Source organism: Eptesicus fuscus, chromosome 14 (assembly GCF_027574615.1).
Source record: "Eptesicus fuscus isolate TK198812 chromosome 14, DD_ASM_mEF_20220401, whole genome shotgun sequence".
Taxonomy (NCBI): Eukaryota; Metazoa; Chordata; class Mammalia; order Chiroptera; family Vespertilionidae; genus Eptesicus; species Eptesicus fuscus.
Window position 1 is genome coordinate 31,218,094 of NC_072486.1, and position 123,079 is coordinate 31,341,172.

At 41.9% G+C, this 123,079-nt stretch overlaps 2 protein-coding genes and 1 non-coding gene across 5 annotated transcripts; 1 reads left to right on the plus strand and 2 right to left on the minus strand.

Annotated features, from left to right (window-relative positions):
* Positions 1–1,349: 1,349 nt before the first annotated feature.
* On the plus strand, positions 1,350–65,406 carry ABCB4 (ATP binding cassette subfamily B member 4). Its single transcript, XM_054726326.1, has 28 exons — positions 1,350–1,406; positions 1,879–1,964; positions 5,801–5,855; positions 8,392–8,542; positions 14,846–14,903; positions 16,152–16,343; positions 17,419–17,590; positions 18,875–18,999; positions 22,157–22,328; positions 24,647–24,760; positions 25,818–25,928; positions 27,392–27,517; positions 32,038–32,241; positions 32,695–32,865; positions 37,109–37,270; positions 42,181–42,357; positions 45,031–45,177; positions 47,121–47,225; positions 48,783–48,860; positions 50,163–50,246; positions 51,217–51,420; positions 55,083–55,183; positions 56,873–57,013; positions 59,646–59,802; positions 60,807–61,004; positions 62,139–62,345; positions 63,870–64,016; positions 64,574–65,406. Exons 2-28 carry the CDS (start codon positions 1,885–1,887, stop codon positions 64,778–64,780), a joined length of 3,846 nt encoding a protein of 1,281 aa, XP_054582301.1. The 5' UTR covers positions 1,350–1,406; positions 1,879–1,884; the 3' UTR covers positions 64,781–65,406.
* Positions 65,407–68,319: 2,913 nt separating this feature from the next.
* Positions 68,320–94,629, minus strand: CROT (carnitine O-octanoyltransferase). Of its 3 annotated transcripts, XM_054726315.1 has the most exons (19): positions 94,584–94,614; positions 94,316–94,405; positions 92,060–92,155; positions 89,203–89,338; positions 88,847–88,971; positions 87,028–87,209; positions 86,743–86,867; positions 83,776–83,884; positions 82,530–82,623; positions 82,098–82,223; positions 79,495–79,596; positions 74,394–74,477; positions 74,205–74,312; positions 73,666–73,796; positions 72,534–72,657; positions 71,602–71,680; positions 71,421–71,514; positions 71,160–71,279; positions 68,320–68,559 (listed from the first exon to the last, which is right to left on the minus strand). In XM_054726315.1, the coding sequence occupies exons 4-19, from the start codon at positions 89,315–89,317 to the stop codon at positions 68,439–68,441; spliced, it is 1,839 nt and encodes a 612-aa protein (XP_054582290.1). In that variant the 5' UTR covers positions 89,318–89,338; positions 92,060–92,155; positions 94,316–94,405; positions 94,584–94,614; the 3' UTR covers positions 68,320–68,438. The 3 variants fall into 3 exon arrangements, with proteins under 3 accessions (XP_054582290.1, XP_054582289.1, XP_054582291.1); XM_054726314.1 differs by lacking the exon at positions 92,060–92,155; XM_054726316.1 differs by lacking the exons at positions 68,320–68,559; positions 71,160–71,279; positions 71,421–71,514; ... (9 more) ...; positions 87,028–87,209; positions 92,060–92,155 and having other exon boundaries at positions 86,773–86,867; positions 94,584–94,629.
* Positions 74,685–74,817, minus strand: LOC114235032 (small nucleolar RNA SNORA42/SNORA80 family). The gene has a single exon (XR_003621215.2). It is a non-coding gene; the product is annotated as a small nucleolar RNA SNORA42/SNORA80 family (small nucleolar RNA).
* Positions 94,630–123,079: the final 28,450 nt, after the last annotated feature.

The window sequence follows — 123,079 nt, forward strand, 5'->3', positions numbered from 1 at the left end:
TTTTAACTATAATTCTAGGTATCATTTATGAGGCGCCGCCTATGCCAGGCACTTTACACACATTATAGCTAATCCTAATAATATCCCCATTTTTAGGAGAATCCACCAAGAATTAAATAAACTGCCCAAATGGCAGAGGTGAGCGTCATACCTGGGTCTGCCCAACACCACCTGCTCTTGTACCATGCTCCACCTAAGGTTCTCTGGAAACCCAAGAAAGCCCTGGGATGACGTTTCCGTCAGTAAGACACAGCAGGAGCAAGGACCAGCCAGCAGTCCTGCCGCCTGATTAGGAAGGAAAGCCATATTTATTGAGCACCTACTACGTTTTAGGCATGACACTAGGTCCTTTTACCTTCTTAACTCACTTATTCCTCACAGTAACCTAATAAGGGAGATGTTTCTATCCTCTGCTTACATATGAGGAAACTGAGGTCTTCAGAGGTCAGCTAAGTGTTCAAGGTCACGTAGCTAATAAGATGTGAAGGTCTACCCTAGCCGGTTTGGCTCAGTGGATAGAGCGTGGGGCCTGAGGACTGAAGGGTCCCAGGTTCAATTCCGGTCAAGGGCATATGCCCAGGTTGTGGGCTCGATCCCCAGTGGGAAGCTTGCAGGAGGCAGTCGGTCAATGATTCTCTCTCATCGATGTTTCCATCTCTCTCCCTCTTCCTTCCTCTCTGAAATCAATAAAAACATACTTAAAAAAAAAAAAAAAAAAGATGAGTTTGAATGCCACTGTCTTCAGAGCCTCCACAACTTACCGCTTGATGTTTTAGACCCTTCCTTTTTGGATGAGTACAGAGAAGTTAATCAGAAGGAATAAGAAAACCATACAGGGGACTCACGTGGGTGCTAGGTGTTAGACAATTTAGTACTGGAAGTCCAAGGTCAGAGAGCAGGGAGCCAGGGCGGGCACTGGAGACGGGACCCTGGTCCCGCTGGTGCAGCCTCGGGCAGGACTAACCTCTCTGGGCATCAGTTTCTTCTCGCAAAGAATGCGGGTTTTGAATCAGGTGATCTCTCAAGTCCTTCCCACCCTCACGTTCTGTCTCCCAGTAGCAAGAGGGCACCGACGACAACTGCCTCTTCTCCAAGGGGCCCTGGAGGTGGTGGGTCCGGTGCCGGCAGGACCAGCCCTAGGGATGCAGAAATGGGAGGCGAGTCTGTGCTCTCTCTCTCGGTCCCCGTTCTCCTCCCACCCCACCCCCTGCCCCCCCCCATGACTGATGAGCCTCCTTGGACGTGTCCCCGCAAGGGTTTACCGAGACAACTGAGCGCCTGGAGGGCGTGCCCCGGGGGGCTCCGGTGGCCCGCAGGCGCGGCTCCGAGCCCCCGGCGGCCCCCGGCGGAGCGCGGGCTTATCGCCCACAGCTGGCGCGGCGGGGCCGGGCTGGCGGCTGGCCCAGGTGGGCGGCGGCCGCGGCGGGCGCCCCCGGCGGCGAGGGCGGCGCGCGGGGCCCCTCACCCGCGCCTGGCCGGCGGGGCGAGCGCGGCGGGCGGCGGGGGCTGCTCCGCGGGCCGGGGCCTGAGCCCCGGCGGCAGCGGGAGGCGTCGCTGGGCCCCGACGCGCGGGGGGCGGGGGCGAAGTCGCGCGAGCAAAGTCCAGGCCCCTGGTCGCAGCGCCCGGCGCCCGGCGGCTCGGCCACAGGCGCGGGAGGTCCGAGGTGAGGGAGTCCCTGCGCGCCCGGGGGGGGGGGGGGGGGGGGGACCCGGGGCGGCGGGCGGGCGGGAGGCGAGGACAGCGGGACCCTCCCCCGGCGCCCCGGCCCCGCGCCCCTGCGCTCGGCTGGACCCTCGGGCGGGGGCCGCGAGGAGGCCGGCTGCCCTCGCCGAGCCGGGGCGGGCGCACGGGGACCTGAAGCTGTGCTTTCTCCCCAGGCAGCGATGGACGTGGAGGCGGGAAGGAACGGGACGGCCCGGCGCCCCAGGAGGGCAGAAGGCGACTTGGAACTGAGCAGCAGCAGGTACCTCCCCGCGGGCTCCGCCGTCCCGCTGCGCGCCAGGCGGCCGCGCCGAATTCGGCCCCGGGTAGAAGCGAACCGGCCCTGCGGGATGCCGGGGCCTCTGCGCCGGCGCTGCTTTGGGGCAGGGGGTCTCGGCTGCGCTTCCGACCTTTCCCCAGGGAAGGTCCCTGCGGCTCCTGGCGCCGCGGGCTCGGGGAGAGGCTGCCTTCAGAGGCGCCCGCTCCCCTTTGTCAGGGCAATTCGATGAGTATCTGTTGTGTAACGTTCCTTGGGTTATATAACGCAAAACTTTTACAAACAACTTTCATAAACATCATCTGATGTCGCCTGCGTATAGAGCATCCAGCATTTGCTGCGGATGGGTGTGCTTTTAGAACGGGGGCCGGGAACCAGCCTCCCTCCCCCGCCCCCTCCTGTGGCTCTTCCTCCTCGCCCTCCCCTTCCCCCTCCTCCCAGAGCCGGGCGGGTTCCGTATTTCTCAGCCCGGGGCCTGGAGGTGGGGAGGGGGGGGGGGCTTTGGACAGCCTCCTTCTTCCGTACCCCGCGCTCCCAAGATCAGTTTTTTTTTTGTTCCAATACAAGGGGAACCCTCGGGGCTTCCTCAGCTGGCGCGGCTGGCTCCCCGTGCAGGCTCTTTGGTTCCCGGGGACCCTTGTGGAGTGCACTCCACAGGCCTTCGTAGGAGCAGAAGCCGCCGGTCAATAGAGTGCTGTCTTTGTTTCCTCTTTCACTGTGGGCATCGTGAATCATGTTCGCCTTTCGCCTCAAATAGTGGATGAGGCAGTTATGGCCTCTGAGTTCACACCAGGCCATCCAGAGCTAAATGACCCGTGTCGAGGAGTCATCCCCCAGAGAGACACATTTATCAGGGTTCCCTAGTGTGTCCCTCAAGCTGCAAGGGGCCTGATTAGCCAACTGAAATATGCCTATCTGATGTTGAAACCGAGGCATTATTTTAGTCTTGTTGGCTCCTTCTTCCAGGGATAGGGCTCTGTTCCTTCTGAGTACCGTGAGCACCCATTCATGGAAAGTTTAGTTTGCCCCGTAGAATTGGAAAAAAACGGATGCATGGTGGAATTTCTACCGGAAAGATACGGTATTCATCAGTTGGCAATTTAGTCTGGGCTTGACTGTGACTCTATAAATAGGTGGCATTTTCACCAGGAAGGCTATTTATGTATTGCCTTGGCTGAACATTTGATAAGTGCACAAAGGAGCTATCCCTGAAGAAGAAGAAGAAGAAAAAAAATGCAGTTAACACTCCAGAACCTAAGGAGGTTCTCAGAAATGGAGCTCACAGCCTTGTGCTGGAGAGAAGAAAACAGTTCAAAAGAGAATGCAGGAAGTTAAGAAGACAATAAGCCTGTAAGATTATGAAATTAAATGTAATGAGGCTAATTTTTATAAAAAGCTTCTGCATTCAAAGGGAGTTAAGCTCACCTCAGTCATCTAGGGAAAAGGCAAACTTCGTAATATGCTTATTCCAATCATGCTGCTATTGCCTGTGGCACGTTCTTATAAAACATATTTTGTGGCAGATGCCTGCCCTTTGATTTTAGCAAATGTTCTAAATAATTTGGGATCAAGTTTTATGAGTTAACTTTATCACCTACCAGGAAATTTAAGCCAAATAAATGAATTTTAGGTAAACACACACACACACACACACACACAATTCTGCCCTCATGGAATGAATTTACATTATTGTATGGCAGACGGACATAAATAATACACAGGCTAAATAAGTAAATTACAGTAAATGTTAGAAGATAATGAATACTGTGGGGAAAACATTAGTCAAGAGTAAGGACATCAAGAGGGCGACAAGGAAGTAGTCTGTAATTTTAAACAGGGAGGTTAAGGTAGGTCTTATTGAGGAGGGAGTATTTGAGCACAGATTTGAAAGAAATGAGAGGAGAGCGAGTGTGGGTGTCTGAAGAGAGCTTTCCTGGCAGAGGCATCTGAGAGTGTGAAGACCCTGCGAGGGGAGGATGCTGGCTGTGTTCACAGGACAGCAGAGAGGCCAGGGTGGCGGGGGCAGAGGAAGTAGAGGTGTGTGGTTGGAGAGGTAACAGGAAACAGATTGTGTGGGGCCCTAGCGGCCATTGTAGGGGTTTGGATTTTACACCTGAGAAAAATGGGAGCCATTGTAGGCTTTTGAGCAGAGGAGCAGCATAGACTGACTTGAGTTTTTTTTTTGTGTTTTTTTTAAAATATATTTTATTGATTTTTTACAGAGAGGAAGGGAGAGGGATAGAGAGTTAGAAACATTGATGAGAGAGAAACATCGATCAGCTGCCTCCTGCACACTCCCTACTGGGGATATGCCCGCAACCAAGGTACATGCCCTTGACCGGAATCGAACCTGGGACCCTTAAGTCCGAAGCCCGATGCTCTATCCACTGAGCCAAACCGGTCAGGGATGACTTGAGTTTTTAAATGAATTGTGCTGGCTGCTGTGTTGAGGTACATTAAAGTGGGCATACCAGTAAGTGGAAGTAGAGAGACTAGGCGGGCATTCTCCTGGGCTAATGGGATAGCAATGAAAGTGGTGAGCAGTGGTTGAATTCTGGATGTGTTTTGAATGTAGAGCAAACAAGATTTCCTGACACCACTCCCCACACCCTTCAGAAGAGTGGCCTTTACTATTTTTAGAACAATATGTTTTTTTAGCCAAAGAAGAATTTATAGTAGTCCCCCTTTATCCATGGGAAATGTCTTCCAAGACCCTCCATGGGAGCTTGAAACCTCAGATAGTACTAACCCTATATATTATGTTTTTTCTACACACACCTATGATAAAGTTTAATTTGTAAATTAAGCACAGTAAGAGATGAACAATAATAACTAAATAAAATAGAGCAATTATAACAACATACTGTAATAAAAGTTATATAGGGTGGGACAAAAGTAGGTTTACAGTTATTCATATGGAAAATAACAATAATTAATAAATAATAAATAAGAATAAACTCTGAGTTTTGAGTACTCACAACAGTAAACCTGCTTTTGCCCCCACAGTATGAATATGAATGATCTCTCTCTCTCTCTCTCTTTCTGTCAAAACATCTTATCATACTATACTCACCCTTCCTCTTCTTGTGATACGATAAAATGCCTAGTTAAGTCAAGAACTTTCACCTTGTCACTTAAAGAAACATTTTATGGCTTATCTTTGGCATATCCAAATTGCCAGCATCGCTGCTCTTGCACTTGGGGCCATTATTAAGTAAAGTAAGCTGACTTGAACACAACACTAGCACGACAGTCAATCTGATAACTGACAAATTGACTATTAAGTGACTGACAGGAGGGTAGCATCTACAGCATAGATACACTGGACAAAGTGATGATTCACGTCCTGGGCAGGATGCAGCAGGACAGCATGAGATTTCATCACGCTACTCAGAACTGCATACAATTTAAAACTTATGAATTGTTTATTTCTGGAATTTTCCATTTAATATTCTCAGTCCACAGTTGGCTGTAACTGAAACTGCAGAAGGCAAAACCATGGATAGGGAAGGGTGCCTACTGTAATCCATTTGGCAGGCACTGTTAACATGTTCGTCTGCCCTCTGTGTGTGAGCTCTATAAGGCAGGTGACCATTTCTGCTTACCCAGAGAGTCCTGTAGTACCTTGGACAGTTACCTTAGTTAAAAGGGGATTGCCTTGAAGTATGTTAAACTGGATAATTTTGACAATTTGTGGCCAACACTGTTTTGTATTTGCAATATTACAAAAGTTGAATATGATAACTACTGAAATTTATATTCAATTGACTGTGAACTATTTGTAACAGTTTTAAATTAAAGCAATTATATATTTTTTGCAGCAACCAAGACAGGAAAAAAATGAAGAAAGTGAATTTAATCGGACCATTAACATTGGTAAGCTATGAAATAGTAATTCGTTCCTTCGTTCAGATTTGGTGTCTTTAATCGATAGTTACTGAGCCAGGACTTTAAGACTCTGCAGGCAGCGATAGATTTTCCCCTCTGCACCAGCGCTGTCTGAGGTTGGCTCATTGCAGTCACGGCTCACATTCTCAAGGTGGATGATAAAAGAGGCAGGGGCAAGCTGGCTGTGAAACAGAGCAGAGCTGACTGGTCCACAGGGAAATTGAAAATAGCACTTGTGTTTGTAGCACCAAACAAACTAACCCATTTCAGAAAAAAATATATCTCTGCATTCATTTCACAAAACCCTACAAATTCAGCTTAAAATAAGATTGCATGTAACGTGATCATTAATCATAGAAAATTTAAAATAATCAAGAAATCTGTGTTCACATTTGGCATCCAAGAAAACATTAAATATAGAGTAACTACTAGGGATTTAGATGATGTGCAATACAATTCTCAGTGGTGTCTGCCGGTACAAGGCAAGCCAACGTGTTTTTGGAAGAGTCTGACCTGTTTTTCATTTGTAATATGTCTCAGAGGGGCAGCCCAAGAAAATGTTTGCCCACTTTTGATAAATATGTGTTTCAAGTGATGACAGCCACTACTCAAAAGAAGTTGGTTATTAAGTGGCATCAGTTGAATTCCCCACTATAATAAGTAAATGTGTGAGAAGACAGCAAAATATGCTAGGTTTTGAACCTCATTGAAGATTTCCCATGTCACAAAGCCCCTCTTCATTCTCTCTCCCTTATTCTCCTGATGTTTTTGTCTCGGTAAAAGGTGTTGTTGTGTGTGTGTGTTTTTTAATTGAATGCTTTAGAGAATAAATAGTAAAACTAGTTCTGGTTTTAATGCACCGGTTTTAAATCTGCCTCTTACATAAAATAAAATATCCCAAACCTTATAGTAGAAACATGGAAAATTTCATCTGAATTTAAAAGTTAAAATTTAAATTAAGTTTAAATGTAATCTTTTTCAAACTCTGAATAGATATTTTTTTGTGTCCTGAAAGAGGTTCAGGACAGAATGGTACTCTTTTTCTCCCTTTTTTTATTTTTCAATGACAGTTGACATACAATATTATATTAGTTCCAGGTATACAACATAGTGACTAGACATTTACACAACTGTACTGTAAAGGAGTTTGCAATGCATTGTTTTGTTGAAAATCACTGAAAAATATCTAGGTTTACTTAAGATATTGCTATGAAGTTCGTGTAATTTTAAACTTAAGCTTAAATACAAAAATTTTTACTTAGTAATTTGAAAAGCACTTCAGACATTCTTCAATGTCATGTAAATGTTCAGTAAAGCGAACATTACACCACAACTGATCCTGTGTTTGTAACTGTAGCCCACAGACCCAAGTGCTCTATCTCCCTCCCCGGGGGCCACTAAATTGAACCTCGGGGACACAGTTCCCTTTTGTAGCAATTACAGGGTCCCTTCTCCATTTGCTCTTGACTTTACCTCCTCCCCTGGTTTCGTCCCAAGCGCCACCTGGCTCTGACCCTTTGTCTCTGTTGGCACTCTGGCGTGCCCTGTGTGTTTGATGATGGAATTTGGCCTTCCCATACGGAACTTTGGGAACTCTCTGAGAACAGTTTGCACACATCCCCCCACCCCACCATGGGTGTCTGACCTCAGCCTGCCCATCAGTATTGGCCCTGTCTGACCCGACTTTCACTCTCAAGGATCCCATGCTGCCAAGTCTGACTCATCATCCATTCTCCCAATGACGGTTCCTTGTCCCCAAAAGGGGGATAGGTGGGATGAGGAAAATGGGTGGAAGGAAAATATTAAAAAGGGGAGAGAGATGCAAGAGACAGAGAGAAAGTAAGAAGTGGGAAATTAAGAGAATGAAGATGCAGTCTGGAAGGCAGAAGAGGAAAGAAGAATAAAGTAAGAGCCATGGAACCATTGATCTAAAATGTGGAAAGTGAGAAACAGGAGAGGACTGAAAAGACAGTGAGGGAAAAGTCTTGGGAGCATGGGGACACTGATGGGCTGCTTGGTTCCTGGGTGTTGTGCACTCCACTGTGTCCCCCTCTAAGTGTTAGTACTAAGTACATTGTACAGGGGTAGTACTAAGTACATTGTACAGGGGTAGTACTAAGTACATTGTACAGGGGTAGTACTAAGCACATTGTACAGGGGTAGTACTAAGCACATTGTACATGGGTAGTACTAAGACCAAGGTCCTTGGTGTGGCCCATGGCCTTTCTCCCTCTCTCCAATGTCATCTCCCACACTTCGCACTGAGCGCTTCAGGAATTCTACACTGTGGAGCTACCTGAGCACTTCATGCAGTTTCTAGTTCTAAGCCTATTGTGTCACTACTCTTGCACTTGGGGTCATTAGTAAGTAAAATAAGCTGACTTGAACACAACACTGAGAATTTTACACAACTATTACAAATGTGCTGACCTTAAAGAAAAATCCAAAGAACATGTAATTGTGGGAAAGGGAAATTCTATCCCACAAGGTAAAATAAGTATTGTTTTACTTCCATTTTTTTTAGTTTCGATACTCAGATTGGCAGGATAAATTATTTATGTCCCTGGGCACAATCATGGCCATAGCTCACGGATCAGGTCTCCCCCTCATGATGATAGTATTTGGAGAAATGACCGACAGATTTGTTATTACTGCAGGAAACTTCTCCTTTCCAGGTAAGCATTTCTCTACTTTTTTTTTTTTTTTTAATGCACAGTACTCCTTTTAAGTACCTGAAGGATTAGAAATAGACTTTGTTCTTCATTGTGCACTTGTGTAATGATTTAGCCATCTGGGTGACTTTAGATATCATGGAAGTTGTAAAATTCTCAGAAAATTCCTCCAATAGTCCTTTAAATTTTAAGAAATAGGTGTATGCTGCTTGAAAGGATGAGGAAATATACAGAATGCTTTGCCTCTAAATAAAGTTGGGCAGTCACTCTATTTTAGGACGGGGGAGCAGTAACAGTATCCATCCCCTCAGTGATCCCTGGTGAATTTCAGAATACACCAGTTACCGTCAGTGCTTCCTAGCTGTGCTCAGCTTGTAGATATGTTTCTGCTTTTCTTTTTTCTCTTCCCACCCTTTTTGTTAAAATTATAGCCATTTTTTTGTATCTACATTTGGATCAGCCCGGTTGGCTGGAATTTGATGTAGCACTTCACTAAAGGGTGAATGGATTCAATAGGAGAAGGATGTGGACGCACCAAAAGGACTATCATTAAAGGGCCAGAGGAGTCCCAGAAGTTAAGGTCATCTAAAGAGGGGCTGTGGCAACAGCATGCGAGGGAGGTTCCAATGGACGTAGCTGTTTTTCATATTAGTCAAATTCCACATAGGAAGGAAGAGTCCCATGCTTTTACCAACCCTAAGACTTTGTTCCTCCGTGTGAGCATTAGACTGGAGAAGACTGAATGGAGCTTTATTGGTACACACGGTAAAACATAAGGACAAAATACCGATAAAGGAAAGGTAGCTTTCATAGCAAAGAACCTAAGAAAAAGTGGACCCCCATCATTTAGAGAATATTCGGTAAGAGTTTTCAGGGTTCACTGACTGAGCACTATAATATTTGTTTAGCACAGTAGGATGTAAGTGTGAATAACTAGGAGAGGGCCTATTTACATTAATAGTGATAAACATTAATGCCTTTTAGAAAGTAAAAGCATCCTTTGAATTTTAAGGAAAGCTCCTACAAAACCAGTTTGTTTGTTTTTTAATTCTCAAGTACTGTTGCCTCTGAGAAGACCCTCTTATAATAAAAATAACCACAGTAATAGCAATCTTCTTTTGTATTTTTTACCTGCTAGGTCCTGTTTCACTTAACCTCACAAGAACAACTCTACACAGTGGGTAATATTATCCTCTGTGACAGATGAGGTTAGGAGAGGATAAAAAACTTGTCCAAAGTTACACAGTTGGTGAGCATGAGAACAGAATTCAAATCCAGGTCTCTCTGCCATCCAAACCATGCTCATATGACCAACCATGTAAATACAGTATACTGCCAATGTAAATAATTTTGCTTTCTCTTTTAAAAAGAAATGTGTTTGATAAAGTTAAACAGATTACCTATGTTTAACCAGTGACCAAAATTTTAGCATAAATACCATAAAGGTAAAATTGGAGTTAATTTAGGATAGTTTAAAAAATATTTAAGGAAATGAGGGGTAGGAGTTTTCTATTGACTTTTTAGAAATTCTATAGACCTATTATGCAATGATTATGTAGAGGTATAAAGCAGGATGATGTCCACATTCAGGCAAATTAATCCAAAATTGGTTTCAATTCAGGGTTTAAAAAATTCAGATTAACAAATGAATGGGTAAACAAAATGTGGTATGCCAGACAATGGAATAATAGCCTTCAAAAGGAAGGAAATCCCAACACACACTACATGAATAAGCCTGGAGGACATTATGCTAGGTGAAATAAGCCAGTAACAAAAATACAAATACTGTATGATTTCACTTATATGAGGTATACAGTGTAGTCAAATTCACTGAAACAAAACCTGGAATAGTGGTTACCAGGCACTGGAGGGAGGTAGAAATGAGAAGCTGTTGTTTAATGCATTGAGTTTCATTTTGGAACGTATAAAGTTCTGGAGATTGGTTATACAACAATGTGAGTATACTGAACACTATTGACCTGTACACTTAAAGATGGTTAATTTTATGTGATGTATATTTTTATCACAATTAAACTTTTTAAAAAATATCAAATTAAAACAATGCAACACATTGATCACAGATAAGTTAGCATTTGTACTAGTTTTATTAGTCTTATTTTTAGAATACCAGGATACTTCTTCAACTTTCTTATTTGGAGCAGTTTGCTTGTGTTTTTTGTTGTTTTTTTTTTACTTGTTTCTAATTATGCAACTGAATTGCTTTGAAGCTGAACATGGCAGACCGGTGACCCGGGCTGTGCCCAGGACCAAATTCAAGGTCTCTCTGGAGAATGGCACAAGCAAGTGGCTTACAGACCTGTGGTTGCTGGAGTGCTAAACTCAGCAGAGTTGCCAGCTTATTTTCAGTAGCCTCCAAATGCTATGACCCTTGGTCTTCCACAGCCACATTGGTCAGTAGGCCTATTGGCTGTCTTAGGGGACTTGGAAGGGGAAGTTCCTCTCATGTTTTTAATTTCAATGTCCACTCTTTTTGTAGTTTGTAAAAATAATATTCTCATATCTCTTTGGAGAAAACAAAATCTTTACATTTCATACTCACTCTAGATCCAGAAAGATCATTGACATGTTTAGAGTTGTAGAGTTTAGCACCCCTCATGGAAGTTGGGAGAAGGCAGAGTACTTAGCTGAGCCCCCTAGCTTATCTCATAGAGATCGTGTTTATTTAGAGTCCATTCTTTAGAATTGTTGGATTCTTGGACACCTACATGAGAAGGAAATATTAGAAGAAAAAACAGTTTAAATTACAAGAGGGTCTGACAATGATTTATTGTGAGCAGAACCCGTCCCTGTCAACAGAATAAAGTCACTCCGTGACAAGGTCGTTCCCTCACAATGACTCAGTTGTGCAGAAACTATGTATAAAACATTCTGCATCCAAAACCTTAAGGACAGAGTCTTAAGAAACAGTTTTTCTGCAGAGTATCAAGAACTTGATATATTTTATGCCAAGTCTATGCGACTGTAATAATCTAGGATATTCTGTGGGGAAATCAATATGCCCTGCATGTCCTTGCATTGCCCTGGGATTAAGAGGAAAATGTAGTCCTGGCTGGTTTGGCTCAGTGGATAGAGCATCTGCCTGTGGACTGAAGGGTCCCGGGTTCAATTCCGGTCAGGGGCACATGCCCAGGTTGCGGGCTCGATCCCCAATAGGGGGGTGTGCAGGAGGTGGCCAATCGATGATTCTCTCTCATCATTGATGTTTCTATTTCTCTCAACTTCCCTCTTCCTCTCTGAAATCAATAAAAAAAAATTTTTTTTTAAAGAGGAAATGCATTTTGAGCCCCTTGTCACCTTAACTAACTGCCTATGCTGCCTAAGCTACCTGGACAAACACCATCTCTTTGTTTTGTGCGGAATATTTCTATATGATAAAAGAAATTTTAGGTAGAATTGAAGAAGACAGACATTGATTTACTTTAAGACTCAAAAGTGGCAGGACTCCCTATGCAATGTCTCCTTAAGTAATCCTTAAAGTATACGGTTATTATTTAGGCCCTTCACTCACCAGCTGCATGACCTTGGGAAAGTTACTTAACCTCTATAGTTCTCACTGTTCCTATCTTTGAAGGTAATCATAGAATTAAATGAGTTGTTTTATGTAAAGAGTTAAATGAGATGACTTATGTAAAGTGCCTGAGACATAGTAAATGATCAGTTAATATTGGGGAAAACTAGCTGTGGGAACTTGGAAATGAAATAACTACTCTGAAATTCTGTTTATTCATCTATAAAATGGATGAATGCTCTGGGAGCTCTCAAAACTGAATAGGCAGCTTCAAAGAATTCCCCATTCCCTTGTCGTGGGAGGCATTCAGGAAGATGGAGGGAGAGTTCTCCATGTGGACGCATTAGAATCAAGTGGAGGTAGTTTTAGAAACATGATCTCTAGACTCAGTCAAAGGTTCTGACTTATGGTGTTTGGTGGTGCCTGGACATTTGTAATATTGCAAGCTCCCCATGTCACTTTAACAGGCAGATAGTGTTAAGAACTTCCAAACCAGATAACTATTTGGAGATTGTTTATGAGACAGAAGCCTAACAGGTAGCATCTGAGAGAACAGTTCTACGCCCTATCCAGATCTAGAACACCAGATATGAAACCGCTAATTCCAGTTCTAGAACTCCATATTTCCAGATTTAGAATTACAGATCTAGAATCCCATGACTCTTCTAGGAACACAGCAACACACATTTGTCTCACCTTTGTCCCCAGGCAACAGAAACTAGATCGCCGTTCTTGGCCTGGGACTTGAGAAAGAAGCAGGTCAAATTTGGAATGCCCATAAATTCTTATTTCCTAGGAGGGAGGATCCATTTGAATTATAAAATCCTCACTGAGAGAATTTAAAAGTTTGAGATAGGTGTTGGAGGAGAGTAAAACTCATTTAAGATTTTTAAGTTCAAGGAAAAAATTAGCCCTATTTAAAGCCCTAGCTGGTTTGGCTCAGTAGATAGTCCATTGGCCTGCAGACTGAAGGTTCCCAGGTTCGATTCCAGTCAAGGGCACATGTCTGGGTTGCAGGCTCAATCCTCAGTAGGAGGTGTGCAGGAGGCAGCCAAACAATGATTCTCTCATTGATGTTTCTATTTCTCCCTCTCCCTTCCTCTCTGAAATCAATAAAAATATATTTCAAAAAATGAGCCCTGTATTCATATACCTGAAGGTTTCCCAAGGTTTTGAACAACGATTTTACAAGTACCGCAGCTTTAGGATAGCTTGTCTGCCTCTAATTCCAAACACAGCTCCAATTTGGCATATCAAAGGTACCTATTTAAGAACTCAGAAGGAAATGAACACACAGAACTGAACTGATAAGAACGGGAGTAAAATAGGGCCTGTTTCTTCCAGGATCTAATAGCTGAGGGAGAGCTGGAGTAATAAGCACTTTACTGTGAACATCAGTAGAATTTATAATCCCAAGGGGAAAAGTTATGCCTGGTAATTGATCCTTATAGTAGTTTAAGTTTTGAATAAATTTCAACCTTATCTCCGTTTGGAAGAAGATAAGGAGGATACACAGAACCCAGAAAACATGACCTCTGGGTTGTTTACACATGATAAAGGAACAAAGATTAACTAGTTTCTCTCCTAGCATCATGGGAGAAGGGAAATACCTACCCTGGTATGTTTTCTCACCAGTACCATAGTGATGATACTTTATCCTATTATTTTGTGGATGCAATAGATATAGTCTGTTTCCTTATATCCCCCCACTTTGTGTTTTTTTTAAAAAGTGAAAATAAGATGGGAATGGGGGGATGAGGACAAATATGTGACACCTTAATCAATAAAGAAATTTAAAAAATAAAATAAAATATCAACACATAATTTTTAAAGTCACACCTTTTATTAAAGTAAAATAAAAATTAGTATGCTAAAAAAAATAAAATAAAAAGTGAAAATAAGTGATTACCGCATGAATCAATCAGCATAGTATAGTGTTAGGAGCTGCACAGTACACTGTTAGGACTCTCAGCCTTTTGCTGGCTGTGTGACTTTGGGTAAGTTGCTTTATCTCTCTGTGCCTCAATTTCCTCATCTGTACAATGGGGATTTCTAAAACAGTCCTACTTCAGAGAGTTGTTGTGAAAATTAAGTGAATTAATATATGTAAACTGTTTTCAATAAATGCTAGCTATAATGAAAACCAGGAAAGCACACTGACATTTTTATCAAATTAGCTCAAGTTAATGGATAGTATATTTCCTTCTAATTAATACTGCTTTAAAAATACTAGAATACAGTTTTGCCTAGCAAACAAGACATGGAACGCAGGATGATGACTCATTGCCAATGATCATTAAGATCTCGTCTTTAGGTTTTCTTCCTCTACAATGCAAGCAATTCAGCCTTTCTATTACTTCGTGGGGAAGCATCTCAGGGAACACACACATATATTAAAATAAAATTTACGGGAGCAAGTATCTGTCAAGTCCTTTGAGCCACTTAGAAAAGAGGGCCCCTTAAATCCTGTATTTTCTGTTTGGACCGTTACTTTCTTCCTCCTCTGCCTTCTGTGGCTCCTCTCTACTGCCTTAGGAAGCTGCTCTGCTGAGGGCCGCAGACCCGTAGGATGGGGGGAGAACCTGGGAGGGCTTATCTCCTCCATCTGGAGCCTCCATGTCCTGCACCTAAACCCTTGGGTTGTTTTCTTGAGTAAAGTGAAGAGTGCACTTGAAAGTGAAAAGAAAAAAAGATTTTTTAAGGCCCAGCAATATCTATTAGTAGTTTCAACCTTTCAAAAATGTCTCATTTTTGTTTTGTTTTTTGTTTTTATTTAGTGAATTTTTCATTGTCAATGTTAAATCCAGGCAGAATTCTGGAAGAAGAAATGACTAGGTAATTGGCTAATATATATATACTCTTTGCCTTTTGTTATACTCTTTAACCTATTATTATCATTTATACCACCCCCAACCCTAACCCCACCGTTTGAAGTAAGTTGCATACATCATGGCCCTTTACTAATAAATACTTCAGTGTGGTTCTTAAGAATAGGATGTTTTCTTCATAACCACAGTACAGTTATCAACTTCAGTAAATTTAATATTGATACTCTACTTTGATCTAATCTACCACCTGCATTCCAACTTGGTTAGCTGATCCAGTAATGTAATTTATGGCATTTCCCCCCTACTTTAGCCTTCTTAGTGGAAATCTCAAAAGCCTGTAACATAATGTTCGTGTGTTTAACATACCAATTAAAGTTGCTGATATAAATGAGTACTATCTGTATGCGATAGCAGGACTGAAAGGCTCTATCTGGAAGATGTTTGTAAAATTATATAAAAGGTATACTTGAAATTATTCAAACTGAATTTATTATTTTTAAAGATACTCACTTTTGCCCTAGCTGGTTTGGCTCAGTGGATAGAGCATCAGCCTGCTGACTGAAGGGTCCTGTGTTCAATTAGGGCACATGCCTGGGTTGTGGGCTCAATCCCCATAGCGGGGCGTGCAGGAGGCAGCCTATCAATGATTCTCTCTCATCATTGATGTTTCCATCTCCCTTTCCCTTTCTCTCTGAAATCAATAAAACTATATTATAAAAAAAAGATACTAACTTTTCTCTAATTTAGTTAAGCCCTCACTCCAAGTTAATATAAAATTTTAGCACACTATTAAATACCTCCCCCCCAAATTCTGCCAAATAGAAAGGGGTTTTTGTTGTTGTTGTTGTTTCTTTGTGTAAACAGTATAAGAAACATTTAACATAGTCAATCTGTTTATTCCTTTACTTGCACTATGTTGAACAGTTGTGAACTTTTTCAGTACAAGATATGTAAGTCTAGAATAGTAATTGTAAAAGAAGAATCCTATTGTATCTATAAATTGTCAATATCAGTTAAAATTATTCATTAACACCACTATTTTTTGCAGTTAGCCAAAAAAAAAATTCTTTGGCTGATAATTCAAGTAAATCAATTTGCCTTTGTCTTCTTATAATTTAAGAAAAGATAAAGAAACTTGAATGTATATTTGTTATAATGGCCTACATAATCTTATTTATCCCCAATTCTGAGGATTACTCCTGAAAGAGATGAATAAAGAACAGTATATAAAAGAAACTTTCTAATTATTTTCCAGATATGCATATTATTACTCAGGACTAGGTGCTGCAGTTCTCATTGCTGCCTATATACAAGTTTCATTTTGGACTTTGGCAGCCGGCCGCCAGATTAGGAAAATTAGGAAAGAGTTTTTTCATGCTGTTCTCCGACAAGAAATAGGCTGGTTTGACATCAACGACACCACTGAACTCAATACACGGCTAACAGAGTAAGTGTATAGTTAATGTTTATACTTGTGTGAAGAGATTAACCACTAACTGTGAACATTTGTCATGGGAGGATTTTTAAATGGAAAAAGTTACTAGATTAAGTATTTGATATAATACCAAGATAGATGATCTGACAGCCATTTCTAGCACTTACAGCCTATGCCACAGCATATTTTCCTTATCTGTTAGTTTTTCTCCTTAGTTATAGAGTAAGTTTATTTGAGGACTGAGCTCACATCTTGTATACTTGTTTATCTCTCATGGAGCTTACCACACGGCCTGGCAGACGTTACATACTCAATTAAGATGGTTGAATGAATGAATTCATGATTGAATGAATTCACAAAGAGGCTCTTCTTAGTCATTGCTGACTCTTGACTTACTCATCAATTTGAGGGCCTGTTATGTGCCAAACATGAGATATTTGTGATGTACCCGTGACCCAAAGACCTCTGCCATCTTATGGCTTACATTCTAGTAGAGGGAGATAGGTGATAAACTTTTCTTACTGGAGGTCCTGGCCAGAGTGCAGTGAGAAAATGAGGTCAAATGGGAGTGAAGGTCAAGGCACTGGGGACCTGGTTGGCCTCAGTAAGGACTTCATTGTTCACTCTGAGTGAAATGGCAGCGATGGCACGTGTTTGGATCTGAGGAGGAGCCTGTTCAGACTTCCATTTTCGAAGGATCACACTGGCTGCTGTATTGAGAACCGAGTGGATGGAAAATAGGGCCAACGGCAGAAGGAAGGAGCACTTCCCTGTTATCGCAATGCTCCTCCTAACTTCTGCTTTTAGTGAGGTTGGCTCATCTTCAAAATGTTAACGATTCTCTTGTAGGATTTATGAGTTTAATAGCATCCACTGTAATGTTGATGTCTTAGAAGCATGAACTAATCCTGGATTTCTTCCTTTGTACAGTGTTTAGGTGGGGAAAATGTCATTCAAGAGGCTAAGGCTCTGAAAGAGGCTTGCAGTGTCTGAACGAGTCTGACCTGTCTGTGTTTGTTAGATGTCTGCTTCACCTTTCTAACTGAAGACCTCCTGCCTGTAACCACTTAGGTGTGATCTTTTTTAGTGACATCTCCAAAATCAGTGAAGGAATTGGTGACAAGGTTGGAATGTTCTTTCAAGCAATAGCCACGTTTTTTGCAGGATTCATAGTGGGGTTCATGAGAGGATGGAAGCTCACCCTTGTGATAATGGCCATCAGCCCTATCCTGGGACTCTCTGCAGCTGTTTGGGCAAAGGTATGTGAAACAGGGGCCTTTTCATGTGTGTTAACCCACATCTGCAGTTATTTGAAAGATGCAGGATTCCAGTGCTTGTACTTGTGCAAATGGGTGTTCAATGTCAGTTGAAAGCACATTTAGAAGCATGTTGTTAATTTGGTGCTTTAATAAGGAAATTTATTTCAAATGTGATTCAAAATGTCACCGTTTTTACCTCAGTTATAGACTTTTTACACTGCTGTTATTTCTTTGGTAAATTTTCTGGCACAGTAGCTTAAATTACATATAAGATTTGTGTCCTTAATTTGAGGAAACACAATTTTAAAATATAATATATCTCTAAACTATTCTGTGAATGTAAAAAATTTAAATAAAGTTTGGATTTATTTTATTTATTTTTATTTGTTACCTGGACAATTGAGTGGCGCTCTGCCAAATTTGCCTTACAGTAAAATACACATAACCTGTTCTACTTCAGCCAACACTGCAGAGGTGAGAAATTTTACTGGCATTTTTTGCTCACTCCGGAATTGATAATTTACTTAACACATTGCGGACCAGTAGTTTTATTGCTAGCTTTACCCAGTGGCCAGATAAGTTTCTATTGAACGAGCACAAAAAACGCTTTACATAAATGTTAAAGGCACGCTTTAAAATTAAATACCCATTGCATTTTGAAGTTATTTATTACATGTTCTTACAAGCTAATATCTTTTTAAAGTATGATACTTTGTAAAAACACTGTGTAATATGAAGTGGAACTGAACAAAGCTGGCAAATTCTCGTGATCCATCCGCAATGCGTTAATAAACTACTGATATCTATTTTGTTTTTATTCTTCCTTTATCTTTCTCCCACAGTATCTTGTTAGCCATCTTATTATTCAGTAGAATGCCCAGGAGTACATCTGGAAATATTCTTTCATAGTCATTAAAATCATGACAAAATTAAGGAAAGGATGGGCAATCCTTTCAAAGCAGTAAAGTTTTATTTTAATTTATTTTGTAATCAACACAGAAAAAACCCAAAATAGATGTGGAACTTGAACTGTTCCCAAAAACGCTTTCTAGAGAATAACATGTGGATTTCCTTTTCCTGACTGCCCTTGGGGAGCATGTCACGAGGGTGGACCTGAGTGGCCTGTGCAGAGTGGAGGAAGCCCCTGCTGGCTCACGGAGTGCCGTTTGCTTCACGACTTCCGTGTTTAGTAGAGGATAGGGTTGGGGAGAAAGAGTAACTTTAAGGGTTAGCTTTTTAATTTCCCTCCAATACAGAAGTCATGAATGTTTCTCTCCTGTCCAGATACTCTCGGCATTTAGTGACAAGGAACTAGCTGCATATGCGAAAGCAGGCGCTGTGGCAGAAGAGGCTCTGGGCGCCATCCGGACCGTGATAGCTTTTGGGGGCCAGGACAAAGAGCTGGAAAGGTCAGGAAGGCTCTTTGCACACTTGTACACTTTGTTGTTCATTCTTTTGTGGTATGTGTTCACCACTTTCCTTTTCCTCATGTTAATACTCCCCCACGGTGGACAGGCACCTTCACTAATGGCTAGAGTTTAACAGCAGACTCTAAAACAGGGTTCTGACCCTTCTGTGTCCCATGGACTCCTTGGGCAGTCTGATGAAGCCCATGGACTCCCTCCTTAAAATGATGGTTTCAAATGCGTAAAACAAAATAGGATTACAAAGGAAACCAATTATATTGAAGTCCAATTATCAAAATATTTTAAAATTGTAATCTAATGAATATGTCTCTTTTGTTAACATATCTATCTATAATAATAAAAGCATAATATGCTAATTAGACCAGACGTCCTTCCAGACAACCTTCTGGATGAAGCCAGGGCTGTAAGGGAAGCCCGGGTCCCGGGTGCCAGAGGGAAGCCGGTACCAACAGCTGGGGGAAGGAAGGCCTACTCTTGCATGAATTTCATGCATTGGGCCTCTAGTGTGTGTGTGTGTATATATATATATATACACAAGGCTAAGTGACTGACTGTATGTCGGTTTAACCGTCCAGCCGACCATCCGGTACATATGACGCGCACTGGCAATTTAAAAATAAACATTGACTCGCACATGCACGATACATATAAAGCTCTCACTGGCGCCAATCGCATGCATATGTTTTGATCTGTCATCGTGAATTTGGTTGTTTTTGTTGACATTCAACGTGAACCACATCGTGATTTATTCATTGATCATCCGACCGACTGACCGGCTGGTACATATGACACGCACTGGCAATTTAAAAACAAACGTCGACTCACACACTTGCAATACATATAAAACTCTCAGTGGTACCAATCGCACACGTGTTTTTAATTTTATAATACTATATTATATATACTATTTTGACACGTAATTTTTTGCAGTAACGTAATTACTGCACAAATCTTTCTTCTAATTAATTTCCTTTCAATGTGCACAAATCCGTGCACCGGGCCACTATTTAAATAATAAGAGCTAACCATTGGTCTGACAGGTGCTGTAGTTCTGAAGTTGGGGTGTGAGTAAAATATATTTAAAGATATTTGTAGCAATTGTAACATGATATGAAAATGATCTGGGATTTCTATTGGCAACAGAGTCAGAGTTACTGCTCATACTACCATGGTTTGTTGCCGGCATTGATCATGAAAGGAAATGCTAAATTTCAGTTAGAGGTTAATGAAAATAAATATGTAATTTTTTTTCCCCATTCAAGTTCCTTGACCTTGGATCCCAGGTCAACTATCTCTGCTCTAAAGGAACTTGATATATAAAAAAATCTAAATGTCAGAACAAAGCCCACTGATGAAGGGTACTCCCTCCACCAGTTTTCTCTAAATAATAACACCCCCTAATATATAACTCTGTGTAAAGTATTTTCTTTTGCTGTTCTGTGGAACTCCTGATACCCACAACTCTGAAATAGAAATTCTTGGAAATTCTCCAGCATTAAAAGCCAAGTTTTCCTAATTTCCTCCATTTCCTTTTCTATTTTTTCTATTCCTTAAGCCCTCTTCAAAACCACCACGTTTCTGGTTCTCTAACCTCTCCCTTTTTCTCTCTTACTGCTGCTTCCTGTACACAATAGCCCACACAGACCACACTAACCCTCAGTTGGACCTCAGGATGTGAATGTAATCAGTGCCGCTCCATTAGCTGCAGTAAGCAAGCCGCCTAAGCGAAGGTAACTACAGCATGTCCACCACTGTCACCGGAGCTATGTGTCACATTGGGGCCGATACAAATCTCCCTGCACGCGGCTGGCTCAGGGCCCAGCCCAGGACTGGACCTGGCCTTCCGGCTGTCTCCCCAGGGACGCAGCTCTGCTAAGTGAGAGCAGCGCCCAACACAGAAAAATACACTGGAGAATCGAGTGCTTCAAGTAATTAAAAGGACAAACACTTTTTGGTGGCAGTATGCATTCTTTGCAAACTAATAAGTTCTCAACATCTCATTGGGTTAAACTAAAAAAAAAATATATGATGCTGTTTTTTTGTTAGAAACAGAAACACCCGCTTTATATGTGTCCCCCCCCCCCCAAAGTCTCATTGTATATTCATTGAATTTTTTTCTGAAGTTAGGGAGCTGAAATAAACATTTTTATGCTCTCTGTGTCTAGCGTGGAAAGGTAGATTTAATTTAAATTGATGTAAAAAACAACAACATTGCAATTTAATAGAACCATTCTAGATAGTTGTGCCTTTGTATCAAATCATAGAAGCCAGTAGTATGAATTTTAATTACTATTTAGAAATATGATAATAATAGAATGGGCAATGTTCAGAAAGAGATTACATTTGAGAACAGCAGTAGTAGTAATAGTGGGAATAGGAAGTGTCAGGTTTTGCCAACTTTGCGCCAGCCCTGTACTAACTACTCTCTATAACTTCTGTCGGCCTCAGAATTACCTGGAAGGTAGGCATTATTCGCTTCATTGTACAGATGATGAGACAAAAGTCTAAAAAAATTGAGTAAGAACCCAAATCCCACAAGTAGTGACCACTTAATAACTGTGTACCCTGGCTTGACAGTTGAAGGTCAATTGATCAAAAAACAAAACAACAATAACAAGAAAGCAAAGTCCTAAGTATAAGAACATGTAAAATTCCTGTCCCTCACCCAGTGGGGCAACAAAGGAAGGATTTTTCTTTTCTCTAGAGAAGAGAAATTAAGCTGTGTTAAGAATCTATCTTAAGAGTCCTGAATAGTATTTACATTTTGGTGTCATTCTTGGTTTCTCTCCTTCCTCCTTAACCTTGACTTGTGATGCTAGCCATGGAGGGGGTGATGAAGCTCTTCCATATCCCAGGGATGAGAGCTCAGTTCTGGAATAGCTACAGGAACATTGGTTGGACTGGCGAGGACAAGGGAGAGGGGTCCAGGCCAGTGAAGAGAAGGCTCAGATAGGTTCTAGCCCTCTCGAGCCCTATCTGGCTGATCCTGAGTCGGTGCAGTTTCCAGGAAGCTGGGTCCCCCAAGGGATTTCTTACTTTGATGGCTTGTTTCTTAAACCTCCAACTATACAGGAGGTGAATATGGCTCAGATTATGGATTGTTTACTTATTATAACATTTTCCCCTAATTTTCTGGTAGGTATCAGAAACATCTAGAAGTTGCCAAAAAGATTGGAATTAAAAAAGCTATTTCTGCAAACATTTCCATGGGCATCGCCTTCCTGTTAATATATGCATCATATGCGCTGGCCTTCTGGTATGGATCCACTCTGGTCATATCAAAAGAATATACTCTGGGAAATGCAATGACAGTAAGTATTTTTTCCTGATATATTTATGAAGAATCTAAAATTATTATTTATCCATCTTCCTTGTCTTTACTTTCATCCTTTTCGAAGGATGAGCCATGATGATAGGTTTTTTTCTTTTGGTGAATCTTTGCTCTGTCCTGTGGGCAGAGTTGGCCTTCTAGACTACAAGGATTCCTGAAGCTATATGAGTAGGGACAAGAAAATAGCATGTAGTAAGAAACATATACATTTTGTACAGGAAATGAAAATGGAATGACTTTGTGAATAGACAAATATGGACTGGAGCCATCCTCATTCTGCCCTCGAGTTCCATTATCTAAGAAATTAAACATTACATAGTGATGGAATGTTAAATTTATATATTATAAAACATCAGCTATCTGAAATAGGAGATGAAAAGTTATTTTAGTTTCCTTTTCTTTTTCAAAATGAAGATAGATTTATTTTAAGATTATAAAAATAATATATTCTAGTTATTAAAAGGATTAGAATTTTAAAAATCAGGAATTACTTAGAATTAGAATTATTAATAATCTAACAATCCATATACATTTAATGAGAACTTTTGGCATATATCTTCCAAAAGTATATATCTTCCAAGTGTATATATTTTCTATATACAGTATACACATACTTTTTTCTTTCAAAACTGGGATTGTATTATATCATTCTGTAATCTTTTTTTATAAACTAGAAATAATTTTATGATCAACTTTCCATGTCAGTGACAGAACAACATGTAACCATTCAAACAGTGATCTTTTAAAACCTGAACTTCCCTACATTTTCCAACAAAGGATACTGAACACAGTCTGTCCCTTTGCTGATGACGTAGGGCCATTATGAAAATTAATCACTTCAAGTTGTTTTCTAGAGTGCTATCTTCAGACTCCACTGAGGTGTTGAGGGCTATTTGGCTGGATGAGCTTTCATAATTGCTGTGCCTTTTCTTTTTTCTCTCATTTTGGTCTTCTCTCTGGTTGTTAGCAGAAGCTCTCCACCTTGCTTCAGTTCCTTGCTTGCTAAATTTTATGAAGAAAGGAGATTGAATCCTGACTTTGCTATTCACCTTTTGTGCGGAGTGTGTCCTCTCTGGCCTTGTCTCCTCGTTGGTAGTACGTGGGCAGCGACAGCGCCCCCGTGGGGCTGGAGGGTGATATCCACCCACAGTGCAGGGAGCCAGCAACACCCTCTGGGTAAAGGGCTCTAGTGCATTAACTTAGTAACAACTATTTTGGTAGAAACTCTTTGCTTTCCTACTGGCCCTTACCTTATTGCAGACAGTGGAGAGATAATGAGGGATATTTGAGTTCTGGCTATGTGAAGTGTTACTGTTCCTGTCTTCTGAGAAAAGCCAAACTATGTGTAGAAGTTTCACCATACCCAGAGAGAAAGGAGTAATTTCTCTTCATTTATGTTGTCCTCAGTTGAGTTATGCTAATAATCTGGATTCCTGAAGCTATATTTTTGGCTTTTCTATATCAATTTATTTTCCTAGTTAAAAAAAATATAAAGGAAAATGTATTAAGTTTTGTGTGGTATAGTACAGAATGATTATACAAAGGAATTATTAATCAGTGCACACAGATGTGATTGTGTTTTACTAGTATAATGTGTGAACTAGTTCTTATATTAAAATCTTATTAAAATATGTATGTAAAATGGTACTTTTTAAGGAAAATTCCATGGAGCCAAAAACCTACCATGTTTCATCCTTTTTAAAAAATATATATTTTTATTGATTTCAGGGAGGAAGGAGAGCCAGAGAGAGAAAGAAACATCCATGATGAGAGAGAATCATTGATCAGCTGCCTCCTGTACAACCCACACTGGGGATCGAGCCTGCAACCCGGGCATGTGCCCTGACTGGGAATTGAACCATGACCTCCTGGTTCATAGGCGATGCTCAACCACTGAGCCACACCATTCGGGCCCATGTTTCCTCTTGAACATTCTGTATATCATATAAATATATAGTTAGAGAAAATGAGAATAATAATAGTGATGGAAAATGCTTCCCTCTGGTGGTATTAGCTTCAGAGTCAAGGAAGAAGGTTTGAAAAATCTTTCTGACTCTGTATGAGTTCAGAAGAGCAATAGATAGTTTCCCAAGCTAGACAAATATTTTTGAGGTTGAAGAAACCCATTTGTGCAATGAACTGTTATAGTAATCTTATAAGTTTTCCTCTTTTGCTAAAACAATTTTAAAGGACAAACCTAAACTCAACCCTTTGTATTGTGTATTTCACACAAATCATGTTTGAGATCCTGGACCCCAGAATGGGGCTTGTAACTCTTTCTCACGTTCTTTTGTTCAGGTCTTCTTTTCAATTCTGATCGGAGCTTTCAGTGTTGGACAGGCTGCTCCATGTATTGATGCTTTTGCTAATGCAAGAGGAGCAGCATACGTGATCTTTGGTATTATAGATAAGGTGAGTCAATTATTGTGATGCTGAAAAGTTCCTTGAGGCTTGGGTAATTAAGTCTGGCTTTAGGTTAAATGTCATGTGAACATTAATTATGTGAAATTAACAACCTCTTGTTAGTAATGAATGAAGCAAAATGCCTCTTATTAATATTTCTAAAAGTGTATCTTTCATATAACAACCCTGATCTCATTTTGGAAAGGTACGTCTGCACTTGTGTAATTATTAGAGTTCAGAGCAAAGATGTTTGTCTTCCTACTTTTTTCCCCCTTTTCTCTTTCACTTTGTGGCCAGACTAAGAATAATATGATTTCTATACAGGGTGGAAAAATTATTGGTGGAGTCAAAATTGACAGTATGTTTTACTGGGTTGCCCCCTTCAAAAAAAATGATCACTGCATGTTTGATATCATTTTGAATTAACTATGTTGATTGAATAAGTTGTACTGATTGCAGTAGAATAAAGAAAATAGTTTTGACATATTAAAATATGTCACTGTTTATACACAGATAAACCCGCAAAGAGGATAACTGAAATTTGATCATTTAATCCAAGCAATTCCTCCTGTTTCATTGATCAAAGTCATGAGAAAATTGTTCAGCTTCCAAATTTATTGAAAGTTTACATTGGCCCTAAATAACTTGCTTTAACTAGTTGTTTTGTCAGTCTTCTTAACCCAATCCATTACATTTATTATTTAGAAATAAACTAATTTTCTCTAAATGATGAAATACCTGGCTATATCCGTTATAGTATGTTTTGTTGTATAAACATGAATATCTGACCATTTAGAAATTTTATAAGGGTATGCCAAAATCTTAAAGCAAAATATTGTACAAATAAAATTAGTATGTCACTATGATCTTTTAAAGAAATGCCTGTTTTCTGAGAATGAACATTTCCTTAAACACACACACACACAATCTCTACCTAGGGTTCTATCTTATGGGAGGGAGAGTGTGCCATTCCAGGTATTATTTTTGGAATTTGCTGAATCATATTCCTTAAAAATGCAATTGTTTATTGTATGATAGAATAGTCATTGAATTTTGTTTTATTTAGAATCCTAAAATTGACAGTTTTTCAGAGAGAGGACACAAACCAGACAACATCAAAGGGAATTTGGAGTTCAATGATGTTCATTTTTCTTATCCAGCTCGAGCTAATGTCAAGGTACTGTAAATAGTATCTATAGGAATTCCTAACACAGGTTGAATGTTTAATCATCTTAAAGAATCTAAAGCCTCTAATCTTTTGATATTTATGTGTTTTTTTTTCTTTTTGGGGTTATATTCCTTTATTTGATAGTTTTGTAATGAAAAAAATTGAAAGTTGTATTATTAAACTGTTTCTTGTTTTCCTGCAAGGCTGTTGCTTCACTGTCTAAGAATAGCACCAGCAAACACAATTTACTGCAAAATTAAGATAGTGTTGTTCATCATCTGACACTGTAACAACTAACAAAAGCTTTTCTCCACTGCCAGTTATTTCCAGTGGAAAAATCATTCAGTATTTTGACCCAATCCTGAGACAGATGTAAGCAAGTTATAATACAAGGTGGGGCAAAAGTATGATTACAGTTGTGAGCATGCAAAATACAGAGTGTATTCTTGTGTTATTATTTATTAATTATTGTATTATTTTCCATATGAACAACTGTGAGGCTATTTTTGCCCCACCCTGTATTATATAAGGCTTAAGGTAACAATGTTATCTTTGAATTATATAATTTTTATGGCTAGATTTTACCACAAATCATTTTATGAATTCTGAGTATTATACCTTGTCGCCTAGCCTAAAAATCATAGGGTGTTGGGAGGAGGTACATATTGTGTTTATCTGCAATTGTTAGAAAGTTAAGGGGTATTTTCTTCCAGTAGCATTGTAGTTACTTTTTCCATTGGTACTGCTAAAGGTTGCTAAATCTTTTATCCACCACTAATTTAAGCCAACTATGCTGGACAACTTTATTTAGTGGAGGGGGTTTCCATTTTCACTCCTCACATAGATTTTATGTATTTCTCATATGCTTCTTCACTCAGGGGTTCATCTGCATTAGTTCTGCAGGGTTACTCAGTGTCATCTGGGTCAGCCAACCATCTTCATGACAAGATGTGCTGACAAGTCCTGGATTTTCTGCATGAGCTTCATTCATTTCAGTTACTTCTCCTGATAGAGGAGAATAGAGATCACTAGCAGCTTTCACAATTTCCTAAGCACCAAATTCATCTTGTTTGTTCCATTTTGTCCCAATTTAAGACAGACTACAGTAAAACAACGCCTCCCAAAGATTCCTATGCAAAATTGCAGATTCTCACCATTCCAGTACCATTTTCTGTTGTTATCCATTCCTGCTACTCAGTGAGAGCAGATTGGGGCCGGAGCACTGCCTCCTGATGCCACACACCCTTAGGCCCCAGGGCTGCAGTCTGCAGGCTCTGTGCTGCTCCGAGCACACTGGATCACCCCGTTACAGGAGTGTGTGGCCTGGGCGTGGAAACCCAACTCCTCAGTCACGCTGGGCCCATGGGGGCAGGGCCTATTTCATAGTTTTTCAAATTTAACATTGAATCAAATTACTCCCCTATTAGGATTTTGTTGTGAAGTGTGTTCTTTTTTTGCTCTTTTCCTCCCAGATCTTGAAGGGCCTCAACCTGCAGGTTCGGAGTGGGCAGACGGTGGCCCTGGTTGGGAACAGCGGCTGTGGGAAAAGCACGACGGTCCAGCTGATCCAGAGGCTCTATGACCCTGATGAGGGTATGGTAAGTGGGAAGAACTAAGTTCTCCACATTGGGAAGCTGGGTACCAATTCGCCCTTTGAAATTGTTTTTTTTTTTTTTTAGTAACAAATTTGCATGTTAATGTAATTTTGGTAAAGGGGGAATGGAATTGCAATGTATCTGGAAAATGCATTCAAACCCTTGGGCTGGTTTCACTAAGGTATTCAAAATCATAAAAGCCAAAGAAGCTAGACAACACTCTTTTCAGTTCCCACTTAGTGCCTCATAACCTACTACATCACCAGAAACAGTCATCCAAACCACTGAGAGAATTATATTCAATGAGTGATTGGGTTTGGTCAAAATTATTTCATATCTCAGTTGCTGACTATTTGGTAATCAGGGTCAGTAATTAAATTCATCAGAGACAGTTCAGTTTTCTTAAAGGTTGGAATATCTGAAGGGGAAAATTTTAGATTTTACCACGTAAGAAACTTCTGGGGATATGAGGGACAGTAATAGCCTACCTAGGGTATATATTTTTTTTGACCTCTTAAAAACTGTGTTAAATTCTGGCCCTGACTGGGTGTCTCAGTGAGTTGGAGCATCATCCCATGCACCAAAAGGTGATGGGTTCGATTCTGGTCAGGGCACATACCTAAGTTCAATTCCCGGTCAGGGCGCTTACAGGAGGCAACCAATCAACGTTTCTCTCTCACACTGATGTTTCTCTCTCTCTCTCTCTCTCTCTCTCTCTCTCTCTCTCTCTCTCTCTCTCTCTCTCCCCGCCCCCGGGTGAGGATTTTAAAAAAATGTGTTAAATTCAGCCGAAACCAGTTTGGCTCAGTGGATAGAGCGTCGGCCTGCGGACTCAAGGGTCCCAGGTTCGATTCCGGTCAAGGGCATGTACCTTGGCTGCGGGCACATCCCCAGTAGGGGGTGTGCAAGAGGCAGCTGATCGATGTTTCTCTCTCATCGATGTTTCTAACTCTCTATCCCTCTCTCTTCCTCTCTGTAAAAAATCAATAAAATATATTAAAAAAAATAAATAAATAAATTTAAAAAAATGTGTTAAATTCAAACTTACAGAAAAGTTGGAAGCAGGGAACTCACTATATCCTTCACCCTTCAGATGTACTAATTGTTTAATTTTGACCCACTTGCTTCATTGTTCTCTCTACTCTTGTCTTTTTCATAATAGCCATCCTAACAAATGTCAAGTGTTATCTCATGGTGGTTTTGATTTGCACTCCCTGATGATTAGTGTGATATTGAGCACCTTTTCCGTTACCTGTTGATCTTTTGGATGTCTTCTTTGGAAAAAAAGAAAAGGCTATTTAGTTCCTCTGTTAATTTTAAAATCAGATTGTTTTTCATTTTGCTATTGAATTGTATGAGTTCCATATATATTTTGGATTTTAACTCCTTATCAGTATGTGATTTTCAAGTATTTTCTTCTATTCCCTAGGTTGTCTTTCTTTAATGTTTTTCTTTGCTGTGCAGAAGTTTCATGGGTTAATATAGTCCTACTTGTTTATTTTCCCTTTTGTTGCCTGTGCTACTGGTGTCATATCTCAAAAAAAAATATTGCCAAGATCATTGTCAAGGAGCTTTCTACCTATGTTTTATAGTTTCAGGACTTACATGTAAATCTTCAATTCATTTCAAGTTACTTTTTGTGCATGGTGTAAGATAAGGGTCCAAGTTAATTCTTTTACACATGAATATGCAGATTTATTTTCCCTAAAACCATTTATTGAAGAGATTTTTCTTTCCCCATTGTGTGTTCTTGGCACCCTTATCAAATACTAGTTGATCATATATGTGTGTGTTTATTTCTTGGATCTCTATTCTGTTTCATTGGTCTATGTGTCTGTTTTGGGGGTTGTTGTTTTCCAGTACCTATGTGTGTTTTTATACCAGTACCATACTGTTTTGATTACTACAGCTTCGTAATATACCTTTGTTTATTGAGGATGTTGAGGTATCCCTTTCCCCACTGAGTGCTGGGGCTGGAGTCCTTACAATATCTCAAGAAAAAGAACTTTCTGAGACTAGCATGGGAGGATGAATGATTTTTATTTGTGTGGAATTACATCCCTGGGTTTCCCAAGTCCCATTCCCCTTAGCCTAGTCCTGGAAGAAGTGAGCTGGGGATTCAGTAAAGCTAAAAGCAAAGCCAGTGTCCAGAGTTTCCATTCCATTTTGCAGCCAGGAGTCAACCAGTGTTCCATGTTCAGCAACAGGCTAGTTGCAGTCCATTAGTCCACTCTGTGAAGGAATGCAGGGAAGCAGGAGCAAGAATCTCGCAAGCCAGGAGTCAACCAAGAGGCACCAAGAGAGCGAATTCCTTTGTTCAGGGAATTAAATATCCCAAATCTTCCCACGCTTGCAGTGGCCATGCCCTTTCTGGCCAGTGACCTCTGTTCTCAGGTGTGACTGCGAGCAAGCACCTTTACTAGCCTCCCTAACTTTACTGGGCATGCATCTACCTCCCTGCTTCCCCTAGCAGTCTGCAGGGAATAGGCAGGTGGCTCCCTGGGGAGTGTAAAGCTTTAGCTTCCTGATGAAGCTGCCCAAATGGCATGCCTATAATATTTGGCCTTCCCTTTGCTCCTTTCCTGTTATTAATAACTAGGTTCATTACAATGGTATCCCTTTGAAGTCAGGAAATGTAATGCCTTCAGTTTTGCTTGCATTTCTCAAGATTGCTTTGGCTCTTCGGGGTCTTTTATGATTCCATATGAACGTTGTATTTTTTTTTCTATTTTTGTGAAAAATGCCATTGGAATTTTAACAGGGATTTCATTGAATTTGTAGATCATGTTGAATAGTATGGATATGTTAACAATATTAATTCCTCCATGCCATGAACAAGAATATCTTTTCATTTATCTGTCTTCTTTAATTTCCTTTATTAATGTGCCATACTGGGAAAGATCTTTGTATTCACTTATCTTTTTTATACCAACCACTTAAAATTTGAAAAAGGCAAGTTTTAGCAAATATTTATTCCAGTATTTGAAAATATATTTAACTGAAGCAACATTATCTAGCAACTAATATCTAGATAACAATAGAGATAGTTCAAATTAATATTTGCTTTAGAATTCATTAGGCACTATAATCTTTACCCTCCATTTACTAAACTTTCCTCTTTTGAAATTAGAAAGTTAGAGATTCATCAAGTTTAAATCAGGTTCATATTGTTCCTTTCTTTAAACGCTATTCACCACTACCACATACTCATTTTATACTCAACTTCATTAGACTTTTTAGTACATGGTCTTGTTTGCAAGCCTAGAGCATGAATGTTTTGATCAGATTAGAAAGTTTCTCATTGCTCTCAGCATGAACTGTTACTCCGCTTGCTCATGTGGAGGCTGTGGGGCTGAATCTGTTATCAAGTTACACGTGTGGTTTCAAATGAGGTTCCAGGGAACTGCAGAAGCCCTGGAGAAAGATTGACCTTCAGCTGTTAATACCCTGGGCTCTGGTGGAAGGAGGGCAGAGCGGCCTGGAGTCCTGTGAGGAGAGACTGGGGCCTGTGGCTCTGGGAAGGGAGCCCCGGGGACAGCTGCCCAGACCCCTGGGCTGAGTCACTCTTCTGCACCTCAGTAGCCATCCTTCTTCTAAAATCTTCTTAGAGGATTGTTTATTCAACCTTTATTCAGCAGATAAATGCCCAACATATATCACTAACCGTACAGGGTGTTATTAGAGAAGAAAAAGTAAGTCATACTCCTCAGCCTGGTAATTCTCTACTTCTACAGTGACTGTCCTACAGGGTTTCTTGAAGGAAATAAAATGTCCAGCAGGTGGGAAATGCTAAAGAAAATTGTGGTGTATTACATATAGTAAAACATCGTAATGCCATCAAAATGACATGCAGACTGGGTAGGAAAGTGGACATTTTTATTCACATTTACTAATGGTAAGCAAAAATAATAGTTTGCCAAAACTATATAATCTAAAATATTTATGGAGAATTACCTACCCATGAAAAAACTGTATATGTAAGGAGAAAATATCAAGAGAACATATACTTTTTATTGTTATTCTTGCACATTGTTCTGTACTTCCATTCTCATCCTAACCACTGAAATAAGTTCAATATTAGCTAAGACTTTTTTCATAACAAATGAAAGAGTATTAGGCCAATTGAAATAAGCCAGTCAGAGAAAGACAAGTATCACCTATCTCATTCATATGTGGGAGCTAATGAACAAAATAAACCGATGAACAAAATACATTCCAAGACATAGAAGCATGGAACAGACTGTGGGGACTCTCAGAGGGAAGGCAGGGGTGGGTGGGCAGGAAGAGATCAACCAAAGAACTTGTATGCACATATATATGCATAACCCATGGACACAAACAATAGGGTGGTGAAGGCCTGGGGTGGGGGGCAGGGGTGGTCTAGAAGGGGTCAATGGGGGGAAAAAGAGGACATATGTAATACTTTCAATAATAAAGATTTAAAAAATAGTCTTGATGATTTAGATATCAAATGGTTCAAAATATTTAATGAAAATATTCCTCTTTTTTTTTTTTTTTTTCAGATTAGCATAGATGGCCAGGATATTAGGACCTTTAACGTAAGGTATTTGAGGGAAATCATTGGAGTGGTGAGTCAGGAGCCAGTGCTATTTTCTACCACAATTGCTGAAAACATTCGCTATGGCCGTGGAAATGTCACCATGGATGACATAAAGAAAGCTGTCAAAGAAGCCAATGCCTATGAGTTTATCATGAAATTACCACAGGTAACAGCTTTGTTAATGTAGTTGCCCTCAAAGTTAGAATGTCACCTCATGCAGCCGAGTTCTTTCTTCTAAGGTTAAGCTAATCATGTTTGAGAGACAGGGTTGTCCAACTTTGCGAGGTAAGTCCCTTGAATTATTCAGTTGGAGGTTTAAGGAGTAGAGCCTGGCACACAAATCACATAAAATTTTATACAGAGTATGTCTTAGTAGTTTTTATGATTTAGTATTCATTTATTTTATTATAATTTATGACTCACTGTGATGGTCAAAATGATGCTCCATGTTGTCTTCATGAATTTCTAAACTCCGTAGCCTTTTCTATTTAAAATATTTTAGGGAACATTTGAGATCTTGCTCCCCAGCACATGTCAGTTTGGCTCAAACAAACTCTTGTAAAATTTCTCTTAAAAAAAGAAAAAACTTTTAACAGCTCTTCCATGTTTTCTGTTGTAGAAATTTGACACCCTGGTTGGAGACAGAGGGGCGCAGCTGAGTGGGGGACAGAAACAGAGAATCGCCATCGCTCGGGCCCTGGTTCGCAACCCCAAGATCCTGCTGCTGGATGAGGCCACGTCGGCCTTGGACACTGAAAGTGAAGCTGAGGTACAGGCGGCTCTGGATAAGGTGGGTAGACACTAAACGCCTGAAGGACCAACAAAATGAAACTTGAAAATTCTTGCTAATGCTTTGCAAGTCCAGATTGAAAAACGTGAGAGCAAACGAAGCTCTCTCATGGAGCTTTATGGATTCCCCCTGTGTCAGGTCACATGGCAGGCAGGTGGGTGGCCCATTCGCTGGCTTGCTGACCAAGGTACGGTGAGCTGAAATCCAGGCCCAGGCACTGAGCCACTCATCTTTGTTTTGCCCTTTCAGGTAGGCCATTGCTTTGATCCAAAGTAGTTGTGTAAAAATCTACCAAAAAAAATATGGTTACCTGGACACTGGTCCAGCCGAAAAACAAATCAATATCCTTGCCTTATTTTTTAGGCAGTAACATCATTTTTATCTATTCACGAAGGCGGATGGATGGTTTTCTGGAAATGAAGTTCAGTTTGTATTTGTCTAAGCAAATAAATAAGCAGCACGTTTTAAGGATGCTGAGCTCACGTTCCTGGGTCAGATATTCTAAGTCTTTCTATCAAATTTAAGCTGAAGCTTCACAAGAAGAATCTTATCTTAGGACCCTTTGGACATCGGTGCTGATGTCATCTGTAATAACAACGGAGTGTAAAAACCAGATTCATGTGGCACCAACTTACTGTGATTAGCTACTTACTTATTTGCCTTCTTTCCCCCAGAAAGAATAAACCCCTTAAGATACAACATTAATAAATGTTTCATGTTTGTATCTGTATAATACGTAATCCAGTGCCTTGCACATAGTAGAGCCTAAATAAATATTATCATGGTCCAACTCATTGAGACAATACATGTTTACAGTAAAAAAAAAAAATTAATGACCATATTAGCTTTTGACTCAATAGATAGCAACTATTTGTCAAAATAAATAATAGGTTTTTCAATATAAGATCTTAAAGAATATAAAAGTGGATTTGATATTTTGAAATTTTAAGGTAAGTCAATAACCACAAAGTTTCATACCCACATGCATCCTCCTTTTCCTAGTGTTATTATCAGGAGTTGTAAGGAAAGAATGAAAAGCCTCCATGGTGATTTTATGAAATGATTCCAAAAGGTTTCATTTTATACTATTTTTTCCAGAAGTTCCAGAAAGGCTAATGAATAGTACTCCCTTTGTGTGGCCCTGCCTTTCATCCCTGCATATCCCAAACTAGTACAGGGTCCAAATGTCTTAATAGCTGGTATCTTTGAATCTAGGATGTTTATTTGCCAATGTCTTGTCATCATTTGTGTGTCTGAGAGGTCTGAAAAAAAAATCTCTTTGTGTCAGATCTCTCTTCTGGCCAAAATTTCTTGGTCAAGGGTGACAGTAGCTAACTTTTAAATTCACAAATAATATGCTTTGTTTCTCCTGAACACCAGCCAGTCACTCACAATTTTTATTCCAACTTCTCTGTTTGTTTGTTTGTTTGTTTTGTATTGACATAGCATCAATCTATTATCATAATGATAGCATAGCCTTTGTTAGAAATTTAGTCATCACTATTAGTATCATGAATATAGTTAGAATGATCAAATTATTTCCTATGTGCCTTATCATGCATGGAGCAAGCCAGGCAACTTCCACATTAGTACATATTTATAGATGCTTCTTTGGAAGCGATATACTAAAAATCAAAGAATCGTCTTAAAAACGTTGTTCAGTAGACCTGTGCTCTAGTCTCTCTTTTTATAGTTTAACTCTTTTACATTTAGTTAAGCATCGTTGATTCATCTAGTTTAAAATTTTCGAGTAAGGATTGACGTAGAAAGATCGCATTATTTTTTCCCCCGGGGGCTATACAATTGGCTCAATACCATTTATTATATAATCAACCTTTTCTCTGTTAATAAGAATGCTATATCTATCCTATACTAATTCTTAAAATGGTTTATATCTATTTCTGGACTCTATTTTTGCTCTATTGATCAAATTGCCTATTCATGTGATAGCTTCCCCTGCATTTTACTGTTTTTAATTGCTGTAGCTCTTAGCTGGTAGAGATATTCCCTTCTTATGAAACGTTTTCATAATTTTCATGACTGCTCTTTTTAAAAAGTATTTTTATTAATTTTTAGAGAGAGAGAGGGAGGGAGAGGGAGATAGAGAAAGAAACATCGATGTGAGAGCGGAACATCCATTGGCTGGCTCCTGCACAAACCCTACCGGGGATCGAGCCTGCAACCCAGGCATGTGGCCTCAGGGGGACTCAAACCAGCAACCTTTCAGTGCACAGGATGACACCCCACCAACTAAGCCATACCAACTAGGGCTCATGGCTGCTCTTTTCAAAAAATTTGAGATATAATTTATATACCATAAAGTTCACCCTCTTAATATGAACAATTTATTGGTTTTTAGTATTTTCACAAGATTTTGCAGCCATCACCACTATATAATTTTAGAATATTTTCATCATCCCAAAAGGAAACCTGTTACCCACCAGCTGTCACTCACCATTCTACACTCACCCTAGCCATAGCAACCTCTAATCTACTTTCTGTCTCTATGGATTTGCCTATTCTGGACAGTCCATATAAATGGAATTATACAATGGGTGGTCTTTTTGACTCGCTCTTTTCACTTAGCATCATGTTTTCAAGGCCATTCCTGTTGAAACATGCATCGGAGTATTGTTCCCTCTTACGGTGCAATAATATTCTCTTATATGGAATACACATTTCATTTATTCTTTGATCAGCTGATGAACATGTGGATTAGTCCCACTTTTTTGGCTATTATAAATCTAGCCTCTTGTTTTTAATTTATGTTTTAATCTACTTAGCTGAATTAGGTTATACTCTACTAACCATCCTAACGAGGTTTTATTGCCTCAGAGTAGAAGTAGTCACACCTGTCAGGATGGCTACCATCAATAAATCAACAAACAAGTGCTGGTGAGGATGCGGAGAAAAGGGAACCCTAGTACACTGCTGGTGGGGATGCAAACTGGTGCAGCCACTGTGGAAAACAGTATGGAGTTACCTCAAAAAATTAAATATGGAACTGCCCAGCGATTCCACTTCTGGGCATATATCTGAAATAGCCTGAAACACTAATCAGAAAGAATATATGCACCCCTATGTTCATTGCAGTGTTATATACAATAGCCAAGATTAGAAGCAGCCCAAGTGCCTATCAGTCGATGAGTGGATAAAAAAGCTGTGGTACATTTACACGATGGAATGCTACTCAGCCGTGAAAATGAAGGAAATCTTACCCTTTGCCTCAGCATGGATGGACCTGGAGAGTATTAGGCTAAGTGAAATAAGCCAGTCAGAAAAAGACAAACACCATATGTTTCACTTATATGTGGAACTTAATAAACAAACTAAACTAACAAAGAAAATAGAAACAGACATGGATACAGAGAACAGATCGACAGCTGTCAGAGAGGAGCGAGTTAGGAGTGCTAGGTGAAAAAGGGGAAAGGACTAAGTAAAATAAACCTTATTAAAAATAAAATCAATCACATAGGGGGGAAAAGAAGCCATTAACCTAATTCTTGATACTCATTAGAGTATCAAGAAGAGTAACGATTATAAATGACATAGCATGAATAATTTGATGAGCATTTTTCAGGTTTTAAATTCCCATGAATAAACCCACCAAGCCAGCATGCCCATTCACGGAACTACTTAGAGGGATGATTTGTAGATTTTAACATGCATTTAAAAATCACCTGGGCCCTCGTTAAATCAAAGTTACTAGCCATACTCCAGAGGTTGTGATTCAGATAGACTTTGAACCATGTTTTGAACCGTCCAGACCCCAAGGTACATTTTTGCCTAAACTGCCTACATGCAGTCCATGAGAATTACAGATAAAATCAGGCAACTTCAGAAGTAACCCTGCAGAAGTCTCTGGAGAAGGCGTATGTCTCTAGCATGCCATATAGCTCAGAACTAGGGCTCCTCGGGCAGGTATGTCCACACTTGAGAAGGGTCAAACCTTTTCTCCAGTTTCTTGAGTCAAGACTGACACTCCTTAGGCTTCCAGTTACCCACCTCTACACTGAAAGGATTGGCTTCCTGTCTGGTCCAGACCTCAAGTCTCACTTTAACCTTTTACGTATATAGATGAGTGAGGCCTTTGTGCCCTAATCACACGGCGTGGGGCATGGGGTGAGCTCCTGTCTCACCAACGGCAAACACGTCCATCCCAGTGCTTAACTGTGCATGCTAATTGACAATGTGTCGACTTTGTAAACCTGCTGCCCCACGTGTTTGTCCTTTTCCCCTTTAGGCCAGAGAAGGCCGGACCACCATTGTGATAGCACACCGATTGTCTACAATCCGAAATGCAGATGTCATCGCCGGCTTCGAGGATGGGGTCATCGTGGAGCATGGAAGCCACAGCGAACTGATGAAGAAGGAAGGGCTGTACTTCAAGCTGGTTAACATGCAGGTATCTGCCTCCCAAGAAGCATGCTGCTGTTGGCTCCTCAATATAGTATTTGTGCATATATCGATTAAAATATCAGACAGTGCCCTGACTGGTTTGGCTCGGTGGATAGAGCATCAGCCTGCTGACTGAAGGGTCCCAGGTTCGATTCTGGTCAAGGGCATGTATCTTGGTTGCGGGCACATCCCCAGTGGGTAGTGTGCAGGAGGCAGCTGATTGATGTTTCTCTCTCATCGATGTTTCTAACTCTCTATTCCTCTCCTTCCTCTCTGTAAAAAAATCAATAAAATATATATTTTTAAAAATAAAATATCAGACAGCTATTGCCATACTGAAGAGTAAGAAGTATTCAGGGAGAGTCCTAAAAGTATGCATTTGAGACATTAATTCAGAATTGGTGCAACAGTCCTGAAAGAGAAGAGCAGAGAGGATGAAAATGCCCAAAACATTTGAACTTATTCCTCAGGACAGAGATTCTTAATTGCCTGGGTAGCGTGTTCAAACTAACAGGTCCTTTCCACCATGAGATTAGGGGTGCTCAGAGTGGTGGTAGGCGTAGGAGGGCAAGGCCAGGATCTCTAGTGATGGGGGGAGGTTTTATGTAATTTAAAAATGCTTCCCAGATGATTCTAATAAAACCAATAGCAAGATTCATATCTCTAGGAAGTGAATACAAGCATACCTCAGAGATTTGAGGGTTTAGTTCCAGACCCCCAAGATGGAGTGAGTGAAGCAATCGCAATATTTTTGTTGGCAGAGGATCTTCCAATTTGTAAAAAATGCACCATCTGTGCAGCACAATAAAGTGAAGTGTGATAAAGTGAGGTATGCCTGTAGCTTGTTTTTGTTAAAAAATGATTCATTCTAATTCCTAAAACAGGTGATATTGGGAATTATTGGTTTGTCTTATTGAACAAGACATTTTATTGTGCTTACTCGCTTGAGCAACTTTGTAAAATAAATACCCTAAAAATATTTATCCTATAAACAGGATTCTTATAGTTATAAAAGTATATGCATTGGCTTTGCTATAATTGTGACTAGTATGTACATAATATATTTTGTTCTTTTTCAGATATACATCATTCAAATACTATGAGTTTAATGCATACTTAGCAGTCCATTACATTAATGTGTAATTAATTGCTTTGATGTTTCTCTAAAGCTGGATACATGCTTTGTTTCCAGTATTTCTCTGTTCTAAATATTGCCCTTGAAGCATGTGGGTCAAAAAGGTTAAGTAAAAAAATTGCTTTATTTTCTGACAAGTAAATCAACTCCTCTGACCCTTAGTTTCCACATTTGAAACACTAAACCTACCATGCAACGTTGTTATAAGGTTAAGAAATAAGCACCTGAATATACTAAAAAACAAACACACACGCACACATACACACTTTAAAGGGGTAAATTTTGTGGTATGTGAATTATGTCTCAATAAGGCTGTTATTTAATTCTTAGCACCTGACACAAAATAGATGCATGAGACATGATAGTTATTGAAATTTACTAAGTTCCCAAAGTGAAAATATCCAATGAAATGATAGAAAGTGTTATAACTCATGCTTCATTTTGCCAGAGAATGTTCTCCAGCAGGAGGGGAGGAATCATGGTGTCTCCTATTTGCTGTTGGGTCCTCGAACGAGGTAACCACTTTCTCCCCTGGCTGGCCTATTTCTGTGTCCCTGAGGGAATGACCTTGCCCTCCCACCAGGACTTAGGCTGGGAGACTGCCAAGGGGATAGGACCACTCTGACCTTCTATAGCCTCTTCCCTTAGCTCTCTTTCCTGGGAAAAGCTGTGATCAAAGACTGAACAGTAGCCTGGTGGGCCTGAAAAGGCCTGCCGCCAACTAAGCCGTGGCTGGGGAAGTCCTTGGGTTTGGGTGCCCACACCGTGCCCACTTCTGGTTTGAGTTTGCCTTACCTTTGACTTGCTGGTGCTGTGGGAGAGATGGAGGAAAGAGCCACAGTGAGCCTGAGGGTTTACGAAAGGCTCCCCCTAATGCTGCTTTCTTTTCCTCAAACTCCAAAGACCAACATCGTGTCAATAGGTCCTTGTCTTGGTTTTGTTTCTAAGCAGAATGATCTCTAGGTAGACTGTTGGTTCTTACTTGTTTCTTTTAACTATAACTTATTTTTTTTCAGATTATAAATGGAGTGCATTCTTATTTTACTTTAGAATTTTGATAGATTTTCTCTTTTTTTAAGGTACTTTTATTGATTTCAGAGAGGAATGGAGAGGTAGAGAGAGATAGAACATCAGTGATGAGAGAGAGTCATTGATTGGTTCCCCCCTGCACATCTCCTACTGGGGATCGAGCCCCCAACCTGGGCATGTGCCCTTGACCGGAATTAAACCCGGGACATTTCTATCCACTGAGCCAAACTGGCTAGGGCAGTGGTCGGCACACTCATTAGTCAAGAGAGCCAAATATCAACAGTACAACGATTGAAATTTCTTTTGAGAGCCAAATTTTTTAAACTTAAACTTCTTCTAACACCACTTCTTCAAAATAGACTCGCCCAGGCAGTGGTATTTTGTGGAAGAGCCACACTCAAGGGGCCAAAGAGCCGCATGTGGCTCGCGAGCCGCAGTTTGCCAACCACTGGGCTAGGGCCATTCTTATTTTTTTTAATCCAAGCATTTTTTTAAAAAATTCAAACTTGAGTATCTTAGAAATGTGAAATTCCCCCACAACCAAAACTTCTACTGACAGCTATTTGATATTTATTTTTCATCTTCATAGCCTAAAAGAACTAAGTAGTAACTCCATATTTCCTCAATTATTCATGAGATTGAGCATGTTTTCACATATTCATTGGCCATCTGTATTTTTTCCTCTGTGAAAGGATCTTCTCCTGTATTAGGCTGTTTTTTGGTTGTTTGTTGGGTTGTTTATAATATTCTTATTCATTGATAAGAATACCTTGCATTAAAAGGAAAAAGGAAATGTGCTTTTCTCTTGCACATATTAAAAATATTTTTTCCTACTTTGTGCTTTCAATTTTATATTGTTTGTTTGGCTGCCATAAGAAGTGTTTAAATTGTACATAATTAGATTTTTTTCTCCCATGTCTTCAGGATTTGGGGTTGTTCTTTGAAAAGATAGTCACCCATATTTCCTATCAACATTTATTGTTTTACTTGTTTGTTTTTTTTTCAATCCTCACCACAGGATATGTTTTTATTAGAGAGAGGGGGAGAGGGGAGAGAGAGAGAGAGAGAGAGAGAGAGAGAGAAAGAGAAAGAAAGAAACATTGATTGGTTGCCTTCCATACACACTTCAACCTGGGATTGAACATGTAACCTATGTATGTGTCCTGACCGGAATCAAACCTGCAACCTTTTGGTATACGGGATGATGCTCCAACCAACTGAACCACGCATCCAGGGCTGTTGTTTTACCTTTTTACAGTTAAATATTTGAGACAGCTAAAGTATATTCAGGTTATAATAAATGAGGGCTGTTGGTTGTAAATATACTTTTTATTACCTAGTGAAAAGGCTATCTTGGCTTTGTAGCCCAATGTAGACCTCAGCACCCAGTAAATGAGGGCTTTGGGCAATGCCCAGAATAAATAGTATGGGTGGGTGGTGTTCATATGATTATAAGAGGAGGCTAAATTCAGAATGGGTTTAATGGAAGAACTGTCCTTAATAGCATGGGTGAGATTACAAAAGGAGGAAAAAACAAGGGGGAGGCACTCCTGAGAGGTGGTCCAGTGTGAATTACCATGAACTGAATTTGGAGGGAGCCAGGCTTGAGTATGTGGTGGAGAGCTGTGGAAGGCTTTTGAGCTGGGGTACAATTTGAGCAGAGCAACCTTTTATGAAAAGGAGTCTGGTAGTAAGTGTGTGAGTGGGGAGAAGTGAGGGTGCAGGGGTCAGTTACAAGACTACATCTTGAGTGTAGGTTGGATTTTGGGGGGGGAGATGGTATAAAACCATCTTCCAGTTATAAGCAAGTAAGGAAGACTACCTAGCAAAACATACCTTTGCAGTGTGGTTCAAGGCACCAGGGCAATCTTCTGTTAGGTGTTGAAAACACAAGTGGAACGCTAGGATCAGATCATGTGCAGAGATCAAGATAGGCATGGTACCATAGATGCAGTAAGGCACCAGCCATGGGATTGGGTCGGGGCCAGAACCTGAAGGGCAGGAGCAAGAACATGTCAGTACTACAGGGACTGGGGTCCTGGACAAACCACGAGGACGTGTTCTCGGACATGGAGGGAACAAACAGGGAACCAGACCAAAGTCAGACTCCAGCAAGGTTGGCCTGATACTCTCTCACCTGGCATTAAGCTAGATAGAGGTCCTTAAATTACCCACCCCTGCACCTTTAAGGAGAGAATTAATCCCAAAGCCTGCAATGAGGGTGAGCCTGCAGGTTGGGTCACCTGGGGTGAGGGGTGATGTTGAGCAGGACTGCGAGGAAGAAAGCTGATTGTACTTGGACAGTCAAGGAAGGCAGCTTAATTGCCTCACGTGAGGGAGTGACCAGCTTTTCCTTGTCCGTAGCTTTAAAAGTGAGCCCTGGGTAATGTTTCTTTGTTTTCTTCCCTTTCGTGGTGGCCATGCCTTGTTTTCTGGACTTTTAACATATTGAGGAAATTCCTGCATACCTGCTAGATGATGAAACATTTGCCTTTGAGTTCTTAGAAAATACTTTTATACTCCAATTTTCATATTGGTCAAATTGAATTTAAGCTTCCTTTTTAACCTTTTTAACTTCCATGTGTTGATACACTTCTTTGCAGTTTTCCAGCTGATTGTGGTGCTGTTATGGAATCTGTCTTCACACATGTAATATTGAAAATGTCTTTATGGTTCTAAATTTGTAGGTTACGTAGGTCTGGACACACACATACACCCACACACAATTTAATAACATTTTGTTCTTCTTTCAGACATCAGGAAGCCAGATCCAGTCAGAAGAATTTGAAGTTGAACTAAATGATGAAAAGGCTGCCCCGGGTATGGCCCCAAATGGCTGGAAATCTCGCATATTTAGGAATTCTACTCATAAAAGCCTTAGAAATTCACGAAGGTATCAGAATGGCCTTGATGTGGAAACCACTGAACTTGTAAGTTGTTTGCACTTAAGTTAAATCTTTTATTGTGTGTTTTTGCTGTTGAAATTCTTAGCCTTGCTAGTATGCTGCAGGCATCGGTGACTCCTATTATGAGCCATGCTCTTCTTGAGAAAAGGAAATTTCAGATGTTAAATGTATTTGACAATGACTTGAAATCAATTATAATTAAAAATGAATTTCCAGTGGAAACAACTTAGTCTTTGTGCTTAAATGCTTAAATTAAAATTAGATACCCCATTCATCTTTGAGATACAGAGATAAATATAGGCATCCCTCGGAGATATTGCAGATTTGGATCCAGATCACCGCAATAAAGCGAGTAGTAATCTTTTGGGGGTGGAGGTCTTGCCTTCAATTTGTAAAAAACACAAAAAACAAAAAAACAACAACATCTGTGAAGTGCAGTAAAGCAAAGTGTAACAAAATGAAATATGCCTGCAAGGCTCGTATAACATCAGAGGCCCTGGTAGTTGCATATTCTGTTAGATAGGGTCACGTTGGATTGCCTATACTAGGAAACCCAGGGCTGGAAAGGTGGCAGCACAGTTACCATGGCTGCAGGCCCCTTTCATCTCTATCATCACTGTCCTAGATGTGGCTTCCATCTCCAATGATGTGGCTCCTGGAGCTCCAGCCGTCACATCTGTGTCCCAAGAAGCAGGAAGAAACAAAGATTTTCTAGAATATAACACAATACTTTACTTACATGCCATTGGCAGTCACTTAATTACGTGGCCAAACCTAGCTACAAGGAAGGGTAGAAAATGGGGTCTTTTTGCGGTATGTATTGCCACTCTGAATTAGATTGGCTTTCTCTTCCTGAGAAAAAGGGGAGCATGGCCAGGAATAGCAAAATTGTGCATTCTTTAACATTTCTCACCTGAAGACTTGGGATATTATTTTTTAACATATTTTTATTGATTTCAGAGAGGAAGGGAGAGGGAGAGAGACAGAAACACCAGTGATGACAGAGACTCATTGATCAGCTGCCTCCTGCACACACCGCCCCCCCACTCCCCCTTCCCCTCCCCTCCCACACTGGGGATTGAGCCTGCATTCAGGACATGTGCCCTGACCGGGAATCAAACTGTGACCTCCTAGTTCATAGGTCAGTGTTCAACCACTGAGCCACACTGGCCTGGCAAGACTTGGCAAATTATTAATTCAGGTTAACAGAAACTTTTATAACAGCGAGGGGATCCATTCCTAAGAAAGATATTTTCTTATTTCAAGAAATGGTTTGAGAATACATTTTGGTGTTATTTATTGATAAAGGATGAGTTTATTTTTACTCTTGTGTTGGCCTGAAGAAATTCAGCCTACTGAGAGGTCTTGGCATCTGGCTTTCTCTGCCCACAACATTATTTACTGCAGAAGTTACAAGGGCTCTCTAGATCTTAATCTTGGTGTATGTATAGAAAGAAGGGTAATGCTCGAGCTATTGTAGACCTGAGCTATCACTAGTAAGATAAACAATTTCCCCCTTTTGGGCTGTGGAAGGATTCACTTTCTATTTCTCATTTGTCCTGAGGGTTATGCTGCTAAGTCTTTGGAGTCTGGTATTTTAGACAAGAACTTCTCTTGAGAAAATGCGCAGAGGGAAGATAAAATGCCACAGTCGACAAGATTTTCACAAGTACCATCATCGTGGGATAAACAGTGTATCCAAGGGAGGGAGGAATTAAGTCTGATTAGAGGGATCTTAGAAGACCTGAGAAAATGGCCCATTTATCAGGCTGGAAACCAGGACTTGAAGATAATGTTAAACAGGGAGAAAAACTAAACACAAAAATGAGAAAATGGGCAGTTTGTAAAAAAAGGGGCCGAGTAGAACCTGCTTCTGTGTTGTTTCACAGAGACAAACATGACCCATTTAAACGACCATAAGGCTAGAGCATCCCATAGGCAGTTTTAGTATTTAGTTTAATGTTAAACTACCTCTGTAGTCAGAATAGTCTCCTTTTCGTGACCTAAATCCTTCCTGCTTGACCAGACAGTGAATGTGAAATGTGCCAGGCATGGGACTAGTTTCTGGGGATATGAAGGTGTAAAAAAAAAAGCCCACATAGGAAAGGAGACATGGAAACCAACAAAAGAAAAGCAACAACAACAGGAGATAAAACAAGCTAAGCCCTGAGAAGAGAAGTCTGCACAGGGAACAGGGGAAGGGGCCGCGTGAAGTTGGTTTTGTGAGTTGGGGACCCGTCACAGAAAAGGCAGTGCCGGGCTGGGTTCTGGGGGTGAGGAGACCAGGCCCATGTTCTCAAGTTCATCACGGTACCCTACACTTGTGAGGGCGTTCATCCTTCTGTTTACGGGTATTGTTTCATTTGGCCCCAATGTCATCCCTGAGTTGAGCTGGGACTTGAATTCCAGGGCGTTTTGTGCACAGACCCTGCTTCTGCTCACTGTGCTGAGGCTGGGACAGAAATGGACTGATCACGCCACGGAGATCGCTTCTTGGGTGAACAGCTCGGACTCAGCTGATGCTGTGTAATCCTGGACACTGTGGACACGCACAACACACTGTGCTGCTCTCTAGGACACAGTTGGCTGGACGGTTGTTCTCGGCGCCCCGTGTGCAAGTGCGATGCAGTGTCCTTTTCCTGCCTGCAAGTTCTGGTAGCTGCTGTGTGCTCACCCGTCTATCCTGATGTATTCTAGGATGAAAATGTGCCACCGGTGTCTTTTCTGAAGGTCCTGAGACTGAATAAAACAGAATGGCCCTACTTCGTGGTAGGAACGGTATGTGCCATTGCTAACGGGGCGCTTCAGCCGGCATTTTCAGTCATCTTCTCAGAGATGATAACGGTAAGTTTGAAGCATTGCTTAATAACTTGAATTAAATCACGTCACCGTTAAATCAGTGCTCACGCCAACCTTACCACTGGGTCCATTTTGGAGTAAAGCGGTCTCAAATTAAACTAAGCCAAAGTTTTTAATACCCTTCTGAGGAAACATGTGAGGCCAAAGAAAAAGTATGAACCATTCCAGGTTATGATATTAATGAGATTATAAACTGTAAAATCCATGAAGGAGGCATTCTAATGAGCTCTCTTCATTTGGGTCCAACTGGTGTCAGGCAGTGATGTCCATCCCATCTGTGGAGAGGAGATGCAGGGCTCACAGGAAGGCTTAGGTTGGGGCCGGAGGGGAAGGTGCGTGGCGGGGGCGGGGGGGGGGCCCCGGAGGGAGGGGGGAGGAGTGTGCACAGGAGGGAAGAGTTCAGGTCATAGTGTTTAAGAGGCCAGGCTCTGGGCACAGACTGGCCTCACCACATAAGAGCTGTGCAAACTTGGGCAAGATGCTTTTCCTCTTGGTACCCCCGTTTCTTCATCCATAAAATAAATGCACCATAGGCTAGCTGAGGATGAAAAGCGATTATATGGGTAACTATATGGAAAGCAGTTAAGACTGTCTGCTTCATAGGAAGTATTCAAAAGTGATATCCACCAGACTGGGCCAAGCAGCTCAGTTGGCTACAGCATCGTCCTGATATGCCAACATCGTGGGTTTGATCCTCCGGTCAGGGCACATACAGGAACCAACCAATGAACTCATAAATAAGTGGAACAACAACCTGTATTCCTCTCTCTCTCCCTCTCTTTCCCTCTTCCTCTCCCTCCCTCCCTTTCTCTCTCTCCCTAAAATCAAATTTAAATAAGTGATAGCCGCCACCACGCCATTATTTCAGCAATCCTTCCAAGGCTTGGGAAGTCTGAGACTAAGAAAGAAAACTCATGCGATCCAATTGTTAAGTTCATGGAGGAGATATTTATAGGACGTTGTCAGAAACGCCTACGGCTCCATAAAACCCAGTATTTATGTTGTATAACCTTAGCCAGCCACTTACATTTTTGGAGAGACTTTTTTGTTAAAGATGACTTAATTCTCCATCATGTTGAGTTCATTGTGCTTTTGACATTAGACACTGGTCTACAATTAAGACCTCAAGCCAAAAAATAAATGAATTAGAATGTTTTTATATTAAAAACCAATTCCTAACTCTCTTGCAATTTAAGAGCTATGTGGACTGTATCTATATTTTGGGGCATCTCCTATGTGCCAGACACTGCTCTAGGCACTGGAGATATATCAGGGAACGGAATAAACTGAGTCCTGCTCTCAAACAGGTTACTATCCCTGCAAAACAAAACACGCTACATAATGTGTCAAGGGATAACGAGTGTTTTAAAGCAGGATCTGGCCGGGGGTGGGGGTGGGGGCCTGGAGGTGGGGTTGCTATTCCCGAAGGTTGGGCAGGGGAGGCCTCTCTGGGCAGAGGCCCTGTGAAGTGAGGGGTGGAGGGAACAGGCTGGGGCAGAGGGAACAGCAAGTGCAGGGGAAGAGGAACAAACACCAAAGTGTGCCACCACACACAATCCATGCTAATGACCACACATTCCTCAATTCATAGGCAGGAACTAGCCTCCTGGTTCCCAGAGGGCTAGGGAGCGGGGAAAGGGGTCTTACTTACTATTTGGCGGGTACAGAGTTTCCATTTGGGATGATGAGAAAGTTCTGGAGATGGATAGTGGCGAAGGTCGCACCACACTGTGCATGTACTGAATGCCACTGAATTGCACCCTTAAAGATGAGTAAAATGGTAACTTGTATGTGATACATATTTACGACAATAAAAACCCACATATCTCAAAGCCTCGTCTTTCCAATGCGACGCTCCAGCCACTGTTGGTGGGAGGAATAAGCAAGGGGCCTGTGATGAGGTGGGCCCTCTGCGTGTTCTTTCGTAGATTTTTGGGCCAGGGGACGATGCCGTGAAGCAGCAGAAGTGCAACATGATCTCGCTGCTGTTCTTGGGCCTGGGGATTACTTCTTTCTTTACTTTCTTCCTTCAGGTAGGTGCCTACGATTTGGTCTTCTCGTGTAGTCTAGATTCAATGAGGATATAGATTCATTACTAGATTTTAACTACTTATTAATATAGATTGATTAACTATCAATTAATCAAGACCTAGTGGAGTTTCTGAGTCCGAGACTGAAATAAATGGCAAACACAGTGGACAGAGGACGTTTATAGAGAACAGGCCTTAGCAGGAGTAATTGTGACTTCCCTGTGTGCTAAATCATGGCACGTCATAGGTTTTTCCCTTAGCAAGGGAAAAAGAGACCCAAGTCCCCAGGAGAACATAAGAACCAGTTAAACTCAACTAGTTAAAAACTGGGGGGTGGGGGGGCAGGAGGCGGGGGGGGGTGGAGAGGGAACAGTACAATAGCATCCTCTTTTGTTATCGTTACTCTTTACACAATATCAATAACTTCTCTGAGTGTTTCCTCCTTAATCGATGAACTCTCTGAAAGAACATATATGTTGTAGTGCATTTAGATAGTATAGACCTGGCCAGAGGGAACCAGCAGACCTACTCCGATTGTACTTTTCTACCTAGATTTTTACCAAATACTTTTTGTCTCGTTAACTCAGTGAGCACCATGCAGGCCCTTCCAATACAATCCACTAATTCAGCAAAATGGTTCCTAGTCAGGCCCAGCCCGCTTCTCCCTTATTGTTGAACCAATGGTAACAGTAAGCCAAGATTTTTATTTAGAAATCATTTTTTTAGATCTCAGTGATCCCACCCAGTTGCTAACCCTGGTGTGTGAGGGAGTGGAGCTGGGTACATAAATGGCTGCACCAACAGTGCTGGATAAAACTGTGGTGCCCACCCTGGGTTTGAGCAATCTGCCAGCAAAGAAAGGAGGAGAGCAGATGGTCTAGTCCCGGGAACCATCCCCCTGGGCACCATCCCCCTGGCTTAGTGTCCTCCCAGGCTCCCTGGAGGCTCCCACCTGCCCCAGAACCCGGCCCAGCTGTGGACTTGAGGACAGGATCTGATTAAGAAGAGGGGAAATGCCTGGCAAGCATGCTTGGGGAGGGAGAGGGGCCTGGTCCCCAATCTGAGAGCAGGTGGAGCTGTGGCCGGGAACCAGCCAACTTGCCTGGAGCTTCTTACTCCAGACCGCCTCCCTCCCTCCCTCCCTCCCCACCTGATCCAGATGCGTTCCTGCATAGAATTTTGTTACTTCTCTTTTCACTGTTTTGTTTAAAGTAATAGGAACACACTGAAAGTTGTGGCTAAACACAGTATTGTCCTCCCTGAGATGTTCTTGAACGTTTTGAGAAGGAAACCTGTTTAGAATGGTTCAGAAGCCAGAACTGGACACTTCTATGTAATCGAGATGAGTATGGCTTCTCATCTCGATTGCATACTCATGATTCAGCAGTACGTGAATTTTAAGTTGGGACTTTGAATGAATGTTTGGTCACAGACATGTGTTACTTGACTCATTGGCTAATATGTAAGTCATGTAAAAATCAGTGGGCAAGTCCCCACTTGCATCAGAACAGCAGTGATGATCCAAGGGCACAGGAGCTTCTGTTTTCTGTTCTCCACCAGGGCTTCACGTTCGGGAAAGCTGGCGAGATCCTCACCACCAGGCTTCGGTCAATGGCTTTTAAAGCGATGCTGAGACAGGTAGGTGTGTGCCCTGGATGCCTTCTGCCCAGGTTTCCTACTTTCAGCCTCCTCTTCTGTTCCTATTTCATGTTGTCCCCCCTCCCCACCCCGCTGGGTGTTCATACAAGCACCTGTCGGGGCACTGCAAATTGTCCTGGTCCGTCAATTATCCAAAGACCTTGCAGGGTTCTCATGGGACTAGGCTTAATTTAGGGGTGTTGGGGGATTATTTCACAACTACCTCTGCCCGTGTGGACACTATCATTTCAGGGACCCGTATCTGGCCCCTGGATTCTACACAAGCCCCAGCGAGTCATGTGAGACTCCGGGCTGCCTCTAAACAAAGGGAAAAGAGGTTGATAGAATTCATGCACCACAATCGGCCATACTAGCTATAGGTTTCCCCAAATGTGGGTGATTTATTTTGTTTCTGTCTTATTTGAGCTCTGTTTTCACATTAGTTCGCTTATTCACTCACTAACCTGTTCCCTGCCGTGTCCCGGGCAGTGTGCTGGTAGCTGGGACGACAAGCATTGCCTGTCCTCCTGGGAAGCTCACAGCCCAGGGCCGGACAGGTGGGGAAGTGGCAACACGAACCCTCTAGTTCTATAAAGAAGTCTTAGGAGAGGGCCAGAATATTCACCCGATTGACAGGAAGTGATTACCTTCTTGTTCATAAAAGGGCACACCGCCTGAATCGTATTTTAGCAAATCTGAGTTTACAACCCTTTTTTCAGTATCTTTTAAACCGTGCTATGTAGGGAAATAATTTTATACGAAACTAAAAGATGCTGCGGATGAGTAGCTTATACTTAAAGTCATCCCTAAGAGACACTCTTTTGTGTTTACGGAGACAAACGTGGCGAGAAACCAGGGCTGATGTTCTCATGCCTAGGATTTACAGGAAGCCATGTCCAGCCCAGAGCCTCCCCGCCTTTATGAGGGACACCACCATGCCAGGCCAGGAGGAAGTGTCCGTGGGGCTAGTGGTCAGCATTGGGTGATGGGACGCCCACAGCACCTGCACCTCAGGGGACACTGGCAGGAAGCTGCCCTCTGATGAGTCCACACACACACCTGCCCCATCGGCGGTGCCGTCCCTGGCCCAGCAGAGCCGCCTTGGGCTCGGACCCTGGTGGACTCTGAGGGCGTATGCCCAGGGCAGGGACCGGGCTCTAGGCTGCCTGTGAGGGTCCCCGGAACTCCAGTTCCCAAGTCAGTGTGGATCTTGCCTCAGCATTGAAGGTTCGCATGGTGGCGTCTGATTTCCTTCTCTTGCTTTCATCTTGAACTGATTGAAAGGTGTATTTTGTGTCGTAGGACATGAGCTGGTTTGATGATCACAAAAACAGCACTGGCGCACTTTCTACGAGACTCGCAACGGACGCCTCCCAAGTCCAAGGGGTATGTGGACTGCACTCTGCGCCTGTTTCCCTTTAACGTGGCTTTGAATAGACATAGGGCATAGCTGCGCCGGTTAAGTTGCTTTCAGCTGGAAATGACAAAGCTCAAACAGGCCTAAACAATGGAGACGAAGGTTGGACTTCAGGGTCGATGGGTCCACTGGCTCAAAATGTCACGAAGGACCCAGATGCCCTCTGCCTGTGTGGCTCTGAGTGGCTCTCAGTCCGGGGCATTGGCTTCCCCCTCCGCCTCCGACCCTCCAGGCCCTGGGATGGCTGCCAGGAGCCACCAGAGCTACCGCTTCCTTGTTTCCCACCCAGCGAAAGCGCGCCCCTGTGCCTCAACCGCCAGATGAGCACCCTTCCCTTAAGTCTGTTGGAGCTCATCTGGGTCATCTGCCAGGCCCTGAACCAGTAACTGCATCTCTGGGAAATGCCACGCTCTCCCTGGTTGGGTCCCCACCCCGGGAGCTGAGGTCTGTCGCTGGGAAGCCCAGTGTGTCTACACGGCTCAGGGGAGGGGGGAGAGTCCGCGGCAGCATCAGCCCTGCTTTCTGAGAGGTACCAACAGTCATTCACGCCCGTGTGTGCCCACAGGGGATGGGCTGAGGGCGTGCACACTTATAACAGGTGGTCTCTTGAAGTATTACGTTTCCCTCTTGCACGTTTAAAGCAAACAGTCTTTAACATGACCAGAGAACACCGGGGGGAGTTTCCTCTGTGCACGTTGCCTTCACAAAAAAGTGTGGGTGCCCACAGCCTGTCCCCAAGCAGAGCCGCTGATTCCTCGGTGCGGCAACGCTGAGCTCACGTGGGCAGGAGAGGAGTGAGAGGTGAAAAAACCTGCAGAGCCTCGTGCGTTAAGCACAGGGGTCTCGGATTTGTTGTCGTGAAAGGGAGCAAATGTCAGCACAGACGCAAAACCCTGCCACCCAGGAAGCCTAAACCGCCTCTCTCTCGCGCTCTTCCAGGCCACGGGGACCAGGTTGGCTTTAATGGCACAGAACACAGCCAACCTCGGGACTGGCATCATCATATCGTTTATCTACGGTTGGCAGTTAACTCTTCTGCTGTTATCGGTTGTTCCCATTATCGCTGTGTCAGGAATTGTTGAAATGAAAATGTTGGCTGGGAATGCCAAAAGAGATAAAAAGGAGCTGGAAGCTGCTGGAAAGGTGGGTCACATGAGGCTTCCGTTAGCATGAGCATTGTGTTTGGACATGTGTTTTATGTGTTAGTATGAGCATTGTTTTTTTTGGCATGTTTTATTTGAATTATTTATTGCAACACGAGTGTTTTAAGAATTAATGTTTTAATGATTAAACGTTTGTGCTCACTACAGCTAATCATTGCCAGCACTGTGCATGAAATAGTTGACTATATTAAGAATGCCTAGAACTTGAACATGGAATAATGGAAAGCGTTTAGCCTGTAGAAAACACTTTACGTGGGGTCATTATAAAGAATTTCTGAATTTCCAAAGCTGATTTTACCTTTTACTTCATACCCTGATGCCATTGTTAGGACAAATATCACCCCTATTTTACAGATGAGGAGTCCTTAAAACAGAGAATGTAAGTGAATTGTTCAAGGTAGGGAACTTGCTGGTTCTTAAAAGTTCTTTTTCTTCTTGGCTGTGATTTCTGTAATTGAGGTGGACCGCCACCAGAGGGCAGTAATGCTTCGATTTGTGGTTCTAACTATAATGGCAATTGGGCAAACACTTGGTCTTTACTATGTGCCAATTATTGTTCTAAGTATGTATTTATGTGCACCAACTCATTACAACAACCCTACGAGGCAGGCGCTCGTGTTACCCCAATTTTACAGACATGGAACCTGAGAATCAAGTGAAAGGCATGGCTGGGATTCAAATCCGGGCCTAATTTTGAAGCTCTTTATTACACAGCCCTTTTATACGTGTTTAAATGTGTCTAAGCCTACACATAAATATTTTATTTACATGTACATGCATTTAAAAATTTAAATGTAGGTTACAGCCAGGGTATTTTTTTACTCTTACTTCTGTAAATATTATCCTTTATTGAAACATTACGAGGTGAAGCAATTCGTGAATATGTAGTGTGATAGTTTCTACAGCATGAGACTTTACAAAGCCCATTCACAAACATGACTGCAACCGGCCTTTGCTGCAGCTAAGTGGGTGGGACTGACAGTGTTCCCACTCACAGGGAAGAAAGCATTCAGAAGGCGGCGAGTGACCTGCTCCAGAGCGAGGGCCTGCAAGGGGTGAGAGTAGAATCCCAACAAGCCTGTGGCCACTAAGCCAGTGATAGCCAATGAGAGCCTTGTCCCTTCTCTCTTAACGGCATCAGCTGAGTTCAAAGCAGCGTCCGTCTCACCGCCAGGTTCCCATCAGACGCTTCCTTCTCGTGTGGGTCCTGCAGCCTCGCCCGAGTCAGAGCACTAACTAGCCCGGTGCATGGTGCCCAAACTCGGGAAGCCCTGGTGCCCTACGTGCTTGAAGAGCCGCTGGGCTCCTGGCGGTGGGACTTCCGGGCATCATGTCCTTGACTTCTGTTTGTCACAGCTCACTGCTGAGAAAACATCCTGTACGTGGTGTCGTTTCCTTTCTCCTTTGTACTCCGTGTCCTTTCCCATTTCAGAAGGGAGAATTGTCAGTAGATGGAATGAAGATACATTTTTCTTTGACTAGTGACATGAAAGAAAACATCTTGAACCTAGTGAAGACACTAGAGTCTGAACTCTATTATAAATGGCTACAGAACACGGAAAGTTGCCAGAATTGGGGCGGGAGGAAGGCAGTGAGAATTGAGCAGTATGGCAAACCAACACGGCACCTTGGGTTAGTCGTCTTGGCTTTGCTCCTCACAGTGTGTGATACTAGAGGAGGTCTGGTCCTCACTTTCCACTTTTATGAAATGAGGAATTGTACCAGGTAATGTCCCATGTTCCTTTCAGCTAATACATACTTTGCCATTCTAGGGATCAGAGAATGAGGAACTCAGACTGACCACTCTGAAACTATTTTTAGCAGCTACTTTAACCTAACGAGGTGATTTTTAAGAAAATATGAGATTGGAAATTTTAAATGTTCATTACCAGCAATTTAATCACAGTTCAAGTTTGTTTACTTAGTCAACTCTTGATTAACACAGAATGAGGGTTAGAAAGAAGTCTCTGAAAACTACCCACATCACTGTATTTTTTTTTTCTCAAAATGAAATGTTCTCATTTATCTGGTGGAGATTATTCATGGGTAAAGTACATTGGGATTCGGGATATCTTCCCGTTTTCATTTTTGAAAAAGGGCTTGGTAGTGAGGGTGTTGGTTGCTGGGCTGGGAAGAGGGTGGAGAAGGATGAATAGTAACCCTCCCTCTTGACTTGGGTCCTGCCTAATTACTGAGTTAAAGGTCCTGCTGAATCAGAATTAACCCTCCAAGCAGTTAATCCACGACCAGAAAATCAAGAGTGTACCTAGTCATTAACAACCAGTTCCTCCTTGTGTAAATGACAAAGCATGGAGAGCAGAATGGCATAATGCGTTAAGAACCTGGACTTGGCCTTCGGTAGACTGTCTTTGCTTGCCTGCTCCCTAACTCTAGAGCTTTAAGCAAGCCACGTAACTTCTCTGTGCATCAGCTCCTCGCCTGTGAAAGCAGGAATAATATTTACCTCACAGGGTTATTGTGAGACTAAATGAGATCATGTCAGTTAAATGAGGTAATACCTGGCACATAGTAAAAGCTCAATAAGTGTTCTCTACTCCAGCTGTTATTACTGCTAGGTTTTTTCATTTATAATAGAGGTATAAGGCTATTCAGCCTGAAGTATCAAATATCTTGCTTTTTTCTGGTTACAGAAGCTGAGAGCTAAGGTAGAAGTCATAAAGCTGATAAAACAACCTAAAATTAAGACCTGAAGTCCCTTGTGCTAATGGTTTAGACGACAGCTGCAGATCTATGATTTAGGCTGATAAGCTGTCACAGACAGTGAACATCAGTCAAGGGGAGGTTTGGCTGTCATCTGAGAACTGTGCTGGCTGGTTTGGGTAAAAGGGGTGTGATGTAAGGACACACAGAAGTGCAGGGAACGCCCATGGCTTATGTTACTGGAAAGTCATGGCTCCTCCTTTAGAGCCCCAGGCTCTGTTGTCTTTGAGGCCCTCTGTACGTTTGTTCCGTTCCTCCATTGCTGCATAGTCAGACCAGCTTCCCACACATACCCTGGTGACCTTAGCCTCCCAATCCAAGGACTTCTCAGTTCAAGCAGTTGCCTCCAGGTCCAGGAAATAATCTGATGGGCCGGCATCAGTCAGGGGTCTGTCCCGGGTTTAACCAGGGATTTGTGGCAGAGTCATGTTATTTACAATTTGGATCTTCTTTCCAACTATCGGTGCACAGTTCCTCTACGTAAGGATGTGCTCATGGAGGAATGATTGACACTTCTCGTGGGCCCTTAGAAATCACTTAGCCTAACTCTCTAGGACCCCACCCTGTGATGAAAGCAAGCCAGGAAGGGCTGTGACTGAAGCCAGTCAAGTACCTGCCTGGTGGCAGGGCTGGGAATAGATTCAGGCTCTAGTGCTCAGGCTCCCATTCTTGCCCTATACTTGTCGGTCTCCCCGGAATACAAAAACTTGTCCAATGGACTTGGCACAACCACAAGTGCTTTTCAGATTGTCCGTTGTGTCGTACAGCTCGTCTTAAAGAACACATTGTTATGTCTTTGCATTCAAAATGAAGGAACTTCAAACCCTTCAGGATTCTTTTCAGAGTGCCCCAAGGTTTATATTTTTCATGGTTTCAGAAGGAAAAGCCCCATGTCTAATCAAGATCTGTTCTACATTACAGATTGCAACAGAGGCGATAGAAAATATTAGGACAGTTGTGTCCTTGACCCAGGAAAAAAAATTTGAATCAATGTATGTGGAAAAATTGTACGGACCTTACAGGTAATGAACATATGATCGTTACTAAGAACCGAGTGCCGGCCTAAGGCTGAGTTATTGTCCCCCAAAGATAATAAACCTCTGCTGCTCCAAGCACTAATGCAACTGTAAGGATGACATTTTTATTTTTTTGCTAATTATCTTACTGAAAATAAGTAGCTTTTTAACGCGACTGGGCCATAGGATCAGATTTTCCTCTCTCTTTTAAAAACAATAGATTGGGTCTCCAAGAATCGGACAGTCCAGAAGACTGTGCAAGTTTTTGTTCATCAGTGCAGGCAACAGAAACAACCTATCTGGCTGAGGCAGGATAAACATTGTTTTGGGGGAACTGCTTAAACCTTTATTTTCTTTGGATTGTATAGACTGAGCCAAAGAAGAGGCTTATCCACGGTTTCACCTTCCATAGTTTCAGTAACTTAGTCAACCCCGGTTGAAATATCACATGGAAAATTCCAGAAATAAACAATTCATAAGTTTTATTTTATTTTTTTATTAAAGCATAATTGACTTACAGTGTTATATGAATTTCAGTTGTAAAAGATAGTGGCTTAATACTTACATATATAATGAAATGATCGTCATAAGTCTGGTTACCTTCTGTCACCATACTTTGGGTCCCTCAGATATCAACATCAGCCCCATTGGGTTTTCTAAGTCAGGTGTTGTGAATATATTTTAACACTAACAAAATTGAATACAACTTAGATTACAACTCTGTAGACTAGAATAGTTTGAACACTTACAGATTTGAAAACGGATATCTGAAATTCTCAATTCTATCTCCTTTTTATGTATACTTCATGCAGCTACATTTTTCTGTCCACTTGGTATTTGACATATACCTGTGGCATTATTTATGACCTTGTGGTTTATTTGAAACTGCAAGAGAATTAAGGAATAATAGAATGCTGGAGCTAATTTCTAATTTGATTGTGATTTAAAGGTTCAATATCATTGTAAATCTTTCAGTAATATTAGTATTGTAAGGCCATGATCACAGCACATAACTTAAAAGTCATCCAAATCAGTAATACTTTGACTTTTCTCTCTTGGCAAATGCCTTCCTCCTAATCGTTCTAATCTAAACATAAATTGTTGTTCTTTTAGAGGATTTAGACTAATAATTAGCTATACCTAGGATGGGATCTAATTAGAAATAGTACTAAAAACTTATTGGGGCTGATGGGATCTAGCTGAGGAAAGATGTATTTCTGTATAAACCTCAGTGACATTACTTTTTTGAATCAGAAAGATGAGTTTGATATAAGAGATGATAACTAGTCATAGAAGAGAAGATAATGATATTAAAGAAATCACATTCAGACAACTCAAAGTTTAGTGCTAACTTTGACATCCTCAATATTTTTAACACAATAATCATGTTTACATCATAGGGGTTGACTTCTGGGTCAGCAACTATCATTTGAGCAACCGCTTAAAGCTAGGTTCTGTGCTAAAGATTTATATTGTTTATTTAGTTCTCAAAACAATTCTGCATCATATTGGTTATCCTCATTGTACAAATCAGAAAACTGCTACATAGAAAGGTTAAGTCACTTACTTAAACTAATGTAACTGGGGGCAGAAGTTAAACCCAGGTCCACTAGACTTAGAAGCTGTGCTCTTTCCACTGCACAGTGCTAAGAGTGGTTGAAGAGATGGTTATGAATGCTCTAATTTGCTTTTCAGAAATTCTGTACGGAAGGCACACATCTATGGAATTACTTTCAGTATTTCACAAGCATTTATGTATTTTTCCTATGCCGGTTGTTTTCGATTTGGTGCCTATCTCATCGTGAATGGACATATGCTCTTCAGAGATGTTATTCTGTAAGTAATTTTTAAATATGTTTTATTAATTTTTTACAGAGAGAAAGGGAGAGGGATAGAGAGTTAGAAACATCGACGAGAGAGAAACATCGATCAGCTGCCTCCTGCACACTCCCTACTGGGTATGTGCCCACAACCAAGGTACATGCCCTTGACCGGAATCAAACCTGGGACCCTTGAGTCCGCAGGCCGACGCTCTATCCACTGAGCCAAACTGGTTAGGGCAATTTTTTAAATATTAAGACTATTCTATCGTAAGATTTCAATACGCCTATGCAAAATTTTAGAGTAGAAAAAACTCCTCTCTTGTTCTAAGATAAGTTTAGAGAGTTGAATCAACTACAGAAATCTGATCTAATCAATACTAAAAGGACAGTTTAATCACTGGAGTGTCAAAAACTAGCCAAGCTCATCATAAACAAGAATTTTAGGACTGGCTAGAACTCCAGACAGGAGGATAGCAAATTTTCTTATTGTATAATGTAGGCAGATAGAAATCATAATTAGAAAGTCGCTGGTGACCATAGACTGAAAACAGAGTGTTAAAAGCTTGCTCTTTATGGGCAACCACAGGTGGCCTGGTCGAGGAGAAGGGACTGCGTGCCTGACGTCTGGCAAAGGCTGTCCCCTAACCAGACTTGGGATGACCTTGCCAACATTGGCCTTAGTCTCTCTCCTGTTTGCTTGGTTTCCAAGACTAACCAGTGGACCAGTGGTCTTTCTGATTGATACATTCCTCTTTTCAAAATATGCTAAATACATTCAATTAAGTTACAGTCTAGTCGTGCCAAAGGGAAGCCATTCTTTCTTTAAGATCACTTGGCATATTTCTGCTCTGATGGGATGAATTTTAAAGCACTAGTGAGGAACCATTAAAAAAAAAAAAGTCAAAACAAGGAAGGTGAAGTGTTTAAAAGCTGTTCTTTTCATCCGAAATTGAAATAACTATGAAAAAAAAAAAGTGCCTTCTGTCCTCTTTGGTGGAGGGATACCAACAACACAACAAGCCAACAAGAAAGAAACCGAATACCCTGGCCTCCCTCTCCTCCAGCCCTCCCACCCCCAGCTAGTCCCCTTCATTGCCAAACCCCATCAGACGCCAGAGGACGAGAAAAGCTGTTGGTGCAGTCCACGAAGGGTCAGCCTCTGACAGACGGGGAAGGTACAACATAGAGATGGGTAGAGAGTAGAAAGTGGTTTTGGAAGATCCAATGGAAATATGCAGCTCAGCTCGGGGACTGACAACTTGGAGTATTTCTACTCTCTAGAAAAATATCACTGAGAAAATTGGTCTTTTTTGTTTCATTTTTACCATCAAAATGTTAAATTCTGGATAATTGGAAGCCAGTTTTTTAATCTTCCATGCTAAAGCTAGATTGGTATAGGAAAGCTAGGCAACTACACGTGGGTTCATCACTATTTGACAATTAAATTTTTGGTAACCAAACTTACCAAGTATTTGAGAGCCTTACTATACCCACCATTCCTGTCCCCATGTAATTAAAACACATTTTAATATCCTAGATGTAGAAGCGTGGTAGAAGCAAAAAGGTTTTAAGTTTCCATTATTACTAGATAGAGGTTTTCTCCCTCTCCCCTTTCTCTGGGGGAGTTCTGGTGCCAGAAGTAAATGGCTTTGTGGAGATGAAGGTCCTGGGAATCTTTGGCCCTTCATAAACACAGTTATAATCCACTAGAGGCTCGGTACATGAAATTCATGCACTCAGGGAGGTCCCTCAGCCCGGCCTGCACCCTCTCGTAGTCTGGGAGCCCTCGGGGGATGTCTGACTGCCAGCTTAGGCCCGCTCCCCGCTGCTGTGCTCGCCAGCCATGAGCCCGGCTTCTGGCTGAGCGGCGCTCCCCCTGTGGGAGTGCACTGACCACCAGTAGGCAGCTCCTGTGTTGAGCATCTGCCCCCTGGTGGTCAGTGCACATAATAGTGATTGGTCATTCTGCTATTCGGTTGATTTGCATATTAGCCTTTTATTATATAGGATGTCTGTCCTCTAAAGACTATTTAATTAGAAAGGAGACCTTTAGCTTAGGACGATTGTTTCAGGGTAGTGTCAATCATTATTTTAATTCTCAGAGAAAAGCTATTTCTGGTAAAGGCTCATTTTTCCTGATCAAAGCTCTTTAACCCCAGTGGTCATCGGTGTTTGTGCGGGAGTCTAGCAGAAACCACACACAGGCCGTCAGGGCTGTAGGTTCAAGAGGAAACACGACTTCTTGTCTGGCGCTGACCAAGCCCCTTAACATGCTCTCTACTTCAGTTCCCTCAGCTCTAAGACGGGTATCCGCAGTTATTAAAATTCCTTGAGGTTACAAAACAGATTCAGTTATAAGCCACTTCCAAAACGAGAAGAACTGTGGAAAGTTACAGGAACTCTTAAGAAAGGAGAGGCACCTAAGGAATAAAGAAACCCTCCATGGTGACCTGCCTCGCCTGTGGATTTCCCTCCTGCTCCTTCGTTACTGGAATTTCACAGGAATGTGGGGTGAGGTGGGGTGGGGGCATGACTAAGGGAGTAAAATAATATTGGTGCTGGTGGGCAGTGTGTCTGTGGACTTTAAACATCATGGAGCTAATTATGCAGGCTGACGTTTTAATCCCTCTTCTTCCGGTCTCTAGGGTGTTTTCAGCAATCGTGTTTGGCGCAGTGGCGCTAGGACACGCTAGCTCCTTTGCTCCAGACTATGCCAAAGCCAAGCTGTCGGCTGCCCACTTGTTCATGCTGTTTGAAAGACAACCTTTGATTGACAGCTACAGCGAGGAAGGCCTGAGGCCTGTGAGTTCTCTGCTGCCTTCTGCGTGCTTGGTCAATGGTTTCCCCAAGGTCTGCTGTCTGCTCGGTTGCGACCCCAGGATAAATCTATAGTGATTACACTGACATTTATTCATCTTGGTGATATTTACAGATCTAGGATTTGGCCAACTTTCCTGGCATTTTAAAATTCCATAGGGAGTTTCAAGGATTCTGAAGTTTAGCACATCAAAAGTTAAAAAAAAAAAACACAACAAAAAAACAAAAAACAGAAAAGAGTCCAGATGTACTGGAACTGGCTAATTTTTATGAAAACTTAGTCATTTCTACATGAAGGTATATGCATATAATTCTGTATGTAAATGCAATGAGCAATTTGGCTTTAATCACATCTTGTAATGACTGAATTACAATTGGTAAGAAGGCCACTGTCTTCACAGTGAGTAATCGTACACTTTACTGTTTCCAAAGTTAACTCAAGCTTGGATAGGAGGGTTTTTGCATGACACAAGCTGCTGTACATTTTACTGCACAAGAAGCAGTGCAGGTAAAGAGAGAGGCTATCTTTCTGGGACTTTCCCAGCTGTTCATGTTCTGAGAAACTCGCTGTGCTGGTGAGTGAGAGAAAGAGGCTGCCAGGGCTTGGGACGGGCTGCCCACTGAGCCTGCAGGTGGAAACTGCCCTACGTTCCCACACCTTTGAATCTTCAGCCACTGCCTTGGCTCCAGGCTCCCGATTGTCCTTTGAGAACGCTAATTATTTGTCTTAAATGAACCAGAAATCGAGGGTAGATAACCACTATCTATGATACGACTATTTAATGTAACCTGTTACCCATCTCCCATCTTCATTTTATAGAACAGTTTTCTGTCCATATTAACGAGTGTTAGCCCCAATTGTACTGAATATGACTTTTATGTCTTTTTACTACAGTCTTTGGTAAAGTTTTCTTGAAATAATACTGTTTATTACAATAAGGATCAGACCGATTACAATAGCAACATTAAAAAACAAATTTTGTTTTTAGGATAAGTTTGAAGGAAATGTGACATTTAATGAAGTCGTGTTCAACTACCCGACCCGGCCCGACGTGCCCGTGCTGCAGGGGCTGAGCCTGGAGGTGAAGAAGGGCCAGACGCTGGCCCTGGTGGGCAGCAGCGGCTGCGGGAAGAGCACGGTGGTCCAGCTGCTGGAGCGCTTCTACGACCCGACGGCCGGAACCGTGGTGCGTGCACTTTCTTCCATCGGTTACCTGATTGAAGGCAGTATCTCAAGTGGTTAAACCAGTATGCCCACAATGGAAAAACCTGCATAAGACCCACAATCCTATTGATAGAATGACCACATTCTATAAACCCTAAGTCAGACAGATATTGGAACAATCAGGTAGAACATCTGGAATTTAGTTCAGGAAATAGTGAATATCAAGTTGACCTCTATCTGCTATGGGCCTTTTGAGCCAGCCTTATCCCCCTAAGTAAACCCTCAGTTCCTGGTTCATAAAGGAAAGCACAAACTCCTGCCAGAGTGTTAAGTAGGCTGCCAGGACAGGCTACTGCCTGCTTGTTCCCTCCCCACCTGCTTCTGCTTTGCCTTCTCCAACCCTGAACTCCAGGCTCTCTGGCTTTGACCCCCACCTTCAGCCCATTCGTGTTTGGCTTTCATCGTTGATTTCCTGGGATCTAGCTCCTGTGTCTGTTTCTCCTCTGGTGACTCGAACCTTGCAGGAAGCTGCGTTGCAGTCACTACATCACAAGGCTGCTCTGGAAGCATCATGCCTCCTGCTTACAGCAAACAAAAAATAATCAACCTGCCACCAACCAAACCATTCTCCCAAGGACACTGCCCCTTGACCTTGCACACTTCCCCTTGAACTTTAGTCCTTGGTGCTGTCAGAGAGAGAACAGTTAGGGCTGGTAGATCTCAGGGGGAAGGAGTAGAAGTAGGTCAGGAGGTAGCCAGCTTTCAGAATCTGCCTTTTGTTCTGGTATGCCTGCGGGAGAGGGACAAAGTCAAGTTGAGAGGTTGGAGTCATTCCGGGGACAGCAGGTATGAGTAGAACACCTAATTCCAGGCTGCCTAAAGGCAGGGGATGGTACCCTTGCCTGAAGAGGGCAGATAGGGACAAAGAGAGGAATATGAAGACAGGACCCAATGTGCTGTCATTTTGCCAGTTAGGCCAAGAAAGGGACAGCATGATCATCATCAAAATCGTTGGCTATGTTGGCCTCCAACAGTGTAAGTGTGTAGGGGCTATGAGGCCTGGTATTTCATAAACTGCTGATGCCCATATGCACCCACATCCGCTTAGTTTTTTCTTTTCAAGCCCTTCTTATCATTTGTGGGCTTTGGTTTTCAGCTGCTGGATGGTCAAGAGGCAAAGAAACTCAACCTCCAATGGCTCAGAGCCCAGCTCGGGATTGTGTCCCAGGAGCCCATCCTGTTCGACTACAGCATTGCCGAGAACATCGCTTATGGAGACAACAGCCGGGTCGTATCCCAGGAGGAGATTGTGAGTGCAGCCAAAGCAGCCAACATACATCCTTTCATCGAGACCTTACCCCACGTAAGTTAACTGGTAACTTCTTAGGATGAAATCAGAATCAACTGCACACTGTTTCCCTCCCCACACAGTTCCCAAAGTCAAACGCCAACAGTCTGGTAACAGAAGGTGTCTATTTACTAGCTCTCTGACCTTGGACAAGACACGGAACTTCATGATACCAAGTGTCCTTATGTCACGTCTACCTCATACAAATGTAGTGAGAACAAATAAGGTGATATTAAGTTAACACACCATATCGCAGGTTGCGAACTGGTGGGTTGCATTCAGACTGAGGCCAAGTATCCCTGGTGATACTTTTTTTAATTAAACACTTTATTTTGAGATAAGTATAGATTCGAATGCAGTTGTTAAGGAATAGGGGGATCTTATGTACCTTTTACCTAGTTTCCTCCAATGACAAAATGGCAAAACAACAGGATGATATTAACATTGATACAATCCCCGGATCTCATTCACACTTCGTCTTATGTGTACACATTTGTATATGTGTGTATTTAGTTCTGTGCAATTTTACTGCATTATAGATTCATGTATCCACCATCACAGTCAAGACACAGAACATTCTATCACCACAGAGATCCCTCATGTTGTCCTTTATAGCTCATACCCCTCCTTCCCACTCTCACTCCCCCAACCTCTGCAACCACTGACTGTTCATTTCTGTAACTTTCCACTTTTAGAACATTATATAAACTTACAGTATATAACCATTTGAGATGAGCTTTTCTTAGCCTAATTCCCTGAAGGTATGTGTTCATCCCTTTTTATTGCTGAGTAGTATTCAGTTCACTATAAACTGAACCAACTCCATTTGTACTTTTATCCATTCTGTGCATTTTTAGCTTAGAATGTTCTCTCAACTTCTCTACTAAAGTATCTATAATTTATCTCCCCTTTCTCCATCTCCCACCTTATCTCCACAATTTCTATTTCCCTCTGTGATCTTTCATAGCATGTTGCCTATACAACTCATTTGCTACTTAACTTGTATTGAATGCTGAATATGCATTTCTCTTTAGATTTTAATTCCTTCAGCGTAGGAATAAAGCTGAATTCATTTTTACACACTTCCCACAGTTCTGGGCATAACAGGTACTCAGGAAATATTTAAGTGAGTGAATGAGTTTAAAAGAGAATAAACAAACTGGGTTCCTTGTTGGTCATCTGATTATATCGACTTTTAAAGAATTTTAAGCCTTAAACATTAACATTTAACCTTTTTAGGACTCCAGTAACATCAGATGACATTATGATAATGGTAGGAATTCGAGAATTTGTTGCAGAATACCATTGAGAATTAAGGTCACTCGTTTTCTATTTGGATTTTGAAAACAAACTCTCTGTTAAATGTAAAAAAACAAACATTAAATGGACAACTATGTAGCTGTTACAGAAACTTTTTATTGATTCAAATTTTTTTTTCTTATAAGTAGTACTGTCATATGTAAGTAAAAGTTTATTCATTATAACATTAGTAATTTTGCTGGGTTAGGACCTTAATTAATTTTGTTGACTGACTTGCAGAAATATGACACAAAAGTGGGAGATAAGGGGACTCAGCTCTCAGGAGGTCAGAAACAGAGGATTGCGATTGCCCGAGCCCTCATCAGACAACCTCGAATTCTGCTGTTGGATGAAGCTACATCCGCTCTGGACACTGAAAGTGAAAAAGTATGGCCTTCCACCTCACATCTATTTAATCTGTAAAACAGAAGGGTTTTGTGCTATTAGCCATGAAAATAAAAATACGTAAGCACAGAAAAAAGTAAATAGAAATTTAGACAGTGGTTATTTTGAGGTAGAATATTTTCTTATTCCTTTCAGTATTTTCCAATTTTTCTAAAATGATCATGTATTACTTTTAGAAACACACTAAAAGTAAAGCATTCAAAGAAAAGGGCTGCATAAATCATTTTAGCATATTAATTCTCATGGAAAACAACACTCAATAAAAGGGAACTAGTTAAGTCAAATATTTTGTGACTAGTTAGAAATTGTAACTACTTGTGAAGATTATAGTGACAATCCATTTTTATTATAATTAAAAAGATGTACATAACTGTATGTGATGTCAGATTATATTAATACACAGGCATAGAGGCAAATATTCAAAGAGATAAGAAATGAAAGAAATTTTCTTGCTTGGATGGTAACATGTTTAAATTTCCTTTAATGCTAAAACCTATTCAGATAATTAAGGTGAGGCTTCTGATCTGATTTGTGTATAGATTGTCCAAGAAGCCCTGGACAAAGCCAGAGAAGGCCGCACCTGCATTGTGATCGCTCACCGCCTGTCCACCATCCAGAACGCAGACCTGATCGTGGTGTTCCAGAACGGCAAGGTCAGGGAGCACGGCACCCATCAGCAGCTGCTAGCACAGAAGGGCATCTACTTCTCCATGGTCAGCGTCCAGGCTGGGGCGCAGAACTCATGAACTCTTGTTATCGCATATCTTAAAAAATAAACTCAAAGCATTCTACAACTTTTGCTGACTTGTAAAAGAAGTTTTCTAAGTCATCGTAAAATACAGGTACATCCAATCTGGGGTTTGCTATTACAACATTTGAAATTTTGGAGTTCTAAATCATCAAGACACATTTCTTAATGAAATATGAAAACAGCTTAGCTCTTCCTGAGTTTTCAGAAACATACGGGGGGAAAGAGCAAAGTCCAGGTGTATAAAGCTGTAGAATTAGTAGAAGCCATAATAGGGACAGTTATTATGGTCCTGAACAGTTGGGTGGATGGATGTTTTGAGAACATTCTCCCCAAGTTCAAAGAAAATATAAATTGTTCAAAAGCCTACTCTCTCCCTTGGTAGGTTTCCAAATTATTCTACTGGGCATTGATTTTTAAAAATGAACGTATCCCCAGCTTTAGGGTAGTCAAAGAGAAAATACAATTTCCCTTAGACTCTGCAGGCACACATTCATTCTCTAAAGCGAAAAGAGATGTCATTAAGTATTTCTTTTAAAGAAATGTTTAAACTCATGAATAATTATTGTACATATATCAGTATAATTTGTAACACTGGAAATACCAATAAAAATTCTTTTTCTATAACAACTGTATTACTTTTTCCAAATAATACTGATATTCCCAGGATGTGAACCCACTTCTCCTAACAAGAAGGAAATATATTTAGATGAAGGGCAAAAAGAAATATTCCAGGCAACCCTTGGAAACTAACCACACTGAAATGTTTTTTCACAGTTTACCTCAGCAAAATCAATTATTTAGGTTGGTATTCAAAGCAAGTTCTTCTACCTGTAATGAACCATATACTGTATTATCAAAGATGTTTCAAATGTGACCATGTGTATCAGTAGACAATTTCAGATTAACCAAGAGGAGAACGAGGCAAGGGGCATTAGCACAGTGACTCAACGTGAGCAGAATTCAACTGACTCTTGTGTAATTGTTCCCAAAGTTGCCTGATGAGGATCATGGGGCATCTGCCCTGGAAATTGACTCAGTAGGTCTGGGTTGAGGCCCAAGAATCTCTCCGTAGAGAGCATTCTGGGTGACTTTTAACTTGAGGCAATGTAGGGAAACGTGTTGAAGCAGGAGTAAGAAGAGACTCCTTTCCAGGAGGTGACCCATTGCTAAAATACTCAACTCTTTAGATAATGTTGAAAAACAATACACCAAATGACTGTGAAGTGCCTGGAAATTTAGTCTACAAAATTGTACTAGTGAGGAAAAGGTCCAGAGTTCATAGAAGCCAACTCTGAATGTTTTCACAAAGAAATACACCAGACTTACCAAATTCAGAACATACAAAAATGTAAGAACAAAAAGGACATCCAACCAATATTATTAAATCTATTGTCATTTTTATGTGACAGATTGCTACAATTAGCAATGTAGCAATGTCCCCTCTTGTGTCTATTTACATTTTTTATAAGAGGGTCTCATTTTTTTATTATTTAATATTTTTATTGATTTCAGAGAGGAAAGGAGAGAGAATCATTGATCGGCTGCCTCCTGCACGCCCCCTACTGGGGATCGAGCCTGCAACCTGGGCATGTGCCCTTGACCAGAATCGAACCTGGGACCCTGCAACTTCTACCTTTCCCCTTTAGAACACCCACTGGCAAGTATAGAAATCCAGTTAAAATTCTGAATGGTCAGACAGCACGTGGAAAGGGAGTCCCAGCCACCAGTCCCCGGACAGTGGGTAAAGCCATTTCAGACTTCCCAGCCACGGCCAGCAGCTGCATACATGACATCAAACCTGGGACCCTTCAGTCTGCAGGCCGATGCTCTATCCACTGAGCCAAACCAGCTAGGGCTTTATTTACATTTTTAAAGTCATTTATGAAATTGACTTTTCTGCTTCTCTTAATCAAGGTGAGACTTTTCCCCTGACCCCTTAAACCTGGACTGCCCTTGTAACTTGTTTTAACCAATAGAATGCAAAAGATGTGACATCATGCGACTTCAATGTGACTTCAGAGCCTAGGCCTCAAGAGGCCCTGCAACTTCTACCTTTCCCCTTTAGAACACCCACTGCCAAGTACAGAAATCCAGTTAAAATACCGAATGGTCAGACAGCGCGTGGAGAGAGCGCCTCAGCCACCAGTCCCCAGACAGTGGGTAGAGCCATCTCAGACTTCCCAGCCACAGCCAGCAGCTGCATCCATGACTCAGGCAAGACAGAAGCAGACCTCCAAACGGGCACCGTCAACTGACACAGTCGTGAGGAATAACACATTGTTGGAAGCAGGGAGTTCGGGTGGATTATTACACAACAATATGCAACAGGTCAGAAAGTATAAGGTCACACAGGAATGAATCACTTATTCAAACACAAGAAGCTATATGATTTTGAGTTTTATTTTCGGAGGGTAGAAACTACAAAACTGAACAGAAGAGAAAAAAAAAAACACAACCACTAAAATCCTGAGAATCTGATTCAATATTTAGTCCTTGTAGTCATTAATTCTGATAACTAATTTTAAATATAAGTGCTTTAATTTTATATTCACAAACTAATTACAAAATATACTAAAATGAATTTTGTTAGGTTTTGTTTTTTTTTTAATGCGTGTCAGAGGGTATAAACCTCCCTACTACAACTTATTTTTTGTCTGTTCAACAGAAACTTTTTTTTTTAATCCTCATCAGGAGATATGCTCATTGATTTCAGAGAGAGGGAGAGGGCGGAAGGGAGAGAATTAGGGAGAGAGAAATACTGATGTGAGAGAACATCAATGGGCTGCCTTGCATACATGTCCCGATCAGGGATCAAACCCACAACCTAGGTATGCGCTCTGCCCAGGAATTGAACCCACAGTTTTTCAGTGCATGGGATGACACTCCAACCAACTGAGCCACCCCAGCCAGGTCAGCAGAAACTATTTTTGTTAATCACCATTAACTTATAGTGGTTTCTCCCAAATATAGTAAGCTTGCATCCCTGTGGAAAATGTGAAAGACACTGATTTCAGGGAAATTAGCATCCAACCAGGTATTTCATACCCTTTGGCAATTAGAAAAGGTTAAAGTGCCTGAAAGATAGACTCTATGACAGTGATTTCCAACCAGTGATCCGTGGCATTTTTAATGACTGATAGTCAGGGACACTGACCCTTTTTCCCTTAGATTGTAAAAAAAAAAAAAAATGACAACAGCAAACAGAACAATAGCTGTCCAGGGTGAATGAATCAAAATTATGCCTATTTTTTGGTCATATTGGCCAAAAATACATTTTTTGATGTGCCATGAGATGAAAAAAGTTGAAAATCACTGCTCTACCATGATGTTCAGAGAGGGAATTTATAACCTACAGGTATCAATAAAAATATTTAAAAGTTAAAATTAGACTTGCATTGTTAAATTTTGTAGAATTGCATTGTTGAGGCTTGCATAGTTCTATAGTCACTATATCAAAATTTGCATTGTTGCTGCATCAGAGGAAGCTTAAAAATAGTATTTCTACTTTGTATGTCAGTATAGGTTTAGAGAGCATGATTCTATTAATTTCTACATTTCCTTCAAGTCCACACTCCTTACCTCACCTCAGCAACCCATTCCCAGCACCCTGTTTACATGGTCTAATTGGTCAGTGCTTAATGCATAATGAGTCTCTAGAGATGAGCAGTGTTCATCAGCTGCATCATATCCTGGAACGCATGGAACATCAGCTGAACCAGCTTTTCTGCGTCAGTCTCTGCACAGGATTTCCAGGCTGAACAGGCCACAACAAACCTGCAAAGAACAAGTAATAAAAGATTGAGTATGAGGCGAAAATCACAACACCGCAAAGCTCCACGTGGCTGGCTGCGAGCATATGAAGTGTGACTTCCTCCTGGCATGAGGTAAATGGAACCTGACGCATGGAAAGTACAGGCATCGTCATACATAATGCTGGGAACACCGAATGCGCTACGTGACTGGAGACTAAGGACAAAGGGGGGCAAAAGACGAGCCAGAGCTCCCAGTGCTTGGAGCAAGGCCTTGCTGTATTACAGAAACACCCACCTCTCCCCTAACACAGACCTTCCTGCACGTGCTCTGAATGGAATGAGGTGGAATCCGAATCCATGCCATTGTTTGCGATAAAACCTGAACTTTTTAAAAATATATATATTTTATTGATTTTTTTACAGAGAGGAAGGGAGAGGGATAGAGAGTTAGAAACATTGATCAACTGCCTCCTGCACACCTCCTACTGGGGATGTGCCCACAACCAAGGTACATACCCTTGACTGGTATCGAACCTGGGACCTTTCAGTCTGCAAGCCGACGCTCTATCCACTGAGCCAAACCCATTAGGGCAAACCTGAACTATTTTAAAGAAGAATATAGGACTTGAAAAGAGTAAAAAAATAAAATAGAGAAATATAAGAGGGGAAAAATCTACTCTAGGAAAGCCAGAGAGAAACTCTCTTGAGACCATCTTCCACTTATCTCCCGGTCCTCCAGATGAAAAAATCCCTGGTCTGGTAGGTGGTAAAATGGCCCTGGAAGCTCAAGGACATAGGAAATGTGCTCAGAGCAGAAACTGGGCTACCGACTCTCTTGGAATTGGCCTTCTCCTTTCCAGACACTCAAATTTATTCTAGCAAAACATACATTAAGCTCAAGTTAAAACCAAAATGTTGTGCAATGTAAAGCTGTGGACAACCACACAATTTTCACAACACTAAAAAGACAGTATATTATATATCTTTGACATGTACTTTAGCTCAGCAGAATGAAGTAAAAACATGCTCTGGCCAGGATAAAATGATGAAGCTAATATCCGAGTGGATTATATTTGCTCAGAGACACACAGGAACCTACAGAAAGCCCTGTCTGTTTTCACCCAGTGGTTTCACATAACTTGTCATTTTCCAGCTACACTGCATGTAATTGTCAAATCGTTAGCAACATCTAAATATATTCCTTTGCAAAGATCAACAATTCCTATTTAAATGTCAAAAATTTTCAGAAATTCCGTTATCTTTCTAAATTATAGAAAGAAATAACTATCTTCACAAAAGAATGTACACAGATGCCAGCAACAAAGAAAAAATGGTTTGTTCATCAGTCAAGAATTCCTTTTGTTATTTTTCCCTATAAATTGGTAAAGAATGTTTTATAATGCTTAGAGTTGGTAATGATGTGATGAAATAAGGGAGGATATATTATTGTTATTTGTAATAATGAAACACCTGAAATTGTACGTAAGAGGTTAAATTATGGAAATCCTTAAGACTAGACATTATTCAACCATTAAAATAGCTAAAAGAATAGTTTATGCACTGGGAATTGCTTTAAATAATATTAAATGAATAAAATTCACACAAAGGACATGAAAATATTTATAATATGATCTACATTTTTCATTATTGTACAGATTTTTTTATAATGAGCATGTAGTACATTAAAATAAAATACTATTTCAAAAATAAACCAATTTTCTTTAAGTCATACAATTTTCACATTTAACAATCAATGAGAAAATCCCTTCCAGACAGTTCACATGCATTTTCCATCTGAAGTGCCTCCAAGCCTGCTCACTGCTTACTTACGTGCTAAATGCAGTCACATTATTTTTTTTTTTCTTAGTTGTTCTGGTGTGCAGGTCTCTCAGGCATGCATCCGTGTTGAGCAGGGACTTCTTTGTTGAATTATAGGTGGTTATTTTGTTGAAATGTTAGGGGGAGAGGATAGACGCACCCTCACACCGCCATCCCTCTGCCATCACTCGCCACATTATCTCTCTATATAAAAACCTAATTGACTGAATGTCCAAACGACCAGTCAACCAGTCGCTGTGATGTGCACTGACCACCAGGAGATAGATGCTCAACATACAGGATCAGGCTCCCTCCTGTCTGGATCAGGCCTGCGGGGATTGGGCTGAAACTGGCTATCCGACATCCCCCGAGGGGTCCCGGATTGCGAGAGGGCACAGGACAGGCCAAGGGACCCCACCAGTGCACGAATCTGTGCACCGGGCCTCTAGTTTTTTATAAAGCTTCCTAGGCTTGGAAAGGTCCCTCTGAAGAGCCTGCCTGACTGTGAACAGGGCCTTCAAGCCCTTCTGTCAATTCTCTGTGACCGTCTTTCTCACCTCTCTCTCCCCTACCAGGCTTTAATATTTTCTTTCTTATTCTTTCCAGAAACTTAACGCAAACTCCAGAAACCCAAATGAAATACACAATCAATGCCTCAGTGGTAAAAATAAATAAATAAATAACCCATTAACAAGTAGCAGATGATAAAACAATCGGAATCACAGTGTAGGAAAGACACACAAACAACAAAAACGATAGCTTTCGTACTCTACAGCACAGGAAGGATGAGCAGAGCGGCCTCACCTGTCGTCTCTGATGTGGTAGAAAACCCCGTAGCCGTTGTGTACCATGGGCACCACCACTCCCTGGACCCTTAAATAACCAACCAGACTTGTCGAGAGAACAAAGTTTCCACCTCCTCCGCTGCACACAAAGGAAAGAGACTGCATGAGGCTTACAGAAGCTCGCATTGTTTCTGACGAGCTTTTAACATGGGCGGGGGGGGGGGGGGGGGGGGGGGGGCGCGCGGGTAACTGGTAAACATAAAGCACTACATTCTATTACCTTCTGGAGAAGAGTGGGTCTGTAAAGAGCTCTGGGACAGGGAGACCTTCCTCTTTTGCTATGAGTGAAAGGCCTAAAAGGTGACGGTCAAATCCTACAACGAAACCCCAAACCTGAAGTTAGAAAAAACTTTCAACGTGAGAGAATTTTGTTCAAGTTAGAATAATTACAATGTGAGTACCTTTTCCAGTTGAACAATCTTTCATCATTTTATTGTGTTTTGCAAAAGCTTGTAACATCTTTTGCTGCCTCTCAAGAACCTGTGTTGAAAAATCAAGAGATACTTCACTAACAAACGGTACAGAAACCAAACAAATAAGAAACCTGAGCTCAAAGAAATGAGGCTGCGGGTAATGGGGGAGAGAAAGGGTTTTCTAGAGACACCTGCTGCCGTGTCTTTTCCTCACTGTTCCATTGCTTTTCCTTTCCTACATGCCCTGCATCTCGGTTCTTTCTTTCCAGAGACAGGAAAGCAGGAATTTATGGGAAGCACTGAAGTGACATTATCAAGTGTAAAGAAAGAAGCAACTCTGATTTCCAACTCAAGAAGAGTCATACAAAATGATAATGACGCAGTTCTATGAAATTAAAACCAAGTAACATATACTATGTCTATCAAAAGTAAAGAAACACATACAATGCCAAAGTAGCAGTGGGAAGGAACTATCCCGTTGTCTAAATGCCTCCAAAGGTATAAAAACAAAACATATAAAACTGTTCTGGTTCTCACATATGAAAACAAGAATCTGTGATTTCAGAAACGTTCCACCACATTAAGAAAAACGTCCTCTCAAAAGCACCTTGGGAGCGTCTGCATCTCGCTGGTGTGATTCTAAAGGTAGAGCAATCGTAGTGCAATACTCAAGGTATTGAAGATGCTTTGCCTAGAAAAGGCACCAATTGGCTTCTCTGAGGGGCTCCCTGTTTCCTATTCTTTCCACAAACATCCTTTCCTGGCAAATGGACAAATAGATGTTTTGAAAACTTCAGGCAAAAGAAGTCTGAAAGTATTTTATTGACCCGGGGGAATTGAGAGAGAAAAGCTAGTTCTTTAAGGGCCAAGGTTCTCTGAGAACAAAGAAATTCTGTTAACTCTTCTTTCCAAATACTCACACTGGCAGAAGGATCCTGCATGGATTGGCACCAGCTGACGGCTTCCACTGTACACGATCGCACAGTCTCCGTACGGCCATGATAAAAAAACCTTGTCATGGCTGTTTCATAGCAGCAACCAGGGCTGGAAGAAAAAAAAATGAAAGAAGAGAATGCCTTATTCTAACGAGAATGCTCTGTTATTACCTAATGACGCTGGCTTTGGTCAGAGACTAAGTTCTAGTAACACAAGACTACAGTTGAGACTTTCAACAATGAAGATGCTGATTCCAATATCAAAGAATAAAAACTACTCTGGCACGCAGGGCCTGGTGTGATACGGAATGTGTCAAGGGGTTGGCTGCTGTCCGGGTGTGTGCCCTGGAGTCTGTGGTCGGTGGCCTGTATGCCGCCTGCCCCACAGTGATCCTGGTCTCTTGCTATTCATGCCCTTCACTTTGATGTGGGATGGACTTAGTGCCTTACTTCTAATGAAAAGTATATGCCAAGTGGTGGGATGTCACTTGTGAGATTAGGTTACAGAGAGCTCACTCTTGCTCTCACCACCTTGCTCTGAGGAAAGCCAGCTGCCATGCTGGGAGCTGCCCTGCAGAGGCCCAGGTGGCGAGACACTGAGGGAGGCCTCAGGACAACAGCCTGGGAGGAACTAACCCCCATGAATCACCACGTGAGTGAGCCTGAAGAGGATCCTCTCTGAGAGAACCTGCAGATGAGAACACAGCCCTCGCTGACACCCTGACTATAACCTCACAACAGAGCCAAAGTCAGAGGCACCGAGCTAAGCTGCAACTGGATTGCTGACGACAGAAAACGTTAGATGACATGCCCTGGCTGGTGTGGCTCAGTTGGTTAAGCATCGTCCCTTGTACCGAAAGGTTGCCAGTTCAGTTTTTGGTCAGGGCACATGCCCAGGTTGCGAGCTTAATCCCAGTCAGGGTGCATGCAGGAAGCAGTCAATCAATAGCGCGCGCTCTCTCTTTCTCTCTCTCTCTCTCTCTCTCTCTCTCTCTCTCTCTCTCTCTTTCGGGAAAAAAGGTAGGAAAAAAACACTGGGTGTTAGAATGAAGTAGCTATGGTAAAGACATATCCTTGGAGTTCAAGAGTCTGAAGATGGAAAATGAATGTCCCTCACCGTCCATGAAGTCTATAATAGGCCAGCTGAAGTGCAAGCTGAATAAATGTATCAGGGTGAAGCATCTTCTTCTTGGTTAGCTTTTTGCCAAAATGTGTAAAGGCATACGCCACAATCTGCAGATCAGATGCCTAACAAAAAGAATTAAATGGGAACAGTGAATGATCATCTAAGGAGAACATCCCAAAGATAGCCAGATTATCATTTGCATTAAAGTAATTCAGACATAGTTAAAGGTATTAGAGCTATAATTTAAGTGTTTCAAACTGTCATACTTAGATGCTAGCCAAGTATGCACTTATTTTTATATGCAGTAGTTAAAAGAGATAGCATGCCCTGGCCGGGTGGCTCAGTTGGTTGGAGTGTTGTCCAGTACACCAAAAGGTTGCAGGTTCTATCCTGGTCAGGGTGTGTATGGGAGGCAACCAAGTGATGTTTCTCTTTCTCTCCAAAAAAAAAAAAAAATGTAACAAGAAAACATAGGATAAAAAAAGAGAGAGATGGCATTACTATCTAAAAGAAAAGTAAAAAAAATCTACCTGCTTGAGATGCTGGGCTTTAGCTTGATTGATGTCATTTAATACTTTCTCATCCACAGTGAAAACAAGCTCCTCTGGAAGTGGTATATCCCGTACTTTTTCTGAACCCTGAAAATAGGGAAGAATTAAGAATATTATATTTATAAAAATATGAGGAGAAAGAAAGCTAAAATATTTGTTCTAACATACCTTCCATCTTCCTTCATTCTCCAAAATCTTCTCATCAACATAATAGCTGATGCTTACCATAACCATTGCATCATAAGGAGCATGCTGAAACAAAAATACACAATATTTTGAAGACATTCTATCAAGATGAAACTTGACCAATATTTTATTTTCACTCTTTCTCCATTCTTTAACACATGTGCCCTGACCAGGAATTGAACCAGCAACCTCTTGGTACATGGGACTATGCTCAACCAACTGAACCACACCAGCCAGGGCAATGTCCACTATTTTTTTTTTCTTTTTCTTTTCCACTGTGCAACCTGCTTCAGTGCCTGCAGCCTCTGAGCAGAGGCCGGGCAATGGTTCAAGGCTGCAGCTTGCTCTGGCATGGGGCATATGAGAGACCCAGGGGGACGGGCCTGCCACCAATCCAAACCCATGCACTCATTTGTAAACAGTATGTTACACAAATTGCCTTCATATAAGTGAAATAAAAATGGTCAAACTCAGGTGAACAAATAAAGCATCAGGAAAGCATTAGAATTTTTCACACTTTCTAATTTTTTTGAAAGTGATTATTAGCTTTCCACCAGAAGATGGATTGGTAGAATTTTAAGTTGAACAGATGTATATCCATTAGTCTTACTCTTTGTAACTGGCTCCAGTAAGAGTTAGAGATTAACACCATCATCTTAAATGAAACAATGTATGTGATATCTGTGAAAATTCTTTGTAAATCTATAAAGCACCGCACAGTTGGGAGATGCGGTTAGAAAAGGGGCTTGTCAGTACCTGGGAGTCTTGTTAGGTGGCTGTTACTGACAGGGGGCCTCAGCTGCTTGAGCATCGTGTACTGACCTCCCTCACGAGCCTTTCCTGATGGTGTGGCTGCTACCTATTTGGCAATAGTACACTGTGCTCCTAGGCTCCATGGGCCACGGTCCAGGGCAGCAGAGCTATGTCGCGTCTGGGTGACACGTTAGACACCTAGTTTCTCCTTCTGAACCTGGGCCGCCCCTGGGGGCTGTGTTTGTAAGTTAACCTTCCCTTCCTCCTCCCCCAGGCTAGCAGTGTCACATTCAGTTCATGAATGGTGACTGTATGCAATGTAAAGTGGTAGCAGCAGCACAGAGGAAAAAGCTGTCTGATGTCATTGCCATCAAAGGAACGTGGAGAAAATGAGGCAAAACGTTTGTCCTTCAAAATAAACGATGGAAAAATTCACTAGCTGCAATTCCTTTCTCCAGATATAGCTTTCAAACCTGGAAGACCGTGTTATCCAGCCCATCTTTCCCACAGTCCTTAAACATTGAGCATTATTTCTGCCACTTCTGAACACTCTTGTAGATATGTGAATAAAATTATTATGCTTGTTAACTCATCTAGCAGGCCTATGTCTTTACCTAAAGCTCATGGCCAGCCTCTATTTAGCCTTCAGGTAGTCTGTCATCCCATATGTTTTTGCACAGTGCTCTTAACAATTCCAGAACGCCTTCGCATAGCATCCATATGCCGGCTCTGACTTCCAGTACAAAGAGCAATTGTTTTCCTTAGAGGGTTCATGTTTACTGCACACCCTCCCCATTACCTAATGAGGTGCTTCCAACTTTAAATATTTGTTCTTTCTCAGAAAATAAAATGACAATTACTATACTTTACAATATCCATATTTTGATCACTAGATGATACGGGCATTTGAAAATTCTGCACTTTTTTTCATGTTTCGGGCTGGATTCCCAGTAGGGGGCATGCAGGAGACAGCTGGTTGATGTTTTTCTCTCCCTCTCCCTTCCTCTTTCTAAAATCAATAAAAACATATTTTAAATAATAAATAACAAATAACAAAGTTGTGGACTTTGGTTCTGAGTCCACACCCCACTATCTGCTAGTAATGCCTAGTCTCATACAGCTGCTGTGGAAAATGATTTTAACAATGCTTATACAGTGCTTCCTATAGAACCTGGCTCACAGCAATCATCAGTAACTACTGTGACTATTAACAACTAATGTTTACTGCATGCTTCTATGTGCCCTTCACAAAGCCCTACAACAAAGCCTATGTAGAGAAAACAAGCTCATTGACCCCAGGATTTTAAATCCCAAGAGGGAAATGTGATTAATTATCGGAATCACAAAAGCACATATTCAAGAACCAATGGGCGAGAACACCAACAGGGCCTGAATTAAGAACAGTTTTGCCAAAACCGGTTTGGCTCAGTGGATAGAGCATCGGCCTGTGGACTGAAGGGTCCCAGGTTCGATTCCGGTCAAGGTCATGTACATTGGTTGCGGGCACATCCCTGGTGGGGGGTGGGCAGGAGGCAGCTGGTCGATGTTTATCTATCATTGATGTTTCTAGCTCTCTATCCCTCTCCCTTACTCTCTGTGAAAAATCAATAAAATATATTTTAAAAAAGCGCAAAAAAAAAAGAACAGTGTTACTTTACAGTATGTATGTACTTACTAATGCTGTTTTACATGGGTTAAATTGCATTTTCTGTAACATCTTAGGTTACAAGGGAAACCTACCTGGAATTTTAAAAGCAGATTACATGTGGAGATAATCAGACTGATTTTATGAATATATGGGTGTTAATGAATACACATAAAACATGTCCATTTACTTACTATTACTACACGAAAGCATCTCAGTTGTGTTGAGATGTACTAGTACACTCATAATGGGACCAATATTCTTTATTCAGAGATAGAAAAGATCATGAAATTTCTTTTCATTCTGAATTTGAGCAAACAGCAGGATGTTGGTGCTATTAGTAAAATAGTGCAAGGCGTTTTTGGTGTGTTGTTTTTTTTTTTTTTTTTTGGGGGGGGGAGGCGTTGGGAATGAAGGAGGAAAGCAAGATGATGAGTTCTTCTTGATGATGAGAGCAACTCAGCCCCATGTAACAATATAACATACAGTGAAGCAAAACTCTAAAAATGAGAATAGGTAAAACTGGAAAAGTAGAATTGCAAGGCACCTGTATAAAAATGGCCATTGAAAGTATTAAACCAGGGAAGACAGCAGGCACGGGGCGGGGGGAGAGGGGGGGGGGGGACGGAGAAAGCATGACTATTAAGGCCAGTTTCAGAACAAACAGGGAAGGACTGGGAAGAGGGCGGAGGCAGTGCCAGAACCGTATGAGGAAGGGGTGTCAGCTGCAGCAGACAGGGCAAAGAGAAATGGAGGCAAAAGCCGGGCGGCAGTCAGCTCCTTTACCAAGGACAGTTTCCAGGGACTCGTGAGGATAGAAACCAGACTGAGCAGATGAAGAAGAATCAAAGAGGAGCTGAAGAGTAGAAAACTGAGGCAATTAACAAGAAATATTTTGTCAACACTGGACTCCAAGGAAGAGCAAAGTCAACAAAACTTCAAAATGACTCATGGCAACCTTTCACTCTGATGAGCGACTACAATAGACACCTAATTTCATTACCTACTCATTAGTCACTCACCCTTTTATGTGATAATTACAACTTTATTTTCCTTTAGGCAACCACCACATGTCTTTGTGGTGGTTTGAATAAGAGTGATTCTACCCCTAGGTTCCAAGGTTTGGCATGTGACCCAAGCCAGGTGGATCAGAGTACCTGATGCCCTGGAATGGGCACAGGTTCACACTCGACAATCCCATGAGCATTTTCCCCAGGACTTCTGCTGGTCCCACTGGGGGGAAATAGCTGGCTATGGCCATAGGGAATACATCTAATCTGTGAAAAGAGCTGAGAAGACATGAGATTGTGGATACAACAATCAAATGGGATAGTCTACCTAAATATAAAGCCAAACATAGGAAAGTAGTACCAAAAACTGGAAAGAGGAATTTCTAATGAAAGTGTTGGGACACTGGAAGTCAGCTTGACCCAAATTTAGCAGCATACCAATGCCAAAAAATATCTTAAGCTAATGCTAGTTTGATTTAGGTATGTATCACCTAAAACTGAATAAATACTGATTAATACAATCACTGAATGTGATAGGTTTTTTTAGTATTTTGCAGTCACTAAATGCTTTTAGAGCAGTGGTTCTCAGCCTTCCTAATGCCGCAACCCTTTAACACAGTTCCTCATGTTGTGGTGACCCCCAACCATAAAATTATTTTCGTTGCTACTTCATAACTATAACATTGCTACTGTTATGAATCGTAATGTAAATATCTGTGTTTTCCGATGGTCTTAGGCTCTACAGCAGCGGTTCTCAACCTGTGGGTCGCCACCCACAGGTTGAGAACCACTAGCAGGGTTGCCTAAGACCATCGGAAAACACAGATATTTACATTACGATTCATAACAGTAGCAAAGTTACAGTTATGAAGTAGCAACGAAAATAATTTTATGGTTGGGGGTCACCACAACATGAGGAACTGTGTTAAAGGGCCGCGGCATTAGGAAGGTTGAGAACCACTGTTTTAGAGGAAGGCCATCAAAAACTAACAGAAGTCCCATTTGCTTATTTTCTCTTAGTTTCCATTGTCCTAGGAGCTGTATCAGTAAAGATATTGTTACGACGTATGTCTGATATTTTGCTGCCTATTGATTCTTTTAAGATTTTTATGGTTTCCTGTCTTACATTCAAGTCCTTTATCCATTTTGAGTTTATTTTTGTGTATGGTGTAAGTGGGTGATCTAGTTTCATTTTTTTGCATGTATCTGACCAATTTTCCTGGCTCCATTTATTGAAGAAACTGTCTTGTCTCCTTTGTCAAATATTAATTGAACATAATGGCTTGGGTCAATTTCTGGGTTCTCTGTTCTGTTCCATTGGTCTATATGTCTGTTCTTGTGCCAGTACCAGGCAATTTTGAGGACAGTGGCTTTGTAATACAGCTTGATATCTGGTATTGTGATCTCTCCAAATTTGTTCTTCTTGCTCAGGATTGCTGCAGCCATTCGGGGTCTTTTTATATTCCATAGCAGCACAATTTACAATAGCTAAGATTTGGAAACAGCCTAAGGGCCCATCAGCAGATGAGTGGATTAAAAAACAGTGGTACATCTACACAATGGAATTCATTATGCATACTCATACTACCACACCACAGCATAAATATTGTAGCTTATTGCCATTAAATCAACCTAAAAGATAAAAAAGAAAAAATAACTATAGTAGGTTACTTACATCACAATTACAGCCTAATACTCCATTAGAAAATGAAATCAAGTTATAGGATTTGTCACCCCAGCGTACTGTTGGATCTCCAGTGAGGATCATTGCAATTACCTAAAATAATTTAATATTTCCAAGTTAAAAGAATTTTAATATTGATTTGTAAATATTTATATCTTAAACACACACACACATACATACATACTGGTACATATATGTAAATATAGTCTCACTTTTCCTCTTCAGGTAAACCAAATTTAAATAATGATAACAGTTATACTCAAGAGATAATAATTCTGGTCCTCTAGATATTTCTTAAAAATCTCGAGAAATACTCTATAAAAGAGAATGCTAGTACAATATTCATAAATGTTTAGAGAACATACAATTGAAAGGACAATGCTTTTGCAACTTGAATAGTGTTAAGACGCCTTGATAAATTCAGTCATTAAAATTTAGTTACGAGAAAAATGTTTCAAAATTCAGATCCCACCACACCTGTTTCTCAAAGAGTAGGTTTTGGCCCACTAGTTGAGTCATGAAATGTATTTAGAGCATCACGGTATGTATTCTTTACAAAAAGAAAGAATCAAATAAAATATAAGCATCAGAGTACATCACAGATAGTAAAAGTAATTACTGTTTTGTGAAACTTCTATTATATTCATGTGTGTGCATAAGCGTGTGTGTGTGTGTGTGTGTGTGTATGTGTGTGTGTGTGTGTGTGTGTACATGTGTATTGTTAGGACAGACTCAACAACTAAGGTTTCAAGGCACACATGTGTGGGTCATAGGTAGGTTCTCATGTGTGAGCTGCAGTTTAAATGTATGTCTAACTGTAGATTGCAGTAAAAAAATACTGCATTAAAACATATTCTTCCTCAAGAAGTTTGGTGATTCTTTTGCCAAAAAAATAAATAAATAAATAAAAATAAAGAAGAGGAAAAGTTGGTTTCTAGCTACAAGGTTATTCAATTCTATATTATTTCATTGCTATCATTTCATATTGATGAATGCATTAAAGTGAGACTTCTAAAAATATGACTTTTACCTTTTATTATTTCCCAGGAAATGATAATATTTTCCCAGGGGGAAAAAGGTAAGGCCACATTTACCCTTAAATTCACTACCGTCAGTTTGTTCAATAACACCTAATGATAAAATAAATTACTTACAGTTTGATATAATTCTTAGGACAGACCTCAACAACTAAGGTTTCAAGGCACACTGGTGTGAGTCATAGGTAGGTTCTCATGTCACCATTGGCATGAGAAGCTCATTTAGCCCAGTGACCTGTGCAAATTTTCTGTATATGCATTCAATAAAAAAGATTGAGAAACACGGATATGGGCTATGCAAACAATAGTTATACTTCTTTAAACAATGTACAAGATTTACCTAACTGGACCTAAACAATGTGGAAAGAACTCATGAAGCATTATTTATCTACTAGAGGCTGGGTGCACAAATTTGTGTATGGGTGGGGTCCGTCAGCCTGGCCTACAAGCGGGGCCTAAAGGGGCCGGCTGGCCAAGGGGAGGGACCACAGGAGGTTGGCTGGCTGTGGGAGGTTGGCAGTGGGAGCACACTGACCACCAGGGGGCAGCTCCTGCCTTGAGCATTTGCCCCCTGATGGTCAGTGTGCATCATAGCTACTGGCTGGTTGTCCAGTCGTCCGATCGCCCAGTCATAATGGTTGCTTAGGCTTTTATCTATCTATCTATCTATCTATCTATCTATCTATGCCTAAGCGACCAAATGACTGGACGACCGGATGACCAGTTGCTATGACGCGCACTGACCACCAGGGGACAGACACTCAACGCACAGGATCGAGCTCCCTCCTGTCTGGATCAGGCCTGCAGGAATCGGGCCAAAATTGGCTATCCAACATCCCCCGAGGGGTCCCAGATTGTGAGAGGGCACAGGCCAGGCCAAGGTACCCCACCAGTGCATGAATCCATGCACTGGGCCTCTAGTATAGATTATAGGCTTCAATTTGGTACATGTATATATCATAGGTAAGAAAACATTTTAAGAGCCTGCATATCCTATATAATAAAAGGGTAATATGCAAATTGACCCTAACGGCTGAACGACCAGTCGCTATGATGCACACTGACCACCAGGGGGCAGATGCTCAATGCAGGAGCTGCCCCTGGTGGTCAGTGCACTCCCACAGAGGGAGCTCTACTCAGCCACAAGCAAGGCTGATGGCTGTGAGTGCAGCAGCAGTGGCGGGAGCCTTTCCCACCTCCCAACAGCGCTAAGGATGTCCGATTGACAGCTTAGGCCCGATCCCTGAGGAAGCAGGTCTAAGACATCAGTTGGATATCCCCTGAGGCTCCCGGCTGCCAGAGGGATGTCTGACTGCCAGATTAGACCCAATCTCCCGGGGAGTGGGCCTAAGCTGGCAGGTGGACATCCCCCGAGGGGTCTCAGACTGCAAGAGAGCACAGGCCGGGCTGAGGAAACCCCCCCCGCCCCGCCCCGAGTGCACGAATTTTTGTGCACCAGGCCTCTAATAACAAAATAATCTTCTCATGTTCAATACATACAAGAATCCTCCAGAAAAAAATTGTGGAGAGAAATAACAGAACAAGATAGTTAAGTACCTGCGAATAATCTTCTGGTGTTACATGTGGACTGCCATCCTCTATGGAATACACCAGCAAACTGCTCTGAATTTTTTCCAACCTAGTCAAGTTCTCTGGATCAAGACTAATCAAATAGTCTCGTGCCTAAAGGAGATAATGATTAAATATCACAAATTAAGTAATACTATATCCAGGAGAGAAAAGGTTCATTAAGAAAAGTATATAATTAATAATGTATTAGATATTTGAAACTTGCTGGGAGTAGATCTTAAAATTTCTCATCACAAGAAAATAAATTTGTAACTATGGTGACACAATAACTAATCACTGTGGTGATGATTTCACAATATGTACAAATATCGAATCATTATGTTATACACGTGATAACAGTGTAATGTATGTCAATCATAGCTCAATTTAAAAAAAAAAAGAAAAAGTGTAAATTATAACCTTTGCCCATCGAGTTCGCTCCTCGCTAGTTAATGCTGCCACCCCAGGCCCATCAGGTTCGCTATGGCACTTCTTGTGGATGTACGTCAGTTGCCTTACGGAAGATGAAAGAAAGAGGATTCAAAAAGAGCATAGGCAGGATCACTAAGGAATTATAATCCCTTTCTTTGGATAATATATCAAAGCATTTAAACACATACCCGTGTTTAAATGCTTTGATATATTATCCAAAGAAAGGGATTATAATTTCAACTGTAATGGATTTATTTCCAATACCACATCATTATTTAAAAAGAGAACTACATGATCAATTAACACCAAAAGTGTTTTTGACAATAAACTTAAGTAAATAAATTTGGTGTTTGGCTGATATAATTTATGCTTTTAAAATGTACATGTACTTTCAGGGTCTAAGTAAATACCCCTTACACAACAGAGAACTTGAATTATATTCTGGTAAATAATCTCACAAATATCATACACATCTTATCTAGCTGAAAAAAAAATGTATACACACTTCTTTCTTTTCAGATTTAACTGGACCCCTATTTTGTACCATACACAAAAATCAATTCAAAATGGATTAAAGGTATAAATGCAAGACCTTAACAATAAAACTCCTAGACGAACACATGGGGGGAAAGCTTCTAACAACCTTGGTAAGTATTTCTGATAGTGGGGAAGGGCACCTATTAAGAAGAGAGCCAGAGTTGTTTAATAATTATTCACCCTGCCCGGCCGGAGTGGTTAGGTGGTTAAGCATCAAGCTATGAACCAGGAGATCACAGTTCGATTCCCGGTCAGGGCATATTCCTGGGTTGTGGGCTTGATCCCCAGTGGGGGGCATGCAGGAGACAGCCGATCAATGATTCTCTCTCATCATTGATGTTTCTCTCTCTCTCTCCCTCTCTGAAATCAATAAAAATATATATTTTTTTTAAATCTATATGTACATATAAGTAGATATGTAAGGCTAGAATACAACAAACTAGTAACAGTGATTAATTCTGGGCACCAGATGAAATTGGTAGTATTTGTAATGTTTTCCTTTTCTCCAACTAGAATATATTCACATATGCCTAGTAAAACTAAAAATTAATTTAAATTAAAAAGATAATATTTTTTTAATTCAGCACATATAAAATTCTTAATTTTCTGTCACCTTATAAATAGGCAATTCTGAATTTATTTTTAACTCATGCAAAAGTTTAAGACCAAATGAGATTCAAGAAAGTAGTTTGAAAACCTGAGAATCTCTGGTGGGGTGATCAAACATCCTTCATGAATTGCATCAAAGACAAAAACTCGGCCTCGGCACAGCACTACAATGTGACTTGGGGAATACCCTTCACTCTCTGGGGGTAAAAAAACAAACAGAAAACACAAAACCAAATCTTTCAAAGTTAAACAAGAGTAAAGTTGCATATACATTCCTCCAATATTTTATTTATCAAGTATTCAATATGTCACGTGAACAAAACACTCATAATGTGATGGAATTCCAGTTGCTTCCGAAACCTGTCCATGTGAAACATCTAGAAATCCATGGGAGTTTCAAATATTTGTACACCTTGAAAATCATACAAATTCCAAACTACTGCAGGGCTTTCTAGTTTTATTTACGGGTAGGAGTGGGAAGAGGAAAGGGTAGCAGAGGGACCCTGGAAGAGAGCTATTTGAATTAGTACGTTTCTCTTTCATATTATTTTAATGTTGGTTGCAATAATATCTAGCTATTATTTCTCAATAAAATAGTTTTCAGGAGAATAAGGGCACTATATGCCTGAGTGGCAAAGAGAAAGAATTCTGCTCAATCTGTAGTTTTATTTAAGGCTCTGATAATACCCGGTAAGCCACTGGTATCTGATATCCAATTCTGTGTTTCCTTTGGCACACCTTAGCTCCCTAAGAACTAGTTTGCTATAAACCTCAGGCTATTCTGATTTAGCCTCATTTTTTCAAGTACTAGTCCCTTTAACAAGGGTCTTCTTGTATGACCCCTGCTCCTTCCCTCTAAGAAAGGCGGTGGGGGGAATGGCGCGGGGAGTGAAAGAACAGTTAGAAAAAAACATATATTGCCTCTGGAAGAAAATTTACTGGTTGATACTATGTACAAGGAACTGTGCCAAATGCTTTACACATTATCTCATGAAATCTATTCATCAACTATTCATCTCCTGATAGGACTACTAATTCTTCCCTTATATCCTATTTCCTCAAGTCCTAAGAGCTGAGGCATGTATTTTCCTTGTCCCTCATGGCTAATCCCAACTCATTTCTTCTCTCTTCTCCTTCAACCCTCCCCCTTTCTCTTACATTTACCACGATGATCTTTTATTATTATCATCTACTGACTACAACCTGGCAAAATTTTAAGGCGGGAAAAGAACAAATAAAATGAGCTTTATACAAAAATAATGTTTGGGAGGAGGGTGACAGAATGGTGCTACCTCAGGATGAGCCTAAGAGGGAATATTTGAGCAAAGGAAGAGGAGAGAACCATGAAAATATTTGCAGAAAGAGAGTTCCAAGCAAAGGAAACGGCAAGTACCAACGCATTAGAACAAAAATGAACTGGTTTGCTTAACGGAAAGCAAGATCAGTGCAGCTGTAGCAGGCAGATATGGTTGGGATCAGATCATACCGGCTTCCAAAAGGGCTTTCAGTGTTAAGTATGATGGGTTTTAAGCAAGAGAATAATAATGTGATCTAATTAATACTTTAAAATGGTCACTCCAGCAGATATATGGAGAAGAGATTATAAGAGGAAAGAGAATATACAGCAAGATCAATTAGGAAGTAACTGTAGGGGTCCAGATGATAATGATCTAAGTGGAAGGTGATGGTGGCTTTGACTGGGGTGTGACACGTGAAAGAGACGAGAGGTCAAATTTTTTTTTTCCTTTGAGAAGATATTATAGATTGGAACTACTCGCTGAGAAGGGAGAACTGATAACACAGCAGAGAGAGAAAAGATAATCCAAAGCAAGGTCCTTGATTAGGCAAGAGGAGGAGTGGCCCAGTGCACCACAGAGAAGGGTTGTCCTAAGGAGTGAGACAGTTTGTCCATTTTTAAAAAGGGAAGGTGAAATATATGACTGTGCAATAGTGTATTGCAAGGGGGTGGTAGGATGGGCAAATACTTAAAAGAGTCTATTTCTATGACTGCTGTAACAAATTCCCACTAACTTAGGGGAAAGTGCCACTAACAACACAAATTTATTACCTTACAAGTCTGGGGACCAGAAGTCTGAAATGTATCATACTGGGCTGAAATGAATGTGTCAGCAGATCTGTGTTCCTCCTGGAGACTAAGCAAGAATGTCTCCTTCACTTTCCTAGCTTCTGGAGACTGCCCACATTCCTGGGCTCTGCCCCGCTTCCTCCATCTTTGAAGTCATTGAGGGGAAATCATGACTTCCTCGTGCTGCTCTCTCTGGTTTTTCTCTTCTGACTCTTTCTTCTACTTGTAAGAACTCTTGTGATTACCTTGGGCCTGCCTGAATAATCCAGGATAATCTCCCCATCTCAAGGTCAATTTATTAAACTCATTAGCAACTTTAATGTCATCTACAATCTTAATTCCTCTTTATCATGTAACCTAACACATTCAACCGGTTCCATACTGGTGGGGGAGGGGGGGGTGTAAATTCTGCCTACCAGATAGACTGGTAAATTTGGGAATAGGAAGATTGCTTTACATTTGTTGAGAATAAGAAAAGTGTTCATTAGCTGAGAATAAGGCAGGAGAAAGGCATGAAGCAGCCTTTTCTGGGAGAATAGCCTGACAAAAGAATATGCCAAGATAGTAATGTGGGTCCACTTAAGGTTTAACTGTCTCAAAGGCTCAAAAAGAGCCTTCAGGTAAGAAGTAATGAGGGTAGAAACAGGACCCAAATTATATTCTCCAGATTTCCTAATACTCTGATTTGTAATTCCACTCTTTTAAACTGAAATTTAAATTTTCAAATGATGTAACATAAGCATCAAGTTTATATAACACCATGTAAGACACAGTTTAGGAAATCCATTCCCATAAATCACTTTCAACTAATCTGAATGACTGAAAGATAAGGTTCATAGAAAGCCTTTGATTAGTCAAAATCCAATCAGAAATATTCTCCAAAAGGTTCCACAGTGTCATAGAAACTACAGCAAAACTACCCAAATCCCAATGCCTTTCCCAAAGAAAGTACCCGAATTTTCTACTTACCAGTCCTAAAATAATTCATAATTGAATCTCTAGAAATTCCTGGAACCTTACAGGTAGAAAATAGCATTCGGAATTGACTCATATCTAGAGGAGTATTTCCAACTTTATCAACAGGCAATTTTTCTCTATTAAAACAAAAAGTAAGTACTTTAAGAAGTAATTATAAAACTTATAAACCAAATAGTCACTACTGTAATATTCATCCCCAACTAAGTAAATTAAACTTCTCAACTTTACCTGAGACTTTGGGTAAATTTCATACTAAATTCACATAAGTTTCCTTACTTTCTTAACAGCTGCCAGTAGTTCAAGTTATGCCAAAGACTTATGCTTCCTCTTTCCAATTGTGTGCCTTCCTTTGGAGGCCAGTAGTGTTCCATATGGGACGCCGGACCCCCAAAGTTGACATTCAGTTGTGATGGTATACGGACATCCAGGTAGGCAACATTCAACCACCACTCTTCCAGCTAAAATAAAGAACATCAGCCTAATGGTACTGATAATAAATGAATATGTAAAAAATAAGTTACTGTCTACTTGGTGTTTTTTTTCCTCTCTTCTTTCCTTTGGAATTGTAGGGTCTTAAATACTATTGAGTTAACTACATTGTCAAAAACATGAAACAAAAAGCACTTTCAGGCAGAAAATAGATATCCTTAATAATTACTATAGCAATGTGTTGTTAATCTAATTGACACACAGAATACTCATAAGTCACAAATACCTGACAATGTATTTGGGTGTGTTTTCTCAGAGTACCTGGGGTACAATAGCTCCTCAATAAATCCTCAATTAAGGGATTTACCATTTTCCTTTTCCAAGCAAAAACTGAAATAGTAAATCAGAAATATAAAAACTTTTTGAGTAGGTTTAAAAAAAACTAATCTAGATTTTTCACAGATAGTGTTCTGAATCCCTCTTTCACTATATGCACTTTAATTTCATGCATCAGAAGTAGATCTTATCAAGTTACCTAGAGTTATTTTTGAAGAAACTGATGTTCTCAATTATAATCAGTCATTCAAAAAAAGATATAAATAAAAAGGATACAGGCAAAACAACTTGCTACCGTTACCCTAATTTAATTAAAATCATTCAAGGCTCGCCCTGGCCAGTGTGGCTCAATTGGTTGGAGCATCGTCCCATATACCAGAAGATGGCAGTTTGATTTCTGGTCAGGGTACATACCCGGGTTGTGGGTTCGATCCCATTGGGTCATGTGCAGGAGGCCCTCTATCAATGTTTCTCTCTCTCCCTCCCTCTCTCCCTCCCTCTCTCTCTTCCTCTCTCTGAGATTAATCTTTAAAAAATTCATTCAAGGCTCAAGATTGAGAATAAAGCAATCTGGAAGTATAAATTTTATTATTTCGTTATAGATAGCGATGGCTGATAAAAAGATAATCTTGCTTTTTAATTTCTAAAATTAAAATAAAATTAATCATTATTTCTAGATTAAAGTAATTTTAAATTCAATCATTCGGTTTACACTACACAAGTAGAGTAGTTAAGCAGTCAAAGAAGATTCCTTGTAGAAAATTGATATCCTTAATAATTATTATAGCAATGTGTTGTTAATCTAATTGACACACAGAATACTCATAACCATTTCCCACTCCAATTTTGTAATGGCCCTTTTTCTCACATGCATTGTTTCAATACTTGTATACCACCAATATGATACGTCTATTTTAGTAGTGTTTTTTTTTTGTTTTGTTTGTTTGTTTTTTTTTTGTAGTGTTTTGATGCTTTTTAGGCAAGGATGACCTGGATAAAATGTTTCTCTCAAGCCTGGTCTACAAACCACATGGAGTAGTTGTTAAAATAAAGATTTCTGGGTTTCATTCCAGAGATACTGCATCAGAATGATTGGTCTCAGGAAATCAGCATTTTAACAAGTTTTCCATATTATGAGAGAGTAGCCCACCCACAACACTCAGAACTCCAGAGTTAAGCAGTTCATTAATTCTTCTGAATGATGATCATAACAATAGTGACTGCAAGAATTTTTATAGTAATAATTTTAAAACGAAAGCTATGTACATTTTTATTTTTCATTTTTTAAGCATCATCAATTTTCTAATCTTAAGTATAATAACATACATACCCAATTTCTTTTTTCTTTTGCCCTTTCAAGCAATTTCTGGTGCAATTTTTCTCCAATACCATTTTGAAATTTTTTGACAATTTCTTCAGTTTTCTTATATTCTTCTTCATTTGCAAATGGCTTTACTATAAAGAAAAAATATGCAGAGAACTACTACTTTTTATTGTAAGCCTAATGGTACTATCTGACTTTTTAAACTATGGAAAAATTAACATAAAAGAAGAATTTGGACATTTTAAGGATATTTCATTATCATGGGTCTAAAAGAAAAAGCAATTAGATCTTCATCGACTTCTAACAATTTAATAGTTTTTTAAGTTGCTAACAACAGTTATACTAAACGATTACAAACGTACCTGATTCAAGGTATTTATTTAATGATTCTTCAAGTGAAGGAACAGGCAGTGATGGAAGAGAATCCTGGTACTGAAATGTTCGTTCCTCAGTTGACTTAGCCAATTGATTTTCCATGATGCAATCACAGTAGGAAAACTAAAGAAAAAAGACAGCATTCACAACTTCACCCTCATAAATATTCTTATATATGGTAGGTCCAATTCACTAAATCGGTATTTAGGTACCACAGTATATCCAGAGCTTGGTCCTCGTACTTAATAACTTCATAAACTTGTCAGTGAGAGAACCCATTTTTTAAAAGTATAGACTCTGAAGGAAAGCCAAGTTTGCCATCCCAAAATATGCCTTTTTTGGAATATTGATTATTTTAAGCTCATTATTTTTAAGAAACAAAAGACTCAGGAAAAACTTTTAGGTTATCAAACAACCTAAAAGAATTTGATAGAGGACCTGCTTCAGGGAGGAAAGCAATAGATAACTATAATTAAACTAGTGGCCCGGTGCACGGATTCGTGCACATTGAAAGGAAATTCATTAGAAGAAATATTTTAATATTGCTATTCGCCTTTCTCTATAATAGAAGTGCCAACCAAATTCACGATCAACAATGACAGATCGAAACACAGGCGTGCAATTGGCACCAGCGAGAGCTTTATATGTATCATGCATGGGCGAGTCAACGTTTATTTTTAAACTAGATTTTCGTGCACTCGGGGTGCGGGGGGGTCCCTCAGCCTGGCCTGCACCCTCTCACAGTTCGGGAGCCCTTGGGGGATGTCCGACTGCCATGGAGTCGGGAGAGGCTTCCACCACCTCCACTGTGCTTGCCAGCCATGAACCCGGCTTGTGGCTGGACGGAGCTCCCCCTGTGGGAGCGCAATGACCACCAGGGGGCAGCTCCTGAGTTGGGTGTCTGCCCCCTGGTGGTCAGTGCACATCCCCCTGGTGGTCAGTGCACATAATAGCAACCGGTCGTTCTGCTGTTCGGTCTATTTGCATATTAGCCTTTTATTATATAGGCTTGCCAGTGCGCGTCATATGTACCAGCCGGTCGGTCGGATGGACAGACTGTCGGTCACTTAGCCTTTTATATAAATAGATATAAGTTAAGTGTGATATACAGGGAGGAACCTAGCAAGTCATCTGATCATTGCTAAAGATAGCCCAGCAAACATTCATTTACCAAACACTTGTTTTCCTATCTCTGCGTGAATTGCCTCCCTGCCCTTGGGTGCCAAACACCACTTCTTTTTAGCTCAAGATGGCATGTAAGCCTCAACTGCCAGATCTGTCCTCAGGGGCCCACATTCTTACAGAACCTCAGTATGTACATACGTAACAAATCTGATTACTTTCTCCTGTTACTCTGTTTCATGTCAATTTGACTATTGGACCAAATCGAAGAATTTAGAATGGTAGAAGGAAAAGTATTTTTCCTCCCCCACAACTCAAACTGCTACAAGTCAAGGAGTAAGCAGTGGGACCAGGAAAATTATCATTTACTGCGCACCTTCTATTTGCCAAATACTGCAGTAGGTGTTACAGAAAATGTGTTATCTCCCTAATCTTCATATTATTTCTGAAAGGTGGCATTCACTGCCATTTTACAAATGAATAAACCAAAGCTCAGACAGATTTGGTAACTTGCCTCAGATCAAAGCAACAACTCAAATCTAGATCTGTGACTACAGTCTTCCCCCTATATAATGCTACATAATAGTGGGGGAGGGGACCTACAGTAGATCTAAGTGAGTAGGTAGAATTGAGATATATAGAAGAGGATAATGGGCTGAGAGAACTTTGAAGAGCAAATATGTAAGAACTAGAAGCCCGTTGCACGAAGTTTGGTGCAATAGACCTTCCTTCACCTGGCTGCCGGCAGCAGTTTTCCACCAGCAGCAGTTTTCCTCTGGCCACCCCGAGAGGAACTCTGATCCGATCGGCGGGTGGCCAGAGGAAAACTGCTGCTGGCGGAAAACTGGTGCTGGTAACCACGCAATCGGCCACCCCAAGTTCCGCCACCGGCGCCTTCCGCCAGCTCCATCGGTCCTCCCGCAGTGCCGGCCGTTGGAGCCTATGGGAGGAACAGTCCCCGTCCCCCCGCTCATCCTGTCAGCCCAATTGGCCATCCCAAGTCCTGCCCCCAGACTGCCGCCGGCCCAATCGTGGGCGTAGCGGAGTGATGGTTATTTGCATACTTCCCTTTTATTAGGTAGGATATTACAGAATACATAAAATCACATGACAAAGTGCTGTAACCTAATTGTGCAGATGGTATGAGACCTACACAGAATGGTTTCAAGTTTCCCAAAGCAATCTTGAACATCTTCCACAAATGTACTCATTTTCATCAGAAAATTCAAACTAACCCAAAATGTGAATGAGGCATACAAGTGCTAAATGAAAAATGAGATTTCTCAAAAAAGCCTTTGTAAAGTAATTATATATTAAAATAGCAATTGAGAAATCAAGGAACACTAATATGAAATAAGAATTCCTCTCCTTTAAAATACTACCTTTTAAAACTAATATCAAAGACAGACAAAATATTCCACTCATAGAAGATTACAGAATAAAAATAAGGATATGGTAGAGATTCTTTTCAGCCAATATAATTTCCCCTTCTTTCTTAACAGAATCTCGAGTTTTTGCTGGCCAGGTAGCACATAGCTATAGCTCTCCCACCCTCCCTTGAAGCTCAGCATGGCTTTGTGATGTGTGTGTCGCCTCCAGGTCATGCCCCTTTAAAGGAATACATGTGCTTTCTCTCCTCACTGCCTAGCGGGGAGTCCCAACTGGAAGAGCACCTTGGGCCCCTTTATGGGAGCCAGGTACAGACAAAAGGTACAGGCATACCTCGGAGATATTGTGGGTTCGGTTCCAGACCACTGCAATAAAGTGAGTTGTAATCTTTTTGCTGGCAGAGGGTCTTGCCTTCAATTTATAAAAAATCTGTGAAGTGAAATAAGACGAGGGATGCCTGTAATGAGGCTGTCAGAAGCCTCCTACTAGCCCTGTACACCTCCTTCTAGATTTGTGAAAAGAAAAACAAAAACAAAAGAAACCTTTTCTCTTATTTATACCATTGCATTTTGGGTTTCCTTTGTTAGGGTAGAAGAGCTTAGCCTATACCCGTGGTCGGCAAACTGCGGCTCGCGAGCCACATGCGGCTCTTTGGCCCCTTGAGTGTGGCTCTTCCACAAAATACCACGGCCTGGGCCAGTCTATTTTGAAGAAGTGGCGTAAGAAGAAGTTTAAGTTTAAAAAATTTGGCTCTCAAAAGAAATTCCAATCGTGGTACTGTTGATATTTGGCTCTGTTGACTAATGAGTTTGCCGACCACTGGCCTATACCACTAATGTAAAGATATAAAATGTGATACAATAGAGCTCTCATAGTTCCCCAGCCTCTTCCTGTCTGATGACTTTTGCTGCACTTCACTTTGACTACCCATAAACATGGCTTTAGACCTAATGGAAATGTAGAGCTGGGTTCAAATACCAACTCTGCCTCTTTCTAGTCATGTGCCCGTGGGCAACTAACTTTAACTCCATTTCCTTAACTGTAGAGAGCATCTATAATAATAAAAGCTTAATATGCAAATCGACCAAACACCCGAACAGCAGAACGAATGTCCGGATGACCTTCTGGACGACCATGCTATGACATGCACTGGCACCAGGCCAGCCAAGGCAGGTGCAATGCAATTGGTTGGGGGGCCCCATGATCGCCCCTCAGGAGGAGGCCCAGGCCACCCTCTGCAGGGTGATCAATTGGGGGGCTCCGTGATCAATTGCCCCACAGAAGGAGGCCCAGGCAAGCCAAGCGATTGCACCTCACACCTGTCACCCACAGAGGGAGACAAGCCAAGCGATTGCACATTGCACCTCATACCTGTTGCCCGCAGAGGGAAGTGACGGGGGGGAGGGGAGCGCTGCACAGATGGCAAGCAGAGGCAGCGGGACCAGCTGCCGGCAGCCAGGGGAAGGAAAGTCCCCATAGGCCCTGATCGTCGGCCAGGCCTAGGGACCCTACCCAAGGGGTCCTGGATTGTGAGAGGACACAGGCTGGGCTGAGGGACACCCCCCGCCCCCCCCCCCCCCATGCATGAATATCGTGCACCTGGCCTCTAGTAATCATATAATCAAACAAAGCTGTTATTAGGTTTTGTTTTTTTAATGCTGCACAAAATAAAAATAATCCGCTTAAGATGGCCATATCATGTTAGCTAGGCAGAATTTCTATGAATGCCCCCCTGATACCCACCCTCCCACCCCAGTCCACAGAACCTGTGCTTATGAGATTTTCACTTCCATGCTTGTGATTTTTTTATCAACCTTAAAACAGGGAGATTACCCAGGTGATTACTCTAATCACTTGAGCCTGTAGGAGCAGGAAGCTTTCTCCAGCTGGTGACAGAAGAGTCAGAGAGATGACAACCACGAAAGGTATTGTCTGGCAGGGGGTCTGATGGAAGGAAGAGAGGCCCCAGCTGTCAGCCAGGAAGGGAGTGGGGACCTTTGTTCTACAGCTGCAGGGAGATGAATCCTGCCAACCACCTCAATGAGCCAGCCTCCTGGAGGAGGATTCCCTCCCAGAGCCCCCAGAAAACAACCCAGACCTAAAGAAACCTTCATTTCAGCTTTGTGAGAGCCTACGCGGAGTACCCACCCGGGCTTCTGGTCTGTAGAAGCTGTGAGGTAATAAATTTGTGTTTTTTAATGAAGTGTGTGATAAATTGTTATGGCAGCAATAGGAACCTAATACACATATATAGGAAAGCTATTCTCTGTATTCCTCAGACTCTAGGACACTGAGACCAAGACTACCAATTCCATGCCCACTCTAGTCTTAACTAACCAAGAGGTACACATTAAAATAAGAGTTATCACATTCTTTCATGCAGAATCTTTTTTTTAATTCTCAACCATAAAGATTAAATTAAATAACATAATTCCAGAAGAACCTATATGTGCAATAAGAAAATGATGACACTGGATTTAATTATAGTGGGCTTCCTGGGAGCCAAACGATGTAAAATCAAAGTGGAAAAGAGAACCAGGAACAAGAAGTAAAAGTAATAATAACAATAATAATCTGATTGCCACGTACCAGAACACCAAGAGGAGCTGTTTAGGAGTTCCAGGAGCCTGTTGCAACAATTCTGTTTTCAGATCACAGGGGGCTGAACTAGGCCGGTGACTGTGGGAAGAAAGAAACAAGTTACTAATTGCGGAACGGGAGGCGGGGGGTAGGGGGGGGGGGTGCGGCGGAGGGGGCGGGTATTAACAAAACCTGGGGAAAGAAGGTGGAAGACAGACAATCTAGAGGTTGGGAGGCCCCAAGACTCAAAGTTTTGGGGAAAGCACAGCAAACATACTCAAAAAGTCCATCTGCTGGAGGACTGGATACAAACTACTACACGGTTCACAGGTTTGCAAACAACCGCCCTGCCTTCCATTAGGTCCACAGGGGACAAGGCGACAGAGTTCAAGGCTGGGCTCTGGAGACGGAGGCGCAGGGAGCGACCCGAGCTCGGAGACTCCGCCCCCCAACCCAAGGTCAGCCTCGCCCCCTCGGGAGGCCACCGAGGGAGAGAAATCCAACCCCGCACCGCGACGGACCAGCCCGGCGGCCCGACAGCAGGGGTACCTCCCGACCCCGCAGGCGAGATGCCTGTGGACCCTACCGGGCCCAGTCCTGGCACCGGCGCCGTCCTACACTATTTAACTCTGTTCTACACCATTTAACTCCCCCACCCCCCCCCACTCCCCCACCCCCCCGGACAGGATCGGGAAGGGGGAGCGCAGTCTCGGGGGCCTCACTCACCCCGCTCCCTTCGCCCATTCCTCCGCAGCCGACAGCCGCCCCAGCCCGCTCCCTCAAGGCCACCGGGGAGCGGGGATTGGGTGGAAAGCTGCGAGGGTCCGCCCCCTCGGTCAACGGGGAGCGGGGATTGGATGGAAGCCCAGAAGGTCCCGCCCCCTATTCGAAGGCGGGGCCGGGCCTGCGCTCTGCCGGGACCGGCCCCGCCTCCCGCGGGCGCCTGGGGCTGGGGCAGGTTGCAGGCTGCGGGCCTGGGAAAGGCTGGAGGATGCCCGACGAACGGTCCCGACCCGGCCTGGCAGCGCTTAGTTACTGGCTGCCGGCGGAGCACAGCGCCCCGGCCCGGACCCGGGGGTCTCGGCCCCCCCGCCCCCCGACCTCCGCCCACACAGATACTTAACCCTGTGGGACAGACGCAGGACACGATGGCTCTGACCCATTATTACCCAACTTGTTCAAGACTCGGGGCCCCGTTTCCCTTCCTCTGGTAGCCACACCTCGGGTTTACCAGCCGCTCCTCCCCCTCCCAGCGCGGCTTTTTCCGCAACCCCAACAGCAAGAAGTTATACCCACGCCTTCTAAAGGAATCCCATTGTTCACCCTGTGCGGGAACAGCCACGCGTCCCTACTTGCCTCTCTTAACCTTCACCCACTGAGGGGGAAGCTCGCCCAGCTAGACGTGCTGCAGCCTCTGCAGCATCCCCGCCTCCTACCCTTCTACAGGTCTTCCTGGTGCCTAAGGTCCCCGAGCCCCCAGCGATGCGCACACTGCAAGCTTGAAGTCATTGACGAGGTTGCGCCAAAAAATAGAGGTGTTTTTCTTTAACCAGAGTGGAGCTAGGCAAGTTCTAGAAGAAGATCATAATGTAGTTAACTTAGTGTCACAGGTTAATCTACTTGACATTTACTTCCTGAAATAAAATGGACTGTTTCATTTTAAATACACTGGTTTTTTTGTGAAAGAAAACAACAACAGTAATGTACAGTGGCTCTTAACCAGATATCAAATATAAAGAGCTAGATTTCAAATGAACATGTCAGATTAAAGGTCCCAATCATTTATCTTTCCTAACTGCCTTGGTAAAATCTGACGCGAAGGGAACTGAGGCTATGTATAAGTACATATTCACTTGGTGTGAATAGCTGAAAGTTTCCTACAGAATGCAGTGCAGTTCCAGCCCTTGTTGGAGGTGTTGCATAAGATGTGGCAGACTCGCCTTTCTAGTAAAAGTTCTGAATTCTGAAATATATCAGGCCAAAAGTACAGATAAGGGTATGTAAACTTGTATGAGTAATTTCTGAAGCAATGAAGAACTTTTCTCTTATAGTATACTAGAGGCCCAGTGCATGAAATTCATGCCCGGGGGTGTGTGTCCCTCAGCCCAGCCTGCACCCTCTTCAATCTGGGATCCCTCTCACAATCCAGGACTGCTGGCTCCCAACTGCTCTCCTGCCTGCCTTCCTGATTGCCCCTAACTGCTTCTGCCTGCCAGCCTGATCACCCCCCTAAACACTCCCCTGCCAGCCGGATTGATGCCTAACTGTTCCCCTGCCAGCTTGTTTGCCCCTAACTGCCCTCCCCTGCAGACCTGATCACCCATAACTGCCCTCCCCTGCAGGTCTGGTCCCCCGCAACTGCTCTCCCCTGAAGGCCTGGGTCTCCCCCAACTGCTCTCCCCTGCAGGCCTGGGTCCCCCCAACTGCCCTTCCCTGCAGGCCCAGTCACCCCCAACTTCCCTCCTCTGCTGGCCTGGTCACCCCTAACTGTCCTCCCCTGCAGGCTTGATCGCCCCCAACTACCCTCCCTTGCAGGCCTGGTCCCTCCCAACTGCCCTCCCCTGCTGGCCTGATCGCCCACAACTGCCCTCCCTTGCAGACCTGGTCCCTCCCAACTGCCCTCCCCTGCTGGCCATCTTGTGGTGGCCATCTTGCGTCCACATGGGGGAAGTCATCTTTGACCACATGGGGGCAGCCATCTTGTGTGTTGGAGGGATGGTCAATTTGCATATTATTCTTTTATTAGATAGGATAGAGGCCTGGTGCATGGGTGGGGGCTGGCTGGTTTGCCCTGAAGAGTGTCCCGGATCAGGGTGGGGTTTCCCTTGGGGCATGGGGCAGCCTGGGCGAGGGGCCTGTGGTGGTTTGCAGGCCAGCCACGCCCCCTGGCAACCCAAGCGGAGGCCCTGGTATCTAGGATTTATTTATCTTCTATAATTGAAACTTTGTAGCCTTAAGCGGAGGCCAAGGTAGGCCAGGGCTGTGGAAACTTGGCTTCCTCCATTGCCAGGGGCAACTCGAGCCTCCTGCTCTCTCCAGCTCTGTGGCTGCCGCCATTTTTGTTGGGATTTATTTATCTTCTATAATTGAAACTTTGTAGCCTTAAGCAGAGGCCAAGGCAGGACAGGCAGAAAGCTTGGCTTCCTCCATTGCCAGGGAAACCCAAGCCTCCTGCTCGTTCCATGGCTGCAGCCATCTGGTTGGGTTAATTTGCATACTTTCTCCTGATTGGATTGTGGGCATGGCTTGTGGGTGTAGCTGAGGTACAGTCAATTTGCATATTGCTCTTTTATTAGATAGGACTAGAGGCCCGTTGCACAAAGATTCGTGCAATAGGCCTTCCTTCCCGTGGCTGCCGGCACTGGTTTTCCTCCAGCACCCGGGACCCAGGCCTTCGCTCCGGCTGCAGCGGAGAAGCCAAGCCTCAAGGCTAGGCTTTCCGCTCCGGCCACAGCAGAGAAGCCAAGCCTCTTCAGTTTTCAGTCTGCAATCTTCTTCAGTCTTCAGTCTTCAGTCTTCAGTCTTCGCTTGGGCCGGAGCCTTCAGTCTTTGCTCCACGCCTGCGTATAAAAATTAACCTGCCATCTTTGTTGGGTTAATTTGCATACTCACTCCTGGTTGGCTGGTGGGTGTCATGGAGGTACAGTCAATTGGCATATTTCTCTTTTATTAGTGTGGATAAGTTCTGTGTTGTGAATGATGTTAAAATTTGCTTATCTATACTAATAAAAGGCTAATATGCTAATTAGACCAAGAGACCAGCCAGGGAGGGCAGTTGGGGGCGAGCAGGCTGGCAGGCAGAGTGGTTAGAGGTGATCAGGCAGGCAGGCAGGTGAGTGATTAGGAGCCAGTGGTCCCGGATTTCGAGAGTGATATCTGACTGCCAGTTTAGGCCCGATCTCACAGCGATCCCACAGGGATCGGGCCTAAACCTGCAGTCTGACATCCCCCAAGGGGTCCCAGATTGGAAAGGGTGCAGGCCAGGCTGAGGGACACCTCCTCCCTCCCCCCTCCCCCCGTGCATGAATTTCATGCACCAGGCCACTAGTTCTTAAACAATAACAAAAAGCTACTCAGAAACCTTCATGGGGAGGGAGGGGAGGGAGCGGGCTGGAAGGGGTTAATGGGGGTGGGGGAAGGAAGTCCTATGTAATACATTCAACAATAAAGATTTTTTAAAGAAAATAAATAAATAAAATGAGCAAGAAAAGGAAACCTTCACTGAATTTTTTTTTTTCTCCTTGCTAGTGAATTTTAGCACCTCTTTAAACATTTATGCATGTTTAAGGCCTGTTGGTGACATAAAATTTAGGGTCACTAAGTTTCACTGTCATTCTCCTAGTCTTTATATTTATTTAAAGGGAAACAAGATATTTTTAGATTTTTGTTAAGATTTCTGGATTTGTGGTGGGGGGAGGGGACTGTGGAACTGAATAAAAACGAGTTGTACAGAAACTTGATTGTATAGGAGGAAAAAACAATATTTTTTAAAATAGATTTTTAGGAAGTGTAGCAGAATGAAAAATAAGCTATGAAGAGATAGAACCAAAGAAGAACCTTTCTCTTTCAAGAAGGAATTCATTATTGAAGGAGAGAAAAGAGCTTGCTACTCAGGAAGCCCTCCCAGAGCCCTGTTGCATTATCTTATAGCTCCTGCATCGCTAAAGGCAAGATCGAAATGCAGAAGTGCCTATAGATCTTTCCAGGAATATCGTGAATGTTCCACTTAAGTTACATCTGTGTCCACTGAGCTGTCTCACCTACTTGGAGTAGACATGGTGCGGTATGACTGGCAATCCACCACAGGGAACTTGTAGAATTCCTTAGAAAACAAAATGGATTCCGCCATTTCTTAGGTCTGCTATCCATTCTTTCTTACACACACACGCCTCCAGGAAACCTTTATTAGTGGTCTTCACCCAGGCTCACTGCACAGCCTGTTTCTCCACAGCTGACTTGGAAGACAGCTGTTTTCCATTCCTTGATTACTTCAGATTCTGAAGTCAGGCAAATTTGATATAAATAATATGGATTTATACAAATACAAACTAAGGGTTTTCTTAGGGGCAACTTCTCCAGTATATTTAATAGAGGATTCTCTTAAGTAGCAATCTTTCCGGTGTATGGAATAGGCATTCCATAACATCACTACTTTTCAGGAAAACGAAAGGCACTGAAAAATGCCTTTTCCCACATTTTGGAGAGTGAGTTTTATGAATGAGTTTGGATAATATGAATTTAATGGTTATGTTTATTACTTGATACAAAAATTTTTTGAGGAAACACTCCATTTAATCAAGCATCAGAAGAACATAAGGGCTCTTCCTGAATGATGTCTTTTCTCCTGAGAAATAGAAACTTGACAACTTCACGGAGTTTTTGTGGCAAAACTTCAAATGACCTACTTTTAGATCAATAAGCATAAAATAGCTTTCAAGCACTAAGATTAAGGATACATTATCATATTATTGTTGACATAGTGATGTATCAACTTTTATTCAGCATTGTGTTCTTGCTTTGTTGAGGGAAATAAATTTTGTATCAAGGACTGAGAATGCCGGCCCTGTCTCCTGAGTCTCTTCTGGGTTCTGAGACATATCTTGGTACACAAAACCATTTATACTTTAGGACTATCACCTTTCCAGATAGAGTTTTGATTATGAGAATATAATATTCTTGAATAAACAGTGAACTGTTAGAAATAGATTTCAGAATAGCCTTCAGGAACCTCGCGATTTCATAGCAGGGCCATTGGAGTTCAGATAACGTGGGGATAACACCGGGTAGTATATCGGAGCATTCATGGTAAGTAAGGTCTAGAAACCTCTTTCTGCTGCTAAGATGTGTGGTATTGAGCTAATCATGTAACCCCTAGCTAGTCCCCCGCATTTTCTGGGAAGCGGTTCTTCTCTAAGCGCCATGGTCCCCTGCTTTTTTATAGTTCTGAGAAACTCCCAATGAGCTTTTTATGAGCCGGCCCAACGCGGGGCTCATTGTGACCATGTCTCTTGCTGGGCAGAAATCCCATGGGAAGGTGGAGTAGACATGGTGTTCTGTGATTGGCAATCCATCACAAGGAACTTGTAGAATTCCTTAGAAAACAAAATGGATTCCGCCATTTCTTAGGCCTACTGTCCATTCTTTCTTACACACAAACGCCTACAGGAAACCTGCCGGGGGTCTTATCCAGCATCTAGAAGGGTTCAGGAATCCGGAGAAGGGGCTGCGGGGAATTATTAAAGAGTCTAGAGATGAAACCTAATTTTGGAAGGCATTTGGGGGAGCCAGAGAAGATTTAGCTAAAGAAACCAAGTCCTCCCTGTCTCAGGACCCCTTGCTCCTTATTAACAGAAACTAGGGGCCCAGTGCATGAGATTCATGCGCAGGGGGTGGGTCCCTCAGCCCGACCTGCACCCTCTCCATTCTGGGAGCCCTCAGGGGATGTCCTACTGATGGCTTTGGCCTGCCCCCTGTGGTTCTCTGCTCTCTGTGGGGGCCCTGCAGTCTGCTTGCTCACTGCGGGGGACCGATTGCCCTTTGCTGCCATGGCCAGGGGCAAGCTGGGCCCTGCTGTCTGCTTGCTTACTGTGGGGGAATGCTTGTCCCTCGCTGTCATGGCCAGGGGCAAGCAGGGCCCTGCTGTCTGTTTGCTCACTGCGGGCGTCCCACCCCGCCCCCGGCCACTTGTCATTTGCGTGTGTGCGCACGCTGCTCACAGGTCCACCATCTTGGTTGGGTTAATTTGCATACTCACACCTGATTGGCTGTGGGCATCATGGAGGTATGGTCAATTTACCTATTTGTCTATTATTAGTATAGATTGTCCTAAGGCAAGGTAGATATACACATAAAAGGCCAAGGTTTAGTAAACAGAGGCATTGTTGGATTGGGGGAACTGCCTACGGCTATTCAGGTGTTTGGCCAGCAGGAGGCAATAACATGTAGACTGAAATGCCCTCAGCTGTCTGGCAGCAAGCAATCATTTATGCATCCTTTTCAGGTGTGGGGAAATGCCCTTAGCCATTTCCAGCAGGCAATCCTCGAGGTCCCATCAACCTTTTGGTGAAACTTGTTGCATTTATGACGTGCTGGAATTAGCTTCCGGCAGAAACCTTTATTAGTGGTCTTCTTGTCTTCTTCTCACGTCTTCAGCCAGGCTGACTGCCCAGCCTGTTTCTCCCCAGATCATTCCCAATGTCCGTAGGTTTGTGATGGTGAGCCTTTCAACTGCAAGCTCGCCCTGGGGGCTTGAGCTACTGAAGTTGGTTAACTGGGACAGTTACTGTGCCTGGGCAATTTGATACACCTGTTAACACTGGCTGCCTAATACAGCGGCTTTCTTGTTAGCATTTCAGGTATTTTAGGCTCCACTCTGGTGTGCATAAGATTCATTCTTTTCTGTTTCATAGAGGCTGCTATGTAATTAGCTCAAGGGGTAACAGGCTGTACAAATAATTATTTATTGAGCACTGCTCCTTGCCCAGTATTATGTTAAATACAAATGCAAATCAACAAGTCAATTCTGTATTTTCCCATTTTCTGTTTGCATAGATATGACAGCTCAGAGGTGGAAGGCCCAAGGCATTCTTTGTGGTATTTCATGGGAGGGCATGTATATTGTGAAAAATAATCATAGGCTGCCAAGTGTGCCATTTCTACAAAAAGTGCATTTGACATTCTGCTGGATAAATGTGTTGTCTGTATTTTTTTCTTTTCATTACTTATATAATTCTTCTAGACAATGTTATCCTTTGACTTAATATTTGCTTTTAAATAGAATTCAACATAGGGCATTTTATTAGACACACTTTATATGTCTCTAACACAATGCCAAGCCAAAGTGAGTGCTGCTTGAATTTTTATGTGTGTGGGGGGAAAAACACCACTATATAAGATCCTTTATCTCTGAGTTATAAGAATCTGAATTGTTTTTATTTTTTTACAGTCTTCTGTATTTTCCAGATGGCCTAACATAAATGATTTTATCCATATGTTATATATGCATGTTTGTATAGAGCTATATTCGCATACATATTTTTATGGGACCTCGGGATATACAATCCTGTGTCTTGTCTTCAGAAAGATTAAGTGCTGTTGTCTTCATAAGAGTTCCATCATCAGAAGCCCAGAAATATAAAGTTAATATTAAATAATATAATCCCTGGAATTAGACAAATAGGAGGAAATGATGGAGGAGGGATCAGAACTTAGATTTTTCAAGCTACTAGTTTTGTATTTTTCCTGTTAAAATGAACATGACAGATGGAAGTGTGGAACCACCCTTGCTTCCAGCAGTGTGTGTGTGTGTGTGTGTGTGTGTGTGTATGTGTGTGTGTGCGTGTATGTGTGTGTGTGTGTGTGTGTGTGTGTGTGCATATGTATAGTGTCCCCAAAAATGTATACACACACTTTGAATAATTGTAAAGGCAGTGTTTATTAATATTAATATACATTTCATTTTCAAAATCGAGCTATCTGCTGTTAAAGTGAGTATGCATTTTTGGGGACATTATATGTATTCTACTTGATGTTAAATCTCTGGTATTCCAGAACTTAAAGTGTGCACTCCAGGGGATTGTGTGTGTGTGTGTGTGTGTGTGTGTGTGTGTGTATTTGTGTGTGTTTGTGTACTGTCCTTAATCAATTTGAAAATTATTTTTTTTAAAGTATTTAAGGATGTCTTTTTTGTTTAATCCTCACCCAGGGATATTTTTCTATTGATTTTTAGAGAGAGTGGAAGACAGAGAGATACATCCATGTGAGAGAAACGCATTGATTGGTTGCATCCTGCATGTGCCTTGACCAGGGCCCAGGCTGGGGAGAAGCCTGCAACCCAGGTACATGCCCTTGATCAGAATTGAACCCGGGAACCTTTGGTCCACAGGCTGATGCTCTATTTACTGAGCCAAACCGGCTAAGGATTAATATTTAAGGATGTCTTGTGCAGTAAATGCGTATATTAGACTCTCAATAATAATACCTTAAAGAAAATATAACAGAACATTAACAGTGATTTATTCTGGCTTGTGTGTTAATGTTTTCCTTCTCCTTTACATTTTCCTATAATGACTTATTCTATATAATAAAAGGGTAATATGCAAATAGACTGAACGGCAGAACAACTGAACAACCAAAGCATAATATGCTAATGATATGCTAAGGCTGCTCCACCGCTCGCTATGACGTGCACTGACCACCAGGGGGCAGATGCTCCGACCAATAGGTTAGCTTGCTGCTGGGGTCCGGCCAATTGGGACTGAGAGAGATGGGCCAGACATGCCCTGGAGCCCTCCTGCATTCCCTTCCCAGCCTGATCGTGCACCCTGCACCGGTGGGGTCCCTCAGCCTGGCCTGTACCCTCTCGCAATCCAGGACCCCTCGGGGGATGTTGGAGAGCTTGTTTCAGCCTGATCCTGCAAGCCACTCCCCTTGGGAGGGCACCAGATGCAGGGCTCATGGCTGGTGAGTGCTGCTGCAGCAGCATGAGCCTCTCCAGATCGGGACCGATGGGGCACAAGCCTGCAGCAGGCACAGTGGGGCTGGGATGAGTGGGAGCAACAGGTAGGAGCTGCAGGAGGCATTGGACTGTGGGTTTCGGCCGATCCCTGCAGGCCACCCATGCACGAAATCATGCACCCGGCCTCTAGTTTTCCGTAATGACTACTTCATAGCTTACCATTCATCAACACTGATTTCTTTATAAAAAGCAGGTTGATATTCCTGTGTTTTGATAGAGAATTCCTTGATTGCCAGAACTAAAACAACAACAAAAACCATCCCAGACTTTGCTGATGGGCTCTGTGCTAGGGCACGCCTTCAACACTTAGACTTGTGCTGAACCTGAGGGATCAGCCTGATGCAAAAGCTTAAGGTCTTTTCAGATCTTTTCTGAGCATGCTTGCCCTGCATGGTAGGCTTTCTAAAATCCTAAGTACATATGATTGCTTTAGAATGCTCTCATTTCCCTAAAAAATTCTCTTCTGACTTTTCCTCCCAGTCCTTAGTGATCTGTTGTACATCTCAACCATGATCTTTTGTTCTAGGCAGATGTAGATTGTTTTCCTGCTAGCCAATGTTAATGAGCAGTGCTTGCTGTCTCTCTAGCCTGGGGAAGTTCCCAAGGATGTGAAACAGACAAGCTTCTTGCCTCTGTCCTTCAGGTAGCCCCCAGAAAGGTTAGAACAGAACTCTTCAATAATTATTGAATAAGGTCTGCTCTGCTCCCGCAGAACCAGGGACGAAGGTCCCACCCTTGCTGTCTTCAAGACTACCTCTGACCTGGGGAGGGAGGAGAAGGTCAAGTAAAAATACCACAAAGCTCTCCTCATGTTTTAAGTTGCCTTTTTTTTTTTTTAATTCAGTCTATAGGTTTAATGTGATTCTTATAAATGGTATAGAGTTGAGCTTTTTTGATCCAATCTAACCATTTTTGTCTTAACTGAAACATTAAATCCTCTTACATAGAATGTAAAAACTTGTACATCTGATTTTAAATCTACAATCTTTTATGGGCTTTCTAATTGAAACTCATCCTCAATATGTCTTTTGTTGCTTTTTGGTATATGATACAACATGGTCCACCCTTGAAAACCTTTCACTAAAGTGAAAGAAGCCAAACACAAAGGTCACATAAGTAATATTCCATTTACTAAATTTCATAAACATTACATTTTAAAAATAGGCAAATCCATAGGGACAGAAAATACACTTGTGGTTACCAGTAGCTTTGTCTGCTGTCCCCAACGGTCAGGAACTGAACATAGAGGCAGTGGCTGCTGCTTCCCGGCAAGCAGTCCAGCTTCACTCCAGAGAGCACAAGCAAGTTTGGGGGTTTCAATCTCTTCCCCTAGGCTTGTGGCCTCTACTTCTAAAGAAGCTACCTGAGCAGAGACCGTCCCCACTCGTCTCTAATAGGGCCCAGGATGAACGAATAGGGTCTTGTTATTGGGATTGTTCTTCAGTGAGCAAACAAGCACAGTCTCTGTCGGAGAAAATGCTGCAGCTATTGTAACTCTTTGGCAGTTGATACAAGACGAAACTTGTGTCCTCCCATGCCAAGGACTCCAGAAGGAGGCTACCTAAATCCGGGCCAAACCAGGAAATACATAGTCAACATTGTATTAAGAGTACAAAGGAATGCAATTAGATGCATACTCTTACAGAAGAAGTTCGAAACTTTTCATCCTAAGGGAGCCATGAAAGGATAGTGTTCACAGATAATTACTGATAAAAACATAAAACTTCCTCAAATTTATAACAGTGTATTTTAAGAAGGGGTTAGGAATAACCTTTCCAGTTTATGTTTGCTGCTGTTGTTTCCAATTAGAAAGTGTCAGGGAACCGTTATTAGAAAATGCTGGTCCAGATCCTTACTCTCAATGTGTGGTTCAGAAACCAGTAGCACTTCTGTCTCCTGGGAGCTCATTAGACTCTCAGGCCTCACCCCAGAACTACCGAATCGGAATCTGCATTTCCACAAGATCTCGGGTGATTTCTATGCAATAGTCCAGACATAAATGATAACAGCAGCTGAGGTGGTGGTGTATGTTCTCTGGGAATAGGGGGTGGGGTGAGTGGCAGTAGTGGGTGGAACCTAAAGTGATCCTTAGGTGGGAGGATTAATCCTGGGAGAAGTGATAGGGCAGGCAAGGCCAGCAGGTGGACTTCCAGCTGAAGACATAATACTATCCGAAACCAGTTTGGCTCAGTAGATAGAGTGTCGGCCTGCGGACTGGAAGGTCCCAGGTTTGATTCCGGTCAAGGGCATATACCTTGGTTGCGGGCACATCCCCAGTAGGGGGTGTGCAGGAGGCAGCTGGTCGATGTTTCTCTCTCATCGACGTTTCTAGCTCTCTATCCCTCTCCCTTCCTCCCTGTAAAAATCAATAAAATATATATTTTTTAAAAAAAAGACATAATGCTATCCTCCAATATAGTAAAGATGTAATATGCAAATGGTCGTTACTCCGTGAAGCGTAATGACCGACTGCGTAACAACCAGATCTCGGATCAGCAGGAGGGTGGGGCAGCGGAGAGCTACAGGAGGGGGCAGGGCAGCAAGCTATGGGGGGGGGGGTGGTGGAGGGGGAGAGTCCGGGGGAGCTACAGGAGGGCAGGGCAGCAGGTAGAGAGCTACTGGAGGGTGGCAGCCAGCTACTAGCGAGCTACTGGCGCACGGATTCGTGCACAGGGCTACTAGTAATACAAATATTTATTTTGCCCTGGCCAGGTTTCAGTTGGTTAGAGCATCTGGATATGCCAAGGTTGTAGGTTCCATCCTCTGTCAGGGCACATACAAGAAGCAACCAATTAATGCATACATAAGTGGAAGAATAAATAAGTGCTTCTCTCTCTCATTAATAAATTAACAAAAATTAATATTTATCATTTCAGTGATATTAGGGTTGGGAGAGAGCTATCAATTTACCTTCTTAAACTCGGGCTGTTATCCAGTAACAAAACAAAACCAACTCTTAAATTCTTCAACCCCCAATTTGACACATTTTCAGGAACCAGAACTCTGTCTAAATTATAGAGCTGATATTTCAAGGAGCTTATAAATGAACTTCTGAATGAAAAATAGTGTAGAATTTTGGAAAATGTGGGACCCTTTACTTAAATTTACTGTCCTCTTCTGTGAACTAGGAATGATGCGACTTACTGGTGGGTTGTAGTGATGTACATGGTATATTTTTGAAAATATTGGAATAATTTTTAGAATCAGTATTCATTTCACACCAACATAAGCACTCAGTAGCCTCACTGACTAGCTACATACTAAACCAGTGAGCATCCAGACTGGTGGCTCTGCACCTGGCTGTTGAAGGCAGCAGAGCTTGGTGTTGAACCTGAAGTTTTAGACTGTGCCTCAGCGCTTACTTGTGAACATGCACCATGAGGAGAAGTGAAAGGGAGTGACCATAGAAGACCAAGGAGAACTCATTTATAAAGGGGTCCTTTGTCACCTGTCTTGCAACGAATGACCACAAGGAGAGTTGGAAATTCCCATGATCCTCGCCACTTTCTGGACCCAGGACCAGCTCAAGCCAACAATGACATCAGACAATCTTCACATTGTCCTGCTTATTAAAGGGGCTATTACAAGGAAAATTAGGGCAGGGTCTAGCCCAGGCCCATTTATCTTCAAAATCAACTTCTGTACCTCAAGAGCTGGCTCCTCATTTCCCCACCCCACGCCCCCTCAAGTTGCTCAGTTACTTATTTCTCATGATTCTGTGGCTTGACTGGATCTTCTCGGAAGCCCATTCTCCAGGCCAGCTTTTTAGTAATCGAGCTGTTCATCTATCTCCACGTGTCCTTTTCTAGGGCTTTATTTCTCAGGTGTTCCAAGTTTTAGAAGCAAAGGTAATATCACTAACCTAGACAGTGTTCCTGTAACTGATTTTACTGAAGAGCCGTGTGTGACTAGAGCAAAATTCCATGTAAGGGAAAAACCTAAAAATATATGCTAATTGTAACTGCTCCCACATTACAGATTAAAAATATATATAGTCATGCCTTTCCCTGTCTTGGTATCCAATCACTTCTTCAGAAAGAAAGAGAGTTTCTTCAGTCTCTCCCGGTATAAATGGCACCCCATCCTTCAGGAAAACCCCTTAGGAGAGCTGAAGTTCCACTCCCCATCTCTTCCCCAGTGACATCTTGCACACAATTGGCCGTAGAACAAGTCTCCAAATCTTAACATAGAGTGAGGGGAGGAGCTCTACCAGGTTGGGCCCAGGTGGCTTTGACCTTCCACGTCTCCTGTTCTCCCTGGAGAATTCTCTACAAGGGAGCAGTGAGGATGTGCCTCTTCCTTCCACCTGCAGGCACCTAGTGGGTTTCGTCCCCACTCCCACATGTGCACCTTGGAGGGTAAACAATTAGAAACGGTGGCATCTAAGCCCATGCGAAGGGTGAGAACCACTTCTCTACGGGCAGCCTCAGGAGAAGACGCCTTTCCCCGTGGACAGAGCTCCCCTGTGCAGAGCACCTGTCTGGGTGTCTTTCCCACAACAGAGAGAGCACTCCTGGCGGCTACCCCGCAGCCATACGACATCCACACAGAAGCACTGATTGCCTGTTTGTTTTCACCTTGGACCAAGCCAAGTTCTGGGACACTGGTCTCAATAAGCAGAGGATGGGCAGTTTAAAGAAGATTACAGGATTACTTCCCCCTGTCCGAGCACACCCAGAGGGGCTGGGTTGAGTGGTGTCTTTTCTTTCCTGCCTATATAACCTCTCTGTAATGTATGAAGGCCATTCACTGTGACCATTTTCCCCTTATGGGGAGATGCTGATCTGAAGCAAAATGTGCCATGTACCTAGGTAGTAGCCAATGTGCCGTCAGAACCTGTTCCCTGCCCACCTCTGTGCACTTCCATGTCAGACCCCCTGGCAAAGCTGGGCAGACCATGCAGCCCAGCCCCTAAAACAGACCCTTTAATGCCACGTGTAGGCTTTACTTTCTTAGCATTTTGACAGAATTACTCACTGAGACTAGATTTCCTGCAATGGATTTATCCTGAAAGAAAACAAAGCATGTGCTGTCCTCCCACTTTTGACAAAGGTCCTAGCATGAAACACATCAAATAGTGGGAATCTTAAAATCTGATTTTAAAAGAAAGGAATTTAGTACTTCAAAAAGTTAAAAGTAAACTCAAAGTCTGATAAATCTCCTCTGGGGAATAGCATGGTGAAAATATGCACTTGGGCACAGGCTGGTAACTAATTACTTGGTTGTAGATTTAAAGTAATGGGTTCAGTTGAGTTCCATCCTTCTGCAGGTGCCAACTGTGGTGGAGCGACACCTTCTGGCAAACATGAGGTACTGCATGCTAACTGGTTGGTCTTAGATCAAGAGCTCATGAACTGACCAAGTTCAATCAACTGACCAAGGTCAGCCTCATCAACAGGGCCAAAGGTAGATGAGAATGTTGGTTCGAGAGTTAATAATTTACACTGCTCTCTGTTTTACAAGTAATTACTGGCCACTGGCCTTTTAGGGAGAAACAAAGCAGCCTCAAGTACACAAATTCTCTAGAATTATGGGAAGTATTGGCCATATCCTCCACACCCTTCACTCCATGTCCCACCCAAGGGAAGACTTCATAAGAAAAAAATTCAGTGGAGTCTGCAATAGTCCAGAGCCCTTCCTGGGTGACACAGGTAGCTGACCAGTTGTTAGAGGGCATTTCATCTCATATTATTCTGGTAGGCAGTGGGGGAAATCCCCAACACAGCAATGGGGTTCCTGACTTCACAGGAGGAGAGCAGTGTATGGCTATTTTAGTTTGCTAGGGCTGCTGTTACAAAGTACCACGGACTGGATGGTTTAAACAATAGAAACGTATTGTCTCACAGTTCTGAAGGTAGAAAATCCCAGATAAGGTCTTAGCAGAGAGCTGCAGAAGAATATGTTCCATGCCTCTCTGCCAGTTTCTGGGGTGGGGGGGGGGGCTTCTGGAAATCTTTAGTGTTTCTTGACTTGTAGACACATCAGCCCCATTTTTGCTTTTATGTTCAGATGGCCATCTCCCTGTGTGCATGTGTGTTTCTCTACAAGGTGTTCTTTTACAAGGATTCCAGTCATATTAGATTAGAGGTGTACCCTTCTCAGTATGACTTGACTTGAATTCGTCACATCTGCAATGACCCTATTTCCAAATAAGGGCACATTTTGGAGGTACTGGAGGATTAGGACTTCAACATACGAATGGTGATGGGAGACACAACTCAACCTGTAACAGTTTGCGCCCCCTGATCTTCCAAAATTCATGTCCTTCTTACATGCAAAATACAGTCATCCCATCCCAACTTTCCTGTCTTAACCCATTCTAGCATCAGCTGTAAGTCCAAAGTCTCATCTAAATCAAGTATGGGTGAGATGTAGGGTGATAGTGATCCTGGGGAAAATTCCATCTGTGAATCTGTGAAACCAGCCACGTTCTTTGCTTGAAAAAAAAAAAAAAGTAATAAAGGGACAGGCATAGGCTACACATTCCCAGTATCTGAATTTAAGTAGCTACATTTACCAGTATCTGCTCATGTCTCAATTTATGTTTGGAAAATATCGGCCATGTTCTCTATCTTACTTGGCATTCTATAGCAAGCTCCCTCAATCATAGGAATTTTGGTTTGCTGTCCTGTTATCCATACACAAATGCTCATGACTCCAGTTCTTGAATTCCTCTTGGAAAGTCGAAGCATCTTGAAATTCAGTGCTATTGCCACCACACCCCTCCCCTGCCACAGCACACATTCTCATAAATATATACACACAAAACAATAATATCCTCAGAGCTGCTTCTTTTGAGCAAAGTATTGTTTTAAAACTGTAAGATTGGCCATGTGTTGATGATCACAGAAGGTAAGTGATGGATAGTTGAGGCTTTGTTATATGGTTTTCTCTACTTGTTTTAAAAAAATTTTTTTTTAGTTTTAAATTACAGTTGCCATACAATGTTACATTAGTTTCAAGTGTACAACCCCATGATTAGGCATTTATATAACATACCCATCTGACATCATACATAGTTATTACAATATTCTTGACTATAATCCCTATGCTGTACTTTATATCCCCCTGACTATCCTAACTACCAATTTGTGCTTCTAAATCCCTTCACCTTTTTCACCCATCTGCCCAATACCCCTCCCATGTGGCAACCATCAAAATGTTCTCTGTATCTATGAGTTTGTTTCAGTTTTGTTTGTTCATTTGTTTTATATTTTAGATTCCACATATAAGTAAATTCATCTGGCATTTGTCTTTCTTCATCTGACTCATTTCACTCAGCACAATGCCCTGTAGATCCATCCATGTTTTTATAAATGGCAATATTTCATTCTTCTTTATGGTGGCCTCATATTTCGTTGTATATATGCACCACTTCTTTATCCACTCATCTATTGGTGGACACTTAAGCTGCTTCCTTATGTTGGTTATTTTAAGTAATGCTGCAATGAACACATGGATACATATGTCTTTTTGAATTAGTGTTCTGGGTTTCTTAAAATAAATGTTCATAAGTAGAACTGCTTGGTCTTTATTTGTCTCTTGGTAATGCCTTTTTTTAAAGTCTATTTTGTCTGCTATAAATATTGCTCCCTTAGCTCCCAGCTGTTCTTTGTCGTTTCCATTTTCATGAAATACCTTTTCTCATCTCTTTACTTTCAGTCTCTGTGTGTGTTTTTATCTGAAGTGAGTCTCTTGTAGACAGTATGTGTAAGGGTTTTGTTATCTTATCCAATCAGCTACCACATGTCTTTTGATTGGAGTATTTAATCCATTTGCATTTAAAATAATTGTTGATAGATACATAGTTGTTGCCATTTTGTTATTAATATTTTTATTTATCTTGTTTTCCTTCTCCTTCTTAAACAAGTTCCTTTAACATTTATTGTAATACTGGTTTGGTGTTGATGAACTCCTTTAGCTTTTTCTTGCCTGGGGAATTCTTTATCATCCTCCCAAATTAATGTACACATAATTTGAAAACAATTCTAGAAGAAAACCACCATGCTTGCAATACAGAACATTTCCACAAGAGGACACCACAATTCTAGCCAGACACATTTTATACTGAAGGCACTCCCCCTGGGGAGAGGAGGAGGTCAGAAACGTTGTCTTTTGTAGAACACAACCAAATAGACCAGGAGTGGGCACATGGCCCAAGGACAGCCACTCTCTTGACCATGAACCTGTCTGAAAGCCGGATACAAAAAGCCCCACCCTCCGGAGACTATCAGGGCTCCTCAGAGTCTCGGGAAACTGCAGAGAGATGTAAGGGAGGAAGCTAAAAGGGTAATAATGAGTCACTAATAAATAAACCAAAGGTTTCTATAAGCAGAAGCTTTGGGAAAGAAGAAACTGAAAAAACAAAAGATATAAGACGCTAAAAGAGATACATAGGGCAGGGAAAGAAGAGAGAGCAGCAACATATGCAGAAATGCAGTCCCATTAAAGATGGAACCCCAGAGGGAAGCTCTCATACCCCTGCTGCCAGCGCCCAGAGCTCCTGCTCTGTGAGGCCTGGTCACAGGTGGATTCCCTTTCTAGGAGTTTCACAGATCCGTCTTCCTCAGTGTAGCATGTCCTTACAGAAAACCCTTCTTCCTTTTGCTGACCTAGCAGCAGTTGAGTCTCTTGTTTATTTCTACAAAGGGGGCTAAGAAGGAAAGAAAGAAATAAGGGAAGGAAGGAAGGAAGGAAGGAAGGAAGGAAGGAAGGAAGGGAGGGAGGAAGGAAGGAAGGAATTCCCAGTATATTAAGTTAAAAAAAAAAAAGGCTATCACTTAATAGCATTTCTTTACCATCCAATTTTAAAATGTGTAATATAATGTAAAATCTGGAAGCATATACATTGCTACAGAACAGAAAGGGTTTACTCACCTGGCAATAGCAGAGCCAAACTCTAGACACTGAGCATTACAGTGGAGAAATATTGATTATGTTATTATGAATGGCAACCACCCAGGAGAAGGGGAAGCTAATGCTCAAAAGCCCAAGCTCCTGGGTGGAATATAGGTTACAGATTCTATAGGACAAAAATCACAAGACACCATGGATTAGGTTTTAGGGTTGTGCTGGGAGCTGATTGGTTGGAAGGGAAAGAAATCGTTTCTTGAGGTCTTGAGGGCAGTTCTGAGGTTTGTAAGGGTGTCCCTTTATCAGGTTCATGGGAAAGTAGCTGGGGGGTCGTTCCACCTTAAGACTCAGGAGCTAAAATATAACTTAGTGCCTGGCCTGCTGGAGGTCCAGACCTTGTGATCATTAGTCAGGTCTGGGCCTCCGGGGTTGCTGATTATGGGGGAGAGAGAGAGAGGGGTAGGGAGGGAGGAAGGGAGAGAGAGAGAGAGAGAGAGAGAGAGATATGAATTCTAGACAGCTGGGATTTAAAACTAAATTTAATCAAAGTCATAAGGACCCTTGGTTTTGAATCAAGATATTAACAGCAGTTATAGCTGAGTGATGATATCATGAGCATATTTCTATTTGGCATCAGTATTTCCCCCCCCCCAAAAAAAAAAAATAAGAATACGATTTGTTTAATGTTTTAAGTGCAGTTCTTATTAAAAAGAAATAATTTTTAAAACAAATATATTTTTTAAAGAGACTGTACAGGTTGTAGAATGTCTCCGGAAGGAGCATGTGGTTTGGGTTGGGCCCCAGAGGCCTTGCAAGGTACAGGTGTCCCAGGAACTACTTCACGGGGCCCCTGAGTAAAGTGCAGGGACTAGTGCCTGCAAGGAATGCTGAGAAAAGGAGCGGCTGACTGCTGAGGCAGAGGGTACCCAGAGATTATAAAGGACACAAAAAACTGAATGTATCTGGTGGAGATAGTTGTATTTTATTAAATATATTTTATTGATTTTTTACAGAGAGGAAGGGAGAGGGATAGAGAGCTAGAAACATCGATGAGAGAGAAACATCGACCAGCTGCCTCCTGCACAACCCCTACCAGGGATGTGCCCGCAGCCAATGTACATGCCCTTGCCCGGAATCGAACCTGGGACCTTTCGGTCCACAGACCGACGCTCTATCCATTGAGCCAAACCAGTTTCGGCTGGTGGAGATAGTTGTATTTTTTTTAGACTTGTAAAAAGGATGCACTATTTGATAGATACATTAGATGTACTATGTCTATGGGCCATCTGTATGTCCTCTTTGAAGAAGTGTCTATTCAGGTCCTTTGCCCATTTTTAAATTCAATTATTTTTTTATTATTACTAGAGGCCCAGTGCACAGAATTCGTGCACTGGTGGCGGGGAGGGGATCCCTTAGCCTGGCCTGCGCCCTCTCACAGTTCGGGACCTCTCGGGGGATGTAGCAGTGTGCCAAGGGGCAGGCGGCCAGGGAGGACCCCTAACCAGGGCCAGGCGCCATGCCGCTCGCTCTCATCCAGGTCCACTGCGCCTGTTGCCGCTGCCACGTAGTGCTGCCATGGAATCGGGAAAGGCTCCCACCACCGCAGCTGTGCTTACCAGTTGTGAACCTGGCTTCTGGCTGAGCAGCGCTCCCCTGTGGGAGTGGACTGACCACCAGGGGGCAGTTCCTGCATTGAGTGTTTGCCCCCTGGTGGTCAGTACGCATCATAGCAACCGGTCATCCTGGTCATGCTGCCATAACAGTTGCTTAGGCTATTATATATAGAGATTTTGGTGTTGAGTTGTATCAATCCTTTACAAATTTTGGCTATTAACCCCTTATCAGATGTATCATTGTCAAATACGTGAACTCTTTAGTTTGATGTACCCCCATTTGTTTATATTTTCTTTGTTTCCCTTGTCTAAGGAGATATATCAGAAAAAAAATGTGGCTATGAGAAATGTCCGAGATTTTACTGCTGATGTTTTCTTCTAGGAGTTTTATGGTCTTTAATTCATTTTGAGTTTATTCTTGTGTGTGGTATAAGAAGATGGCCTAGTTTAATTTTTTCTGCATGTATCTGTTCCATTTTCCCAACACAATTTATTGAATAAACTATCTTTAGTTCATTGTATGTTTGTGCCTCCTTTGTCAAATATTAATTGACTTTAAAGGCATGGGTTTATTTCTGGGCTCTCTTATTCTGTTCCATTGATCTATATGTCTGTTTTTACTATAATTACCGTAGCTTTGTAGTATAGTTTGATATCAGGTAGCATGATTTGTCCAAATTTGTTCTTCTTTCTCAAGATTGCTGTTGCTATTTGGGGTCTTTTGTGGGTTCAGATTGATTTTTGAAACATTTGTCCTGGTTCTGTGAAATATACCATTGGTATATTGATAGGAATTGCATTGCATCTATAGATTGCTTTGGGTAGTATGGACATGTTAATAATGTTAATTTTTCCTATCCATGAACACAGTACCGTATTTTCCGGCGTATAAGGCGACTTTTTAACCCAGGAAAATCTTATACGCCCAGTCATCTTATATGCCGGAAAATACAGTAATTGGTTTTTTTTTTTTTTTTTTGCTATACTGATGGATGAGAGATGATAGTACCGTATTTTCTGGCATATAAGACAACTGGGCGTATAAGATTTTCCTGGGTTAAAAAGTCGTCTTATACGCCGGAAAATACGGTATATGCTTCCACTTATTTGTACCTTCCTCAACTTCTTTCTTCAGTGTCTTATAATTTTATTTACTTATTTTGTTAATCCTCACCTGAGGCTATTTTTCCATTGATTTTTAGGGAGAGTGGAATAGAGAGGGAAAGACAGAGAGAAACATCGATGTGAGAGAAACACATCAATTAGTTGCCTCCTGCAAGAGCCCTGACCAGGGCCTGGGCCAGGGAGGAGCCTGCAACCAAGGTATGTGTCCTTGACTGGCATCAAACCTGGGACCCTTCAGTCCTCAGGCCAATGGTCTATCCACTGAGCCAAACCAGCTAGGGCAGTGTCTTATAATTTTTTAAGTACAGGTCTTTTACATCCTTGGTTAAATTTATTCCCAGGTATTTTATTGTTTTTGAAGCAATTGTGAATGGGATTTTTTTTTTTTTTTTTTTTTTTTTTTTTAGTTTCCCTTTCTAGTATTTTTTTGGTGAAATCTTTAGGGTTCTCTATCTACAATATCATCTCATCTGCAAATAATGACAGTTTTACTTCTTCCTTTCCAATTTGGATGCCTTTTATTTCTTCTTCTTGTCTGATCACTGTGGCTAGGACTTCCAGTACTATCTAGATATATAAAAGCCCAGAGACCAGAACAGCGGAACGACCAGAACGACCCGAACCACTGGTGGCTATGACGTGCACTGCGCCAGCCAACCAGCCTGATCCGGGCCCCAATCGGCCCCCAACACCCCAATCAGGGGTGGGGCCAGCCGGCCAACAACCGTGGCCCCTCCCCGCACCAGCACAGCCCTATAGGACCCCATCGGGGTCGGCCGGCCGGACCTCACCTGTGCATGAATTCATGCACTGGGGCTCTAGTGTTGAATAAGAGGAGTGAAAGCAGACATCCCTGTTCCCTATCTTAAGGGGAACACTTAGAGTTTTTGCACATTGAGTATGATGTTGGCTGTGGGTTTGTCATATATGGTCTTTATTACATGGAGGTATGTTCCCTCTATTCCCACTTTGCTGAGAATTTTTATCATAAATGAATGCTGGATTTTATCAAATGCTTTTTCTGCATTTATTGATATGAGCATATGGTTTTTATCCTTCAATTTGTTTATATGGTGTATCTGGTTAATTGTTTTGCAGATATTGTACCAGCTTTGCATCCCCAGAATAAACCCCACTTGATCATGGAGTATGATTTTTTTAATGTATTGCTGAATTCAGTAACTGGTTCTGTTTCTATAGAGAACTCTAATAAAACTTGCCAATAGGTTCTAAGGTCAGTTATAAAACAAGACCTTCAAAAATATGAATGAAGGTAGCAGCTTTCCTTTGATGCAGTGTCTGAGGCTGACAGCGTAGGATGACACTACATTTCTGTGTGTGTGTGTTAAAATTCAGGCAGCTCTCAAACTAGAAAGGTGATAGGTTTCATTCTCTACTCTTACTCCATGGTTCTCTTAGGACTCTTTTCACTTTGGGGCAAGTGGTTCTTCTAGAGCACTTATCGCAGGAGAAAGCTTTGTCAATATGAATAAATTCTTGTAACATCTCCAGGGAAGGAGGAAGTGGTTCCCAGCAGAAGTTCCCAGTATTTGTTTTGTAGGACTGTTGTAACAAATGACCACAAACTGGGTGGCTTAGGATAACAGAAATTTATTCTGTCACCATGGTGGAGGTCAGAAGTCCAAAATCACGGTGTCCGCAGGGTTGCGCTGCTCTGGAGGCTGTGAGGGGGAATCTGTTCTGCATCTCTCCCCTAGCTCCTGGTCGCTGTCAGCAATCCGTGGCGTTCCTGGCTGTTGAATCACTGACTGTGTCTTCACGTGTGTGGCCCTCTGTGTATTTCTAACTTGGCCTTCTCCTAAGAGTGTACTTGCCATTGGACTTAGGGTCCACCCTAACCCAGGATGATCTCATCTTGAGAGTCTTACTTTAATTACACCTGCAAAGACCCTTTCTCCAAATAAGGCCACCGGCATGAGTTTGGGGTAGACACATCTTTTGGAAGTCCACAGTTGAACCCACTACAAGAGGCAACAGAAGACACTGTTGACAGATAGAAGTTCTGCTCATCTCTCTCTTTTAGTGGGTGGGGTGAAAAAAAACCCATGCTGGGTGTTATAGATGAGAGTTCTCCCTTTGTGTATGCTGAGAGTTAAAACCCTTTCCTTGAATAGAGGCTCAGTAGCCGATGTCTGCTCTCCCTGGAGGGATTGTCAAGGAGCCCGGCCAAGGGGAAGTGGTGCTAATATTTTACTGGGGAGAATATAAAGGACTCTCTAAGGAGGGAGAATACGTGTGCTGTTGGATGGACAGATTGCAGATAATTTATCTTAATTGTTATTTATTTAATTTTTTTCTTCCCCATCTTCATGCTTTTCCTAAAACAAAAATAAACAAAAAACTTCCCCCATTCTGTCATGTTCTATTTGTTTACTTAAAAAGTCAGAAATAAGAATGACAAATGTTAACTTTTTTTTATTCTTGGTGGGATTTTTGTTTGGGTGGCTTTATTTTTTCTGTATTCTTACAATTAAAAAGGTAATTTGATGAATTTTCATAATCAACAAGAGACATCATAGATGTGTTGTTAAGGAATACTATTTAGCCCTAACCGGTGTGGCTCAGTGGATAGAGCATCAGCCTGCGGACTGAAGGGTCCCGGGTTCAATTCCCGTCAAGGGCATGTACCTTGGTTGCGGGCACCTCCCCAGTGAGAGGTGTGCAGGAGGCAGCTGATTGATGTTTTCTCTCTCATCGATGTTTCTATCTCTCTATCCCTCTCCCTTCCTCTCTGTAAAAAAGCAATAAAAATATATTTTTTTTTAAAAAAAGGAATACTATTTACTTCTTCAGATGTTTATTTTTCACTATGAGCCTGGATTTCTAAGCAGTAAGATAATTGTATTCCTGTCTGGTCTGCTTTAAAAAAATTAAAGTGACATCATTCTAAGAAAAGAAGTGTGATTACCCCATTGTTCCATCTATTTAGAGAACAACTTAAGTAGTATGGAAAGAGCGACCATAGCGAGGCTAGCAGGTTTGGGTTTGAGTGTGGATGGTGCTGTGCTTACAGAACTAAAAATATCTTATCACAGAGAAAATACCTGTGGAATAGATCTTACCGACCCCACGCTTCAAGGCCAAAAATATGCAATATTTCTATATCAAAAACTAATATAACTACACTGCTCTGTGGACCACATTTGCATTTATATTTTTCTTTCTCCCCTTTAACTTTAGGCCGTCCTCTCTTATGGCCAAAGAGTCACATTATTTTAGTGCCAGAGATGTTTAAAAAGCTATCTATCCATTCCATCGTTCTCACTCCACAATTAGAGAATGGAAATTCTTGCCCTAGCTGGTTTGGCTCAGTGGATAGAGCATCAGATTGCGGACTGAAGGGTCCCAGGTTTTATTTCGATCAAGGGCACATGCCCGGGTTGCGGGCTCGATCTCCAGTAGGGGGTGTGCAGGAGGCAGCCGATCAATGCTTCTCATCATTGATGTTTCTATCTCTCTCTCCCTTCCTCTCTGAAATCAATAAAAATATATTTTAAAAAAGTGGGAACTCTTAATGTTAATTAAATAACTGAACGTGACACAATCCATATCAAAGCCAGGGCCTAGCACATACTCTGCCTAAAGCTTCATGCCTAAATTTTAACTAATTTACCAAAATTGTTCTCAGGAATATTCTAGATCTTGAATGAAAAGACAAGAAATAACTGATGTCATTTTCATCATTTTCCCCTAAACTTTTTTGAGAAATGTATTATGGTTCAAAACCTAAAAAAATCTCTACCTTGGCCTTGAATCTTTATTTTCAAATTTATAATTCATTAAATTTATTATTTAAAAACAACACACACACACAATTTAAAACCCAGAAGTTATTGTAGGAACTTCAGTAAACTGTTTACCTGCTCAAAAATCTACAGGGTGTTGCCCCAAAAATGTGTACACATATTAACAGCTGCTTGATCGATTTTGAAAATGAAGTGTATTTTAATAAGCAATGTCTTTATAATGATCCAAAGTGTGTGTATTTACTCCTATTTGATAGGATTAACTTAAATTGGCATATTTATTTAATTTCTCTGTGCAAATTTTGAACTTTCAAGTTCAGAACAGTGTTTCATCTGAGTGCAACAGACCACTGGTTCTGATTTTATCCTTTTTTGGATCAGTGTTAAACAGTTATTAACACACCTAAAAAATCCTGTTTATCAGTTGTGGCTCATTGTAAAGAATAATATGTCAGGCCCTAGCCGGTTTGGCTCAGTGGATAGAGCGTTGGTCTGTGGAGTGAAGGGTCCCAGGTTTGATTCCAGTTAAGGGCATATGCCTAGGTTGCAGGCTTGATCCCCAGTAGGGGGCATGCAGGAGGTAGCCAATCAATGATTCTCTCTCATCATTGATGATTCTCTCTCTCTCTCTCTCTCTCCCTTCATCTCTGAAATCAATAAAAAATATATTAAAAAAAAGAATATGTCAGAATTAAAGGTCAATTTCACCCACCATATCTTATGTAATTCTCACAACAACCCTGAGGAGGAATTTGTCTCAAGGTTTCAGTTCTATATGACACATTAGCCTAATATTGGGAAGGGTATAACTGAAACTGGACTATCTCTACAACTTCTCTGTAAATCTAAAAGGGTGGATGTGGGAAGGAGGGGGTCATTGGGGGAATGAAGGGAGGTATCTGTAATACTTTCAACAATAAAGATAAATTTTAAAAAAGTATTTCGAAATACAAAGATTCAAAAAGGGGTCCTCTGTTCTCACTGTTTGCAAGCATTTTAGAACTGGCAGGGTAGAATATAACCTTTCCTTTTGCAGCTGCGGATACCGGTGTCCAAGCTGACACTTGTAAGCTCAGACCAGACCAGAGATCCCCAGTTACCGAGCTGGTTCTTTCGCAACACTGGCCCTGATTTGCAGGAAGTGTGTAGAAATCTCATCCTTCTATTTAAAAAAAAAAAAAAAGAAGAAGAAGTTTATCCGGAAGCCCACAGATCACATCTAACCTTGGCAGCACATTCAGGCCGATATGCACAATCTGCTGCAATGCCCAAATTCATTGTCTCTGTGAACCAACTTCTCTACAACATAATTCTTCAAACACGGGCACCTGAGAAGGTGGCCAGCCGTGATTCCCACCTGGCCCGTTTTGTAGGAAGACACGTTCTCCCTTCTTCTTGTTCTTCAGTTGCTTTTCTTGGACACTGCAGCCTTTCTTCACCTCCACTTGTTTTCCCCCTGACCTTTTTTCTTGAGTCTGCTGAGGGAGGCGGTGAGGGTCACACTCGGAGCAGAATTGCGAAGATGTGTGCTCCCCCAGCCCCTGTCCTCTGAGAGACTCAGGCACAAGTTACCTGGTGTGCTTGCCTCTCATCCTTGAGCACTGGGACCAGGGAGAAGCACGTTTCTTCAGGATGCTGCCGTGTGACCCTTCCTAAGGCAGCTGCTTGTTATCATCCTGTACACCAGTGAAGGCTGCATGTGGATAATTCCTTCCTCCTGTAGTGTACGCCACCTCACTGATGGGGATCGGACTCTGATCTTTTCCTACTTCCCCCTCCCTGGGCTGACTTTGAATGCGGATTCTCTTCTCACCCAGTCCTGACCTCTAGTTTCAGTTTCTGAAAACTGCTGCCCTGGGCTACTGAAGGATCATATGATGCCACTGTTGCTACTGAACATATATTAAGGGAAAGAAAGAAAAAGAAAGAGGCACTTATTATTGCATTATTATTGCCAGTTTTCCTACCTTCTCGCAAAGGCATGGAACTTCAAAACCATTTAGGAGAAGAGAGAAAAATTAATTTTAACAACTCTATTTTTATATTTTAGACGTTCCCTTCCAGTTTTGGTTCACATGTGTAGACATCTTACACAATTACACTGTAGAGAGTCTACTTTATATTTAGCTTTTCCCCTTTAATGTTAAATCATGTTTTTCCCATTTTGCTACAGTCTTCATTATGTTCATTTTAGTAGATTCATAATATGCGTAATTTATGGTGTTAACTGTGTGTCAGGTGTTTAACATATTATTTTATTATTTCACTAGAGGCCCAGTGCACGACATTCGTGCACTGGTAGGGTCCCTAGCAGCTGCCGGCCGGGTACTCCCTCCCTTCCCCCGGTTGCCCCGAGCCCTGGTTGAACTCCCAGATGAACTCCCAGCTGAGGGGACAATTTGCATACTATGCTTTTATTATATAGGATTCCCACTAAACCATACAGGCCAGGTATTATTCTGCTCATTTCACAAGTCAAAAGTGGTGTTCAGGGGAGGTGAAGAAACTTGCTCAAAATCATTCATCCTAGTGAGGGGGTAAGCCAGGATTCAAACCAAGTTCTGTCAATTCCAACATCTGTGCTATTGACTTGGGCCGAGGACCCCCAAATGGGCCGAGGACCCCCAAACCCCAGGCCCAGATGTGTAGCTCAGTACTCTCCCGTAAACCAGTGGCTCTCTGCTTGTCTGCATATCAGGATCATCTGAGGAGCTTTAAAAAAATACTGCTATCTCCTGGCCAGTGTGGCTCAGTGGTTGAGCATCGACCTATGAACCAGAAGGTCATGGTTTGATTTCAGGTCAGGGCACATGTCCAGGTTGCAGGCTCGATCCTTAGTAGAGAGTGTGCAAGAGGCAACCGACCAATGATTCTCTCTTATTGTTGATGTTTCTCTCTCTCTCTCGCTTCCTATCCCTTTCTCTCTAAAATCAATAAAAGTATATTTAAAACACAAACAAAATAAAAACATTTATACAAAAAATATTGCTGCTTGAGTCTCATCTCAGAGAATCTGATATTATTTGTCTGGGGTGTGGCCCCAGGCAACATGGCATTTAAAAACCTCCCCAAGTATTTTAATTTCCAGTGAGAGTTGAGAGAACTGCTCTCTATGACAGCTTTACTATAGAGACAACAAAAGAGGAGAAACACAGTTAAATCCTACCCAAAATGAACGAGAATCCTTTAACCACAAGGGTTTTTAAAACATGCCATACCTGACTACTTAGGAGCACTGACCTTTTCCCCCTTAGTTTGTCAAATTAAAAAATGACAACAGCCAACACAACAACAGCCGTTTGGTGTGAATGAATCAAAATTATACCTATTTTTTTCGGTCAGATCGGCAAAAGAAATAACATATTTTCTGGTGTGCTGCAGAATATTAGTAATTAGTTTATGGGTGCCGTGAGATGAAAAAAGTTGAAAATCGCTGGCATAGAGATATAAATGGAAGCCGTGGAGGTAGGTGAGCTGGCCTTGGTAAAGCATGTCGTGAGAAGGAAACAGGGCTGAGAACAGAGCCATGGGAGAGAATGTTGGAGAGACGGGCAGGAGGGAGAGCAGCAGAGCTATAGCAACAGCTTTCCCCAGGATCTTAAAATCCTAAGTGCTGCCGGGAGGCCCGTGGGAGGAAGTTTGAAAAGGTGTCCATTGGATTCAGCAGTCAGTCCATCACTGGGACCCTCACGGGAGACCATGGCGGAGCGGTGCTGCGTGGGTAACCCAGATTTCAGTGATTGAAGCAAGTATGGGAGGTAAAGAAGTGGATACAATCTATATGGACCTTTTCATACATATGTTGGTGTGCAGTTAGATATCTAGTAAGTCTCCCTCAGTATCTGCAGGATATCAGGTCCAGGCCCCTGCGGACACCCAAATCCGAGGATGTTCAAGT

Coding starts and splice junctions, on each gene's coding strand:
- ABCB4 (XM_054726326.1), top strand. CDS start 1,885: ATGGACGTGGAGGCGGGAAGGAACGGGACGGCCCGGCGCCCCAGGAGG. Junction 1,965..5,800: donor TTGGAACTGAGCAGCAGCAG/GTACCTCCCCGC, acceptor TATTTTTTGCAG/CAACCAAGACAGGAAAAAAA. Junction 37,271..42,180: donor TCAAGCTGGTTAACATGCAG/GTATCTGCCTCC, acceptor TTCTTCTTTCAG/ACATCAGGAAGCCAGATCCA.
- CROT (XM_054726314.1), bottom strand. CDS start 89,317: ATGGAAAATCAATTGGCTAAGTCAACTGAGGAACGAACATTTCAGTAC. Junction 86,868..87,027: donor TACTGGCAGCTGTTAAGAAA/GTAAGGAAACTT, acceptor TTGTTTTAATAG/AGAAAAATTGCCTGTTGATA. Junction 74,478..79,494: donor TATTAGGCTGTAATTGTGAT/GTAAGTAACCTA, acceptor TTTTTGTTTCAG/CATGCTCCTTATGATGCAAT.